Raw genomic sequence first — 144,179 nt, 5'->3', positions numbered from 1 at the left:
AGCAGGAGGACTCTCTAGAGGATGAAGCGGAGGTGGCAGATCAGGATTCTGATCCTGAAGCCGCTCTCAACCTAGATACACCTGAAGGTGACGCCATAGTGAATGACCTTATAGCGTCCATCAATCAGGTGTTGGATCTTTCTCCCCCAGCTCCTCCAATTGAGGAGTCAGCTTCTCAGCAGGAGAAATTCCGTTTTAGGTTTCCCAAACGTACAATGAGTACGTTTCTGGATCACTCCGACTTCAGAGAGGCAGTCCAGAAACACCGAGCTTGTCCAGATAAGTGCTTTTCTAAGCGCCTTAAGGACACACGTTATCCCTTCCCCCCTGACGTTGTCAAGGGTTGGGCTCAGTGTCCCAAGGTGGATCCTCCAATCTCCAGACTGGCGGCTAGATCCATACTTGCAGTGGAAAATGGGGCCTCGCTCAAAAATGCCACTGACAGGCAGATGGAGCTCTGGTTGAAATCCATATATGAAGCTATCGGAGCTTCTTTTGCCCCAGCATTCGCAGCCGTATGGGCGCTACAAGCTATCTCAGCAAGCGCAAATTGAAGCAGCCACATGCACGGCCGCGCCACAAGTGGCATCCATTTCCACCCAGACATCGGCAATTGCGTCTTACGCTATTAAGGCTGTCCTCGACTCTGCGAGCCGTACGGCGGTCGCGGCCGCCAATTCGGTGGTACTCCGCAGGGCCTTGTGGCTACGGGAATGGAAGGCAGATTCTGCTTCCAAAAAAGCGCTTAACCAGTTTGCCAATTTCTGGCGACAGGCTGTTTGGCGAGCGTCTGGATGAAATCATCAAACAATCCAAGGGAAAGGATACATCCTTACCCCAGCCCACACAGAACATACCCCAACAGAGGAGAGGGCAGTCGAGGTTTCGGTCCTTTCAGGGCGCGGGCAGGTCTCAATTCTCCTCGTCCAAAAGGTCTCAGAAAGAACAAAGGAACTCTGATGCATGGCGGTCTAAGTCACGTCCTTAAAAGGCCACCGGAGGCGCCGCTAATAAAGCGGCTTCCTCATGACTTTCGACCTCCTCTAGTAGCATCCTCGGTCGGTGGCAGGCTCTCCCGCTTTTGCGACACCTGGCTGCCACAAATAAAAGACCGCTGGGTGAGAGACATTCTGTCTCACGGTTACAAGATAGAGTTCACCTCTCGTCCCCCGACTCGATTCTTCAGGTCATCCCCGCCTCCCTAGCGAGCCGAGGCTCTTCTGCAGGCGCTGCGCACTCTGAAGGCAGAAGGAGTGGTGATCCCGGTTCCTCTTCAGCAACAGAGCCACGGTTTTTACTCCAACTTGTTTGTGGTCCCAAAGGAGGACGGGTCTTTCCGCCCGGTCCCGCACCTGAAACTGCTCAACAAACATGTAAAGACCAGACGGTTCAGGATGGAATCCCTCCACTCCGTCATCGCCTCAATGTCCCAAGGAGATTTCCTTGCATCGATCGATATCAAAGATGCTTATCTCCACGTACCGATTGCTCCAGAGCACCAGCGCTTCTTGCGCTTCGCCATAGGAAACGAACACCTGCAATTCGTGACACTGCCGTTCGGCCTGGCAACAGCCCCACGGGTTTTTACCAAGGTTATGGCTACTGTAGTAGCGCTCCTACACTCGCATGGGCACTCCAAGCTATCTCAGCTTGTCACTCGCAGATTAATGCAGTCACACGTGTCTCTGCTCCGCAAGTGGTGTCCTTAACCTCTCAGGCGTCGGCATTTGCGTCCTACGCCATTAATGCTGTCCTGGACTCTGCGAGCCGTACGGCGGTAGCATCCGCCAATTCGGTGGCAGTCCGCAGGGCCTTGTGGCTACGTGAATGGAAGGCAAACTCTGCTTCCAAAAAGTTCTTAACCGGTTTGCCACTTTCTGGCGACCGCCTGTTTGGTGAGCGATTGGATGAAATCATTAAGCAATCCAAGGGAAAGGACTCATCCTTACCCCAGTCCAAACCAAACAGACCTCAACAACGGAAGGTACAATCGAGGTTTCGGTCCTTTCGGCCCGCGGCCAGGTCTCAATTCTCCTCGTCCAACAGGCCACAGAAGGGTCAGAGGGACTCCGATTCATGGCGGTCTAAGTCACGTCCTAAAAAGACCGCCGGAGGAACCGCTCCCAAAGCGGCTTCCTCATGACTTTCGGCCTCTTCAAACCGCATCCTCGGTCGGTGGCAGGCTCTCCCGCTTTTGCGACGCCTGGCTGCCACAGGTACAAGACCGTTGGGTGAGAGACATTCTGTCTCACGGTTACAGGATAGAGTTCAGCTCTCGTCCTCCGACTCGTTTCTTCAGAACATCTCCGCCCCCCGAGCGAGCCGATGCTCTTCTTCAGGCGGTCAGCACTCTGAAGGCAGAAGGAGTGGTGATCCCTGTTCCTCTTCAGCAACAGGGTCACGGTTTTTACTCCAACTTGTTTGTGGTGCCAAAAAAGGACGGATCTTTCCGTCCTGTTCTGGACCTAAAACTGCTCAACAAACACGTAAAAACCAGGCGGTTCCGGATGGAATCGCTCCGCTCCGTCATTGCCTCAATGTCCCAAGGAGATTTCCTAGCATCAATCGACATCAAAGATGCTTATCTCCACGTACCGATTGCACCAGAGCATCAGCGCTTCCTGCGTTTCGCCATAGGGGACGAACACCTTCAGTTCGTGGCACTGCCTTTCGGCCTGGCGACAGCCCCACGGGTTTTCACCAAGGTCATGGCAACAGTGGTAGCAGTCCTACACTCTCAGGGACACTCGGTGATCCCTTACTTAGACGATCTGCTTGTCAAGGCCCCCTCTCAGGTGGCATGCCAACACAGCCTGAATATTGCTCTGGAGACTCTCCAGAGATTCGGGTGGATCATCAATTTCCCAAAGTCAAATCTGACACCGGCCCAATCACTGACATATCTTGGCATGGAGTTTCATACTCTCTCGGCGATAGTGAAGCTTCCGCTGAACAAACAGCGTTCACTACAGACAGGGGTGCAATCTCTCCTTCAAGGCCAGTCACACCCCTTGAGGCGCCTCATGCACTTCCTGGGGAAGATGGTGGCAGCAATGGAGGCAGTTCCTTTTGCGCAGTTTCATCTGCGTCCACTTCAGTGGGACATTCTCCGCAAAGGGGACAGGAAGTCGACGTCCCTCGACAGGAACGTCTCCCTTTCTCAGGCAGCCAAAGCCTCCCTTCGGTGGTGGCTTCTTCCCACTTCATTGTCGAAGGGGAAATCCTTCCTACCCCCATCCTGGGCGGTGGTCACGACGGACGCGAGTCTGTCAGGGTGGGGAGCGGTCTTTCTCCACCACAGAGCTCAGGGTACCTGGACTCAGCCGGAGTCCTCCCTACAGATCAATGTTCTGGAGATAAGGGCAGTGTATCTTGCCCTGAAGGCGTTCCAGCCGTGGCTGGAAGGCAAGCAAATCCGAATTCAGTCGGACAACTCCACCGCGGTGGCATACATCAACCACCAAGGCGGAACACGCAGTCGGCAAGCCTTCCAGGAAGTCCGGCGGATTCTGCTGTGGGTGGAAGCCACAGCATCCACCATATCTGCAGTTCACATCCCGGGCGTAGAAAACTGGGAAGCAGACTTTCTCAGTCGCCAGGGCATGGACGCAGGGGAATGGTCCCTTCACCCGGACGTGTTTCAAGAGATCTGTTGCCGCTGGGGGATGCTGGACGTCGACCTAATGGCGTCACGGCACAACAACAAGGTCCCGGCATTCATGGCACGGTCTCAAGATCACAGAGCTCTGGCGGCGGACGCATTAGTTCAGGATTGGTCGCAGTTCCAACTGCCTTATGTGTTTCCTCCTCTGGCACTGCTGCCCAGAGTGTTACGCAAGATCAGGTCCGACTGCCGTCGCGCCATCCTCGTCGCTCCAGATTGGCCGAGGAGGTCGTGGTACCCGGATCTGTGGCATCTCACGGTGGGCCAACCGTGGGCACTACCAGACCGACCAGACTTGCTGTCTCAAGGGCCGTTTTTCCATCTGAATTCTGCGGCCCTCAACCTGACTGTGTGGCCATTGAGTCCTGGATCCTAGCGTCTTCAGGGTTATCTCAAGAGGTCATTGCCACTATGAGACAGGCCAGGAAACCAACGTCCGCCAAGATCTACCACAGGACGTGGAGGATATTCTTATCCTGGTGCTCTGATCAGGGTTTTACTCCCTGGCCATTTGCCTTGCCCACTTTTCTTTCCTTCCTTCAATCCGGATTGGAAAAGGGTTTGTCGCTTGGCTCCCTTAAGGGACAGGTCTCAGCGCTCTCTGTGTTTTTTCAGAAGCGCCTAGCCAGACTTCCACAGGTACGCACGTTCCTGCAGGGGGTTTCTCACATAGTCCCTCCTTACAAGCGTCCGTTAGAACCCTGGGATCTGAACAGGGTGCTGATGGCACTTCAGAAACCACCGTTCGAGCCAATGAAAGATATTTCTATTTCACGCCTTTCGCAGAAAGTGGTCTTCCTAGTAGCAGTCACATCACTTCGGAGAGTGTCTGAGCTAGCAGCGCTGTCATGCAAAGCCCCTTTCCTGGTGTTTCACCAGGACAAGGTGGTTCTGCGTCCGGTTCCGGAATTTCTCCCGAAGGTGGTATCCCCCTTTCATCTCAATCAGGATATCTCTTTACCTTCTTTTTGTCCTCATCCAGTTCACCAATGTGAAAAGGATTTGCACTTGTTGGATCTGGTGAGAGCATTCAGACTCTACATTTCTCGTACGGTGCCCCTGCGCCGCTCGGATGCACTCTTTGTCCTTGTCGCTGGCCAGCGTAAAGGGTCACAGGCTTCCAAGTCAACCCTGGCTCGGTGGATCAAGGAACCAATTCTCGAAGCCTACCGTTCTTCTGGGCTTCCGATTCCCTCAGGGCTGAAGGCCCATTCTACCAGAGCCGTGGGTGCGTCCTGGGCTTTGCGGCACCAGGCTACGGCTCAGCAGGTGTGTCAGGCGGCTACCTGGTCGAGTCTGCACACTTTCACGAAACACTATCAGGTGCATACCTATGCTTCGGCAGATGCCAGCCTAGGTAGGCGAGTCCTTCAGGCGGCGGTTGCCCACCTGTAGGATGGGGCCGTTTTACGGCTCTATTACGAGGTATTATTTTACCCACCCAGGGACTGCTTTTGGACGTCCCAATTGTCTGGGTCTCCCAATGGAGCGACAAAGAAGAAGGGAATTTTGTTTACTTACCGTAAATTCCTTTTCTTCTAGCTCCAATTGGGAGACCCAGCACCCGCCCCTGTTCCCTTCGGGCTGTTGTTCTTTGTGTACACATGTTGTTCATGTTGAATGGTTTTCAGTTCTCCGAACTTCCTTCGGATTGAATTTACTTTAGACCAATTTATAAGTTTTCCTCCTTCCTGCTTTTGCACCAAAACTGAGGAGCCCGTGATGCACGGGGGGTGTATAGGCAGAAGGGGAGGGGCTTTACACTTTTAAGTGTAATACTTTGTGTGGCCTCCGGAGGCAGAAGCTATACACCCAATTGTCTGGGTCTCCCAATTGGAGCTAGAAGAAAAGGAATTTACGGTAAGTAAACAAAATTCCCTTCTTTGTAATCTCCTACTAATAGTTTCACATTCGTTTTGGTACATCTTAGAATTTGTGCAGCATCTCTTCGCACGTATAAATTCTCCCGCTGGTAAATTAGTGGTGATATGTTTGGGGTTGCAGCTCCTGGCGTGTAATAGGGAGTTGCCTGCTAATTTTTTTTGATATAAGCTACACTCCACCTTTTTGTTAAGAGAGTTACCTTCCAAAAAAATATCTAAAGACGCAATGCGGTTTTTGTGTTGCTCAAAAGTGAAAAAAATATTACACGGGTTATTATTGATATAGTTGATGAAGTCAAAAATGTGTTCTTCAGACCCACGCCAAATAATAAGCACATCATCTATAAATCTTAAAAAAATACCAATGTTTTTGCTAAATGGATTACAAATGTCAAAAATATATTGCTCCTCCCACCAACTCATGTAAATATTCGCCAGAGACGGGGAAAATTTCGCTCCCATAGAACAACCTTTATTTTGAATGTAAAAATCATTAGAAAAAATAAATAATTTGTTTTTTAACAAAAAGTGTGTAGCAGTCAAAATAAATTCTTGTAGGTCTGGCGAATAGTTACTATATTTGTTCAGTTGGTGTTTGAGGGCATTCAAAGGAAGATTATGAGGAATGGATGAATACAATGAGTGCACATCGCAGGTTATCCAACTAAAATCATCCTGCCAGGAGATGTTATTCATTACATTTAGTACATGTTTTGAATCCTGTAAAAAACTGGGGGAGTTTTGTGACAAAGTTTGCAATCTTGTATCCACCCATTCTGATAAGTGTTCCAGGAGAGAATCAATACCTGAAACTATAGGACGAAAAATCGGAGGAAAAATTTCTTTATGAAGTTTTGGTAATGCATGAAATAAGGGGATACGTGAGTCTGAAGGACACAAATAGTCAACTTGTTTTTTATTTAAAATTCCCAAATGTAATCCCTCCTGCAATAAACTCAGTAATGATTCCTTAATTTTGCTAGAGGGATCATTGGGAATTTTTTTATATGTATTTTCATCATTCAGCATGTGATTTAATTCTCGTGTATATAAGGATTTGTCTATGATAGCAATGGAACCTCCTTTATCTGAATTTCTGACAATGATGTATGGATTTTCATTTAATGATTTTAGGGCTGTTTTTTGTCTGATAGATATATTAGAACAGAATTTTTTTTCTTTTCTATGTAACTTTGTAAGTTCAGATTCCACCATGTGTTGGAAATCCTCCATCGACTGAGTCCGTGTCTGGACAGGGTAGAAGGAAGGATTTGGAACATGGGTGGAGAAACTAGAATCTTGCAGAGACATTAATTTACCACCATTGTCGGACAAATCTCGCAAAATCTGAATGGACATTTGCTCATTAAAGGAAGAAAAAGTTAGTTTATCAACATTATTTGCACAAATAAAAGACTCTTCTATTGGTTTATCACAGAGTGTCCGATCTAGAACAGGTGTTATGTTCAAAGGTCCACTCGGTTGAGCCCCGTTCACACTAACAGAATCAGTTTCTAGGTCTCTACATTGTTCAGGATAAGATGTCAAGTTCTCAATTGCTTGGATATCAGATGCTGATGAGAGCTCTCCATTTGCAAGATTGGAAGAAGAGGAAACATTTATGTCTGCTTTTTCTATTTGATGAAAGTGTTTTTTCACTGTCAATCTCCTTATGAATTAAATTTACATCCAATAAAGTATCAAAAAGGTTGAACCTAGTGTCAGGCACAAAACTTAATCCTTTCTTGAGTAAATCAAGTTGATGTTGCTTGATTGTGCAAGCTGATAAGTTCACCACTGTGAAATCCTCCTCGGTTAATAATTGTATTTCTTTTTGAAAAAACTGCGGGTTTTTCTTTGACTGATGTTTTCTTCCTCCCCTCCTTGTTTTTTTCGGGGGTCTACATTTAACATAGTCACGTTTTTTGAATTTTTTCCATTCACATTTCTTAATGATGTTGAAGGTAAAGCAGAGTCAGAATCAGATAAGTCCGTGTTCACATCTGTGGTTTCAATGTGGAAGAAAAACTGACTCTAGAGGTGTCAGATGGATAAGATCTGTTTTTCCCTTTAAGGATGGATTTAAAACCTGATTGAAAATTTCTGCGATGTTGTGGCCAGGTATAAACTTGATCTTTACTGTAATCCATAACATCTCTTTTGAATTTTCTTTCTTTAATAGCAGTAATGTTTTCTTCCATTTCCATTCATTTTTATTTATTCTCATTTTGTGAACATTATAATTGCTGGTATCCATATATTTGGTAAGAGAACTTTCAATTTTTTTAATATTCTCTTCCAAAATAGTCAATTTAATCTGTTCATGTTCAACAATGAGTGTTATTAATTTAGTAGAACACTCCGACAATATTGTATTCCATTTAGTCATGAAATCGGCATCATATTCTGTAGTTGGGAGTTTGTTCATACGCAGCCCCCTTGGTATCATATTACGTGTGAGATATGACTGCAAAGTCTGTTTGTCCCACCACACTCTAAGGCTGCTTTCACACATCCGGCTTGAGCTGTGCGGCTCAATCCGGCTGTGCAAGCTATGCAACGGATGCGGTGAACACACCGCATCCTTTGCATAAGTTTTTCCCATGCGGCCCGTCCGGTTTTTGCCGCTTGCGGCATGCTACTGAGCATGCGCAGTGGCAAAAACCGCATGCGGCGACCGGATGCGGTTTTTGCCGCATCGCGCCGCATCCAGCCGCCATAGGCATGCATTGAAAAATGCGCCGCATCGGTCGAATGCGGAGCGATGCGTTTTTTTTGCCGCATGAAAAAACGTGCCAGGCAACGTTCCAGCCGGCCGCCGCATTGGCTAAATCTGCCGCATGCGGCAAAAACCGGACCGAACGCAAGGCCATGCGGCAAAATGCGGCACTAATTAAAGTCTATGCAGAAAAAACGCAACCGGCAGCAAAAAAATGGTTGCGATTTTCCTGCAAAGTGCCGGATTGTGCCGCATTGCAGAAACCGGAGGTGTGAAAGCAGCCTTAGGTGAGAGGCCATGGTTTTATCCAAATCAAACATCAGCTGTTCAAATTCTTCATTTTCTGCTTGTGGTATGTCACTATCTATTGAAAAAATATCCGCTACATTTTTTAACCTTGCCGTAGGATTCAGGTTAAAAAATTCATCCATGTTCGTGATGGTATTATTTTCCATATAAGCAAAAGATACGTTACAATACAATTAATGCATGAAACTACCCGCTATAATAGCTCTGGGAGCAATGGAAAAAGGGGGGCCACTGAAAACAAGTATCAAAAAGAGAAAAAAATTCTCAAATCCAGCTCACCAGTATGTATGAAGTCCAAAGATGGTGCAAGGAAGATGAATCACGGCCATGACACTAGGGTATACAAAAAAGGAAATCCAGCACGACATCCAATGGATAAAAATCTTCTATTTGCTTTATTAATCCATGTTAAAAGGTGAAGTTAAAATACAGACAAGGGACGCGTTTCGGAATATACTTCCTTATTCACAATCCTATACAGACTAACATAAAACAGTTCCTTATAAAGGCAACGCAAGTGTGAAACTAGCCTAAATAAAAATAGTTTTGCTGAAAGTCATCTTGTCCTGCAAAAAAAAGCCACCATACAGCTCCGTCAGTGTAAAAATAAAACCGCTACAGCTGTTTGTGTGATGCAAAAACAATTATATTTTCTATAAAGTTTTTCTTTTTTTGTAAAAGCAGCAAAACAAAAAAAAATTTTTAATCTAGAATAGCTAACACTCTTACCACACGGTGAATGGTGTAAAAAAAAAAAAAAAAAAAATATTCCTTATGTGGCAGTACAAAAACTTTTTTTTTTTTTTGGTGATCGTAGCCAAATATAAAAAAACAATATTAATCTGGTTTTGCTGTAATCACAGTATCCCAAAGAGTAAACCAGTCTTCTCACGGTGAAAAAAAATAAATTACACTAATTCTTCACCTATGGTTTTGTTTATTCTGCCTAGCGAAGATCTCAGTAAGGCTGGAGTCACACTTGCGAATAACTCGCACGAGTGCAATGCGAGAATCTCGCATTGCACTCGGACCAATGTTAATCAATGAGGCAGCTCCGATCTATTTTTTTTTTCTCAGCTCAAATCGGACTGAGAAAAAAAATCGCAGCAGGCTGCGATTTTTAGAGTTTCTCGCGCGAGTCACTCCAATGAAAGTCTATGGGTGTGAGAAAAAAAACTGTCACACGGACGGCACACACACCATCCTAGTGACATGCGTTTTTCTACATACATTTATCCCATGTTGCAGAGAACACTGGAAATGAGTGAGGTCTGTCTATGTCTGTCAATCTCTATCTCTGTCAGTCTGTCTCTCCCTCTCGGTCTCTATTCTCTCTGTCGGTCTCTCCCATCCCCTCTCTCATACTCACCGATCACCAGCGCTGCGCTGCACGGCTGTCACAAAGCTCCGGCCGCTCATTATTCTATCACGTATTCACTGCTTCCACCGGCGCCTATGATTGGTTGCAGTCAGACACGCCCCCACATTGAGTGACAGCTGTCTCACTGCAGCCAATACCATCTGCCGGTGGGCGGGTCTATATTGTGTAGTAAAATAAATAATTAAAAAAACGGCATGTGGTCTCCCCCAATTTTCATACCAGCCAAGGTGAAGTCACACGGGTGAAGGCTGGTATTCTTAGGATGGGGAGCCCCACGTTATGGGGGGCCCCCCACCCTAAAAATATCAGCCAGCAGCCACCTGGAATTGCCGCATCCATTAGATGCGACAGTCCCGGGACTCTACCCGGCTCATCCTGAATTTCCCTGGTGTGGTGGCAATCAAGGTAATAAGGAGCTAATGGCAGCAACCCAGTCCTAGGTTAATCATGGCAGGCATCTGTCTGAGATACCTTCCATGATTAACCTGTAAGTTAAAGAAAATAAACACATACACCCAGAAACCTTTTATTTGGAATAAATGACAAAAAAAAACAAATCACCCTCTTTCACCACTTTATTAAAGTCTCCAAATACACCGCCAGGTCCGACGTAATCCACAGAGGTCCCACGATGCTTTCAGCTCTGCTACATGAAGCTGACAGAGAGCGGCCACAGACCACGACCGCTCTCTATGAGCAACTGAAGTGAGTCGCGCTATCAGATGACGTCACTCAGGTTACCCGCGGCCACAAATCTCAGGTGGAGGACTTCAGCTATGGCCACGGGTAACCTCTGTGACGGCACCGCTGATCACACAGATCACTTCTGTCACTCAGGGGAAAATCAGGCCACGACACACACAGACAGAGCCGCAGGATGACAAAAGTCGGGTGAAGTTCATCCGACTTCATTCTGATCGCGCGGCTCTGTCTGTGTCTGCTGTCAGCGGCCATGTAGCAGAGCTGAATAGCAGATGACATAGCTGCTGAGAATAAAAACGGATCACATACGGATCAAACACGGATTGCACACTGACTACAATCTGGAGAAAAATCACAGAATCGCATTGCAGTTGCATTGCACACGGATCAACACTCGGACAGAGCTCATGCTACTTTCTAGCATGAGAATCGGTCCGATTTTCCAATCACAAGTGTGACTCCAGCCTAAGGGCTTGACTCTTGCACTGCGGTTTCCATATATATCTTTGAAATACGTGGTTCAGAGAAACGCCAAGGGAAGATTCTCTATAATGAGGCAGAGGGAGTCACCTTCTATCTGTCCGATAATCCAGTGGTGTCCGACTTCTTAAGCGCGCATAGGTGCGATCAACCACTTTTGTGCAATTCTAAAAAAGATAGCGCTGAACAAAGGCCATAAGGAGTTCAGGGTAACTCTGCTGCCTCAATAGAGTTAATAAATCCTTTGAGATTTAGCTGAAAATCCCACTAAGTGTAGCATGAAGCACAGGATAAATGTGGTCCAAAATTTGATGTAAAATGTTCCACAAAAAAAGCTTTAACTCAATCCACAAAAAAACACGTCCCCACACAGGTCTGTCATTTGTCAAAGGATGATCTGAGTGAGAGGCTGAAAGGGAAAAACCTCACTGTCGCTGAAGAACCACTGATCCAAGGATGGTGAATTGCTGATTATTTTTTTTTTTTTTGTCAACGCATTCCTGAGAATCCATCTCCTTCATCAGGACAAAAAAAAATCATATGTGGGACGTGAATTCTTTTTTTTCCTGATGGAGATCGATTCTCAGAAACACGCTGTTCAAAAAAATAAACTACCAAGTCACCATCCTTGGATCCGTGGTTCTTCAGTGGCAGCAGAGTTTTTCCCTTTCATCCTCCCACTCAGATCATCTTCTCCAGGGGGGCTGCAGAAGCCGTTTACATACATTAATAGTTGCTGTGATTCTCACAACTACTCAAGTTGAGATTTGCAACCTACACCAACCCTCCTTGTTTTACCAGGTAAGACCCTATTTGCACACCTTGCCTTTCCAGTTGTTTATTCCCTATATCAATGGAAATATAGGGGTTTTCAAGTCACTGGTAACACAACAGTTATGGAAAAGTGATATGTTTCCCCTACAAAAAAATCCAGCAACTTCTGTGCTCCCAAATTCAAATGTCCCGTTCCCTTCTGAGACCTATAGTGTGTTTAAACCACATTTTAGTGTCCACATGTGTGTCATTACTGTATAGAGGAGAAAGAGCCTGTGGAAGAAAGGGCGCAATAGGGTCTTACCAGGCAGGCAAGAGGAGAGGAGGTGAAGGATGTACTCACCTATAGGGGTTGTGAGAGGTCACAACATCTGGATGGACGTGTAATGGTGGAGATAGCTGCAGCCCCGGAGAGTTAGACAGATAGGAAACATCAAGAGAGACCGGTTGTCATCGACGCGCTTTTCACCACTCCGGAGACGAAAATGAAATCATCCAAGTCTTTATTATGAAAGCTGATGTAGGTAAACGCGTTTCTGGGGTCACAGCCCCCTTCTTCAGGACAAAATAGCACTCACAAGGATAGTGGGGTAACGTAAGGACCAAGCTAGTTATATACACAAATGAATGCGTCATAGATCCTCCTTCCACTTTTTTTCTTTTTTCAAAAAATGGCGGGATCATTCAACAGTGTATCAACGGAGGAACAATAAGGTTTAATATGGTTCAAAATATTTACATATAGCACTGGGCTGTGACCTCAAATGCGTTGACTTACATCAGTTTTCATAATAAAGACTTGGATGATTTAATTTTTGTCTCTGGAGTGGTGAAGAGCACGGCGATGACAACCAGTCTCCCTTGATGTTTCCTATTATTACTGTATAGAGGACAGCCCATTAAATTTACAGGGTGTGTGTCTACAGACGCATATACTGTGCACTACAATGTAAGGGCACTACAATGGCAGATCTACAATTTTCAATCAGCAACATCCATTGCTGCATGTTTCAGGAAATCATCCATTGAGTCAAAATCGTCACTACACCTGTAAATAAATTCCCAAAGTAGTGTAATTTCCAAAATGTGGACACTTGAGCGGCATTCAGCTTTTCTGGCACTTAGGGGTTCTATATACTGTATATATAGTCTGAAAACAGTTCCATGAAAATCTGTGCTCCAAGGGTCAAATAGTGCTCCTTTCCCTACAGAGTCTCGTCGTGTGACTAAACAGTCCTTTACTGCAACGTGTGGGGTATTGCCATGTTTAGCAGAAATTGTGTGATCAATTTTCTTGCCATTTTTCCCCATTTCCCCATGGGAAAATGTAAAATCTGGGGTTAAAACTAATTTTTTATGTAAAAATGTAATTTTTTTATTGTTAATCGCCCAATGTTATAATATTATGTGACACATCTGTGGTATCAATATGATCATTGTACCCCCTAGATCAGGGGTCTCAAACTCGGCTGGGTGTATGGGTCGCACAGAGGAAAAAAAATAATTTGGGGGGGCCACATTCTTTGCAGGACAAAGTGCCATTTTTATTGGTACCATACTGTATATAATATATATATTTTTTTTACACACCTTTGGATCACTGATTTTGAACATTTTCACTTGTGTATTATAGTAAACGTGCGCATTCTTTGTTTAAATATAAAAAAAAAGAATATTTTTTTTACATGTTATTCCTAAAGTAATGTTCCCCATCCTTGTCCCCATCTTGTAGTAATGTGCCTCATCCTTGTACCCATGTTATAGTAATGTCCCTATCCTTGTCCCAATCTTATCGTAATGTGCCCATCCTGTACTAATGTCCCCAATCTATAATAATGTGTCCATCCTTGTCCCCATCTTATAGTAATGTTCCCCATCCTTGTCCCTTTGTAGCAATGTCCCCATCCTATAGTACTGTCACATCCTATAGTAATGTCCCCATTCTATAGTAATGTGCCCATCCTATAGTAATGTGCCAACCTTGTCCCCATCCTATAGTAATGTCCCCAGCCTTATCCCTATTCTATAGTAATGTTTCTCATCCTTGTCCCCTTGTAGTAATTTCCCTATCCTGTAGAACTGTGCCCATCCTAGTCCCTATCCTATAGTAATGCCCCAGCCTTGTCCCCATTCTATAGTAATAATGTCCCAATCCAATAGTATTATGCCCATCCTTTTAATGTCCCCATCCTATAGTAATGTCCCAATCCTATAGTAATGTCACCAGCCTAATCTCCATCGCATAGTAATGTGCGCACTTTGTCCCCATCTTGTAGTTATGGGGGGGGGGGCAGCGGCTATAACTTACCGATCACTCTCCTCAGACTCCACAGACGCCGGAGTGAAGCTGGGAGGAGCGGTCTCCAGCCCCAGATCCACAGTGATTGGAGAGATCGGTCACAAGGCCGGTCTCTCCAATCAAAGCTGGGGGCGGGTGAAACAGAGGTCACCCAGCTCCAGCCAATGATCAGGGCTATAGCTGCACTGATCATGGCTGGATTTCAATGTTTCAGCCATTTTCAATGGCTCAAACATTACAGTGGCTGTGATTGGCTGAGCGGCGTTCTTCAGCCAATCACAGCCTCCGTAGGTTCGGGGAGGAGACACCACCCCTCCTGAGATCAGGCAGAGGTCCCCTCCTCCCTGAATCTAAGCTATTTGCAGGGATCGCAGCCACCGGGGCTCCGGGGCCGCGATCTCGCCATGACGTACTGGTTACAAAAAAAAACAGCATTCTTCTCACCTGTCCTGCGTTCCCTCGGCTGCCTCATCTCTGCTTCGTGCGGCCCCCAGGCCCGTGCCCCTGTTCACTATAGCGGCAGGTGCAGGGGCCGCAGCCACTGTCTGCGATTTATGTCAGATGATTGTATTGCCGGTGCGAGAGCACAGCGCTGGCAAAACATTCATCTGACATAAAGCGCAGACAGTGGCTGCGGCCCCTGCACCGGCCACAATAATGAACAGGGGCACGGGCCTGGGGGCCGCACGATGCAGCCTGAGGGCCGCATGTAGCCCGTGGGCTGCGTGTTTGAGACCCCTGCCCTAGATGAATTTGTTGAAAGGTGTAACTTGTAAAATGGGGTCACTTGTGGCGGGTTCTGCCAATATGACATACCAGCAAAATCTGCACTCCAATATGATGCTCCTTCCCTTCTTAGCTTTCCACTCTGTCTGAAAAGTAGTTCCTGATTACATGTAGGTTATTGGCACACTCAGGATAAATTGCACAACTAAATCCATTTTTTCCTATTAGCTATTATAAAAATTAAAAAATTGGGGCTAAACCAACATTTTAGTGGTAAAAATGTAATAATTATTTCTTTGCCACCCAATGGGATATATTTCTGTGAAGCACATGGGGTGTCAACATGTCACTGCACCCCTAGATAGTGGTGTAATTTGTAAAGCGGGATCACTTATGGGGGTCTGCCAATGTGACGTGGCACTTTCAAACTATTCCAGGAAAATCTGCTCTCAAATACGGTATGTGCTCCTCCCCTATCGAGCTTTGTACTGTGCCTCAAAAATAGTTTTCGATCCTACATGGGGTGTTGGCGAACCCAGGAGAAGTTGCGTAACAGATTGTACCATTCGTTTTCTCCAATTACCCCTTTTGAAAATTAAAATCTTGGCGCCAAAGAAACTTGTTTGAAAAAAATGGGAATTTTCATTTACTCAGCTCACTGTTATACAATTTTTTGAATTGTCTATGGGTTTAAAATTCTCACTAAGGCGGGGCAGGGCCAAGGCGGTGTATGCGGTGAGACGTGCCTTACTTCAGCTCCCACTGCACTCATTGTGATCGGACCATTTTAAGACAGAGTAAGCTATTCTCCAGGCAATGGCATAGTCTTAAGGTCCAGTCACACTAAGCAACTTACCAGCGATCCCAACAACGATAGGGATCGCTGGTAAGTTGCTAGGAGGTTGCTGGTGAGCTGTCACACTGCGACGCTCCAGCGATCCCACCAGCAACCTGACCTGGCAGGGATCGCTGGAGCGTGGCTACATGAGTTGCTGGTGAGCTCACCAGCAACCAGTGACCAGCCCCCAGTCTCCTAGTTACAGCACACATCAGGTTAATTAACCCGATGTGTGCTGCAGCTAAATGTGCACAGAGCAGGGAGCAGCGCACACTGAGCGCTGGCTCCTTGCTCTCCTAGTTACAGCACACATCGGGTTAATTGCCTGATGTGTGCTGCAGCTACATGTGCACAGAGCAGGAGCCGGCAGCACAGGCAGTGAGAGCGGAGGAGGCTGGTATCAAAGGTAAATATCGGGTAACCAAGGACAGGGCTTCTTGGTTACCCGATGTTTACATTAGTTACCAGCCTCAGCAGAAGCTGGCTCCTGCTGCCTGCACATTAGTTGTTGCTGTCTCGCTGTCACACACAGCGATCTGTGCTTCACAGCAGGACAGCAACAACTAAAAAATGGCCCAGGACATTCAGCAACAACCAACGACCTCACAGCAGGGGCCAGGTTGTTGCTGGATGTCACACACAGCAACATCGCTAGCAACGTCACAAAAGTTGTTCGTTACCAGCGATGTTGCTAGCGATGTTGCTTAGTGTGACGGGGCCTTTAGAACAATGTTTCGAACGACCTAAGCTTTCAAATACATGTAAAAGGCTAGTTTCACACTTGCGTTGAACGGTATCCGTTGCATTGCGTTGTGTGACGGATGCAACGGATGTGTTGCATATAGTGGCACAACGGATGCTGCAAAACAACGCAATTCGTTTTGTTTTGTTTTTTTACAGTTTTACCGTCGGCAGACTACTGTGAACGATCAGCTGATCGCTAACAGTAGTCAGCCGCCGGGTAATCAGCCGATCGCTAACAGTAGCCGGCCGCCGGGTGATCAGCCGATCACTCACAGTAGCCAGCCGCCGGGTGATCAGCCGATCACTCACAGTAGCCGGCCACCGGGTGATCAGCCGATCACTCACAGTAGCCAGCCGCCGGGTGATCAGCCGATCACTCACAGTAGCCAGCCGGCGGGTGATAAGCCGATCACTCACAGTAGCCGGCCGCCGGGTGATCAGCCGATCACTCACAGTAGCCAGCCGCCGGGTGATCAGCCGATCACTCACAGTAGCCGGCCGCCGGGTGATCAGCCGATCACTCACAGTAGCCGGTCGCCGGGTGATCAGCCGATCACTCACAGTAGCTGGCCGCCGGGTGATCAGCCGATCACTCACAGTAGCCGACTGCCGGGTGATCAGCCGATCACTCCCAGTAGCCGGCCGCCGGGTGATCAGCTGATCGTTCGGTCGCCGACAATGTGTGCGGGGCGCGGGGGCGGAGTGCAAAGTGGGTGGAGCCGAGTGGGGCCATGGCTGAGGACGTCAGTGCCGCGGGGACTGCATCGCTGGGGGACAGGTGAGAGTGTGTGTGTGTGTGTTTTGTGTGTGTTGTGTGTGAGGGAGGGAGCGGAGCCGAGCGGGGAAGTGTCGGGCTCCCAGCACACGTAACCAGGGTTCCTTGGTTACCCGATGTGTACCCTGGTTACGGGTGGAGGGAGCCAGAGAGAGCATGCGCAGTTAAATCCAAAGGATTCCGCTGCTCAAAAAAACGTTACATGCTGCGTTCCTTCCGCCCGACGCTGCGTCGTCCGGCGGATGCAACGCTGACACTTGCGTTACAGTGCGTCATCCATACAAGTCTATGGAGAATAGCGCAGTGCGTTAACGGACTGCGCTATTCTCCATAGTGATGGACTCCGCTGAATGCAAGTGTGAAACTAGCCTAACATGTGCCGGCTTCACCCTTAAATAAGGGACACCAGATTCACATCGGTTTCTTCACAGAATGATTGACCACATTCATTTAACTCCACGCTGCTATTATTTTAAATTCACCTCCTTTCAATTAATATTCAAATACACAAAAACCTGCAGATCATGAATGCAGAGTTTGGTGGATTTCTAAGAATCTACTGGACCAACTGGTAAATTGTCTGACATGTGGTAATATAATTTATACCAAAAACAGTGAATACTATGGTTAGTCATATTGGACTGCTATTATTTTGAACACAACTGTAAATGGAAAAGCCATGTCCCTGCAGAGATTTTCCAGGGAGACTTCCCTTCCTTATAAGACATCCTCAATTCAGTTAATAAGTGCAATTTTAATATCAATACGCTGCTAGGACAAGTCGGCCCTATGCTGGAGTCTATCTGATGCGCCCACGCGGTCTGAGGTTACCCGTCAATGGGCCGCGGTTCTTCTCCTGGGTCGCCGCGGTGACCTTGCCCGGTTACGTGACCCCTGCGGTGTCAATAAAGATGGGGATGATGGGAGTATTTGTTTGTGACGCCACCTGTGGTGTGCCTAATATTAGCCGCCGCTGCGGAACATCTCTCTCTGCTGGGGCGTATGGTGACGCAGCTCGAGTGTTGCAGCTCTCCACAGGTAGAGCTAGGCCCCAGGGAGGATGATGGTGGTGGTGCGGTAGTCGCCTATGGCGAAGGGGCGCGAGGTTGTGGGCGCTGGCAGTGGTGGGACGACACAGAGGGTGCAGTTCAAGTTCTTTTACTCACTGGAAGCACACTGCCGTTGGAGCACCGAGCCACGCTGTGATGGGCTTCAGCTGATTGCGGATACTTCGGAGGTCGGAGGTCCAGGCCGGTGTTTCCCTCTGTGCGTCACCTTTCGACGGTTTCCCTCCACCCCAGCTCCTGGGCCGTTGAACAGGTCACGGTTGCCTTCTGCACTGCCCGCAAACCCTGGGATCCCCCTTCTTTCCTAAGAATCCATTTCTGGGGACCCACCTGTTTGAACTGAATGTGCGTCCTTGGATGTGTGTCGCCCTGGGCAAGCCAGGGGACACAAGTCACACACCACCACACCCCACATCCCAGGTAGGCACATCTAAGCTAACCAAAAAAATCCTTGTTGCCTTCCTCCAGAGACTGATGATTCACACCAGGGGGTGGGCCAGGCGGTTGGCTCCGCCCACCGAGGAGTTCACAGTTCTGGAGGCGGGAGAAACCAGGCAGATTAGCTCAGGGGAGCTTGAGTGAGGAGCTAAGTGGAGGAGTAAACAAGTAGTGAAGTGAAGAAAAGTAGTAAAGGAGGAAAGCAAGTGAGGTGACAGTAAAGAAAGAAAGCCTGAAGGGTCCAGCTGTGTGTAGGACCAGGTCAGCAAGGTCAGCAACGGTGGTGACTGTCTGGAGGGGGACCGTTTGGAAGTTCCTGGAAGGACCCCGTTGGCTGTGTGCCCGGCGGTCTGGAGCAGTGTTCCGAAGGACAGTCAGCACCAGGGCAGGGGCCTCTCGGACCCCGGCAAGGCTAGGAGTCGCCAAATTTGCCAAATCCGTCAGTGAAGGGGACGTAGATCCCCCAACAACCAAGTCCCGATTGAAGGCAACAGCCCAGCCAGTATAGAAGAGACACCGCCACCGCCAAGGCACCAGTTTCTTAGGGCCAGCGCCTGCGGGCAAAGAGTAGAGCTCCCCCGGTCCAGCTTGAAGCCGGGGAGCGGGTTACCGGTGGGGACCCATCGCAACCATCAAGTACACCAAGGTGCAAGGAAAAGGGACATCACCGTCACCTACCGGGAGAGCAAGTGCAGCCGTCCGTGGGACCGTCTTACCAGCCGTTTGGTTTACCGTAAAAACTGTGTCAACGTCTCAGGCTGAGTGAGTACCACAGTGCCGCAAGGCACAGCGCTGCCCCCGCGGCCCTGCGCCCACCAGGCCCTGCACCTCCCAAACCATCACCGGGCCCCGGGATCACCAACCCCTACCCACGGAGGGGCAACGCAACACCTGGCTGCTCCGCATCACCATCCCCGGGACCCCCGTATTGAGCAGCGGTGGTGAAATCACCACAACCGTGGGTGGCGTCACGGACAATAAACAATCCCCACACCCAACAAACCCCCTTTCACTCACGGGCGAGGAGTGCCGCTCGAGAACCCCCGGGATCCGGCCTACAGCTCGAGCCACCACTGAGCAGCGACCGCCGGACCCGAGCAGAAGGGGGTGAGCGTAGTGTGCTGACACCCTCCTCCCCGCCCGCGACAACTTGGCGTCACGAACAGGATCTTACCGCTCTGCCGTCTGGTAGAGGTGCGCCTTGTTACCGCCGGAGGCATCCGGCAGAAAAATTTCAGAAGCCGTCATCTTTGGCGCGAAAAGTTCCCGCTCGAGCGTCTTCTCGAGCAGTAGAGGCGCGAAGGCCAAAACCCCGCCCCGAGAGAGGAGGGGCCGGAAAGAGCTAAGGGGGACGAAAACAAGATGTCTGCGCCCGACGGAGCCGCTGGAGGAGCGGTGGTCGCAGCCGCAGCGGCACCCGCGGATGGGAATGGGCCTGCCCAAGTCCCGGCTGTACCGGCGGGAGGTGCCGCGGCCCCCGCACTCGCTCAGGTCATGCCGTTCTCCTTGCCCTATGCGCCCGGAGCTGCCTGGCTACCGCAGTATGACGGGAAACCGGATGCCCTACAGGCCTTCCGGAAAAAGCTTAACCCGTTGCTAGAGCTGTACCCCCTGACTGATAAGCAACGTGCAGCGATAGTGCTAGGCCAGCTAACCGGTGCGGCTGAGCAGGAAGCGGAGACCTGGGCCGAGGGGGACCGGGTCTCTGTAGCCACCATCTTTGAGAAGCTACAGACTGCCTTCGAGACCCGGACTGAAGCTGAGCTGAGGATGCAGTTTTACCAGTGCCGGCAACGGGCTGGGGATAGCATTCGGGACTATGCTTTACGTCTGCAAACCGCCCTCCGCACGCTGAAGCGGGTGAACTCTATTAATGAGGCGGATAGCAACAAGATGTTAGTGGAGCAATTTGCGCAAGGGATGAGGTCCCCTCAGGATCGTAAACAACTCCGGCTGTGGGCCCTGGAACACCCTGATGTGGACTTTGCTGTGTTAAAGGAGCGGGCTATCGAAGCACTACAGCCCCCGGCTGCCGAAGTTCTGGAGCCCGTCCCGTGGCCCGTCGAGACGCTCCCGTTGTGGTGGCCTCAGTCAAACCACCCTCCCTAATACCTGCAGCCCCGAGCAGCACAGTAGAAGAGCTGGCAGCCCAGGTCCGTCGCATGGACGGAGACCTTGCCAAAATCCTTGCTGCACTGCAACCTCTGACCAGATCTCAGCCTCCAGCACAGATACAGCTTGCTGACAGTCCCGAGGATGTTCCCTGGATGCAGCGGAGAAGTGCTAATAACCCGCGGAGCAGACCTCCAATCTGCTACAAGTGCCGTAAGCCGGGCCATTACTTCCGACAGTGCCCGTTAAACGAGCAACCCCTGGGGCCCCGGGCCAATCCTCAGGAGTAGAACATCGTGGCCCCCCGGACTGGCGAGACCGATATATCGGGGCCCGCCCCATCATCCCCGTGGCTGTGGACGGCATACCAGTGATGGCTCTCTTGGACACTGGATCACAGGTAACTACCATACCGTACACATTGTACCAGCGGTATTGGGCCATAGACGAGCTGGCGCCCCCAGACAATAGTATAACGTTGATTGCCGCTAATGGACTCCCATTGACCCAGGTGGGGTATAAACGAGTGGCTATGACAGTGGGGCAAGCTGAACTGCAACACCAGGGCATGATTGTGATCATGAATGAACCCAGTGATCATAACCCGAAAATAGTGCTGGGAACCAATGTGATGGAGCACTGCATGGCTGATGTGTTGACCCTATTGCAACAGCTAGCCGCCACAGCGACAGGGAGCCGGCAGAGGGCTGTGCAGCGTGAGATCCGAGCCCTGATGTACCGCTAGCATGTAAGCTCAACCGGAGGGGAGATTGGTGGAGTGAGAGTGATGGATGTTGCTCCATTGACTGTGCCCCCTAGGAGTGAGATGATGATCTGGTGTAGGGCAGCAGTAGGGCCTCAGGGGCGTGACTACCCTGCGATGATGGAGCCCATGCCTTCTGAGCACTGGCCCACTGTAATGGCCGCTCGAGGGGTGGTGGATGTGAAGAAAGGGAGAGTGCCTGTGAGAGTGTTAAATTGTGGAGAGGAAGAAGTCAGGCTTCCCCGGTATGCCACCATTGCCAAGCTGCTCACCCTGGACCCTCACACTATCCATGAAGCCAGTCCATCCACACTCCCACCTACCACCAACACTTCCCCACCCCAGGGGGAGACAAAGGAGTGGCATCAACAGCTACATGTAGGCACTGATGATACCCCTACACATCACAGGGCAGGGGTATACAGGGTGGTGCAGGAGTACGAACAGGTTTTCAGTAAGCACCCCCTAGACTTTGGGCAGATTAAGGGGGTCCAACACCACATTCCCACCAGTGAACATCCCCCTATCAAAGAGAGGTATAGACCTATTCCCCCTGCACATTACCAGTGTGCCAAAGATATGTTGAGGAATATGAAGGAGGCAGGGGTTATTCGGGACAGCTGTAGTCCCTGGGCCGCTCCGTTGGTACTGGTCAAGAAGAAGGATGGTACCATGCGGATGTGTGTGGACTACCGGAAGATCAACCAGATAACCCATAAAGATGCCTATCCATTACCTCGTATTGAAGAGTCTTTGGCTGCACTGAGAACTGCAAACTACTTCTCGACCCTTGACCTCACCATCGGATACTGGCAAGTGGCCGTGGCCCCAGAGGACCGGGAGAAGACCGCCTTCACCACCCCGATGGGGCTCTGCGAATTCAATAGCATGCCGTTTGGGCTGTGCAATGCCCCCGGAACCTTCCAACGGCTGATGGAGTGCTGTCTGGGACATTTAAACTTCGAGACCGTCCTGTTGTACTTGGATGATGTGATTGTTTATTCCCAGACGTATGAGGCCCATCTGGAGCACGTGGCCGAGGTGTTCGCGTCCCTTGCCAAGTACGGGATGAAATTGAAGCCTTCTAAATGCCACCTGCTGAAACCCAGGGTGCAGTATCTAGGGCATGTGGTGAGTGCGGATGGTGTCGCCCCCGACCCTGAGAAGATTACTGCCATCCAGAGCTGGCCGAGACCAACTACAGTGAGGGAAGTAAGGCAGTTTCTGGGTCTGGTGGGGTACTATCGGCGCTTCATAAAGGGGTACACGAAGATGGCTGCCCCCATGCAAGACCTCCTCGTGGGACAGACCAAAGGTGGTAGGCCCATTGGAGCCCCACTGTCGTGGGAGGACAAGCATGAGGAGTCCTTTTGCCAGTTGAAGGCGGCCTTGACCGGAGAAGAGGTCCTGGCGTACCCTGATTATGGGCGCCCGTTCATCCTCCACACGGACGCCAGTAACGTGGGGCTAGGAGCGGTCCTATCCCAGGTCCAGGATGGAAAGGAGAAGGTGATTGCCTATGCTAGCCGAAAGCTCCGGCCGACCGAAAGGAACCCTGAGAACTACAGCTCCTTCAAGCTCGAGCTATTGGCGTTGATGTGGGCTATCACGGAGCGGTTCCGCCACTATTTGGCGGCAGCAACATTCACCGCGTTTACGGACAACAATCCGCTGACTCACCTGAACACGGCCAAGTTGGGCGCGCTGGAGCAGCGGTGGGTAACCCGGCTAGCCAACTATGATTTCACCATAAAGTACCGAGCCGGTCGTGTCAACGTAAATGCTGATGCACTCTCCCGAATGCCCCATTTGTCAGAAGAGGGGTGCGAGGATGACGACCTCGAGGAGATCGAGTTGCCTGCGTTTCACCAACCGCCTACTGAGAGGGTGCAAGTACATCAGCAACGGGTGGATCTGGACCCACGGCCCAGTCAAGAGTGGCAGGAAGCTCAGGACCAAGGCTGTTCGCCTTGTCAAAACTCTGGTGGAACAAGGTGCTACGGGGATAGACCCTGCCGCTCCAGCCGAAGCCCAACGCTTATGGAAAGAACGGAAACGGCTTTACCTACACCAAGGGAGGCTGTACCGTGAGCTGATCAACCCGAAGACCCATGAGAAAATATGCCAGTTGGTCATTCCTCAAGCTGACGTCGCTACTGTCCTGCGGGCATACCATGATGGTGCTGGCCACTTCGGGTGGAAGAAGCTGGAGATGCTGTTGAGGGAGCGGTTCTATTGGAGTGGGATGCGTGAATCGGTGGAAGCTTGGTGCCGAGAGTGCGGTCCTTGTACGCTGAGGAGAAAGGACGAGGCTAGCCAGAGGGCACCCTTACATCCAATAGTCACCCATCAGCCGCTGGAGCTGGTCGCCCTAGACCACGTCAAACTCACCCCTAGCCGAAGTGGGTACACCTACGCATTGACCATGGTAGACCACTACTCAAGGTTTATGGTGGTAGTCCCCGTTAAGGACCTGACTGGTCGAACTGCTGCTCGAGCGTTCCAGGCTTATTTTTGCCGACCCCATGGGTACCCCGAAAAGGTGCTGACCGACCAGGGCCCGGCCTTTGAAGCAGAGGTGTTTCACGAATTCTGCCAGTTGTACGGCTGCAAGAAAATCCGGACCACTCCGTACCACGCCCAAACCAACGGCATGTGCGAGAAAATGAACCACTTGGTCCTGGGGCTTCTCAAGACGCTACCGCTGGAAGAACGGAACCTGTGGCCTGAAAAGTTACCCGACTTGGTCGACATGTACAATAATATCCCCTCCAGCTCGACGAAGTGCACCCCAGCGTATCTGATGAGGGCTCGGCCTGGCCGCCTGCCGATGGATCTGGAGATGGGGTTGGAGACCCCAGAAGCACTCCCTTCAACGGCGGAATGGGAAAGTCGGAGGAGAGCACAATACCGGCAAATCCAGGAGTATGTGGAGAAAAACCTCAGTCGAAGTCGAGAACAGCAGGAGCACCGGTTCAATCAGAAGGCGTCAGCAGGTCCTTTCCAGCCAGGAGATGTAGTACTGAAACGGAAGAGGAAAGCCCACAAGCTGGATGATCAGTGGGAGCAAGTCCCTTACGTCATACAACCCACAGAATGGGAAGATGGGAAGGCCTACCAGATCAGTCGTGACCAAGGGGGCACCCTGGCCACAGTTTCCCGGGACCATCTAAAAAGGTGCCCCCCAGCGTTGAAGGCAGAGGCCGAAGTACCGGCTCCTCCACCAGCGGAGACGGCAGCAGAGGTAATCCACACTGTAATGGGTGACTTCCCAGCAAACTGGCCTACACAGAACGGCGCGGTGATCCTTCCAGTGATACTGTTCCCACAACCCGTGGATGAAGAAGTAGTGGAAGTGGTTAACCGTGAGCCAGAACCAGTGCCAGTGCCCAGGGATGAACCTGTACCCAACTCCCCTACACATCCGCCTGCTCCACACTATAGCAGGGAGGAGGAACCGATTGTTCCCTCTACCCCACTGTCTAGCACCACTGACACCGGGCCCCGAAGGTCCACCCGTTCCAACCTAGGTAGACCCCCACTTAGGTACAGGGAGACCGTTCTGTGAGTAAACGGGGTCAGGGAATGTAAAGAGTGGCTGTTTGTTGTTTGTTTGAAAAGTTTGAAAGGAATGAAGAAAAAGATGATTACCGAACAGTTACCTGATTTGCTTTGTGATTGAACCGGCTGGAGCCGGCACCGTTGTCCCTGTGGGGACCGTTTAAAGTTTTGCATGGGAACTATCCATGGACAAGCCCGTGAACTTGCAGGGCACCACAAACGCTAAGTGGCTTGTAAATATGTTGTTTACCGTTACCGTTTTCCGCAATGCCGCCTCCGGAGAGGCAGGTTGGAGGGAGGGCCCTGAGCAGAGCAGGCTGGGGCCCAGCCACCAAAGGAACCGGTGGCTACCCTCTGGAGGGAAGGACAGATCCCGCTCGGGTACCGTGTGCTGGACTGTGGGTCAAGGGGTGCTGCCTGGGCTTTAGGGGCAGCACCAGGGCCAGGTTGCTTGGGTGGGAGAGAGCGGAAACCGTAACCGTAAACCGTTATGCAACGTTAAAGAATGTGCCTCCCGTCTTGGGAAGAGTTATTAAAAATGTAAATATGTTATATTATTATGTTATCTTTTTCAGAAAAATAAAACCGGTGTTGGACAGCAGCCCGCGGACGGTCTGCATTTTGCTAAGGGGGAATGTGTCGCCCTGGGCAAGCCAGGGGACACAAGTCACACACCACCACACCCCACATCCCAGGTAGGCACATCTAAGCTAACCAAAAAAATCCTTGTTGCCTTCCTCCAGAGACTGATGATTCACACCAGGGGGTGGGCCAGGCGATTGGCTCCGCCCACCGAGGAGTTCACAGTTCTGGAGGCGGGAGAAACCAGGCAGATTAGCTCAGGGGAGCTTGAGTGAGGAGCTAAGTGGAGGAGTAAACAAGTAGTGAAGTGAAGAAAAGTAGTAAAGGAGGAAAGCAAGTGAAGTGACAGTAAAGAAAGAAAGCCTGAAGGGTCCAGCTGTGTGTAGGACCAGGTCAGCAAGGTCAGCAACGGCGGTGACTGTCTGGAGGGGGACCGTTTGGAAGTTCCTGGAAGGACCCCGTTGGCTGTGTGCCCGGCGGTCTGGAGCAGTGTTCCGAAGGACAGTCAGCACCAGGGCAGGGGCCTCTCGGACCCCGGCAAGGCTAGAAGTCACCAAATTTGCCAAATCCGTCAGTGAAGGGGACGTAGATCCCCCAACAACCAAGTCCCGATTGAAGGCAACAGCCCAGCCAGTATAGAAGAGACACCGCCACCGCCAAGGCACCAGTTTCTTAGGGCCAGCGCCTGCGGGCAAAGAGTAGAGCTCCCCCGGTCCAGCTTGAAGCCGGGGAGCGGGTTACCGGTGGGGACCCATCGCAACCATCAAGTACACCAAGGGAAAAGGGACATCACCGTCACCTACCGGGAGAGCAAGTGCAGCCGTCCGTGGGACCGTCTTACCAGCCGTTTGGTTTACCGTAAAAACTGTGTCAACGTCTCAGGCTGAGTGAGTACCACAGTGCCGCAAGGCACAGCGCTGCCCCCGCGGCCCTGCGCCCACCAGGCCCTGCACCTCCCAAACCATCACCGGGCCCCGGGATCACCAACCCCTACCCACGGAGGGGCAACGCAACACCTGGCTGCTCCGCATCACCATCCCCGGGACCCCCGTATTGAGCAGCGGTGGTGAAATCACCACAACCGTGGGTGGCGTCACGGACAATAAACAATCCCCACACCCAACAAACCCCCTTTCACTCACGGGCGAGGAGTGCCGCTCGAGAACCCCCGGGATCCGGCCTACAGCTCGAGCCGCCACTGAGCAGCGACCGCCGGACCCGAGCAGAAGGGGGTGAGCGTAGTGTGCTGACACCCTCCTCCCCGCCCGCGACAGATGCACATTCAGTTGAAATGTATCGAGGAAACCTGGACTGCAATAGTTAAAATAGCTACTGGCTTATCAGAGGCATGCATGTTACTAAAAAGTCACTACAGCTGTAAGATGAATTCAGTGAAAGTAGTGATGGGCGGACCTACAGATACCCGGGATTGGCGGGTCCAACCGGGTTTAAAAAATGTAGCCCATTCCAGCCTTGTGCAGGTCTATGATCTTGTTCCTTGCCATCCTTAGAAAGCTCTTTGGTCTTGCCCATGTTGTAGAGGTTAGAGTCTGACTGATTAATTGAGTCTGTGGACAGGAGTCTTTTATACAGGTGACAATTTAAAACAGCCGTCTTTAATGCAGGTAACGAGTTGATTAGGAGCATCTAAGTGGTCTGTAGGAGCCAGAACTCTTAATGGTTGGTAGGGGATCAAATACTTATTTCTCTCTGAAAAAGGCAATACATTTATAATTTATACATTAAACCTGTGGAGGGAGAAAGCGCAATAGGGTCTTATCACATATAACAGTGGTATTAATAAAGGTGTTCAACTCACCTACTAGGGTTGTGACAGGTACAACTCCTAGTGAAGCTTAAAGATGGCGAACGCAGCAGCCCTGAAAATGCCACGTGTACTAGAGAAAGAGAGGGTTGTATGCCGCGCTATCACCAATCACAAAAGTTGATTAATCCATTTCTTTATTTCTTTCACAGGTCAGGTCAACGCGTTTCAGGGACTGACTATCCCCTTCATCAGGACATTAGGAACATCAAACTGTGATTTTCTGGATTTTATTTTGGATATTCTATCTTTCACTGTTAAAATTAACCTACCCTTAAAATTATAGACTGTTCATGTCTTTATCAGTGAAGGATCAAATAATTATTTCCCTCACTGTAAGTTTGGCCTCCAATTAAATTCAATAGGTTTGGTATGTTCGCCGATCTGTTCGTCGAACAGCTCGGTGAACACCAGAAAGCTCGGTAAAGATCAAAAGGTTCGCTCATCTCTAATTTTTTCGTTTAATATTTCTTTATTGTTTTCAAGAAAAATTATATAACAAAGCATGAATATAGATAATTTTGTAGTGCCCGGTTTTACAGAATATGGAAAAGTTGCAGTTTGGTCTGGGCATTTAAATCTTATACAGCATATACTACAGTGAACTTTATCGTAGGTCTTACAAGAAAAATTCTTCATAACATCCTTAATGACATCTTACCCCAAGTATATATCAATCGTTTATCTTTTGTTCTATTTAATATGTAGATGCTAATATCATTCTGTATAATCTTGCCATATATTTCAACAAGTAAACCTATGTACACTAATTAGATAAGCAAGAGAAGGAAAAGAGGGGAAAGAAAGAAAAGCAAGGGATGAAAGGAGAAGAAGAGGGAGAAAGAGAAGAGAAAGAAGGAAAACACGAGAAAGAGAGAAGGGGAGATTCTGTAGGGTTCTGTAGCGTGGCACCATGCCATCCTCCCATCAGGAGGGCCACTTCGCCCCGCCAAACATCAGTGTGGCAGCGTGCCCGTGTGTAACCAGGATTGGAATTGTTGTGTTTCTCTGAATTGAAGCCACGGATACCAGGTAGAAAAGCATAGTGAGTCTCTCCCTTCATCAAATGCTCTTATCTCTTCCAAACGTCTCAGGGCATCCATAGCCCCCACCCAGTCTGCTCTTCTCAATGTATAGGTGGACCTCCAATGTTTCGGTATGATCTGTCTCATTGAGATCATGAAGTCTGAGAGCAGACCTCTCTTCGCCTTAGAGATTGCCCCCCCGTACATTGAGAAGAGTGCCACTTCCGGCGAGGGTGTCACTCCCACTTGATGTAAATGATTATAGAGAGCAAAGACGTCTTCCCATAATCCCTGGATCCCTGGACAAGACCACCAAACATGCAGCATTGTGCCCACCGAGGTCTGACACCTCCAGCAAGTGTCTGAGACCTCTGGAAACATTCTGTGGAGCCTGGCGGGTGTCCTGTACCACCGTGCGAGGATTTTATAGTTGAGTTCCTGCATTCTACATGAGATGGTGGATTTGTGTGTTAGGTTAAATGACTTATACCACTGTTCTTTGGAAAAAGTCTTTCTCAGTTCTGACTGCCATTGCCCTACATACTTGGGCAGGTCCCCCCCCGTCCCTCCAGACACTGTTATGTTGTAGATTATCGAGACTGTGTGGGGAGGTGTTTCTCGAAGGAAACATAGTCTGTCAAATGGAGTCAAGTCCTTATGCATCTCAGATCTCAGAGACAGAGAGTCTACAAAGCTACGTAGTTGTAAGTATTGAAACCAATGACTTGGCTCTCTTGGCCGGTCATCTAGCAAGGACAACAGTGGTCTGCAACCCTGTTGAGTAATGACATCTTTAACACGTGGGATCCCTCCCGTTGGCATTGAAATCAAGCTGGGACGAATTTCGTGAAGCCAGTGTGACGCCCTGGCACAGCCAGGTTGTCACAGAAAGAGTTAATCCTCCTTGGTAATCTGATCTCACACCGGTGCAGCATGACAAAGCACAGCCCCCAGTGTAAGGGAAAAGCAGAGGAGAGGGGAGGGGCTGAGCAGAGAGTGTGTGGAGGCAGACAGGACAGAGGTCTGGAGTTAGCTCCCAGGCTGGGAGTGAAGCGTTCTCCAAAAGGGCCGGGGCAGGCCGTAGTGAGGAAGGGGCCAGAACAGGTAGCCGGAGCCGGGCGGTGGCCCCTCGGTACCTGGGTACCCGGATCACTACAGGGGAGTAGATTCCCCGTTCCCGGCTGAGGAGAAAGAGGAAGAGAGAGAGGAGAAAAAGGCACTTTGCTGCAGGGAAGGAAACAACAAGGGCTGCTGCACCGTGTGTGGGACTCTAACACCCCCGTACCGGAGGCCGCGGACACCGGCAATTCTGAGTTCACCAGTGACTCCGTGTGACTTTCTTGTGAGTACACCCGTGCCCTCGGGCACCGCACTGCAGCACTGCGCCCTGCCCCCTGCTTCCCCCATCACCGGGCCCCGGGACAACCAACCCCCCTACCCACGGAGGGGACATAACAACTACGCTGCTCCCTGTCATCGCTCCCGGGATCCCCTTCCAGAGCAGCGGTGGTGTCATAATCACCACAACCGTGGGTGGCGTCACGTACAATCTCCCTTACCAAATCCCCTTTTACTGTGGAGCCTGGGATCACAGACCGGGTCACGCCACCGTGATACCCACAGAAGTGACCTCGTGGCCCGGATCTGAGTACCCCTGGTCCCCGGGCGAAACACCAGCATTGGAATGCAGGGTTGCCCACCAGTGGTGTCATAGGGCCCGGTTCCCCTGTCAGCCTATATCGCCTATTGGCCCTCCTCCATGCAGTAGCCAGAGACAAGAGAATCGGGGAAATTCCCAGGGTCTCCAAGTTGATTCTAGATGATAACCAGAAGATTCCCTGCGTCATGGTTGCGTGTAGATCACATTTAATCTCTACCCACAATTTTCTGTCCCTGTTATGGAGGAGATCCAGTATGCAATTGCCCACCGACGCCGCATGGTACGCTTTAAAATCAGGTAGCCCCACCCCTCCGCCCCAGCGAGACCTGTTCAACATGGAGTATTTCAGTCGGGGTCTGGTACCTCGCCATACAAAATTGCTGATCATCTTTTTTAACTTGAGGAAGAAGTTTTCTCCTAGATTCAATGGGATTGTTTGGAACATATATAGTATTTTGGGTAGGACATCCATTTTAATTGTATTGACTCTGCCAAACCACGAGATGGGGAGGTTATGCCAAGCCGTGAGGTCTTTTTGTATGTTTTTTAAAAGGTCTGGAAAATTATGTTCATATAGGTCTTGGTGTTTAGAAGGTATCCTGATCCCCAAATATTTTATGCAATTGCTGTTCCACTTAAAGGGAAAAACGGGTTTGAGGGCATCCTCTTCCACCGACGGTAGCGATACGTTTAGGATCTCTGTTTTTTGTAGGTTTACTTTAAAGTTGGAGAGTCCACCAAAAGTCTCAAACTCCTGTAGTATGGCGGGTAAGCTAATCCTTGGTTGTATCACATATATCAGGAGGTCATCTGCAAACAGTGCCAGTTTATGAGACGTTGGTCCTATCTGTAACCCCTTTATCGAGGGGTTTTTCCTAAGCGCGTTTGCCAGGGATTCCATTACCAAAATGTATAGGTATGGTGATAGAGGGCATCCCTGTCTGGTGCCATTTCCAATATTGAATGGGGTTGACAGGCGTCCGTTCACACCCACTTGTGCCGTTGGTTCACGGTATAGGGCCTTTACCCATTGTAGTAAGCGCGAACGGACGCCAATTGCCTGCAGCGTGGCTTCTAAAAAGCCCCAATGGACTCTGTCAAATGCTTTTTCGGCATCGACTGTCAAGAGGCACATTGGGGTTTGACGTTGTCGGGCTTGGGCTACCAAAGACAGGGTTCTGATTGTATTATCACGCGCCTCCCTCCCTGGAACAAATCCTACCTGGTCTTTGTGTATCAGCTTGGGAATGTAGGGGCCTAATCTCAAAGCTATCATTTTAGAGTATAGTTTAATATCCACGTTTATTAATGAGATAGGTCTGTAATTGGCGCAAGTTAGTGGATCTCTGCCAGGTTTTGGGATTACTGTTATTCGGGCTTGAAGTGTCTGTTTAGGGAACTGGCATGTTTTTGTTATGGAGTTAAAGGCTTTCAACATTATAGAGCTACAGGCTTCTCCACATATTTTGTAGAACCGGGGGGTAAACCCGTCGGGGCCAGGACTTTTGCCAACTTTAAGGGCTTTAATAGCATCGCCTAGTTCAGTGTCTGAGAAATCCTCTTCTAGGCTCTCAGCCTCTGTATCCTCAAGAGGGTCTGGTGCATATTTATTGAGGTATTCTAAGATGTTATGGTGTCTCATGTCAGATAATGGGGCATGTGGAGTTGGGATGTTGTAAAGTTTTGCATAGTAGGTTCTAAATTCTTCTAGTATGTCAGGGGTGGAGTGGATCTGAGTTCCTGTCTGTGAGTTTAGCGAGAGTATTGGAGTTTGTGCATATCTGGGATGTAGGGTTCTGGCCAGTAATCGTCCACTTTTATCTCCAAACTCAAAGATATTCCTGCGGAATTTATCCCTGGCACACAACGATTTTCGATCTAGTATGGATAATATTTGGTGACGAATGTTAGATATTTCTATTTTGAGTATATCACTGGCTCTGGATTTATTTATCGTTTCTTTGTGGCCTAGCTGCAGCAGTAGTTCTTTTAGCTCTCTTGCACTTTCTTTTTTAATTCTGGATCCATGCGATATGCAAACCCCCCGAATCATACATTTTAACGCTTCCCATTTGACCGGGTCTGGTGTAGGATCTGCCGCATGATCTATTTTGAAATTTGCAATAGTCTTATGGATATCTTCCAGACACTGCTCATTTTTAAGTAGATTATCATTAAATCTCCAGGTGTGTCCCGTGTCCCCTCTGTCCCTTACCCCAATTTCCCCATACACTGGTGCGTGGTCCGACCAAAGGAAGACATCCATCGAGCAGCCCGGGGATTTGTCCAGCAAGTCATGGGATATGAAGATGTGATCTAATCTGGTGTAGCTGTTGTGTACTGTGGAATGAAAACTGTAGTCTCTGACTCCGGGATGTAGGACCCTCCAAAGATCAACTAATTTAAGGGATGTCAGTTCCCTTTTCAATCTACGTAGTGCCGAGGAGGGGATTGCGGACCTACCAGAGGACGAGTCCAGGACCGGGTCTAGAACGAGGTTGAAGTCTCCTCCCACGATGATACAGGTGCCACCCGCAAACTCTGCCAGCCCCCTCAAAGTCTCCAGTCCAAAGGATACCTGGTCTTGATTTGGAAAATAGATGTTAGCAATAGTATAGATGTTATTCAAAAAAGATATTTTAAGAAATAACCAGCGTCCCTCCTGGTCAATGAGTGTGTCAAGGATTGTTGGCTGGAACGTTTTGTGGAAGGCAATGGAAACCCTGCATGCCTTCCGACTAGGGTGTGGGCCATGAAACCACGTCGGGTAATTTTTGGTTTTACATTTAGGTGTATTGGAAGCTATGAAGTGTGTCTCTTGGAATAGAGCTATTTTAACTCCCTTCCGATGTAGACGATATAAGATTTGACTCCTCTTTTCAGGTTTATTTAAACCTTTAGTATTGTAGGTGCAAAAGGTTAGGTGCGACATCACAGAAAAGAGTGGGAAGGGGATAGAAAGAGAGAAAAGAAAAGGAAAAAGAAGAAGAGAGGAATAGAAATAAGATAGTTGAGAAAGAAAAGAGGTAAGTAAGCTAAGTAGGACTAGATGGCCTACTGCTCCTGAGTATCTACTAGTAGACTATTGTCTAATGTGGCACTCTGCCACGTCCCTAATAGAGGTACGGGGAAGCCTACGGCACTTCAAGAGCTCCCCCGTCCCCACGACAGACCTCCACATGAAATATGAATAACAATCCACATATGCAATTTAATAATGATTAATAACTTTTCCTTCCCTCCCTCCTCCCAACCCCCGAATGTTTGATATATTTCAAATATAAAACATATGGCACCGGGAGAACACGGTACAACCAACTTAGAAAAATGTAATTAAACCAGAGCTCAATATCAGATCTAGATGAAGTGGAAGGGGAAAAGGGGAGAAGGGGAAAGACAACTGGGAAAGAAGGATTATGTAACGCAGGGAATGATGCGAAGATAAAGGACCAGTGGGGAGAAGCAGGAAAAATTTGGGGGGCAGGAAAAAAAAAAAAAAGTGGGGAAGGGGGTAAGAGAGTTGAATATGGTGTGTGCTAGAGAGTGATGAGAGTGTGGAGAATGTGGGAAGGTGGGAAGCGGGGAGAGAGAATAGGAAAAAAAAAGGTGGGGGAGGGGGTAAGAGAGTTGAATATGGTGTGTGCTAGAGAGTGATGAGAGTGTGGAGAAAGTGGGAAGGTGGGAAGCGGAGAGAGAGAATAGGAAAAAAAAAAAAGGGGTGGGGGAGGGGGTAAGAGTTGAATATGGTGTGTGCTAGAGAGTGATGAGAGTGTGGAGAATGTGGGAAGGTGGGAAGCGGGAAGAGAAAATAGGGAAAAAAAAAAAAAAAGGGTGGGGAGGGGGTAAGAGTTGAATATGGTGTGTGCTAGAGAGTGATGAGAGTGTGGAGAATGTGGGAAGGTGGGAAGCGGGGAGAGAGAATAGGAAAAAAAAAAAAAAAGGGGGGGGGGAGGAGATGGTATGATGGGAGAGGTGGGAAAAAGCATTGATATAGTTATGCTCTATAGATATGTAGGTAGATAAACAGTCAAATATAATCAACATGTATCTCGCCTCCTGGATCCTCCAGTATGTTTCCTTCCTTTCTCTGGATGGTCAGCGATTATCAGCGATGTACATCTCGGGGGGATCCTCCAGCTCGTCTGTTCTGTACTTGTCACCATTGCTCCCTTGGTGGTAAGGGTGTGGGACCTCCCGGAGTTGGCCAATCTGGCAGGCTGATCATAGGCAGTTCAAAAGTCCCTAAGAAATTAGGAAGATCTCCCAAGGACCGGAGGACTGCCGACTTCCCATTCTTCTTGGCTAGGAGTTGGAAAGGATATCCCCAGCGACATGGAATATCTTTATCTTTAAGGGACTGGAGTAGTGGTCTTAAGGCCTTACGTAGTTGTAGTGTTCTCCGTGATAGGTCTGGCAGGACAATCAAGGGTGTCCCTTTATATGTACCCGCTCCTTTCTCTCTGCATCTTTGTAGTATGGCCTCCTTTTCTTTATAGAAGTGGACCCGACATATCACATCTCTTGGTCTGGCCGGGTCAGGGGATTTGGGACCCAGGGATCTGTGGATGCGGTCCAGTTCTGTGTGTTGTTCTGGATCACGTTGGAGGAGACGGGTGAAGAATTTTTGTGCCCATTCGTCCAGCTGTGATGGTTCCACTGCCCCTGTGAGGCCTCTAATCCTTAAGTTATTACGGCGATGCCGGTTCTCGATATCATCTAAATGGGTCAAAATGTCCTGTATCTGATCTGGGCTGTGTGCTCTGATAGGACTTGTTGATGTGATTCTATATGGGAAAATATCTGTTCCTGCACCTCTTATGTAGCTGCTACACGCTGGTCAATTTGTTTGATCTCTGATTGTATAGCAGCCATGTCCTGCTTGTGGGATTCCCTAAAGGCTACTTTACACACTGCGATATCGGGCGCGATGTCGTCGTATGTGCGGCACGCCCTGTTCGTTAGTGCGATGTGTGTTCATCGCTGTGTGTCCATGTTTTAGTCGTGTGCTTACGGTCACATGTCACAATCTCTTTTATAGTCGCCTTCCAAGCTATCTCGTTTCCCGATGTGATGATGAACATTAGCATCGTTGTGTAGCGGTCTCACCGCATGGATTTCCAAGTGTCATGGCGATATGGGCGTTGTTTCCCCACACAAAGTGCATCTTGATGTAGTTGAATTGTAAACTCGCTACACCCCTTCTTGCCTCGACTCATTTGTGTAATCAGCGCTATAGATTTTCATTGGATGTTGGTAGTATAAATGTGCGCAGATGCGTGTTCATTCTTGCAGCTGTTGTCTACCCATTTGCGTTTGTCCTCGCACAAGTGATTTTTGAAAACAACTGTCATCTGGACTTGAGAATCTTTGCAGCAAGGTATGTGTTATAGTATTTTCTCACTATATTTGTTTTTTTTTTTGTTTTTTTTTTATTGCAATTCTTTAAATCAGTGTTTGTACTGATTTATCTCCAATGAAATGTTTTCCAGCTGTATATGTGTTATAGTATTAACTCTATAGAATATTTTTTTTTTTTGGTTTTTTTTTTTTTTAAATATGTTAAATCAGTGTTTATACTGATTTATCTCCTATTTAATGTTTTCCAGATGTGTACTAATAAGGAGGAATTCCTACGTGAATTCATAGAGGTGTACCAGACGCAAACACCCTTATGGAAAATAAAATCCCCCGAGTACAGTAATAGGCAACTTAAAAAGGATGCGTACCTTAAAATGATTGTAATATATGACAAATACCATCCTAATCAAAAAGGTACCGAGGATCTCGTGAAAAGAAAAATACAGGCAATACGCACAGTTTATAAGAAAGAACTGAACAAAATAGAGGAATCCAAACGTTCTGGTGCTGGCACTGGTGATGTCTACGTCCCAACGCTCTGGTATTTTGATTTATTGAATTTCACAAGGGACCAGGAGCTTCACAGGCCATCAACCAGTAGCCTCAATATTGGTGGTGATATTCCCCCAGATGCTAACAATGAAGTGACTATATCTGAGGTATAATTTTTATTATTGTCTTAATTTGTCATAAACAATGTTTGTTTTTTTTTATCATTATGATGAAATGAATATTTGTATACTTTCCAAGATATATGTAAAAGTATTCAAATGTTGTATTTAAAAAATATATTTAAATGAAAATTTTATTTATTCATGTATTTTTTGTATTGCAGGAGCCAACAACAAGTCAACAATCATCATCAGAACACCTAATGGAAACTCCTGCTAGCCAATTAACCAATGTGGATTTGGTTGAGGCAGGCCCATCCAATGTGTTATACACACAAAGTTGGCAAAGGAAAAAAAAAACCATCCCTGCAAACACTACTACTGCTGTAACCAAACTGATGGGAGTGGCACAAAACATCCTAGACCAGCACAACAGACCACCCCTTTCTGGTATTGCTATGTTCGTGGATGATGAAATGCGGGAACTTACCCCAGACCAAAAATACATTGCCCAATGTTTAATCCAGGATGTATTACGTTTGGCAAGAGCTAAAAAACTAACAGACTCATCCTATGTTGCCATTGGCGAGGTTCCTCATCCTGTTGATCCTGTAGATCCTGTTGATCCTGTTGATCCTGTTGATCCTGTTGATACTGTTGATCCTGTTGATACTGTTGATCCTGTTGATGCCCCTGAAAATCCTCAAGCTGCAGCAGAGCCATCAAGACAACCACTTCGAAAGGGTGGTGTGCGTGGCCGTAGGTCACGCATGAGTTTGGTTAACAAACGCAAAAAGAAGTAGTTTATAATATTTATTTTTTATTTTTTTATTTTTTTTTTTTTATATTTTTTTATTATTGTATTCCTTCTGTTGCCTGATATTTCGTGCATATTTGTGAAAAATAACAAATGTGTAACTATTCCACAGACAATAAACCTGTCATATGAAATAATGTATTTTTCGATTCTATTACGCACATTTGTTATAAAATTTTTATTAATTTTTATTTTACTTTAGAATCATTTAGGATCTTGTAAAATTTTTTATTTTTAAAATATTTTTAAGTTTAAATATTCTTTTAAAAACCTTTCTACATACATGTTAAACATAGAAAAATCCTAAACAAACATCATTTATTTATGACGTTGATTAATATATTTATGGATTAGGGCATCATGCGCCGCAGAGGCTTCTTTTAGTCGGTTTGCAGACACATAAATATCATATAGTGTTACTATTTCTGGGAAAAAACAAAAACAAATGTCAGTATTTGGTATATATTGTAGCGTTTGGTTTTAAAAAAAAAATACAAAAAAAAAAACAAAAACATGGACCATTATGTTGTACACTCATGAAACTTACCATTACTGACAACTTGTTCTTCACGTTCATCTCCGGATGATGCGCTCATGTCCCAACCTGATCCTTTCCCACCTAATTTCAACATAAGTTCATTTTGTTAGAGTTTTATCCATCTAGCAAAATATTTACCACTGTACTAACTTTGTCAAACCACATCATTACCATTGTCCTCCATATTCTCTTCTGACATTACATCAGCATCAGCATGTCCTGATGATGGTGAAATAACATCATATTCAAGGCTGTCTGCTTCCTCATTTAAAATGTGTAGGCTATTTTCACGGTTGGAATCCATGCTTGGAGCCAGCTGCTGTACAACATTTTCTTCATTATTGTTAGTGGCCTGGCTTGACTCATTATTCAAGGAATTTACATCTGTTAACATTAAATTAAAAAAATAAATAATTAAACAATAAAAAAATAAGAAATAATGTGATTTTTAGATCTAAAAAATCACAGCAGACCGTTAATGATTTTAAAAACAACAACTGTTATGTTTTTATATTATAAAACACATATATATATTAGGTATGGATGAAAATATTATCTTACCAGCTATCACTACCAGGTCACTTCGAATTTCTTCTATTCTCTCCTTATCCCTGTACTTTAAATCAGCCCATTTCTTCAGTACCTGCGTTGATGTGCGTCTGATATGAAATTTACGGTACAGGCCCCTGCATATTTTTTTAACAACACTTCTTTTATGTGCCATAGGACGTTGATATGTCTTTGCACATATATAGTCCAGTGCATCCATCCTTTTCACCAAGTATTGGACCTCCCCTTGGCCCCAGACCTTTGCACGTTTGTTGGTTGACATTTTCTCTTTCAGTTTCGCTTTAGATCAGCAGGTACACAGTGTGGCGTGTCACATGGTCCTTTAGACGTTTGGACGTCATGACGTTTCTTTATTGATATGTTAACAAACTGAACATTGTATGTCGCCGTAATGTACTTTAATAATACTTATGTGCTCATTTGTGTATGCGCAAATGGGTTTTTTTTTTTTTTCTGTTTTATTTTTTTATTTTCTATTGGTTGTTTATTTTTTATAAAAAAATTTCTGTGTTTAATATTTTATTTAAGGAAATGTGGCGTATATTGTTTGAATCATAATGTTTTATGTCATGTAAATAACAAACATATTAATAAATGTTAATTATCATACGAGAGAAATGATTGACAGAATGCTTGTAATGCTTAATTCGTTTTTTATAGTTTTTGCTTAATATTTACATTAATATGTTTTCCTAAAGAAATATTTTGTTTACAATCATACATTCATTTGTGATGATTATAAATGTTTTCACAATAAAAAAAAACCAATATTCACAATGTTGTTTTAAGTAACATCAAACAATTTACTTTCATAACACAATAAACATTTTTCCACTCCAAATCATAATCTTTACACCCTTAAGGCAATTTGTTTAAAAAAAAAAAACACATTTTCAAAAATATGACTTACATTATTTAAACACAACCATGCAATATCATGTTTAATGAGCACCTAAACTCATTAATTAAGTATAAACATGCTGCCATGACACAGCCCCTGGGCCATTAAAAAAATTACAATAATTAGTTCTGTTTTCCATTGCATCCATCATACTACGTGTCAGGGGTGGCTGTGGCAAAAGATTATCCAGTGGGTTAACTTGCTGACGCCATGCCCCAAGCTCAACAACACCATTACTTTGATTTTCTACATCTACAAAGCCAGGTGGAACATATTCAAGACCATCTCTTTTTCTGAGAAAATTATGCAAATAACAGCATGCAAGCACAACATTGTCAATGGATTCAAGTTTTAAGTTGATTGGCATGGAAAAGATACGAAATCTACTGCTTAAGATGCCAAAAGCATTCTCAACAACTCTTCTAGCTCTGCATAGACGATAATTAAAAATGCGTCTTTCTACATTCAAGCCTGTAAGTGGATATGGCCGTAACAAATTACGTTGTAATGGAAAGGCCTCGTCCGCCAAAAAAACAAAATTTAAATTTCCAATGGTATTTTGGTTGGTGGGTAATTGTAGTTGATTTTGTTTTAGCCGTAATGCAAACTCCGTATGTTCAAATACCCCACCATCCGAAACTCGCCCATTCATGCCGATATCAATGTACAGAAAATCATAAGTGGTGTTGACAACCGCCATAAGGATAATGCTGTGGTAGCCCTTGTAGTTGTAATAATATGAGCCAGAATTATGTGGCTGCATTATCCTTATGTGTTTGCCGTCAATTGCGCCACCACAATTAGGGAATTGCCATAATAGGTTGAATGTATTTGCAATTTTGTCCCAATCACTAGGACTATTTGGCAAATGCATGTAGTCATGTAAAGCATGTGCTATTGCCAAACATGTCTCTGGAATTAATGAGCTAAGTAGAGAGCGGGACACTGCTGATGAATACTGAAGGTCAGTCAAACTGCGTCCTGTAGCCAAGAATCGAAGAGTCACCCCCAAACGCTCGTCTACAGGTACTGCCTGACGCATTACGGTATTATTGCGCATGATATAAGGGCGGACTTTCTCTAAAAGGTATGAGAACGAGCTTTCCGACATGCGTAAGTAGTTTCTAAAGTCATGTGGGTTATGCTCTTGTAGGTCTCTTACAAGGTGCATGTGTGTATAGCGTTGTCTCTCTAGTAGCCATTTGCGTGCCCAAATTCGTCTTTTTCTAGTTCTGCATCGCATTTCATGATCCTCGGCAAGTGCAAGGGCTCCTCCGGCTACAAGCATGGCAGCTATGACGGCATTTTCAGGCTCACTACGCATATTTAGCCTGTATAACAGAGAATAATTTAGTAAATGTTTTGGTTTTTTTTTTTTTTTTTTAAATAAGAAACCATTTTTTTAGGGTCTGACAATATAAACATTTTACAAATATGAATCTTATTCTTATTGGTCACAGTCATGTTTGACGTCTTTTAAACTTTAAAGTTTGGATGCCTGCAATCTTGAATAACATACAATAATGGATAATATAATATATCTAACTGTAATGTATTAAATAAACACAAATACAGTCATGATATAGGCTATTTACGAAATTATGATAAACCCAATGTAATACTACAAACATATGTAAATGTTATAATACAAAGGAAGACATAAATTTAAAAAAAACCCCACATTTTCTACAATTATTGAGAAAAAAAAAAAAAAAATTACTCACATGCGAAGTTTATCTCACGGACGAATGACGCCAAACTATACGCCGGACACGGAGGCAGCAGGACACGTCCAAAACCTACGAAATGAACCTAGGAAATGAACCCACCAAATGGATAAACGCAAAAAGGATGCTAGCGTATTATATATATTATGCTCCAATCATGGAGCAGATGCATTAGCAAATAGGAAACAAGTAGGCGTATTGAACATTTAAACCACCATACACGCCCGTATCGATGATGACGCAAGAGGCAACAATTTTTTAAGTCGCTGTAGTAGTGTCACACGTAACGTAAAGTATGTTGAAAGGAACGAGCAACGATAGTTACAAAGAAATAACAACGATTTTTGGGAATTAGGACCCGTGTAGCCGATTAGCGATAAATCACGCTTTTGCGACGATTTTACATCGCTGAACGCTGTTACACAAAGCTATATCGCTAACGATTGCGGAAGTGCGTCACCAAAACCGTGACCCCAACGACAAAATACCGGCGATATCGCAGTGTGTAAAGCCCGCTTTAGTTTCCCCAGCAAAGAGTCCATTTCCTGCCTGGTTGGAATTGATCTGATATGTGCTTTCCAATCCCAATCTTCCTCTTGTACCTGTGACTGGTCTGGTTTATTCTTGTCTCCTTTGTTTCTGCTGGTGGAGGTATTTGAATTGGAGGGTCTTTGTTCTTTAGGTGATGTATGTTGTTGTGGTGGTTTTATTACAGGCTCCTCTCCGGGTGCTGCAGGTCTGCTTCCCATAGCTGCTGGAGTTTGTTGTAATATTGGGCTGGAGCCTTGCTCTGCCTGTAACTCCCCTGGAGATCGTTGTTGTATCTGGGGCAAGGGGTTATCAGTATTCCCCTCTGTGGTGCCCAGCTTTAATGTGTCTGCATTTAGAGCTGTGCTGGCTGCCAGCACGTGTGGGGGCAGTAAGGTCGCTCCTCTGCATGTTTGCTGAGTGTTATCTCCTGTCTCAGTTCCTGCCGGCGCCATCTTGGAGAGAGCAGCAGTGTCAGGCTGAGAGGCTGCAGCCCCAAAAAAGCGGCCGATATCAGCACCTTCTCCCTCCTGGATCTGTGTGCTCGTCGCCCGTCCTCTCCTGCGCGCCATTACCGTCCTGGAGCCCGGTTAGTGCCTGTGTTATTGGAGTTCTGCCGTGGGTCTGTGGGAGCTCCTTCTTTCTGTGTCTTAACACTCCATCGGCTAGCTCCGCCCCCTCATCTCTAATTTTTAAGACAACAGCGGATCCACATAGGTTTCCTAGTTGAAGATGCTTCAGGAAAAAGTCTGCAGTCTCTTTGCCTGAAGCCGCTTTGCTGGATGTTTTACCTTTACCCTTTTTTTTCTGTAATTCAAACTTGGATAAGTGGCCCAAATATTAAGCATGGTACTTTTAACTGCTTTACAGATTCCAACTATGAAGCGGTTAAAAGAAGTTACAAAAGACTGAATATGTGCACAGCATAGTCATTTTTGCATTGCTGCGTGCACTTTCTTCATTTTTTGCTGCGGTTTTGCATACACTTTTTCAGGTGGGGTCCAAGAGGAATTCTGCCTGAAAAAGAAGTTATGTGCACATCCCCGTTTTGGAAAAAAAACAACAGAATTCATGTCAAATACTGATTAACTGGTGCAAGTGGAAGCTCTGGGACCCCATTGCTTATTATGGTTTCTGTCTGTGTTCCTTATGGGTCAATATCTAGAACTGAATAAAAAATTTCTACCTATTGTGCTTTTTTTCCTCTCACCCATTACAGCAACATGAGAGAGGTTCCACCTCCTAGGACGGGAAACCAGTGGATGTAAAAGGTGGGACATCCCACCACTTTTCAGTGGTTTCCACTGCTCAGGATCGAGTGGTTTCAAAGGTACTACCTGGGACATATGTCGCGGGCGGAGGAGGGGACGCCGCGCTCTCCCTCTGCTCGGGTCCGGCGGGCACTGCGGCCTGCTGCTGCCGCTGCTCGGTGGCTCGAGCGATGGGCCGGATCCCGGGGACTCGAACGGCGCTCCTCGCCCGTGAGTGAAAGGGGGTTTTTGGGTGTGGGGATTGTTTATTGTCCGTGACGCCACCCTCGGTTGTGGTGATTTGTTGGCACCACTGCTGCTCTGTATGGGGATCCCGGGAAGGATGGTATGGAGCAGCCAGTTGTTGTGTTGCCCCTCCGTGGGTAGGGGTTGGTGATCCCGGGGCCCAGTGATGAGTTGGGAGGTGCAGGGCTTGGTGGGCGCAGGGACGCGGGGGCAGCGCTGTGCCTTGCGGCACTGTGGTACTCACTCAGCCTGAGACGATGACACAGTTCTCGGTAAAACACACGGCTGGAAAGACGGTTCCCACGGACGGCTGCACTTGCTTTCCCCAGTAGGTGACGGTGACGGTCCCTCTGTCCTGCACCTAAGTTGACAATGGTTGCGATGGGTTCCCACCGGTAACCCGCTCCCCGGCTTGGATATGGGCCGGAGGAGCCCTACTTTGCCCGCAGGCGCTGGCCCTGAGAAACTGGTGCCCTGGCGGTGGCGGTGTCTCTCCTCAATGGTTGGACTGTTGCCTTCAATCGGGACTTGGTTGTTTGGAGACAGACGTCCCCTTCACTGACGGATTTGGCAAATTTACGGCGACTCCTAGCCTTGCCGGGGTCCGAGAGGCCCCTGCCCTGGTGCTGACTGTTCTTCGTATACTGCTCCAGACCGCCGGGTCACTACCCGTCCGCGGTCCTTCCAGCAACCTCCGAGCAGTCCCCCCTCCAGACTGTCACCGCCGTTTGCTGACCTTGCTGACACTGTCCGGGCACACAGCCGGACCAACTTCAGGCTTTCTTACTGACACTTTTACTCTTTTCTTCTGCTCCTCTACTACTTCACTTCCACTTCACTCCCTCCAAACTCTAACTCCCTCCTCAGACTCTAGTCTGGCTTCAACTGCCTGGTTCCTCCAGCCTCCAGGACTGTGAACTCCTCGGTGGGCGGAGCCAACCGCCTGGCCCACCCCCTGGTGTGAACATCAGCCCCTGGAGGAAGGCAACAAGGATTTTGGTAGCCTTGGTGTTCCTAACTGGGGTGTAGGGTGTGGTGGTGTGATGACCTGTGACCCCTGGCTTGCCCAGGGCGTCACACATACAAGGTCCGTATTTTTCGGACTATAAGGCGCATATAAAATCCTATGATTTTCTCAGAAATTGAAAGTGCCCCATATAATCCGGTGTGCCTTATATATGAATACAATACGTGAATTGAGCATTATGGCCACCGTAGTCAGGAGCCTTACTAAGTGCAGTGATACGTACAGCTCTGTGCGCAGGAGCCCTGTGGATTATCTGTGCCCCAAAAATGCCTCATGTTAAGAGACATGCTTATGATGCAGATTTTAAGCTTAAAGCTATAAGTCATGCAGTAGAGCATGGAAATAGAGCAGCTGCAAGAGAATTCAACATTAATGAATCTATGGTGCGTAAGTCGAGGAAACAAGAAGATGCCCTACGCCAGGTAAAGAAGACGAAACTGAGTTTCCGAGGAAACCAAGCAAGATAGCCACAGCTGGAGGACAAAATAGAACAGTGGGTTATCGAACAGAGAACCGCAGGTAGAAGTGACTCGCCCACCCCAGGGCTTTGGGTGACCCGGTGTCAGGCCGGACTAGCCCCGGGTAGTCAGCGGTGGCGGGGCCCAACTCCGAGACCCTGGTGGAGTCAATTAAAGTGGCGGTATGGATGGGGGAGATGGTGATGTTAAAGTTTATAATATATATTCGTGACGCCACCTGTGGATTGCGGCTATGGAGCCGCCGCTGCTGGATAGGGCCTCCGGGGCTGATGTAATGGCAGGTATGGTGGTTCTGCTCCCCACAGGTGGAGCGGTACCCTGGGGCAACCGTTGGTGCTTGTAAGAGTCTATGATGGTTTTGTGAATGGTGCGCTGCAGGGCGGAATGAAAGAAGTGACACCAGAGGTTGCAGTTTCAGATGTTTACTCACTGTGTCCTTTAACACGGCAGCTGTCCGGTTGCCCATGGTATGCTGGGATCCACTGTCCAGTGCCTCCGCCGATCCCAGGTAATTCTTAGGGTTAATACCGGTACACCACTTTTATGTCTCTTTCCTTGGCTGGCTTCACAGCCTTGACTTTGATAGATGAACTTGTCTTGGCCTCTACCATAGAATCTGGGCAAGGGGGCTTGCCTGACTGGAATGTTGCCCTCTTCCCAGGGGATCTACGGCAGGTTGTGGCCCTGGGCGCTTGCAACCACCCTGGGCCTTCGGTGTCACTTTATGAGGAAATGTCTTTCTTCCCTCTGTCTGGGGACCGTCCCCGAATGCAGCCAGATCCCTCCACCTGTTCTTCCTGTGGAGCAGGCCACGAGCAAATATGCCCTTCCATGGCCCTGGGATCCTCTCTTCTCTGTCTGTGGTGTCACCTGGGCCTAGCTGGGCCCCAGGATCTCCACCAGGAAACTTCTCTCTCTGTCACTTTCTCTTCACTCTCCTGAGGTCACTACCTCCCACTTCTTCTCCCTCTCACCGACTACACTGAACTTCAACTTCCTGTTTCTACTCTCACCTTCTAGTTGGCTCCTCCCACTATCCTTGTTGCTAGGCCCCACCCCATGGGAGGAGAGATGGATCTTACGGCCCCCCTGACTACAGCATGGGGGTAGCTGCCACTATCTCTGGTCCCTGTATGTGCCTAACAATGAGTGTTTGTGCAGATTTGCCTGTGAACCGGTATGTACCCTTGTCCTTACCTAGGATGGGACATCACACCTCTGGCTGAGGAGCAATATCTCTGTGGCGACGGAAGCCTCAGGGGCACCACACTCCCCCACAGCAAATCCCAGCACGTCCGTGGGCTGAAACAAGAAAACAGTGGAAAACTGCAAATTTTTATATGCATTGTAACTGGTAAACAATGAAACATTTCATCCCTTTATGGGAGGCACTTTCACTTGAACGTTGCAAACTTAGGAAAATAAAACTTTAAAGTCTTTGGTTCACTTTACAGTCCAATGCACAAGTGTTGCAGATATTCCCACCATAATTCTGGTAGGGGGCACAACTGGTGCAACTATATACAATATTACAGTTCTGGCCACGCATAGTCCAGTGGCCCAAATGTCTTTTTAAACGAAAACAAACCAGCCACATTACGTCCAGTGGCCTGGTTATTCAACAACACACATATATACACATTTAACTGCGGACCACTTTCAAGTCCAGTGGCCCGGTAACACATAGACAGTGGGGGGGGGGTGATATCTTCAAAAAGAACAGGGGTCAGGATTTCAGGAAACGGTGGCTTCTTCGAAAAGAACAAAGGGGCGGGATGGTGCAGAAGGGACATCTTCAAAAAGGATGAGGGACAAACAGGGGCTATTTACAGTCTGTAGTGTTCTTCTCCTTACTTAATCGCGAGGGTAGATGTAGGGATCCCACTCTGGCATGGCCCCAGGTAGCAGGTATGCCACAGAGAGGAGGGTCTGGGTCTGCTGGTCATGGGTACTTGCTGGAGTTGGACTGCGGCAAGCTGACTCCACTGGGGCTGCTTCTTCCCGTAGGACGTGGACATCTAGGGCATACCACCCTCGGTTTCCTAACAGTCTTGTATACTCTACCAGGTTGCCCGGCTGGACATCGTGCCCTGGGTGGCCTCTCTCCAAATGTTCCTCTATGTCCCGGCTGGACACAAATACGTCTTTTCCCAGGCCAGGCTCCCGGATGAAGCCTCAGCCCTCTTCCTGCTTAAAGTCCAGGACTTGGCCCTTCCTGACCGGGCCATGGCTCGCCTTCCGGGACTTCCTTATCTTAGCTTTTGAGGCCAGGTTTGCAGCCTCCATTGCTCTCCTCCTTTCCTCCCGGCGTTCTCTCTCGAGCCTGTGTTGTTCGAGTTGCCGCTCGCATGCTATCTCCGTGGCGAGCGGGGTCGAGACGGGCAGGATAGGACGGGCCAGTCCCCAATCGCGGACCGGTGCTGCGTCCCAAATTATCCCAGGGAAGACGCACCAAGTACGCCGGTGGGAGGGCTAGGGAAGGGACCCACTAGTTGGTCGGGGTCCGGGCTATCTAGGCCACTGTCTTCAGCATGGGGACCTGCGGCGGGCCGAGCTTCGGCAGGGCCAGTGGTGGCCTCCTGCAGGCCTGCAGGTGGGCCGGACATCGATGGGTTGCTGGGCCCTGGGCTCGGCCGGGTGGGGGTGACGTCTCCCTTTCCCGGGTCAGTCGCAGCCTCTTGGGCCTGTCGGCTCCCCTCTCCGGACGCTGCTCAGGGCTCGTCAGCGCGTCCCGGTTCAGCCTCTCCGCCCTCTCGCTGCTTGATCTCCGCCTGGAGTTTTTGCAGTCGCCGGGTCATCAGCTCCACTTCCATCCGCATCATATTCAGGTCTGGGTCAGCGTTTTCCTTCCCTGGGGTGCCTGGTCTCCAGTACTCCGCCATTCTTCCTGCCTGGTTCTTGCTGGCGTCCAGTTCACCCGAGTACTCGACCACGCTGCTCGACTGCACCCTTCTCCACTCTGGAGGCGGGGCCGGGGGCTGTACCAGCGCTTGGCGCCAAGCTGGCACCCAGCCCACTATGGCCGACATCACTCCGCCTACGATCCAGTACATTCTATCGGCGTTCTGGTCTGGCATCTATGATTACTTTGCCAGACTTTCAGCTTCTTTATGCGCCATTTTTCATCCTCCTCTTTGCATAGCGGAGGCGGGGCTTATCTTCGCGTTCTTTCTTCAGGCACGCCCCTCTTTCTCCCGCGCTCAGCAGTCCCAATGGCGGCAGTTTTCACACAGTAAAACACAGTTCTTTAAGCACAGTTCTGTAAGGCGCACAGTACCCGGTGGGACCGGGCATGAAATCCTGTTCGTTACTCCAAAATTGACTCGCCCACCCCAGGGCTTTGGGTGACCCGATGTCAGGCCGGACTAGTCCCGGGTAGTCAGCGGTGGCGGGGCCCGACTCCGTGACCCTGGCGGGGTCAATTATTATGGCGGCTAAGGGGGTGATGATCAATAATAAAGTTTGTGGAAATATATATTCGTGACGCCACCTGTGGATTGTGGCTATGGAGCCGCCGCTGCTGGATAGGGCCTCCGGGGCTGATGTAATGGCAGCTATGGTGGTTCTGCTCCCCACAGGTGGAGCGGTACCCCGGGGCAACTGTTGGTGCTTGTAAGAGTCTATGATGGTTTTGTGAATGATGCGGTGCAGGGCGGAATGAAAGAAGTGACACCAGAGGTTGCAGTTTCAGATGTTTACTCACTGTGTCCTTTAACACGGCAGCTGTCCGGTTGCTCACGGAATGCTGGGATCCACTGTCCAGTGCCTCCGCCGATCCCAGGTAATTCTTAGGGTTAATACCGGTACACCATTTTTATGTCTCTTTCCTTGGCTTGTTTCACAGCCTTGACTTTGATAGATAAACTTGTCTTGGCCTCTACCATAGAATCTGGTCAAGGGGGCTTGCCTGACTGGAATCTTGCCCTCTTCCCACGGGATCTACGGCAGGTTGTGGCCCTGGGCGCTTGCAACCACCCTGGGCCTTCGGTGTCACTTTATGAGGAAATGTCTTTCTTCCCTCTGTCTGGGGACCGTCCCCGAATGCAGCCAGATCCCTCCACCCAATCTTCCTGTGGAGCAGGCCACGAGCAAATATGCCCTTCCATGGCCCTGGGATCCTCTCTTCTCTGTCTGTGGTGTCACCTGGGCCTAGCTGGGCCCCAGGATCTCCACCAGGAAACTTCTCTCTCTGTCACTTTCTCTTCACTCTCCTGAGGTCACTACCTCCCACTTCTTCTCCCTCTCACTGACTACACTGAACTTCAACTTCCCGTTTCTACACTCACCTTCTAGTTGGCTCCTCCCACTTTCCTTGTTGCTAGGCCCCCACCCCATGGGAGGAGAGATGGGTCTTACGGCCCCCCTGACTACAGCATGGGGGTAGCTGCCACATCTCTGGTCCCTGTATGTGCCTAACAATGAGTGTTTGTGCAGATTTGCCTGTGAACCGGTATGTGCCCTTGTCCTTACCTAGGATGGGACATCACACCTCTGGCTGAGGTGCAATATCTCTGTGGCGACGGAAGCCTCAGGGGTGCCACAGAAGCGTCTCTACTGTCTCTATTTGACTCAAAGCCACAGTGTTAGGACTCGACATGGAGATCAAGGACTTTCGAGGAGATCCTTCATGGTGCTTTCGTTTTATGAAAAGGCGTAATCTCTCCATCCGCACCAGAACTACTGTCTGCCAGCAACTGCCAAAGGATTATGAAGAGAAGCTGGCCATTTTCCGCACCTGCTGCATAACCAAGATAAATGAAAAGAATATCCAGCCAGAACACATCATATAGATGGATGTGGTCCCCCTCACTATCGATATCCCCATAAATCATACTGTTGAGTAAACAGGGACCAGTATGGTATCTATACATACCACAGGAAACGAGAAGTCATCTTTCACTGTAGTTCTCGCATGTCAGGCTAATGGCCAGAAACTACCACCCATTGTCATTTTCAAGAGAAAGACTTTGCCAAAAGAAAGGTTTCCTGCTGGTGTCATCGTCAAGGCTAACCCAAAGGGCTGGATGGACAAGGAGAAGATGATTGAGTGGCTGAGGGAGGTCTACGTCAAGAGACCAGATGGCTTTTTTCACAAATCCCCATCCCTATTGGTTTGTGACTCCATGCGCGCCCATGTGACCGATAACGTCAAAGCCCAAGTGAAGAAAACTAATTCACAGCTTGCCGTAATTGCGGGTGGATTAACCAAAGAGCTCCAGCGGCTAGATATCGGCGTCAACAGGTTAGTTTAAAGTTAAATTGCGAGCTGCGTGGGAGCATTGGATGACAGAAGGTGACCACACATTTGCCAACACAGGGAGGCAACACCGGGCAAGTTATGCCACTATATGCCAGTGGATCGTGGATGCCTGTAACAAGGTATCAGTCTCCAGTGTCATCTGAGCTTTCAGGAAGGCTGGAATCATCACTGAAGAGCTAAGCAGCAGCAACGAGACCGACTTGGATAATGATGAGGGGAACCCGAGCATGCTTGATATAGAAATCGCCCAACTGTTAAACTCCGACACTGAATATGAAGGATTTGATGGATTTGTGGAGGAGGAATGAACTGAAAATGTAAATGTATTTATTTGCAGTTACAACTGAACAAGTTGAGAGTTATTGTGAAAGAGTTGAATAAAGTTTGACCTAGGGTCTGAGCTTTGTTTCATTTAATGCGCTGCACCTTATAATCTGGTGCGCCTTATATATGAACCTAGGCGCCTTAATAGGCGCTCATTGATAATGCACCTTGTAATCTGGTGCGCCTTATGGTCCGCAAAATACGGTAATAGTTTTCCCTACCCACTGTAGGGTGTCTTCACAAGAGGCAGCGGATCAGAGTAGTTTTCCTAAGATGCCGCGTGTGAATCATCTTCCTAATCCCAAAATCGTTAGACAATGCTGGGTGAGTGTTCCCTATCTCGATGGCCCTTTCCAAATATCCTTTCCCTATACCTTGTGGCAGGGTGAATGGCAAGGAATCAATTTAGGTGCAGCCCAGCAGGGCCTGAGTGCTAGAAGGTGTAGCGCCGGCTCCCCTAGCACACCGGCGCTTCTCTGCATTTTTGAAGTGTCCCTACTCTGCACTCTACTTGACCCATGGATGCCCACATGTGTGTTGGCTATAATGTACCGCCGGCTCCCCTAGTATGCTTGCACCCCTCTGTGTCTTTGTGCAGTGGCCCTGCACCCTCCTCTTACCTTTATTTCCATCCACGTGTAGTGCGGTCCCCATCTCGCCCCCCATGTGGATGCCCATGTGTTCATGGTCTTCAACTCCTGCCTAGGCCCCAGGCCCTGCACATGTTGTGTGGGGGTTCCTGGCCTCCAGCCTAGGGGGGTGCGCATTCAGCATGCTTCCTGTCTTTTTATTAGGAAGCATGTGCACCTTGCTAAGATGTCCCCAGCCTATGGCTGGGAAGTATCTGGTATAAAAGTTCCTCTTCCCTGATGGGCTTCGCCAAGCAACTGCTTTAGGTTACTAAACCTACCTGTGTGCTGGCCCTGCCTTGTTGCTCTGGTCTGCCCGTATCCAGCAATAGTCCTGACTGCTAATGGTTCTGGCATGCTGATGTCTACCCTAGACCTGTCCTGTCTGTGTGTTCCTGTGGTACCAATTTCTGTGTTCTGTTCCTGTGAATAAAATCCTGTTTGTGTTTTGAACGTGAAGTCCGGAGTGCCTACTGTTCCTTCACTACACACTTGCGGTCCAATCCCACTGTGCCTGCATGACTTTGCTGCAGTCCAATCCCGCCTGAGCCTGCGCCACCTAGCTGCGGTCCAGTCCCATCTTTGCCTACACCACTTAGCTGCGGTCCATGCTCGCCTGTGCCTGCACTGCTGCGGTCTGTCCTCACCTGTGCCTGCACTGCCCTGCTGCGGTCCGGGCGCGCCTGTGTCTGCACCGCCCTGCTGTGGTCCGTGCCCACTTGTTCCTGCACCGCCCTGCTGTGGTCCATGCCCACCTGCGCCTGCATCGCCCTGCTGCGGTCCATACCCGCCTGTGTTTGCACTGCCCTGCTGCGGTTTGTGCCCGACTGTGTTGCTGCTGCTCAAGTGCTGGAGTCTGCTACTGTTGTAATATGATGTTAATGTGCCGCCCCCGTGCCAGCAGCCGAGCTGCTTCCGCGGTGGCTCGAGGGTCTCCGGACCCGGGGGTCATGCAGCCACTCAAATGAAGGGGGGGTATTTACAGGGGATGTATTAGAGTTTGTGACGCCACCCGTGGTATGTGGTAATTAGGAGTACCACCGCTGCAGTTGGGAGTACTTGGGGATGATGGAATGGGGCAGCCAGGTGTTGTGACCCTCCATGGGTAGGGGGGATACCCCGGGACTCGGTGATTGCGGGGCAGTGCCATTAGATGCAAAGGGGTCACTTGCGTACTCAGTCCATTAAGCTAACACCGACAACTGGATAAACCAAAGTTCTGGATACCGCTGCCGCTGAGGGGAGCTTAGTTCAGGTCCCGTCCCCAATGGTGCTGCTTGGTGATCCGTGACCTGCCTCCTGGCACTAAGTTTACTTCTCTGTTGGTCCCGGTAGTATGAAACCTGCTGGGTCCCGCTCCCCACTATGGCTAAGTGTGGGAGCTTGCTCTCAGGGTTCACGCTTGGGATTTTCTGGACCATTTTGAGTGGAAAGTCCTATCCCCCTCGTTGTGCTAGTACCCCGATTTTGGAGCAGGTGGAGAGCGGATCTTGAAGGCTCCGTTCTCGTCGGGTGAATTGTCAGGTTGCCTGAAGCAACTCCCCGACTTAGGGTCCACGTACCTCGTCGTGCACTGGTCCCAGCCCGGTGATGGTGCAAGGCCGCCGGCTGTCCTCCTCAACAGTTCCGTGCCCCTTGCCACGATCCCCTGCGATCGGGGGTCCAGTTCCTCTAGGCCCTGACCACTGTCTGCCATCTAGATTGCTTCCCAGGAGCCCTGCTCCTTAACCTCCTCTCACTCTCACTTCTCAAGTTCAACTCTCTCCTTCTTGACACCCCTGTCCTCCCTTCTCCAACCCTCCCAGGTGGGCGACTCTATTCCACTCAAGCCGTCCACTGGTGTGTTTGGTGGGTGTGGTGCAGGGTGTATCTAGGATTTGATTAGCTGATATAGGCAACACCATATAGTTAGGGACCCATAACCAAGAAGGAGGTGGATACTGCACGGGAGGACAGGTTGTGCAATACCCTGTGACGACCTGATAGTCCACGGGCGTCACATTAATATGAGTCTGGTATCTTGTCCGTAGACCGGCGTATCCTTGGATCTGGCGTATTCAGTTAACTGCGTATTCAGGGTCTGGCGTATCCAGTTATCAACCTGTCCCGAGACTCCAGCCTTGTCGATGTGTTCTGTAGCTGAAGCCCTGCTGCGGTCTGTGCTGATTTGCCTGTGCCACCCTGTTGCGGTCTGTGCCTGATGTCCAGTGTCTGATGACCTCTGCTCGATGTCTGGAGCCTTACCTGATGTCTGGTGTCTGATGACCTCTGTTTGATGTCTGTAGCCTTACCTGATGTCCGGTGTCTAATGACCTCTGCTCAATCTCATGAGCCTATCTTGATGTCCGGTGTCTAATGACCTCTGCCTGATGTCTGGAGCCTTGCCTGATTATCCCCAGTGTCTATTGTCCTGTCCGTCTTCGTGGCCAGGACCAGCCAGTATCCCTGATCTATCCTGCATCCCGGGACCAGCCAGTATCCCTGATCCATCTTGCCTGAGTTCCTAGTCCATTTCTGTGTCCCGGGACCAGCCTGTTCCTGAACTGTACTGTGTTCTCGTGCTAGTCCTGTCTGACCTCACCTGTCCCTCTGTCCTGCGGTCACCAAGCCATGGCTCATCTGCCACAGTCCCTGGATGCCGCCCTTCCCTTGTCTCTGTGGGTCCGGGTTCCCCCTGTGGTCCAGTGGGTCCACCTCAACCTTGGGATGCACCCACCATCCCCGCGCTCGCCATCTCATTCTTGGCGGTGAGCGTCGTAACAGAAGGGTGCCACAGGGGATCCAGAAGTGACTGGACGAGCGGGAAATTAAAAAAAAAAAACAGAAAGGGCTCCTCCTGTTACTAGAAAGAGGAAGAAAGAGGATCAATTCATTAATTGATGGATGTGCTGTTTTAGCCATGAAACTGTATCCAAGGAATATGTTACCCACATGATTATGTTCTCTCTGTAATTCAATTCACTGGAATTATCATTAAAAAAACTCGTATGTAGAGATGAATTCCTCTCTTTTTTTCTGTTTTAGATCCACTAGCTTTGTCAAAGCTGAATCCTGGACTTCATGACAAGCTGGAACTAACAGGCGGTGAGCCGGACTATACATTACATCTCACCTAAAGACTACTTATGGTGGATCTGGTGGCAGGAAGAGGGCTTCTCCCACGGACACTTCAGCTGACAAAATGGCTAGCCCAGACAATGTATTAATGCATTCATTGCATTTATTTCTATAAAATAGTGCAGACAAAATGTCAAAATGCATGTGTGAACTGAGCCTTATTACTCATGCTTCCAGTTCTGATGTTTGCCCTATTAAATGTACCCACAATCAGTTTCCTAGGGCAAAAATCCTAAGGAATCTCCATTTACTTTATTGCTCATTGTGTTATGTACCGTATATTGCTCATTTTATAGCTTCATAGTTTTGAAGGTTAAAGGTAGAGATAAATTCATCCAGTTCAACCTATAGCTTAACATGGTGACCTAGAAGAAGGCAAACATCTCATAAGGCAGATGCGACTTGCCTCAAATTAGGGGAAAAATTGCTTTCTCACTCCACATGCGGCAATCAGACTAGATCCCTGGATCAACACTCCATCACAGAATGCAATGCCCATAATCTGTAATATTATATTTTGAGAATTCCAAAATCTCACTGCTCTTACAGTAAAGAATAATCATCTGTGTAGAATCTATTTTATGCATGGCCAGTGCAAAATTCAGAATTTGATATTTAAAAGGGAACCTGTAAGCAGAAATTTCGGCCAAAACCTAAAAGATTCCCCCTCTGCAGCTCTTGGGCTGCATTCTAGAAAGGTCCCTGTTACCCTGTTATTATTGTGCCCCATGTGAGACCAAAATAAAGACTTTATAAAGTGGTACCTTTTTGTATTCAGATTCTATAAATGTGACACGGGGGCGGGCTCTCTGGCGTCCGTTATTCTGCCTCCTGGTCCTGTATGCCGCCCCCATCGCTCCTTTCCATAGCTGATGCACTGCCCACTGCTCCAGCCATCCCCGTGCATGCCCAGTGCCAGTCTCACGGGACTGAGCAGTGTGACCGCTGGTGACGTGTGCGCAGGCAAGTGATTACGGGCGGGGCTGTGATTGTTATCAGCAAGTACCCGCCCATAATCTCGTGAGCGCGCAAACCTCACCAGCGGTCACACTGTGCTCAGGGTAATGCTAGACTGTATGGGCTGCTTCCAGGGATGACGTCCCTTTTGTCACGTGATAGGGGCGTGTTCAAAATACTATCACGTGACAAAAGGGACGTCATCCCTGGAAGCAGCCCATACAGTCTAGCACTACCCTGAGCACAGTGTGACCGCTGGTGAGGTTTGCGCGCTCACGAGATTATGGGCGGGTACTTGCTGATAACAATCACAGCCCCGCCCATAATCACTTGCCTGCGCACACGTCACCAGCGGTCACACTGCTCAGTCCCATGAGACTGGCACTGGGCATGCGCGGGGATGGCTGGAGCAGTGGGCGGTGCATCAGCTATGGAAAGGAGCAATGGGGGCGGCATACAGGACCAGGAGGCAGAATAACGGACGCCAGAGAGCCCGCCCCCGTGTCACAATTACAGTATCTGAATACAAAAAGGTACCACTTTATAAACTCTTTATTTTGGTCTCACATGGGGCACAATAATAACAGGGACCTTTCTAGAATGCAGCCCAGGAGCTGCAGAGGGGGAGTCTTTTAGGTTTTGGGCAAAATTTCTGCTGACAGGTTCCCTTTAAGGAGAAGCAATAACATTTTTATACAAAAGCAAAGCAATATTTCTTTCTTTCATCAGAATTTTTATTTCTAAACAGTACATTTATAGTTTTGTTCAAAATTGTTCATGGCAATGCTTGTAAACATCTGTCATCGGGGAAGCAGCATGGCAGAAAGACTGGCTCAAGTATTAAAACTTCATTTCCAGTTGCTGAGTTACTACATTTCCAGATGGGTTTTGTGTGAAGTCCTAGAAAATACATTGAGTTTGTATATTTTTTTTTAAATGATTGTATTTAAAAACTGAGTCCCCATTGGTCGGTATACAACCCTCGAGTAAAAAAATGCTGAAAAATTTTAATCTTGTAAAAAGAAAGTTACAATTGAAGCGATGCAGGTAGAAATCAGAGGGCAAAAAAAAGCTGCTGGATCACGTTCTGCTCTTAATGCTTATATGATTTTCAAATCTTTCATTGCTGATTCCAGGCTCTAAAAAAGGAAAGCAGAAAATATAATTGTTATACAGACAATTATAGGTCATTGGGGTTCAATTCTAAAAATGTGTCAGATTAGTTACTTAGCCTTTTAAAAAAAATGACCTGACAGGAAGATTCTCCAAATCAGTCTGATTCCAGCTCAACCGGACAAGAACGTTATAAAAACAATGAATAAACGTGTTGTCATTCTCGGAAACGTAGCTTTTTTCCCCTTCGATGGAGCTGGATGAGGACTCGTTTTTTTTTGCGTTCTGAGTTGATATTTTTCTTGATACCATTTTGGACTCCATATGACCTTTTCATTGCTTTTTTTTGTATTTATGGTGGCTTAATTCTTGTTTTTTTTGCTTTTTATTTTCTCTTTTTGGCATTTAACATACAATTTACATAATTTTATATTTTCATGCATCAGACTTTTTGGGATCATGACAATTCCGAATATGTTATTTTTTTTCTATTCTTTAGTTTTGTATTTGTAAAAATGCGGTTATTCATACGTATGTATTATTAAAGAAAATGACGGTATTTTTTAGTTCCTTTATTGGATTTGAACCTCTGATTGCTTATATATACCATAATATCAAATATTGCAGCATATTGTGAAATTGCTGTTCTGTGAAGCTCAGCCTGTATGTAGCTGAGCTCCTCACAAAGACTAACATTACAGTTATAGGGGGCCTTCACCAGCCACCATCGTAACCCATCGCTCCCCCATGTTGGCCTATGGGAGTCAGTGCACTGGCAATAGTGTAATTTTATATGCCACTGTCAATGGTTAACTGTGGTGTTTAAATAGTTAAATTGAATCGACTAGATATAGCGGCATTCTGCAGCCTGTGCATATACTGTGATATATAGAGGCTGTAGAAGCAAAATGGTGACAATTTTTTTTTATTAGGGAATGTGCCCACGTAGCAGATGTGTGTGCAGATTTTCTGTGCTCAAAACTGCATGTTTTGGCAGGAAAAAATGCAGCAGAAAAAAATGCTAATTTTTTATTGCGTTTTTGTTGGGTTTTTTTAAGCATTTTTTCTGGCATTTTTCCATTTGTTTTGTTAGTCATGGCGATCGTGGGGGTTCAGGCACTGTATTCCCACTATCGCCACCAGGTTGCCGGCTGATGTTACAGCCGGCACCCGACTCTTAGTGCCCACGTGGCTCCCGGTAATTTAACCCCCTGAATGCCGCAATCAATGCGATCGCAGCCTTCAGGAGGCAGAGACAGGAATCGCTTACTTCTCCCTGGCGATCAAGGTCCTTGTAATGTGATCACAGGGACCAGATTGCTGCAATGGCAACCCTGGGTTGTCACCATGACAACCCCAGGTTACTGAGCTATGGAGAGCCTCACACACCATGCCGGATGCATGGTGTGTGAGGCAAAGTGACAGATATAATCCACTGCAGTGATCAAGCACGAGCACTGCAGTGGATTATATCCGCAGAAAAAAACGCTGAAAGAATTAACATGCTGCAGATTTCTTCTGCACCAAAATCTGCAAGGAAGAAATCTGTAACATGTGCACAGCAAGTCAGGATTTTGGGATGTGTTTTACCTTGTAGTATTGATTGAAATCTGCAAGGACAAAATGCTGAAAAAAATGCAGCGTGTTTCCCACAGCTTTAAATACTTTAACAAATATATGTTTTGCTAAAGAATACATGCACTTATGTAAAAAAAAATGCCCCGAAGTTGTCCATATCCTTTTAGTTGTGTATACACTTATAGGAAATAGGACGCGTATGACGGCGTGTGAATGTGGAGTGCGGCTTACCTTTATGTCCCAGATACACATGCCTCCATCCATCCCAGTGGTGCAGAACCTGCTACATTTCATCTTCCCTCCATCCAGCACAGAGATTTGACTGTAAAGAACAGAAGTGTTATATTCTGTGTATTCCAGATTATACCTGAGTTCTTGTCTGTGGAAATTTCTAAGCAGCAAAATTTAGCCGTTTGCTGCACTCATTATACTGTATCTGCTCAATGGGAGGTGAAGTGACAGATGATAGATAGTGGACTATATCCTGTGCTATTTCAAAATGTCAGCAAGATTGTTTCCAGTCTCTGAAGGCCGCAAACACAGAAGATTAAATGGATATTCCCATCTCCAAAATCCTATCCCAATATGTAGTAGGTGTAGTAATAATAATAGCAAATACAGTTAGGTCCAGAAATATTTGGACAGTGACACAATTTTCGCGAGTTGGGCTCTGCATGCCACCACATTGGATTTGAAATGAAACCTCTACAACAGAATTCAAGTGCAGATTGTAACGTTTAATTTGAAGGTTTGAACAAAAATATCTGATAGAAATTGTAGGAATTGTACACATTTCTTTACAAACACTCCACATTTTAGGAGGTCAAAAGTAATTGGACAAATAAACCAAACCCAAACAAAATATTTTTATTTTCAATATTTTGTTGCGAATCCTTTGGAGGCAATCACTGCCTTAAGTCTGGAACCCATGGACATCACCAAACGCTGGGTTTCCTCCTTCTTAATGCTTTGCCAGGCCTTTACAGCCGCAGCCTTCAGGTCTTGCTTGTTTGTGGGTCTTTCTGTCTTAAGTCTGGATTTGAGCAAGTGAAATGCATGCTCAATTGGGTTAAGATCTGGTGATTGACTTGGCCATTGCAGAATGTTCCACTTTTTTGCACTCATGAACTCCTGGGTAGCTTTGGCTGTATGCTTGGGGTCATTGTCCATCTGTACTATGAAGCGCCGTCCGATCAACTTTGCGGCATTTGGCTGAATCTGGGCTGAAAGTATATCCCGGTGCACTTCAGAATTCATCCGGCTACTCTTGTCTGCTGTTATGTCATCAATAAACACAAGTGACCCAGTGCCATTGAAAGCCATGCATGCCCATGCCATCACGTTGCCTCCACCATGTTTTACAGAGGATGTGGTGTGCCTTGGATCATGTGCCGTTCCCTTTCTTCTCCAAACTTTTTTCTTCCCATCATTCTGGTACAGCTTGATCTTGGTCTCATCTGTCCATAGAGTACTTTTCAAGAACTGAGCTGGCTTAATGAGGTGTTTTTCAGCAAATTTAACTCTGGCCTGTCTATTTTTGGAATTGATGAATGGTTTGCATCTAGATGTGAACCCTTTGTATTTACTTTCATGGAGTCTTCTCTTTACTGTTGACTTAGAGACAGATACACCTACTTCACTGAGAGTGTTCTGGACTTCAGTTGATGTTGTGAACGGGTTCTTCTTCACCAAAGAAAGTATGCGGCGATCATCCACCACTGTTGTCATCCATGGACGCCCAGGCCTTTTTGAGTTCCCAAGCTCACCAGTCAATTCCTTTTTTCTCAGAATGTACCCGACTGTTGATTTTGCTACTCCAAGCATGTCTGCTATCTCTCTGATGGATTTTTTCTTTTTTTTCACCCTCAGGATGTTCTGCTTCACCTCAATTGAGAGTTCCTTAGACCGCATGTTGTCTGGTCACAGCAACAGCTTCCAAATGCAAAACCACACACCTGTAATCAACCCCAGACCTTTTAACTACTTCATTGATTACAGGTTAACGAGGGAGACGCCTTCAGATTTAATTGCAGCCCATAGAGTCCCCTGTCCAATTACTTTTGGTCCCTTGAAAAAGAGGAGGCTATGCATTACAGAGCTATGATTCCTAAACCCTTTCTCCGATTTGGATGTGAAAACTCTCATATTGCAGCTGGGAGTGTGCACTTTCAGCCCATATTATATATATAATTGTATTTCTGAGCATGTTTTTGTAAACAGCTAAAATAACAAAACTTGTGTCACTGTCCAAATATTTCTGGACCTAACTGTACCTCCAATTAGAAATGTAGTATAGGTCTTCTGATTCACTGTCGCTTACCTCATGTGCAGGGCATTGTAGGACCTTAGGTATCCATAGTTATAACCACGAGCAACTATCTAAGGGTACGGTTCCACTTGTGCAGAGCTTCCGATGCGAGAGCATCAGAAGCAATATGCTAATGACCCTCTGCTGCGAGTGTGAGCCGAGGGTCATGTGACTGTGATCCGATCTTGTGATCGGATCACAGCTGCGGAAAAGAGGGAGGGAACACTTTTTCCCCATCTCATCCACTGCCTATCTCTGCATACATCGCACTGTAGTCGGATGATATGCTCCCATACACTTGCATGGGGGTGCATGAGCAGAGACTTGTTGCGTTGCCAGCATGCTGCGATTTATTTCTCAAGCCGATATGGCATGAGAACGCAATCGCAAATGGACACTGCCTTATAGTTTTGCACTGGGGCAAGTGCAGTCCAATGTTTTATCGGATTGCAATAGTCCTGCAAAATGCAAGTGGAACCAAGGCCTAACTGTGACTATATGCGCAGATGTTACCATGGATACCTAAGGTGCTGCAATGCTCTGCACATGAGGTAAGCGACATAGTGAATCACGGACACAATACTACATTTCTAATTTGAGATATTTGATAATAATAATAATAATATTATTATTATTATTATTACACTTACTACATATTGGGATAGGATTTTGGAGATGGAAATACCCCTCCAAAGCCGTCCAAGTCCACAGATTTTGGCAGTTTCATATTAAATGTTCATTCTATTTGTTCTCTTGGGATATCAGCTGCTAGCAGAGGGGTTTAGAAGTTGTCTACTTTCCTTACCCCATTGAAAACACATGAAAACTCAGAAGGTCTTAAGGGTCTTACATGTGTGTGGAGGGAGTCATCAGAGATTGCTGCCTGCTGAACAAGCGTTCATGTGGGAGTCGGGAGGCAAAGCTGTCAGCCAAAAGCGGGAGTCTAAAGTGTGTGGGCACCGAGACAGTGAAGATGGGTTCCAGATATGGCTTACCTGATGCTGTTCTTGTGTAAGGAATCCAGGGCGCCGCTGTTGGTATCAGAGCTGGCCTTCTTGTCCAGATTCTGAAATCTTTCTCTTGCAGTCATCCCTCTTTGTGAACTCTGCTTAGGAACATCCAGTTTTCCTCCAAAGCTCAGGGTCCCCTGGGCTTCATTATATGTGTACAGGATGGGATAGCAGTCATGACCCTGAAATGACATATAATAGTATTAATATTCTACCAGACACCAGAAATCTAGTGACCATACAAATGTTTAATGTGTGTTACTGGAAATGTATCTATTGTTTTTACACTTAGAGACCACAACGAGCCATGCCTTGACCCCTTAGGAACTGGGTGTTTTTTTCTTTTTTTTTCTCCCTTTCTTCCAAGATCCATAACGTTTTTTTCGACAAAGCCATATGAGAGCTTGTCTTTTAGAATTTATTAATTTCGCCTATCTTGTACACATGGATTTAAAAATGTTAGTTTTTATTTGCAACATTCAGCTATTTAGAGTTGGGTGTCATATACAGACAGGGTTTTTTTTGTTAATTAGTCCTTCAAAGGGAACCTGTGAGCTCTTGATCACCAATGGAATACTATAGTGTTGTATGGTATTCTAACACATGATCACCTATGAGGCCCAGCAAGAGCCGGTTTTAGACAAAGTGGGGCCCTAAATGCTCACATATTGCTCCATCACACTCAACCATTTAGGCTGCATTTACATGAGCGGAGTTCAGACTTGTAAATGAGCGCAATCCACAGTATTCAAGGCCTGGCTTCTGAGATTGGAGTTGGCCTTCTTACAGGCACCCCTTTCTGGGTTTTCATAGTCCATGTGCTTTCATAACTGTTTTTAATTGGATGTCAGTTTTTGCTTTACGGAAATAAAATATTTATATCCTTTGGTAATCCTATTTTTTTGGGCATACTTTCTCCTTTCTTTTATTCAACAATATTGAAGTACTTCGGTGCTTGTTTCCTTTACACAGGATTAGGAAGAATGATGGGCACAGAACAATCACTATTATTAATCTGTCTGCATTTAGTGACATGTTATTAGCAGCACATCTGCAGTTTGTACCAGGCGATGTGCTGCGAGAAAAATGATTTAGTTCAAACAATCCAATCACCCGATGAATGAGCAGCATTTCACTCATTCATTGGATGTTTACACATAGGAATAGGGATTAGCAAACCCAAATGGTAAACCCTCAACTGTCTGCTTTACCATGGCTGGTTATCAAAAATAGAGAGGATCCCATGGTGTTTTTTTAAATAATTTTTAAAAATGGCATGGGTTCCCCCCTATTTTTCATAAGCAGCCAAGGTAAAGTGTCGCGGGCGGGGAGGAGGGTGTCAGCACACCGCGCTCACCCCTTCTGCTCGGGTCCGGCAGCTGCTCCTGGTGGCTCGAGCTGTGGGCCGGATCCCGGGGTTTCTCGAGCGACACTCCTCGCCCGTGAGTGAAAGGGGGTGTTTGTTGGGTGTGGGGGATTGTTATAGTTCGTGACGCCACCCACGGTTGTGGTGATTGCACCACCGCTGCTCAGTGTGGGGGTCCCGGGGATGGTGATGCGGAGCAGCCAGGTGTTGTGTTGCCCCTCCGTGGGTAGGGGATGGTGATCCCGGGGCCCGGTGATGAGATGTAAAGTGTAGGGCCTGGAGGGCGCAGGGACGCGGGGGCAGCGCTGTGCCTTGCGGCACTGTGGTACTCACTCAGCCTGACACACGGACACAGTTTGTACGGTAAACCAACGGCTGGTAGGACGGTCCCACAGACGGCTGCACCTGCACTCCCGGTAGGTGACGGTGATGTCCCTCTTCCTTGCACCTGTGTTGACTGATGGTAGCGGTGGATTCCCTCCGGTTACCCGCTCCCCGACTGCAATCTGGGCCGGAGGAGCTCTACACTTTGCCCGCAGGCGCTGGCCCTGAGAAACTGGTGCCGTGGCGGTGGCGGTGTCTCTCCAATACGGGTTGGGCTGTTGCCTTCAATCGGGACTTGGTTGTTGGGGGATCTGCGTCCCCGTCACTGACGGATTTGGCAAATCTGGCGACTCCTAGCCTTTCCGGGGTCCGAGAGGCCCCTGCCCTGGTGCTGACTGTCCTTCGGAACACTGCTCCAGACCACCGGGCACACAGCCAACGGGGTCCTTCCAGGAACTTCCAAACGGTCCCCCTCCAGACAGTCACCACCGTTGCTGACCTTGCTGTTCTGGCCCTCACAAAGCTGGACCCTTCAGGCTGTCTTTCTCTTCTGTCACTTTACTTGCTTTTCTCCTTTTTCCACTTCTCTACTTTCACTCTCACTTTGCTGTTTACTTTTGCCCTGTCTAGACTACTCCTCCACTCCTTCCACTTCCTCCTCCTGGACTCATCTTCACTCTTGCCCTGCCTGGGCTACTCTCCCTCTTAGCTCCTCACTCCTGCTCCTCCCTGAGCTATCTGCCTGGTTACTTCCTGCCTCCAGAGCTGTGAGCTCCTTGGTGGGCGGAGCCAACCGCCTGGCCCACCCCCTGGTGTGCATCATCAGACTCCTGGAGGAAGGCAACAAGGATTTGTGGTTAGCTGTGATGTGCCTACCTGGAGTGTGGGGTGTAGTGGTGTGTGACCTGTGTCCCCTGGCTTGCCCAGGGCGACACATTCCCCCTTAGCAAAATGCAGACCGTCCGCGGGCTGCCGTCCTACACCGGTTTTATTTTTCTGAAAAAGGGGTAACAGGGTTAAGCAAACATAAATACATTTTTAATCAAAAACTCTTCACAAGACGGGAGGCACATTTACTTAAACATTGCAACGGTATACGGTCACGGTTTCCGCTCTCTCCCACCCAAGCAACCTGGCCCTGATGCTGCCCCTAAAACCCAGGCAGCACCCCTTGACCCACAGTCCAGCACAAGTTACCCGAGCGGGATCTGTCCTTCCCCTCCAGAGGGTGGCCACCGGTTCCTTTGGTGGCTGGGCCGTGGCCTGCTCTGCTCAGGGCCCTCCATCCAACCTGCCTCTCCGGAGACGGTATTGCGGAAACGGTAACGGTACCCAACATATTTACAAGCCACTTAACGTTTGTGGTGCCCTGCAAGTTCACGGGCTTGTCCATGGATAGTTCCCATGCCAATAAACTTAAACGGTCCCCACGGGGACAACGGTGCCAGCTCCAGCCGGTTCAATCACAAAAGCAAATCAGGTTAAACTTCGGGCATTTTCATTTTCCTTATCATTCTTTTGCAAACTTTCAAACAACAACAACTTCAGTGGTGGTCCCAACAGGGACGGTGCAACGGGCATCCGCTGCCTTTTGCGGCTTAACAGTCCATTCTCACTCGTGGGGCTCTAGTGCCACCTTCACACGGTGCACCGCTCTGGACCCCAATGGTAGCTCGCTGCAGGCGATCTTCTTCCATATTCATGCGGGCATGCACATCCGCTCTACACCCCTCTCGGGCATCGATCTCCCTGCGCAGCTGCTGTTGCCGCTGCTCCCAGCCGGGAGTACTTTCTGTTTGCTCCGGTTCAGCATGTGCGGGGGACGGACCCAGCCAGAGTCCCTCCGTGTCGGCTACGACCGGCACCTTCAGTAATGAGGGACCCCGCTGTGACATGGCCTCCTCTGCCTCCTGGCAGCTGCATCCCCGCCGTGCCTCCGGTGCATCTTTGCTGACGGGCTGAGCCTTTGGCTTCTTCCATAGAAGCGGTTCAGGGTGGTCATGAACTTCTGCTGCAGGTCGGTCCGCCGGGGCGGATTGGCAGGGTACCGCTACCGGTGGTGGTGGAAGCGGGCCTAGTGGCGGGGCAGCAGCAGCTAATGCGGGTAGCGGGAGAGGCAGCAGGGTGAACGGGTGTAGGCCGGGCCCCTCAGCCGCAGCGGCCGATCCCTCGGGAATACAGGGACGTGGGTCTCTTACCCATTCCTCCAAATCTTCCTCCACCTCGCATCTCCGCACAGCAGCCACCACTTCCACCATGTCGGCCTCCCACTCCTCCAGGAGGAGCTGCACGCGGACCTGCAGACGGCTGCTTAGCTGGGCGGTCCGGACTTCCACCCACGCCGCCATGCCGGGCGCGGGGACCACGGTGTTGTTGGTCGGACTCAGCATCTTTAGCAGCGGCCTCTTCCAGGAACCAGTAAATGGCCGCAGGGTCCTGGCGTCCCTGCTTCCACAGCCGCGCTCACATGCGGCCAGCCGCCATCGCGTCCCCCTTAGCTCTTTCCGGCCCCTCCTCTCTCGGGGCGGAGTTTTGGCCTTCACGCTTCTACTGCTCGAGAAGACGCTCGAGCGGGAACTTTTGGCGCCAAAGATGGCGGCTTCTGAAATTTTTCTGCCGGATGCCTCCGGCGGTAACAAGGCGCACCTCTACCTGACGGCAGAGCGGAAAGATCCTGTTCGTGACGCCAAGTTGTCGCGGGCGGGGAGGAGGGTGTCAGCACACCGCGCTCACCCCTTCTGCTCGGGTCCGGCAGCTGCTCCTGGTGGCTTGAGCTGTGGGCCGGATCCCGGGGTTTCTCGAGCGACACTCCTCGCCCGTGAGTGAAAGGGGGTGTTTGTTGGGTGTGGGGGATTGTTATAGTTCGTGACGCCACCCACGGTTGTGGTGATTGCACCACCGCTGCTCAGTGTGGGGGTCCCGGGGATGGTGATGCGGAGCAGCCAGGTGTTGTGTTGCCCCTCCGTGGGTAGGGGTTGGTGATCCCGGGGCCCGGTGATGAGATGTAAAGTGTAGGGCCTGGAGGGCGCAGGGACGCGGGGGCAGCGCTGTGCCTTGCGGCACTGTGGTACTCACTCAGCCTGACACACGGACACAGTTTGTACGGTAAACCAACGGCTGGTAGGACGGTCCCACAGACGGCTGCACCTGCACTCCCGGTAGGTGACGGTGATGTCCCTCTTCCTTGCACCTGTGTTGACTGATGGTAGCGGTGGATTCCCTCCGGTTACCCACTCCCCGACTGCAATCTGGGCCGGAGGAGCTCTACACTTTGCCCGCAGGCGCTGGCCCTGAGAAACTGGTGCCGTGGCGGTGGCGGTGTCTCTCCAATACGGGTTGGGCTGTTGCCTTCAATCGGGACTTGGTTGTTGGGGGATCTGCGTCCCCGTCACTGACGGATTTGGCAAATCTGGCGACTCCTAGCCTTGCCGGGGTCCGAGAGGCCCCTGCCCTGGTGCTGACTGTCCTTCGGAACACTGCTCCAGACCACCGGGCACACAGCCAACGGGGTCCTTCCAGGAACTTCCAAACGGTCCCCCTCCAGACAGTCACCGCCGTTGCTGACCTTGCTGTTCTGGCCCTCACAAAGCTGGACCCTTCAGGCTGTCTTTCTCTTCTGTCACTTTACTTGCTTTTCTCCTTTTTCCACTTCTCTACTTTCACTCTCACTTTGCTGTTTACTTTTGCCCTGTCTAGACTACTCCTCCACTCCTTCCACTTCCTCCTCCTGGACTCATCTTCACTCTTGCCCTGCCTGGGCTACTCTCCCTCTTAGCTCCTCACTCCTGCTCCTCCCTGAGCTATCTGCCTGGTTACTTCCTGCCTCCAGAGCTGTGAGCTCCTTGGTGGGCGGAGCCAACCGCCTGGCCCACCCCCTGGTGTGCATCATCAGACTCCTGGAGGAAGGCAACAAGGATTTGTGGTTAGCTGTGATGTGCCTACCTGGAGTGTGGGGTGTAGTGGTGTGTGACCTGTGTCCCCTGGCTTGCCCAGGGCGACACAAAAGCAGACAGCGGGGGACTGGTATTATCAGGTGGGGAAGGACCATTGTTATTTGGTCCTTCTCAGCCTAAAAATAGTAGCCCGCAGCTGCCCCAGAAGTGGCACAGCGATTAGATGTGCCAATTCTGGCACTTTGCCTGGCTCTTCCTGATTGCCTTGGTGCAGAGACAATCAGGGTTATACCTTTTGGGTTGATGTCCGCTGCAAATGAACAGCTGACATCAAGCCCAGGGGTTACTAATAGAGAGGTGTGGCGCCCCTGAGGCTTCCGTTGCCACAGAGATATTGCACCTCAGCCAGAGGTGTGATGTCCCATCCTGGGTAAGAATGAGGTCATATGCCAATCTACAGACTAAACTTGCACACACCAATTGGTAGGCATACACTGGGTCAGGGATAGTGGCAGCAACCCCCATAGATGTATTCATGGGGCCGTAAGTCCCATTTCTGGTCCCAATAGTGTGGGTGGGGCCTGGTCAGTGGGTGTGTGGGAGGAGTCAGAAAGTGTGAGTAGATAAGGGAACCAGGAAGTTCCAGTTCAGTCAGTCTGTCAGGAGGAGCAGAGGGAGGAGGAGAGGGAGATAGTTACCTCAGGAAACTAAAAGGAGAAAAGAAAGTGACAGAAGGAAGTTCCTGGTGGAGATCCTGGGGTCTAGTTAGGCCCAGGTGACACCTAAAGAGAGAAAGGATCCCAGGGCTACGGAAGGGCATATTGGCTCGTGGCCTGTTCCACGGGAAGATCGGATGGAGGAATCTGGCTGCATTCGGGGACGGTCCCCAGACAGAGGGAAAAAAGACAATTCCTCAAAAGTAACACCGAAGGCCTGGGGTGGTTGTGTGACGCCCTGGACTAGCCAGGTAGTCACATACATAACAACATACACACACCCCACCCTAGACAGTAACAACAGGCAACCAAAAACCCTTGTTGCCTCCCTCCAGGGTCTGATGTCCACACCAGGTGGGGTGGAGCCAGGCGGTTGGCCCCACCCACCGAGGAGTTCACAGGCCTGGAGGCGGGAAAAGTGTCAGATGAGTTTTGGAGGTGAAAGTGAGAGGAGTAAACACTTCAGGTGTCTGGGCCGGAGCCCAGGCACTGACAGCAAGGTTGGCAGACGGTGGTGGCCGTCTGCAGGAGTTAGTGGAACTCCGGAGAGCCGTAAGGACCGGGGTCGGGCGTCGGCCCGCCGGTACCGGACCGGGGAACAGAGTGAAGCTAAGCACACAGGCAGGGCCATCAGACCCCGACCAGGCTTGGAGCCGCCGTCAATAGTCAAATCCGAATGTGACAGGAAACCCCTGGGGTTTCCTAACAACCAAGTCCCGATTGAAGGCAACAGTCCACCCAGAGAGGATATACAGCCTCCGCCACAGGCTAGAGATCCAAGGGCCAGCGCCTGTGGGCAAAATGGGCTCCTACGGCACCTATACGCCGGAGAGCGGACTACCGGTGGCCAACCACAGGAGTCAGAACATTTCTAAAAGGTGCAGGGAAAGACAGCCACCATCAGCCGTCCGGGGAGAGCACAACAACAACACTGCAGCCGGCTGCGGGACCCGTCCATCCGGCCATTTTGGTTTACCAGAGACTCTGTCATTGATTGTTTGAGTGAGTACACCAGTGCCGTCCGGCACCGCGCCGCACTGTCCCTGCAACCCTGCACCCCAGCCATCCAGCCTCCCCGTTACACCACCGGGCCCCGGGATCACCAACCCCCTACCCACGGATGGGACAACATCCTAGCTGCACCCTACCATCTCTCCCGGGATCCCCGTTACCAGCAGCAGTGGTGCCATCATCACCACGTCCCGTGGGTGGCGTCACGAAGAATCTCCCTAAACATACCACCCCCTTTTCACTCACGGGTGAGGAGCGCTGCTCGAGTCCCCGAGTCCGGTCCACCGCTCGAGCCACCGAGCAGCAGCAGCAGAAGCCCCGGACCCGAGCGTGGCGAGCGCGTCCCCTCCGCCCGCGACAACTTGGCGTCACAAACAGGATAGAACCGATCTACCTACCGGTAGAAATGTGCCTTGCAGTCTCCGCCGGCGGCGTCCGGCCGAAAAATTTGAAGCGCCGCCATCTTTGGCGCGAAGATTTCCCGCTCGAGCGTCTTCCCTGAGCAGGGAAGGCACGAAAGCGAAGTCCCACCCCCTGAAGAGGGAAGTGCTAAAGAGAACCAAGGGGGGCGGGTGAAAGCCTGCCTAATGTAGCCGAGGGCATAAAAAGCGGGGACGCCAGGACTCTGCAAATATACGGTTCCTGGAAGCCTGCCAGCAAGCATGTCCGTCCCGTCCGGTGATGCCGAAATTCCCGAGCCCACGCCAGGAACGGCGGCATGGGTGGAAGCCCGGACCGCACAAATGTGCTGCCGCCTGCAAAATCAGATCCGGTTCTTGATGGAGCACTGGGTGGCTGAGATGGAGGAAGTAGCGGCGGCCGTGCGGAGACGCGAGGTGGAGGCAGTGTTGGAGGAGCGGGTAAGCGACCCACACCCCTGTGTCCGAGAAGGACCGGTCGCTGCGGCCGAGGTGCCCGGTCTGCATCTGCTCACCCTTCTGTCTCCCCCACCATCCATACCGGTTGCTGTTGCCCCTCCACTCGGCCCGCTACCCCCAACATCGGTAGCGGAATCTAACCTGCCCGCCTCGGAGGACCGGCCTGTGGGCGTTGACTGGAGACGGCCCGTACCGATTCCACTGCCGTGGAAGGTCCCTATGGAGGTTCCCGTCCGTGGAGCGAAGCCGTCGTCCCCGGAGTCAGCCGCACCCGAGACCGTCCCGGCCCCGGCCGTCCGCCCGGCCGTGGAAAAACAAGCCACTGCGGGCCCGAAGGCCCAACCGGTGAGGCCAGCTGTCCCTGAATCCCACGCCTCGGCTGAGGCTGCGCCGGGCCGCCACTGCAAAGCAGCAGTCCAGGCCACGTCACCGCAGGACCCCCACAAGAGAGTACCGGTTGTGGCCGGTGTGGGCGCAGTCCAGCGGGGCCCGACCCGAGCGCAGGGGTATGCCAACACCCCTTACTGGGACAGGGGGCCAAGCCAGTTGGGCCGAGAAATTGCCGCCAGGGAGCAGCAGAGGGCCGAAGTGATGGCGCGAGTTATCAAGGAGAAAGACGCTCTCCGCAATGCCACCTTTCAGGTGCGGGGCCCGGTGTATGAAGGCCAAGTCCGGCAGTTTGACCCACAAAGAGGGTTCGGCTTTATTGCTTTATTTATGAACCGGGCCTGGAGACCCGAAGTGTTTGTGGCTCGCCGCGACATGAACTCGCACCTCCCAATGGGCCACCCAGGTCGTGATCTGTTGCCAGGCGACCTGGTGACCTACACCCGACACTGAGGGGAGAGGGGCTGGTTCGCCCTGGACGTTAAACAGAGGGAAAGCCGCAGTGTGCAGATGCAGCCCCAGCCCCCTCCTCCACCGTGCCGTCCGGATATCGAGCTGGAGGAGGTCCTTGATGAGTGTGACCTCAAGTAGTGGCAGCGGTCCTCCGTTGCAACCAAGTTGTCCTCGTTGGGACCCTCAGCACTTTGAATGAACACAAATCAAACCGAGTTTTCATCTGATTGTCTACCATGAGTATCCCGGCCGTTGCCGGCAAGTTGTCCCCGGAGGGACCCTATGTGTTTTACCGCCCACATGAGAAACTGCTCATGAACATGGCCGAGAACTGGCAGGCCACCCACGAACTTGTGGGCTTGTAAATAGTTTGGTGGGCTGGTTTCCGTCCGTGCCGCCTTCGGAGAGGCAGATTGGAGGAAGGGCCCGTAGCAGAGGAGGCTGGGGTCCGGGGCCATCCTCCGGGGGTCAGGGGTCCCCCTGGACGTGGGGTCCCCTGAAGTGACAGCCGGGTGCGAGACACTTCCCGCTCGGATAACCTAGACCTGGACTGGGGTAAAGGGGTGCTGCCTGTTTCTTAGGGGCAGCACCAAGGTTTAGGTTATTTGGGTGGGGGAGCGGATGACCACGAACCCGTCCGTTTAATAAAAATGTTCAATATTTGAAACGTTAAAGCACTGCACCTCCCGTAAGGGAAGACTTGAAAATATACGTATGTTGAATGTTTTCATATGTTAATTTATCTTTTACAGTTTGAAAAATAAAACCGGCGATGGACGGGCAGCCCACGGACGGTCTGCATTTTACCAAGGGGGATTGTGACGCCCTGGACTAGCCAGGTAGTCACATACATAACAACGTACACACCCCCCACCCTAGACAGTAAGGCTATGTGCGCACTAGAAATGTGAAGTTTCTCAAGAAAATTTCTTGAGAAACTTCTGCCAGTGAAAGATTTCCGGACCTGCGGAAAAAATCCGCACCAAATCCGCATGCGGTTTTGCCGCGGATTTGCCGCGGATTTACCGCGGATTTACCGCGGATTTACCGCAGGTTTGTCCCTGCAATAAATAATAAAGATAATCGATAGACAGATAATGGATAGAGGGAAAGATGGATAGATGAATAGATGAATAGATAGATAGATAGAGGGATAGATGGATAGATAGATAGAGGGATAGATGGATAGATAGATAGATAGATAGAGGGATAGATAGAGGGATAGATAGATAGATAGATAGATAGATAGATAGATGAGAAAAACCTATATAATGTCCCACCTCCCTGCATTTTCTAAGCTGGCACCCTTTAGTGACTTTCATGTGGCACTAAAGGGTGCTTAGCCTTGTATTTAGCCATAAAATAAATAAATAATTAAAAAAAAACGACGTGAGGTCCCCCCATTTTTTGTAGCCAGCTAGGGTAAAGCAGACGGCTGCAGCCTGCAGACCACCGCTGGCAGCTTCACCTTGGCTGATAATCCAAAACAGTGGGCACCCCACACTGTTATTTTAAATTATATAAATAATTTAAAACAAAAAACGTGCGGTCCCCCCCATATTGGATCACCAGCCAAGGTAAAGCGGACAGCTGGGGTCTGATATTTTCAGACTAGGGAGGTCCACTGTTATTGGACACTCCCCAGCCTAAAAATAGCAGGCCGCAGCCGCCCCAGAAGTGGCGCATTCATTAGACGTGCCAATCCTGGCGCTTTGCCCCAGCTCATCCCGCGCCCTGGTGCGTTGGCAAACGGGGTAATATATGGGGTTGATGCCAGATGTGTAATGTCACCTGGCATCAAGCCCTGGGGTTGGTGAGGTCAGGCGTCTATCAGATACCCGACATCACCAACCCAGTCAGTAATAATTAAAAAATAGACAACAAAAAAAGTTTTATTTGAAAAAACACTCCCCAAAACATTCCCTCTTTAACCAATTTATTGAAAAGAGCACAATCAATTCCACGTCCGGCGTAATCCAATAAGGGGGGGGGGGTACGGCGATCCATACCATAGTCGCTGTCCCAGTCAATGAAGAACAGAATGTTCCCCATTGGCTGGGAGAGCAATGCAGTGACCTGAGCTAACATCAATAGGTCAGCTCAAGTCACTGCAGGGGATGACGAGCGCTGCCATCAGGAGCATAGATGAGATCATTACCTTCTGTGATCATCTCCTGTACTGCTGACGTCAGCGCTGTCACTGACTTCTATGCCCGCCGCGTTGTCAGAAGTATCGCGAGAGCCCGTGACGTCACCGCTAGTGACAGTCTCGGGCCGCTCGCGAGACGGGCATAGACAGCAGTGACCACGGTGACGTCAGGAGGCAGGAGATCGTCACAGCAGGTAATGATCTCACCTCCTGACAGCAGCGATCGTCATCCCCGCGGCTCCCAGCACTGCAGGGTGTCAGTGTCTGCCTGCGCTGCCGCGTGACAGGCTGCTGACACTGCGGGCAGACACTGACACCCTGCAGTGCAGGCAGCCGCGAGGCCGGAGCAGGACACAGACTGCACGGGCACCTGGAGGTCGCACGGAAGTGCTTCTGTGCGGTGTCCAGGGAGTGCGACGTCTGTGTTTACTCTGCTCCGCTTCCTCTTCCTGGCATAATGACATCGCTTCCTGCAAAACCGCAGGCAGCGATGAGCATTCCCGCAGGTAATTCGCGGCTATTCCGGTGGTATACCGCACATCATTGCTACCTGCGGAATACCCCCGGAATACCGCAGGTACCTGCGGAAATTAATGGACATGCACATTTTCTCAAGAAAGTTTCTCGAGAAAATTTTCTCAAGAAATTTTCTTGAGAAAAATCCGCACAGTGCGCACAGCTATTTTTTTTTCTCATTGAATTTCATGGGAAATGTCTGCACAAAGATTGCAGACATTTCTCAAGAAATTTCCGGGGCAAATCCGCGGGTAAATCCGCAGGTAAAAAGCTCTAGTGCGCACATAGCCTAACAACAGTCAACCAAAAACCCTTGTTGCCTCCCTCCAGGGTCTGATGTCCACACCAGGTGGGGTGGAGCCAGGCGGTTGGCCCCACCCACCGAGGAGTTCACAGGCCTGGAGGCAGGAAAAGTGTCAGATGAGTTTTGGAGGTGAAAGTGAGAGGAGTAAACACTTCAGGTGTCTGGGTCGGAGCCCAGGCACTGACAGCAAGGTTGGCAGACGGTGGTGGCCATCTGCAGGAGTTGGTGGAACTCCGCAGAGCCGTAAGGACCGGGGTCGGGCATCGGCCCGCCGGTACCGGACCGGGGAACAGAGTGAAGCTAAGCACACAGGCAGGGCCATCGGACCCCGACTAGGCTTCGAGCCGCCGTCAATAGTCAAATCCGAATGTGACAGGAACCCCAGGGGTTTCCTAACAACCAAGTCCCGATTGAAGGCAACAGTCCACCCAGAGAGGATATACAGCCACCGCCACAGGCTAGAGATCCAAGGGCCAGCGCCTGCGGGCAAAACGGGCTCCTACGGCACCTATACGCCGGGGAGCGGACTACCGGTGGCCAACCACAGGAGTCAGAACATTTCTAAAAGGTGCAGGGAAAGACAGCCACCATCAGCCGTCCGGGGAGAGCACAACAACAACACTGCAGCCGGCTGCGGGACCTGTTCATCCGGCCGTTTTGGTTTACCAGAGACTCTGTCATTGATTGTTTGAGTGAGTACACCAGTGCCGTCCGGCACCGCGCCGCGCTGTCCCTGCAACCCTGCACCCCATCCAGCCTCCCCGTTACACCACCGGGCCCCGGGATCACCAACCCCCTACCCACGGAGGGGACAACATCCTAGCTGCACCCTACCATCTCTCCCGGGATCCCCGTTACCAGCAGCGGTGGTGCCATCATCACCACGTCCCGTGGGTGGGGTCATGAACAATCTCCCCAAACATACCACCCCCTTTTCACTCATGGGTGACGAGCGCTGCTCGAGTCCCGGGTCCGGTCCACCGCTCGAGCCACAGAGCAGCAGCAGCAGAAGCCCCGGACCCGAGCGTGGCGAGCGCGTCCCCTCCGCCCGCGACAGTTGCAAGCGCCCAGAGCCACAACCTGCCACAGATCCCCTGTGAAGAGGGCAAGATACAACTGCGGTTAGCCCCCTTTGTTCAGGTCCTGTGGTGGAGGCCAAGACCAGCACAGCTACAACGGTCAAGACTAGGAAGACAGTCAGGAAAGAGACACATGAGGGGTGCACCGGTATTGACCTCTGAACTACCCGGGATCGGCGGAGGCACCTGACAGTGGATCCCAGCATACTGTGGGCAACCGGACAGCTGCCGAATTGAGACTAACTTGTGAGTAAAGATCTTAACTGCAAGTCCTGTGTCGTCTGCTTTATCTTGCACTGCATCTACAACACCATAGACTTTACCAAGCACAAAAGGTTGCCCCGGGGTCCCCGCTCTACCTGTGGAGAGCAAGAAACACCTTAGCTGCCATAACATCAGCCCCGGAGGTCCCTTCCAGCAGCTGCGGCTCTATAGCTGCAAATTACCACAGGTGGCGTCACGAATCTTATATAAACTTTAACACTATCATCACCCCAATATTGCCACATCATTAACTGACTCCACCAGGGTCACGGAATCGGGCCCTGCCACCGCTGACTACCCCGGACTACCCCGGCCCGACACCGAGTCACCTAAGGCCCTGGGGTGGGTGAGTCAGAGGTATCTATAAGACACCTCCATTACTGTCCATTACTGGCAAGTATAGAGTTATAAAACATACAGACACTAGAAAAAAAAAAAAGTTTATTTGAATAAAGACTCCCCCCCCCACACCAATTTATGAAGTTTCGACATAATCCAAAGTGTAGTGTCCCACGACGCTCTTCGATTCCTATGGAGCTTTTTTCTCAGAACGAGGCTTCACATGTCACTCCCGGTCAGTGAGACATTCCGTGCCTGCCGCTACCGGGAGTGACCTATTTAGCTTAGTTTTCAGAATAAAGCTCCATAGGAATCAATGGATGTCGTGAGATCCCTTTACAAACGCAAATATATCAAATGTGTATTTTTTATTTATTTTATTTAATTGTTTTAATGTTATTATCAGTGTAGTGCCTGCAGTAGACTGTAAAGTTAGGTTATCAATATCAAACTAGTGGACAGCCCCTCTAAAGCGGGGTTTACACGCTACGATATCGTTAATGAATTATCGTCGGGGTCACGGTGTTTGACGCACATCCGGCTTCATTAACGATATCGCAGCGTGTGACACCTTTGAGCGACCTTAAACGATCGCAAAAGCGGTCAAAATCGTTTGCTGCGGAGAAGTCGTCCTGAAACAAAAAATCATTTAATGCTTATTAGCGATGTTGTTCCTCGTTCCTGCGGCAGCACACTTCGCTGTGTGTGACACCGCAGGAGCGACGAACATCTCCTTACCTGCTTCCACCGGCAATGCGGAAAGAAGGAGGTGGGCGGGATGTTAAATCCCGCTCATCTCCGCCCCTCCATTTCTATTGGACGCCTGCCGTGTGACGTCGCTGTGACGCCACACGAACCGACCCCTTAGAAAGGAGGCGCTTCGCTGGCCAGAGTGACGTTGCAGAGCAGGTATGTGCATGTGACGCTGCCGTAGCGATAATGTTCGCTACGGCAGTGATCACACAATATTGCACGTACGACGGAGGCGGTTGCTATCGCGCTCGACATCGCTAGCCGATGCTAGCAATATCGCAGCGTGTAAACCCCGCTTAAGTCTTTGTGTACAGGGAGTATTGTCTTGGGCGAGTTATATCATTCATTGTCTAAGAATACAGTTAGGCTGCAAGAATATGCCCTAGTATCTTCTAATCAGCAGACAGACAGTAGGGTTTTTTGATGCAAGGGGGCACAGAGGGGGTGGAATTTGTAAACTCCCAAAGTTTCCTGTTATGCTGTATATATAAAAGGAAGACGCACAGTGATGCAAAGGCAGTTTTAGGGTTGTAAAGAAGAGAAGCTATACTAATGCCTGCTTTACACGAGTCGATCTATCGTGCGATAGCACGAGCGATCGTACCCGCCCCCGTTTTTGCGTCACGGGCAAATCGCTGCCCATGGCGCACAAACTCGTTTAACCCCCGTCACATTCACTTACCTTCCGGATGACCTCGCTGTGGGCGACGAACGTCCACTTCCTGAAGTGGGAGGGATGTTCGGCGTCACAGCGACGTCACACGGCAGCCGGCCAATATAAGCAGAGGGGTGGAGATGAGCGGGATGTAAACATCCCGCCCACCTCCTTCCTTCCACATAGCCGGCAGGTGCCGCGGGACGCAGGTAAGCTGTGTTCATCATTCCCGTGGTGTCACACAGAGTAACGTGTGCTGCCACAGAAACGATGAACAACCGACGCCATTAAAAATAAACGATATTTTAAAACTAAACAACGAGTACACGACTCTCGATTTGTGAGCGATACTGCCGGATGTGCGTCACGAAAACCGTGACCCCGACGACACATTACACGATAGCTCGTCTCGTGTAAAGCAGGCATTAGTATCTTGCAATATATATAAATTCATATATCGTATCTGATTGAATTTTTTCTCAATGTTACAAAAGTTACAAAATAAAAAAAGTACCGTAAATGTACTTACAGCAGCTACTAAACTATTTTCTGTGATAAATGTAACACACAGCAGAGGTAAATTATCAGTTATTAGAGTAGTTACCCTGAAAAACAAGGAAAAACAGTGAATGGATTAGCTGGGAAAACAAACTACACAAATAGTACAGCATGTTGGTCATGTCTGTATGTGTCAGGCACATAACATTTTGCATTTAGTACAATCTACATCAGAGGTCTGAAACACGCGGCCCGCGGGCTGCATGCGGCCGGGCGGCCCGCAGGGCCGTGGACCCGGCAAAAATGGCGGCCGGTGCAGGGGGTGTAGCCGCTAGCGCTTTATTTCAGCTGACCGTTTTGCCGATGCTGCGCACAGTCAAGTTCTCGCCAATCAGAGGCAAGCACCTGCTGCTTATGACCTCAGCTGCTTGCCTGTGATTGGCCAGTGGCTGTTGTGCAGCGAGAACTTGGCTCTGCGCGTACCGGCAGAACGTTCAGCGGATGACAGGTGAGAAGAATGTTAAAGAATTGTGACGAATGAAGAATGTGAAGAATGTGAAGAATTGGTGTGTGTGTGTGTGTGTGTGTGTGTTTCTGTTGCTAGCTGAGGCTGCACAGGGTGTGTATGTGTGTTTGTTGCTAGCTGAGGCTGAACAGAGTGTGTTGCTAGCTGAGGCTACAGAGGGTGTGTGTGTGTGTGTGTGTGTGTGTGTATGTTGCTAGCGGAGGCTGAACAGAGTGTGTGTGTGTGTTTCTGTTACTAGCTGGAGCTGCACAGTCTGTGTGTGTGTGTGTGTGTGTGTGTGTGTCAGGATACGACATTACTACAAGAAGGGATCCTGCATGGGGCACATTACTACAAGAAGGGGTCCTGCATGGGTCACATTACTACAAGAAGGGATCCTGCATGGGGCACATTACTACAAGAAGGGGTCCTGCATGGGTCACATTACTACAAGAAGGGATCCTGCATGGGGCACATTACTACAAGAAGGAGTCCTGCATGGGGCACACTACTACAAGAAGGGATCCTGCATGGGGCACATTACTACAAGAAGGAGTCCTGCATGGGGCACACTACTACAAGAAGGGATCCTGCATGGGGCACATTACTACAAGAAGGAGTCCTGCATGGGGCACATTACTACAGAAAGGGGTCTTGCATTGGGTACATTACTACAAGAAGAGGACCTGCATGGGGCATATTACTACTGGATGGAACTAAGGATGAGCACATTTTTACAGAATGGGGAACAAGATGGGGCACATTACTACAAGATGTTGCCCACAATTACTATGTGGTGCTAATTGTAAAACTGTATTACTTACAAAAAGGGGATAAGATGTAAAAAAAAATGTGTGTGTGTGTGTGTGTGTGTGTGTATATACACACACACAAAAGTGCACATTTTTCATTATAAACAAATAAAAAAAAAATGTTCAAAAACAGTGATCCAAGGGTGTATAGAAAGAAAAAAATGGTACCACTAACAATGTCACTTTGTCCTGAAAAGAAGGCCCCTCAAATTATTTTTTTTCTATTTGCGGCCTATACACCTAGTCGAGTTTGAGACCCCTGATCTACATTATACTGTACCCATTGATTCCCAATTGAGGTGGTGCGACAATCCGGAAAAGAATGTTTTTATTATATTAAGTATATTTTTATATTTGGGGGCACAGTAATTATTTTCTATATTAACGGACATTGTATATGTATTTTAATGTATTTGATAGAGGTGTCCATTAGTATATTTTTTTGCCAGGGGTGCCCCAAGGCTAAAAAGTTGTGAAACTGCTATGCCCGGTAAATTAGGTGTGACTTTTGTAAGTAAATGTCTAAAAAGGGTGCCATATTCTTACCTCATCTTCTTTGTAGCATCGACAATACATATGGTGCTGTCATGGCTGACCCAGGCCATACGGTCCCCACTGTGAGAAAAGCTCACACTGTGAACCCAACCACAGCTGCTACTGGACTCAAACATCAGCTCACCAAAGGGCATCTTGGAACCCCATGGAGTCGGAGCTGGACGCTCTTCTACCTCCTTAATATATGATGAAAAAATCCTGTGAAGAAGACACAAACGTGACATTAACAGAAACTCACCTTTCACTCAATGTTTGCAACTAATTTAAAAGGTAATCTGTCAGCAGGTTTTCACCATCCCCCCGCCACACTATTTATATGTCCATGTAGCTCTTTCAAATACAAGCTGAGTAGAACCTTTACATGACCAGTCCATTCATCTCTTGCTGAGACATCTGAGTTTGAATTGATATGTAAATAAGGCTGCAAATCTGATGTCTCTGTCACTCCAGCTCTATTCCTGGACCAACACCGCCTTCTCCTGCCAGACTGACAGCCTCCATGCTCAGTGACTTCAAGAATGAGGAGGCAACACTGGGCAGGGAATAGAGCTTGAGTGGCAAAGGCTTCGGATCTATAAATAGTTCTTCTCTTCAGCCATATTTGCATATCAATGGAAAAATGGACTGACAATGTAAAGGTATGGCTGAACTTATCTTTGAAAGCTATATGGAACCAAATAGTTTGTAGTGTGAAATCCTGCTGACAGAGTCCCTTTAATGCTTTTAAGATTCATTAAATCAGTTAACAATACTACCCCCAACATTAAGCTGGGTTCACACTAAGCGACAGCGATAACGACGTCGCTGTTACGTCACCATTTTCTGTGACGTAACAGCGACCTTGTAAGTCGCTGTTATGATCGCTGCTTAGCTGTCAAACACAGCGACGCAGCAGCGATCATAACGTCGCTGTGCTACATGTGCAGAGAGCAGGGAGCCGCGCTTAGCGCTGGCTCCTTGCTCTCCTAGGTACAGTACACATCGGGTTAATTAACTCGATGTGTACTGCAGCTACATGTCACAGTGCAGAGAGCAGGGAGCCGCGCGCACTGCTTAGCGCTGGCTCCTTGCTCTCCTTGCTACAGTATACATCGGGTTAATTACCCGATGTGTACTGCAGCCACATGTGCACAGAGCAGGAGCCGGCGCTGGCAGCAAGGGCGGAGGCTGGTAACGAAGGTAAATATCGGGTAACCAGGGAAAGGTCTTCCCTTGGTTACCCGATGTTTACAGTGGTTACAGCTTTCCGCAGCTTCCAGACGCCGGCTCCTGCTCCCTGCTCGCTTCATTTCGTCGCTCTCTCGCTGTCACACACAGCGATGTGTGTGTCACAGCGGGAGAGTGACGACCAAAAAATGAAGCTGGACATTCAGCAACGACCGGCGACCTCACAGCAGGAGCCAGGTCGTTGCTGGATGTCACACACAGCGACAGCGACGGGACGTCGCTGCAACGTCACAGGAAATGGTGACGTAGCAGCGACGTCGTTGTCGTTGTCGCTGTGTGTGACACCAGCTTTAGAGTAAGTCATCCTTGAATGTACTCACTTTTCATGCTAGTTTTACTCTGTCTTTGAGCACTCAATATTTTACTTCTAATATCTTTATACTTCTCTGTTCTTAACACAGGAAAGGATTTTTAACCCTTTCCCAACATAGGATGTAACTTTACATGCTATGTTAGGTCCCCATATAGCAGAGGTCCCCAACCTTTCTGACCTAAAGAGCAAATTCAGCTCTGACAGAGGGTTTGAGCCAAATTTAGCTCCCACTCCCCAAATAAGTGCCAGAATTAACATGTATGACGGTGACAAGGGGAAGAAGGACAGGCAGGCAGTCAGGGGCGGGAATAAATGGCAAGACCCAACCCACATATTCCCTTCCTGTTGCAGCAATCAGTCAAATAGCAGTGCATTGCTGGAACTTTACTTGCACATACTTCTGAAATAAAACCGCTAATCTCAGAACAAATGGTTTGGTTACATTCAGCATCCTAGTATCAGTATAACACTGGCTTTACTTTATATATGAAAATCCTGATGGTTGGTTCTCTAACTTTTGTTTTCAACCTATGCAACTTTTTTCACCAATTCACTGCATTTGGATTTTTTTGCCCATTTTACAGTACATTAGGGTGTTTCATTTTGTATGGTAAAAATGAAAATGTCAAAGTTTTGCAGACTTTGCTTACGCCCGATTCTCGCTAATGTAAAAAGTATATATGCCAAATATCAAGACGATCGAACAATATTTAGAGGTTGAACACTTTTATCAGTTTAATAAAAGCACGCAAAAAACAGATTTTCAATGTTAAGCTTTTTTTATTAGAAATTCAAACAATTAAAAACTTAAGGTCCCTTTACACACAGCGACATCGCTAGCGATGTCGCTAGAGAAAGCACCCGCCCCCGTCGGTTGTGCGTCACGGGCAAATTGCTGCCCGTGACGCACAACATCGCTAAGAACGGTCACATGTACTTACCTGCCTAGCGACGTCGCGGTGGTCAGCGAACCGCCTCCTTTCTAAGGGGGCGGTTCGTGCGGCGTCACAGCAACATCACTAAGCGGCCGCCCAATAGAAGTGGAGGGACGGAGATGAGCGGGCGGAACATCCCGCCCACCTCCTTCCTTCCTCATTGCCGGAGGCTTCAGGTACGGTGATGTTCCTCGTTCCTGGGGTGTCACACGTAGCGATGGGTGCTGCCGCAGGAACGACGAACAACCTGCGTCCTGCAACAGCAATGATAATTGGGAATAGAACGACGCGTCAACGATCAACAATTAGGTGAGTAATTTTGATCGTTAACGCACGTTCATGAGTTTCACACGCAACAACGTCGCTAACGAGGCCGGATGTGCGTCACGAATTCCGTGACCACAACGACATCTCGTTAGCGATGTCATTGCGTGTAAAGCGACCTTTAGAATAATAGTGACAATAAACAGTAACATTGATAGGCAGTATCATACGTATTAAATGATTTACACTAATGTGGTGTGAAAGATGCTATAAATATATATGATAAACGTGATCAAAGTGTGAAACCCCTAAATATTAATCAATTTTGCTAAAAAATTTTACATGGATCTTTTAGATGAGTTGGACCAAGGATTAAAGCAAAGACATGAAAATCTTAACTTCAGAAAAATGGAATACCCTACAGTACATTATACAGTATAATAAAGGGTGTTAATGAAACCTCATCTTGCAAAAAACAAACCCCCATTCAGCTTTGTAGATGGAAAAATAAAACAAAGTTATGGCTCTTGGAAGAAGAAACAAGAGGGGCAAAAAAAAAAAAAAAAATTAAAATTGGACTAGATAGGAAGGGGTTAATAATAAGTAAATGGCAAAATTCCTTGTTTTTACAATTTTAACTATTACTATGAGAATAACCTAGTAGACTCTTTGTAATCATGAAGATACGTGATATGGATGTGTGGCGGGGGCTCAGAAGCGGAGCCTGCTTTATATCGAGCAGATACCAACTGTGTTACACAGCCAGCACGTACCTGTAACAGCGGTGGCCAGAATGCATTTTGATCTTTACTGTTAAGTATTTAAATGCAGCTGCAATATCTGCCAACATCATTTAAATGCATAACATGCCAAGGAGGGATGCAAATGGGTTACCATTGCAGTTGGGACCTACTGAAGACTACTATGGTGGCCATATTGCTGAACCCTATATGGCTATAGCTGAATGGCAATTTAGCTATACACCACATTGTAGTACTATTACAGTATATAGTATAAGTGATCAAGCAATCATGTGTTCAAGTCCCCTGACAATTAAAAAAAAAAGTTCTTAAAAAAACTTTTAAAAGCCTTCCTCCTTTCCAGTTTAATAAAAAACTAATAAACATACTTGGTATCACTACATCCGTGACAGTCCAATTTATGAACAAATAAATTTACTTAAACTATAAATTAATCACTGAACATAAGAACTAATTTTTAAAATGGAAGACTTGCAGTTTTTTGGTCACTACACTCATCAATAAAGAGCGATTAACAAATCATATATACTCCAAAATAGAATCTATAAAACCGCCAGCTCGTTACACAAAAGGCAGGCTCTCACACAAGTCCATCAACGGAAAATAAAAAACATACCACATGGCATTAAAAAAATGTTTCCCTATTTTTCAATGTATTGAAGGGTAAAAAAAAAAAAAATTTTATTCAAAATTACATCTCGTCCTGCAATAAAGCACGTCTTTATGCAATGTTGATGCAAAAAACAAAAAAAGATATGGATCTTAGAAAAAGAGTAGGAAAAAGTAGAGTAAAAATGGAAAATAAAATTGCCCAGTCCATGAAGCTCAGCTCTTCAATACTACAACATTCCTTTTGAACAAAATAATCCTATACTGCCTGGATAAGTAATTCTTTGATGTGTGATATATTGACCGGTGACATGGACCTTTTTTATGGACTACAGACACAAGCGCTGCCAGCTGAGGGCACATCTGGGCATGTTTTGGAAGTTCTGTCATTTTGCTGAAGCTGCCCTGAAGACATTTTTTGTCCTGTAGATTAGCTTCACTTGAAAATGGAAATGATAATGAAATGTTTACAAGTATTGCAACGTGGACTCATCGTCACCGCAAATACAATTCTCTTACCTGCTCTTAAAATCACTGGAGCCTGCAGCCAGGAGGACATTGTTGGGATGCCAGTCCAAGCTCAGGACAGTGGAGCGGATTGGCTTCTTGATGTGCTTGCAGACCCACCTATGATAAAACATACAGAACGTTACATGATAGGGCAGAGTTTGAATATGTGAATGTAACTAAGATTTTTTTTCCATTTAGTGGAAGCAAACAGATTTTGAAACATTGAGACACAACGTACAAGGTGGCTATAAAATAACCTAAGGTGTTTGGAGACGTGTGCAGACTGACCCATTAGACAGAATTGGCTGAAAATTGGTATGTATGCTATTCAAGGCATGGGGAAACGGAAGGCATCTTAAAAAAAAAAAAAAAAATGTATACCAAAACTCCCCACCAGGTGAAAAAGTGGCACTGTACAGTGAGCGTGCCTTGCAACTCAGTCTGCAAGATGCCTGTTTCTCTGCCGAATCAAGCACGATTTTTTTATGAGAATGCCAGGAATGCTACAGGTGCACTGAGAGCCTTTCGTCGTTTGAAAGACCTTCACACATGTAGCGGTCCAATGGCTGTCAATTCGCTGAGACAGATTTTTTTTTCTTAGTGTTTTTCTGCATGTGAATAGTGAAATAGACAACTAAATATATACCAAATAAAGAGATAAAATATATTCACCAGTCATTTTCTTGTTCAAAATAACAGATTGATATGAGCCTGGAACCACTGCCCACTGCAAACTTATTTTCTTTTGGGGACCACTTCACGCATCGGGCAGCACGGTTGATCCTGAGTATGACAAGTGTTGGTTTCCAGGCATTGTTTCGCAGAGTCCAGACGTAGGCATTTCTATCAGTGCCACACGTCACAATACGATTACTCTCCGGAGCCCAATCTATGCCTAGGGTACAGAGCAAGAAAGATTTAGAAGTCAAGTCTTGTTTGTGTCTTCAAGGATACCTAGTTGTCACAACTGTCATATTATTACTGTAGACCACATGTACCACCCCGCGGCCTCGGCTGCGGCCGCCGAGCCGCTCGGGTCCGGGCTCGTGTGTGTCGGTGGCTCGAGAGCTTCCGGATCTGGGGGTCACATCGCTCTGCAAGGGGTGTAGCGGCGGTGCACACAGGGGGGGGGGGTTGTGGGGTGGTTGTGTTATACAGTTCGTGACGCCACCCACGGATTGTGGTGATGATGGACACCACCGCTGCGGTGAAGGTACGGGGGCTCCCGGGAGCGGTATAGTGGCGCAGCTTGGTGTTAACCCCTCCGTGGGTAGGGGCGGTGTGTCCCGGGGCCCGGTAGTGAGGTTGCAGGGCACAGGGTTGCGGTGCGGTGCCCAAGGGCACTGGTGTACTCACGATTAAACCACACAGAGTCCCTGGTAAACCAAACGGGGTGACGAATGGGGCCTGCAGCCTGCTGCAGTTTCTCCAGATAGGTTGGTAATGTCCGCCTTTCTCCTGCACCTGTATGTGATCTTGGCTACTGTGCCTGAGCACTGGTAGCCTGCTCCCCGGCGTATATGTGTCGTAGGAGCCCGTTTGCCCGCAGACGCTGGCCCTTGGATCTCTGGCCTCTGGCAGTGGCTCCTATCTGGATGGGTTGGGCTGTTGCCTTCAATCGGGACTTAGGTGGGAATGAACCCCTGAGGTCCAGACCGCAATCAGTTGATTCGACTATGGTGGTGGCTTATAGCCTAGTTCGGGGTCTGAGTACCCTGCCTGGTGCTCCAGTATCCAGTTAGCTCCCCGGTTCGGTTCCGGCGGGCCACTACCCTGTCCCGGTCCCTTACGGTTCCGCCGGTCGTATTCCCGGTCTCCTGCAGGCGGCCACTACCGTCTGCCTGCCTGACTGATCTGGGGTCCTAGGCTCCAACACAGGCCCCAAGCAGACCTGAGCTCCTCTCTCCCCTAACTTCACTCCTCACTAAATCTCCTTCTGTGTTTCCTGCCTCAGGCCAGCAGACTCCTTGGAGGGCATGTCTTTCCGCCTGACTCCGCCCACCTGGTGTGCCTGTCTGACTCTGAGGGAGGCAATCAGGTCTTTTGGTTGACTGGTGGTACCTGACTGGGGTGGGGGTGTATGTGGTGAGTGTAATGACCTGTGACCCCTGGAGTGTCCAGGGCGTCACACACAAACTGGAGAGCAGACCATTGTGGTGTGGCAAAAGGTTAATTAATCAGGCTCATGTCATTAAGGCAGATCTATCATTAAAACCTAAAAGTAATAATTAATTGAACAGAAAACAACTAGAACTTTGAAGCTAAAATTACTGTATTTAGATTTTATTGTGAAAATAGCAAAAAAAGGCTACAAAGCCAAAATATGCAAAACAACATAACCAGGTCATAGATGACAGTACAAGAACATGTTAGATAAAGGGGTTTCCAAGTTAAGAAATTTCATGAATGAGTTCCTCAGTGATATCATCAGTGATACATAAACCCAATCCATGAATATATAAGAACAGTCTTACCCATAATAAGATGTGCTATGTAAAGTGACCAGAAAACGTGTTACCTGAGGGGCAGTTTTGCTCATCCCTCTTGCTTCCTCTGGGGCTCTAATGACTACTCTCTTATTCCTTTAGGGTTAATGAGCTGAGGATGGTAACATGTGCTACCTCAATTCATGTGATTACCAAATGCAGGACAGGGCACCGCTGACTCAACAAATACTTTTTTTTATCCCCTAAGAACCATGTCCACTTTTGATGCTTTTTTATATCAAACAATAGGAAAAGAATAAATTCTCTTACCTGTGACTTGTCCATTGTGCTCTTTCAGCTCCTGAATTTTGGTCCATTTATCTCCATCCTTTTTGTAAATATGAACATCATGACTGTTCGGACAAAAGGCAACTTCTGGAAAAATGAAAACAGTTTTAATAAAAAAGTATCACCTATTACTCTTGATTCTTACCATGTCTACCTGTATAGTGGTGCATCATAAACACAGCTCATAGTTATTCTACATGGGCTGAAAATATTGCATGTAATAATTGGGCTAGGGTCACAATGGTGTTTTCACATCCCGTTTTCTATTCAGTTTTAAGAACGGACAAATGCCCCAAACAGATCCACTACATAAGTGATACAGCTAGAAGCAGAGTGACCCCATTAATCATTATGGGGTCTGTTTAAGTTCCATTAGGTGCCAGTTTTTAGAATGGAAAATATGTTCTCCATACTTAAAGGCAATCAGTCAGGTAGAAAACCACTGTTGCAGATATGGGGTTAATCTGCAGGTTAATAGCATTCTAACACCATGCAGTAGCCGCACTAAGAATACTACTGCTGGAAGGAAATTAACTTTAATCCTCCCAGCAGCTTCTGGCTTTCAGTCATAGGGGTTTCAGTCACCGTTCAGTGACTAGTGAGCGGCAGCTGTAACCACGACCACGGCACTGACTGACAGCCTGCTCAATATTGCATTAGTACATAGACGGCTGTCAGTCAGTGACGGGGAGGGTGGTTGCAGTTGATGCTCACCCCTATGACTGAAAACCCGAGGCTGCCAAGAGAATTAAAGTTAATTTCCTCCCAGCAGCAGGTCTCTCAATTTGATAGCCGCATAGTGTTCAAATGCTATTAAACTGTAGATTAACCCCATATCTGCACGTGAATAACGTTTCTTTATATGACAGATTCCCTGTAAATGAAGAAGCTTTTATTATAGGAATCCACTTGCTACGGTTTTCAACTATTAGACATTATTGGTCAAGAGATATATGAGCTTCTAAATTGTAAAAGGCCCCGGGATCAAATGAGAAAACACTTCATAGTTACATAGGTTGAAAAAGGACCTGGGTCCATCTAGTTCAACCTTCGTCCACCAATTATACATTTTCATATTTGAGTGCATCTTTTTTGTGGTCTTAAAAATGATCATCTAGGATTAGGTGCTGACAGTGATATAAAGTCTATGACAGAAGGGAAAACGTCTTTCGTACAAAGCCTTCTCCAGAGCATTGTTACATGTAAATTAAAATAAAAGAGTGTCTATCAACTTTCTTTACAGTTGAGTGGCGCCAGTTTATCAGCCCAGCAGTCCACTTTACTATGCCTTGCTTATACTAAAGATTGACTATGTGATAATGTATGGAGGACTGTTGCTATCCCATTCCTTTCCCTAAAGACACCAATTGCATTGTTGTATAGTCATGTATTGACATCTGAATTGTGTTCTTCATCTTTTATAACTATTATATGTGAATTGTGATGGTAGTATGATATATTTTAAAGTGTTCCTATATAATGTGTAGTAATTTAACCTGTTACAGTGTTTTTATGTATGATATAGTGCACTGTCCTGTTAGGGGGATGAGTTCTGCCCAGCAGCAAACAGTGAGCAGGGTCAGAGGCAGTTAAGTATTGGGAATAACCTACAATGGGAGGGGTTAGCTGATAGGGAAAGATATGGTTTCTTCTAGAAAGTTAGTGAAGACTCAGTGTGTGACAGAGTCGGATGTAGAGTCTGTAGGTTGTCGAGGCTGCATGCAGTGGGTGATCTGTAGCAGGAAATAAAAGGAGATAGGACACTGTACTTTAAATAGCGTGATCCTGAAGTGCTGACAGAGACACCGAACATGAGACAACGCTTAGGCTAGAGCCTAGCTTTCTAAGAAAGTGGCTCTAGGCAGAAGGGTCAAAAGTACGGGACTCTAGCGGTAAGGTCCAAACCTCAAAGGTAACAGGCACAGAGAGACTTGTACGTTAGCGTAGTTGGCTTTCCCGTGCAGAGCCTTCCCAAGCATGTGAAAGCGCAAGGCTTTTTTCAGGCAGTACTCCCTTACCCCATCCTCTACGAGGTAGATACGGAAACATGTGGGCGCATAGGACCAGTAACATCGGAAACAACCCAACATGAACTGGGAATAAGTATGAATATGCTTTGTAGACTTGAAATATACTGGAAGAAATGTGCCTGTTCTCTGGTGTATAGAGTTATCAATGGAGATGAAGCATTGAGTAAAATACTGTTCTTCATGTAGTATGCCGAGGTGTCCAGAGTTAATCCCTCGCTCACGACTATGGCCCCACGCCACTCTACAATCAGCTCTGCATAACATTCCACTTTCTGAATAGAAGTTAATGGATTTATGATCCTGAAAGTGCTGATTCATTACTGGAATCAGGGCAGTAGCACATAACCAACTTTATTGCTTTTTTACTTATCAAATAAAAAAATGCAGCAAGATGTCAGGTTAATAAAATGAATAATGAAATTCTGCAGCTTTGTATCTAAATTCTTCTATTTTTGAAGTTTAGCCATCTAGCTCAGTTAGCAAATAAAATACTGAACTTATAGGTGTCAGTTGACAAAGCTTTATACATGGTGAAACATCTGATGGCCAAATGAAGAAATGTATTGCCAGATACAGAAAACTCACTTTACTACCTATAGATGGTCAGTATATGCAGGTATTTTCCAGTTCTTTGGCCCAGGTTCTATAAAGCTAATTCTTTATTTAGTATATTATGATAATTTCAGAACTTACGAGTTCTATCTTTATTCCAAGCATGGCAGCTTATTGGTTCCAAGAGGAAGCTGTGAAAAGCCATTCCTATGTAAAGGGAAAAAATGATATAAAACATGAAATAATATAACTTGTGTTAAAATTAGTACCTTAAAATCATTAAAGGGATTTTCCCACGAACAAAGAACATTTTAATCAATAGATCTTGGAATAATAATAATTTCCAAAACTGGATGTGTTAAAAAAAAAATGTTGCTGTACTGAAATAATCTTACAAATGTGGTCTGTTATGTACTGTGTAATGGCCGTGTCTGACTGTGCTGAGCTTCTGTTCATTGTCAGCACATACCTCAGCTTCTGGCCATGGGATGAAGTACGTCACTTATGATAAGTGAGTATATTGACAAAACCGAAGGGTCTAGCTGCTGTTTCAAGTCTAATCAAGTCAGTGATGTAGGAGATCCAGAGGCCACTGAGCTTTTATGCCATTGAGTTGTCTTTTGACGAGCTCACAAAACTGGTGACGAAGCAGAAACACTCACTCCTGTGATAAAAAGGGTAGAGAAATGTGTTACCTCAGAAAGCAGCAGCTTCCAAGACCCTGCTGTTTCATCTGTATACTCACTTATCATAAGTGACTTATCCTTCCCCCTCTGGCCATGAGCTGAGATATGTGCTGACCATGAACTGGAGCAACTCTGCATGGTCAGACACAGCCATTACACAGTAAATAGCAGGGACACATAATGAAGATTATCTTAGCACATGAAGATTTTTTTAACACATTCAGGCTATGTACGCACGCTGTGTATTTACCAGTGCAATTGCCACGGATTTCGCTGCAGAAATGCTGCAGAAAATGTTTATAACAATTCTGCAGTCCTTCTCCAGCAAAATCTATGGGGATCAAAAAAGCTGGGCGCACACTGCGTTTTTTTGTCCCTGCGGACTTACCCGCGGAATTTCTGTTGCGGAATTAATGTGCATGTCACTTCTTTTCTGTAGGTCCCTGCAGTTTTGCCATTAATTATCGGTTAAAAAAATCGCAGGGACCAACCTGCGGCAAAACCACAGAAATTCCGCACCAAATCCGCACCAAAACGCGGCAAAACCGCACGCGGATTTCGTTGTGGTTATTTACCGCATGTGCAGGATTCTTTCACAAGGTCCGGTTTTTCCTTAAGAAAAAGTCATTTTGTAGTGCGCACATAGCCTCAATTAGGAAACTTCAGTATTTCAAGATCTATTAATTACATTGTACTTTGTTCATGGGACAACCCCATTAGTATCAGAATTGGTGTCGTATCAATAGATTTATTAATTCTCACATAGAAATAAAAGATATTAGTTTTCTGGCTTCTCTATAAATTATAGTAAATGTATAAAAGCCTGGATGTCACGCAAAGTAAGGGTTTGCTCACACTACCATATACCTCAGATGAGTGCAATGCGAGAAAAAGTCGTATTGTAATTGGATCCAAGTTGTTCAATGAGGCAGAGCAGATCTGCGATTTTTTTTTTTCTCAGCTGTATTCGGCCTGAGGAATAAATCACTTGCATCTTATGGTCCATAAGACACACATACGTTTTAGAAGTCCAAATAGGAAGAAAAACAAATTGAAGCAAAAAGATGTGGTCATAGTGTGGCGCCCCTGACCTGGTCAGGCACCACTGAGTACTGCACCCATGCTGGGGACAGTACAAAACAGGTAATCCAGAAGGCTGACCGAGGTGTGACTACACAGGCGCATAGTGATCAGGTCTCACACATATACCTTTGAGAGGACCCCTGGGGATCCCAGGAGGGGGCGAAGCCTCCATCTCCACTCGAGGGGTGTGGTAGAGAGCCTGGTTGCTAGGTGACGTAGGCAAGAACAGGAGAGGAGGGAAGAGTGAGCCGAAGACAGTTGAGTGGTGAAGTTCAGGGAGGGCAGAAGCAGACCCTGTAGCTCTACACAATTCTGACAACGTACGCGCAGTGACTACCGACGGGGGAGAACGGTCACCTGGTAGTGCTGCCCGAAATCCACACACAGCTAAAGAGAGAGCAACGGAGTGGAAAGTAAGGAGACTGTCAGGGAGATACCAGGCCCAAACGGGTAACAGGTCCCAGTGCAGGGATAGATCCACCTGTCCTTTGCCAAACCTGCATGAGGGGGCACTTTACACCCCCAAGACAACACCACAGAGTCCGCAGCCACGTAGCCAAAGTGAGGGCCCATAGCTCACAGGAGGCAAGCAGCCGGAGTGACCTGGTCCAGGCTACAAGCAAACGGGCCAAAAAGAAGGGGAGAGAGACACCAGCAACTTCCCTGGGCGACCCCAGCAGGGATTCAAGCAGGGGTTACCCCAAAACACAACGGGCTAAGGAAGGCGAGTTGGTAGCCACCCTCATAAGTCAGCCTGAAGGACACCTGGTTCCAGCCTGGTTCATCCCAGCTACGCCCGGGTTACTCACCCTGCCACCATCAGTGAGTAAAATCCCTGAAAGACATCCTGCTTGTGAGTGTGAGTCATTCTGCGACTTGTAGTTCCACACACCTACACGGGACCCTGGGGCATGCCTCACTCTCAGGAGGCTATTACAACTGACTGCACCTACTATCAGCCCCAGGCACCCCTAACCTGCAGTGGCGGTCTCCACTGACCGCAATTCTGAGAGTGGCGTCACGACAATCAAAATAGAGGATTTCCTACCTGTGACGAGATCCAGCCGCGTGGAGTCCCTGAAGGTAATGCACCGCTGCACCGACACCGAACCTCGGGGCCCCACACATCTGGCGTCACGAACAGGATAAGGACTAGACCTGTTCAGACAGGTGACCATGTGCCTGGGCGGTCCGCTTGGAAAATTGGAAGCGCCGCCATATTGCCACCATGAAAAGCGCGCTGGAAAACAACAGCAGCCCGCGCTGGGAGAAGTTACCGCCCACGAAGAGGTGTGGCTACCCAGAGATCCCCTGAAGGGTCATGGCCTCGCGAGTGTTGAGAGCGGAGGCGTTCAGAGACGTCGGGAAAGAAAGGGAGCCAGAAGCCTGCTACTAGAAGAAGGAGACGCAGAGGAAATGGCGTCTGAACGCAGAGACCCAGAACCAGGCTCCGCTGCCTGGTGGTATCGGGAACTTGCCCAGTTTTGCGACCAACTGGAGGCCAGGGTCGTATGGCAGATCAGCGAGGGACGTACGGAGCTTCTGGAGATGGCTGCAGCGGTTCAGGCCTATGAGAGGGGAACCGCACGACGAGTGCCAGACCGAGCGGCGACGACTCAGACCCCGATGATGTTACCGATGGGTGAGTCCTGTGTTGCCCCTGTCAGCGCGAGTGCCCCGACCCCTGCTGCCATGCCTGCGGTCCCTGGAGAGATGCCCGGCGCGGCGACGCTGAATCAGGCCGCAGCCACGCCAGGTGCGGCCCGCCGAGCCCAGGCCGCCGCAACGATGCCCAGCCCGGCCCACAAAGATCCGGCTGCCACCGCGACCCTCCTCCACGCCGCAGGTGCGGCCCGCACAGATCCCATCGCAGCTGCGACGCCAATCCAGGCCGCAGAAGCACCCAGCCCGGCCCGCACAGATTCCATCGCAGCTGCGACGCCAATCCAGGCCGCAGAAGCGCCCAGCCCGGCCCGCACAGATCCCATCGCAGCTGCGACGCCAATCCAGGCCGCAGAAGCGCCCAGCCCGGCCCGCACAGATTCCATCGCAGCTGCGACGCCAATCCAGGCCGCCGCAGCGATGCCCTGCTCGGCCCGCCAAGACCAGGCCGCTGCCACGCCAGGCTCGGCCCGCCAAGACCAGGCCGCTGCCACGCCAGGCTCGGCCCGCCAAGACAAGACTGTACAATTATTTACCCCGGCCTGCAAGGCCAGAGCAGACACCGCTCCCCAGCCCAAGGAAGTCCCTGCTAGGAAGTCCCTGCTGGGGGAGGACCCCGAATACTGGAAGCTGAAGACTGATCTAGAGGCCCACTTCCCAAAGGAGATGGTGGACCGGTATCTGCTCCCTCCGCATACTCACAGGAAGACTCCTGCAACATTTATGCCAAAGGGTCCCCCGCCCTGGCCTGCTGATGAAAATCCATCCCTAGCGCTGCCACAAGAGGAGTGCCCAGAAGAACTAAGGGGGAGGGGAGGCCAGGAAGCTGAGAAGCTGACCCCAGAGCCATCAGCAGTGGATGCAGCACCAGTCCAAGAGCCAGAGATGCTGCCGTACTCCCGCTGGGATGAAGAGGACCCGACATCCTCCGCTGAGGAAGATTTGTCCAGATACCTCACCTGGGAGCCTGCAAGCGGTGAGGTGGCAGCCAGGCAGGACCCAGCCCGCAGGACACGGCGCCGCAGCAGGACAAGGGATCCACCTGCACAGCAGTCTCCCGAGGAGAAGGACGAGGTCACGGCCAGAGACTTAGAGGAAAAGCGGTCCTTGAGAAGGGCCAAATCGCAGGTCAGAGGCCCACTTTGTCGAGGAGTTGTAGAAGACTTCAGTCTAAGGTCTGGATATGGCTTTATAGTAGCATCTGGTGTAAAGGAGGGCATATTTGTAAGCAGGAGAGACGTTAGAGCCCATTTGCCCAGAGGACACCCAGGAAGAGACCTACGGAAGGGAGATTTGGTCGAGTTCACAAAACATCAAGGAGAAAGAGGGTGGTACGCACTGGATGTCATACCATGTACCAGGAACCCCTACAGAGATCCTGCTATCTCTACAACAGATGATGACGACAGGTGCCAAAGCCCAATAGGCAAGAGCCCTGGTAAACAAAAGTAAAGTTAAATACGAAAGTACAGCAAGTTAAAGTTTGAAGTTTGCAACGTTATAGAAAAGTTTAAGAAATGTGCCCACATGAACTGATGTGAGAAAATCCTTTTGCACCTCGTGTATGGACCATAGGCTATGAACTGTCTATAGCCACAAACTCTCGCAGTGTTTATAGTTACCCCAGAGGTACAACCACTACCAGGGAGCACGCCTGTTTATGGGGCCTGGCTCTCCACCACAAAGAGGGTACCTGGTCAGCACCAACTGTGGAGGCCGCCTCTACATCCTGCCAGAAGTGGCTGAAGGCGCGGCTCCACCAGGCCAGGTATACCCTGAAACCACCAGACCATGAAAGCCGCCTCTACATCCTGCCAGAAGTGGCTGAAGGCGCGGCCAACGGGAGAGGCAGATGGGAAGAAAGGTCTGGGGAAGCTGATGGCCCAGACCTGGTTACCAAAAGAAACCGGTGACCTGCCGCCTGAGAGGGTTTAGGGTGGGTTAACGGACTTGTGGGTGGAGGGTGGTGATGTATGGTACCTGATGGTTTTAAAACGTTTTACCATGTTTTACTGTTTTACGCATTTTAAAATGTTGTCTTGCAGCCCGAGGACGTGCTGGTGATAACTAAGGGGGAATGTGGCGCCCCTGACCTGGTCAGGCACCACTGAGTACTGCACCCATGCTGGGGACAGTACAAAACAGGTAATCCAGAAGGCTGACCGAGGTGTGACTACACAGGCGCATAGTGATCAGGTCTCACACATATACCTTTGAGAGGACCCCTGGGGATCCCAGGAGGGGGCGAAGCCTTCATCTCCACTCGAGGGGTGTGGTAGAGAGCCTGGTTGCTAGGTGACGTAGGCAAGAACAGGAGAGGAGGGAAGAGTGAGCCGAAGACAGTTGAGTGGTGAAGTTCAGGGAGGGCAGAAGCAGACCCTGTAGCTCTACACAATTCTGACAACGTACGCGCAGTGACTACCGACGGGGGAGAACGGTCACCTGGTAGTGCTGCCCGAAATCCACACACAGCTAAAGAGAGAGCAACGGAGTGGAAAGTAAGGAGACTGTCAGGGAGATACCAGGCCCAAACGGGTAACAGGTCCCAGTGCAGGGATAGATCCACCTGTCCTTTGCCAAACCTGCATGAGGGGGCACTTTACACCCCCAAGACAACACCACAGAGTCCGCAGCCACGTAGCCAAAGTGAGGGCCCATAGCTCACAGGAGGCAAGCAGCCGGAGTGACCTGGTCCAGGCTACAAGCAAACGGGCCAAAAAGAAGGGGAGAGAGGCACCAGCAACTTCCCTGGGCGACCCCAGCAGGGCTTCAAGCAGGGGTTACCCCAAAACACAACGGGCTAAGGAAGGCGAGTTGGTAGCCACCCTCATAAGTCAGCCTGAAGGACACCTGGTTCCAGCCTGGTTCATCCCAGCTACGCCCGGGTTACTCACCCTGCCACCATCAGTGAGTAAAATCCCTGAAAGACATCCTGCTTGTGAGTGTGAGTCATTCTGCGACTTGTAGTTCCACACACCTACACGGGACCCTGGGGCATGCCTCACTCTCAGGAGGCTATTACAACTGACTGCACCTACTATCAGCCCCAGGCACCCCTAACCTGCAGTGGCGGTCCCCACTGACCGCAATTCTGAGAGTGGCGTCACGACAATCAAAATAGAGGATTTCCTACCTGTGACGAGATCCAGCCGCGTGGAGTCCCTGAAGGCAATGCACCGCTGCACCGACACCGAGCCTCGGGGCCCCACAGTAGCGCACTGTTATGGAGGGGTGGGGGGGATCTGCTGTTGACACTGTAATGGGGGGAATGTTTCCCAATTCTGTATTAATGTTCCCCATCCTGGTATACCTATCCATAATCTTGGTATATGCTGTATGTTCATAATCCTGGTATATATTTTTCCCATCCTGGTATATACAGTGGGTATGGAAAGTATTCAGACCCCTTTAAATTTTTCACTCTTTGTTTCATTGCAGCCATTTGGTAAATTCAAAAAAGTTCATTTTTTTCTCATTAAGGTACACTCTGCACACCAACAAAACAGAAATGTAGACATTTTTGCCAATTTATTAAACAAGAAAACCAAATATCACATGGTCTTAAGTATTCAGAACCTTTGCTCAGACACTCATATTTATGCCACATGCTGTCCATTTCTGTGATCCTCCTTGAGATCGTTCTATTCCTTCATTGGAGTCCAGCTGTGTTTAATTAAACTGATAGGACTTGATTTGGAAAAGTCACACACCTATCTACATAAGACCTCACAGCTCACAGTGCATGTCAGATCAAATGAGAATCATGAGGTCAAAGCAACCGCCCAAAGAGCTCAAAGACAGAATTTTGGCAAGGCACAGATCTGGCCAAGGTTACAAAAGAATTTCTGCAGTACTAAAGGTTTCTAAGAGCACAGTAGCCTTCATAATCCTTAAATGGAAAAAGTTTGGGACTACCAGAACTCTTCTTAGACCTGGCTGTCCAGCCAAACTGAGCAATCATGGAAGAAGAGCCTTGGTGAGAGAGGTAAAGAAGAACCCCAAGATTACTGTGGCTGAGCTCCAGAGATGCAGTAGGGAGATGGGAGAAAGTTCCACAAATTCAACTATCACTGCAGCTCTCTACCAGTCAGGCCTTTATGGCAGAGTGGCCCGACGGAAGCCTCTCCTCAGTGCAAGACATATGAAAGCCCGCATAGAGTTTGCAAAAAAACACATGAACGGCTCCCAGACTATGAGAAATAAGATTCTCTGGTCTGATTAGACCAGGTTAGAACTTTTTGGTGATAATTCGAAGCGGTATGTGTGGAGAAAACCAGGCACTGCTCATCACCTGCCCAATACAATCCCAACAGTGAAACATGGTGGTGGTGGCAGCATCATGCTATGGGTGTGTTTTTCAGCTGCAGGGATAGGACGACTGGTTGCAATTGAAGGGAAGATAAATGAGACCAAGTACAGAGATATCCTGGAAGAAAACATCTTCCAGAGTGCTCTGGAACTCAGACTTGGCCGAAGGTTCACCTTCCAACAAGACAATGACCCTAATCACACAGCTAAAATAACAAAGGAGTTGCTTCAGAACAACTCTGTGACCATTCTTGACTGGCCCAGCCAGAGCCCTGAGCTAAACCCAATGGAGCATCTCTGGAGAGACCTGAAAATGTCTGTACACCAATGTTTACCATCCAATCGGACAGAGCTGGAGAGGATCTGCAAGGAAGAATGGCAGATAATCCCCAAATCCAGGATCCCAAGAAGACTTATGGCTGTACTAGCTCAAAAGGGTGCTGCTACTCAATACTGAGCAAAGGGTCTGAATACTTATGACTGTAATATTTCAGGGTTTTTTTGTTTAAAAAAATTTGCAAAAAGGTCTACATTTCTGTTTTTTTTCTGTGAAGATGGGGTGCAGAGAAAAAAATAAACTTTTTTGAATTTACCAAATGGCTGCAATGAAATAAAGAGTGACAAATTTAAAGGGGTCTGAATACTTTCCGTACCCACTGTATATACCAGGATGGGAAAAATATATACCAGGATTATGAACATACAGCATATACAAAGATTATGGATAGGTATACCAGGATGGGGAGGAACATCAGCTTACCTATGTCACCGCGGCTCACGCCGCCTATGCGGAAGGACGGAGGTGGGCGGGATGATTACGTCCCGCTCATCTCCGCCCCTCCGCTTCTATTGGCCGCCTGCCGTGTGACGTCCCTATGACGCCGCATGACCCGCTCCCTTAGGAAGGAGGCGGGTCGTCAGCCAGAGCGACATCGCAGGGCAGGTATGTGCATGTGAAGCTGGCGTAGCGATAATGTTCGCTACGTCAGCTATCACAAGATATCGCAGCTGCGACGGGGGCGGGGACTATCGTGCTCGGCATCGCAAGCATCGGCTTGCGATGTCGTAGTGTGCAAAGTTCCCCTAATATACAGAGCAGGCCACCACCAAAACCTATGACAAAAAAAACCCTGAAAAATGATTTTTCTATAAAGTAAGGCTGTACTGCAATGAGATGCATCATGCTACAGTGAAGCAACTGATTCATTTACTTGGATTAATTCAGTGAATCAATAGCATTTAGGCCATGTCTGTCCCTTAAGGCCATGTGCGCACGTTGCGTTTATTCATGCATTTCCGCGGCGTTTTGAGCTGGATCGTTTTAATGCCAAATTGCATGCATTTTGAGTTCCAGGCAAAGTCTATGGAAAATTGGGATTTCTTGTGCGCACAATGCTTTTAAAAACGCTGCGGTTTCGGTGTTAAAAATTTGTCAAAATCTCTGCGTTTGAAGAAGCAACATGTCAATTGTTTTTGCCATTTTGGCAGCGTTTTGCTAACATTAGAGTCAATGAGAATTATAAAAACGCATCATAAAAGAAAATTCTAGCGTTTTACTTGCTTTTTTGATGCTAAACGCATGCTTTTTTGTCAAAATCAAAGCATGCGTTTTTGGCATTATAGTGAGGTCAAGAGGTTTCCATTTGCCCTCACATCCATTCCGACTTTAACAAATGAGTCAAACAATACTTTTACTTTATTTTGAACAGAATTATTAAATCTCATTAATAATTTTAGAAAATTATCATTATTGTGTTTGATTATTATTTTTTTATTATTATTATTATATTATTATTATATTATTATATTATTATTTTATTTTTTTTCTTTTCATTTTTTTCCTACTGTTTGAATGTTCAAACTTTATTTAGTTGTGTATTTGTATTGAAAACGCATCTCATTTTAAGCACTGAAAATGCATGTAAAACGCGGTCAAAATGCTGCAAAAACGCTATAAAAACGCTTGCGTATTTCCTGCGTTTATGTGATCAAAACCAAATTTGACAATGACAAATTCTACCAGAGGATGCGTTCATTTCTGCAAGTTACTGAACGCAACGTGCGCACATGGCCTTAAGCCTGCTTTACACGGGATGACCGATTGTGCGATTTCACGATCGATCGTACCCGCCCCCATCGTTTGTGTGTCACGGGCAATTGATTGCCCATGGCGCACAAACTCGTTAACCCCCCGTCACACGTACTTACCTCCCGGGCGACGTCGCTGAGGGCGGTGAACATCCACTTCCTGAAGTGGGAGGGATGTTCGGCGTCCCAGCGACGTCACGCGGCGGCCGGCCAATAGAAGTGGAGGGGCGGAGATGAGCGGGATGTAAACATCCCGCCCACCTCCTTCCGTCCACATAGCCGGCTGGAGCCACGGGACGCAGGTAAGCGATGTTCATCGTACCCGTGGTGTCACACGGAGCGACGTGTGCTGCCACGGGAACGATGAACAACCGGCGCCATGTTTCGTAAACGATTTTATGAAACCTAGCGACGAGTACACGACTCACGATTTGTGAGCGATATTGCGTCGCTAGGAGGTGTCACACAGGCCGACCTCGCAAGCGACGCCGGATGTGCGTCACAAAAACCATGACCCCGACGATCTATCGCACAATAGATCGTCTTGTGTAAAGCACCCTTTAGACTGTGTACACGTTGCAGGATTTTTCTGTGTAATCAAGATAAAACCTCAATGTTTCTAGTTTGGTTTTGGAAAATCACAACAAATCAATGCATTTTTATTCTGATTGCAGTAACACAATAAACACGGCTGCAACATGTGAATGCAGCCTAAAGGGGGCTTTACACGCTACGATATCGTTAATGTTTTGTCGTCGGGGTCACGTTGTTAGTGACGCACATCCGGCGTCATTAACGATATCGCAGCGTGTGACACTGACCAGCGACCTTAAGCGACCTCAAAAATGGTGAAAATCGTTCACCATGGAGAGGTCGTCCCTAACTCAAAAATCGGTAAGGGTTGTTTATCCAGGTGGTTCATCGCTCATGCGGCAGCACATATCGCTATGTGTGACACCGCAGGAGTGAGGAACATCTCCTTACCTGCCGCCGGCCACAATGAGGAAGGAAGGAGGTGGGCGGGATGTTACGTCCTGCTCATCTCCGCCCCTCCGCTTTGATCGGCCAGCCGCTTAGTGACGTTGCGGTGACGTCGCTCTGATGCCGAACATCCCTCCCCCTTGAAGGAGGGATTGTTCGGCAGTCACAGCAACGCCGCCGACCAGGTAAATATGTGTGACGCTGCCGTAGCGATAATGTTCGCTACGGCAGCGATCACAAACAATCGCATGCACGACGGGGACGGGTACTTACACGCTCGCTATTGCTACAAATTGCTAGCGATATCGCTACCGTGTAAAGCCCCCTTAAGATTGTGTGTTTGCTGTGCTTGGGGATCGCATGAGAATTCAGCAAGCAGATTTATCATGAGGCAATTTAAAACGACGTTGTAGCTTATGTTACCCATTACAAAAATATCATATATTGATGTTTTTTTTCCCCATATATCTAGCTTCAATAAACATAGTAGACGGCAGAGAAATACCTAACTGAACAAGGAAATCAAATATCTATTATAACATACATTATTTGCGTAACCTTCCTGATAAAGAAAGTGTAGATAAGCAAGGGATATTCTTTAAATATACAGTTCCTCTTTTAAACAGGACCTGTAACTTGCTCAAAATATTCAGTTATATACCATGTTTCCCCGAAAATAAGACATGTAGTTATATTCTCTTCCGATGTAAAATATGTGCTAGGGCTTATTTTCAGGGGGTGCCTTCTGTATCAGTGCCCAAGGATTGCCCCACAATCTTATCTCTCCTGAGCTGACACTGACAGCTGCATATAAATACAGGCTGTCCTTCTCATATCAAGAGTGCCGCCACCGATGATTGCGATGAGCAGGTGCCGGTTAATTACGTGAATGAATATTCACCTTCTTCTCCACTCAGTATCTTGCCCACCACTATGAATCCTGCATAGTCCCATATAGTCTAGGCCTGCTGTAATGTATCACTGTACCAGGATTACATCGCAGACCTCGATGGCTCTCCTGAGCTGAGTGTGACAAATGATTAGACATCACGCTGTCACTCTCAGATCACAAGTGCCACAGATGATTGCGTTGAGTAAGTGCATGGCTAATTAAGTGAATGAATATTCAGCCTCCTCTCCCGTAATCCGGCCCACCGCTCCTGTACAGGCACCCACACTCTGACTACTGTATTATCATTACTGCTAGTCTCAAAATCGCATTTCAATCATCAGTGCCTTTCCTAAGCTGACTGTAATAGCTACATAGACATACACCCTGTCACTCTCAGCTGAGGAGAGTCGCCGATGATTGCGATGCGATCCTTGGGCTAACAGTACCGGTAATATCAGGAAAAAACTGTGGAGGAAGAAAGCGCAAAATAGGGTCTTATCTGGTGGACAAGAGATTAAAATGTAAAGAGACAGGTACTCACCTGTTTCCGTTGTGACAGGCACAACTCCTCTGCGAGCATTTAGGCAGAAAGTGCATATGGTGGTCAGCTGCAGCCCCGATGGGAAAGTAGATCACAAGATGTATGAGAAAAACGGGTTTGATGCTGCGCTAAAAAAGGGAGTTGTGGTTTTTAGCGCAGTACCGGTAATATAGCAGACAGAGTGCGGGTGCCCGTGCAGGACTCCGAGCAGTGGACAGGATTTTAGGTGGGGAAATGGCTGAATATTCATTCACTTTCTACTTTACTGTTGATCCCCATTTGATAGGTGCTCCATGGACAATGCTACCAGGTGTGTATCTTGTCAGATGTATGCATGCCTTGAGCAGCCGTTCGAGGGTGACTATATCTGCACTCGATGCAAGCATGTTGCGTATTTGGAAGCCAAGGTAACTGATCTAAATAAGCAGCTTGCAACACTAAGGGGCATTGCAAACCTGGAGAGGAGTTTAGAGCTCACTGAGCTTTCACTGGCTGGGGCCAGTGATATGGAGGAGGGTGGAAGTGGGGAAGATCAGGACCCAGAGGTAGGTAGCTGGGTAACAGTTAGAAGAAGAGGTAGGGGGAAAAGTGTCAGGGAGCCTAGTCCTGACCTGGCACAACCTAGTAAATATGCCTGTTTGGCTGATATTAGGAATGAAGGGCCTGGACTAGGGTCACTACAGCAGGATGTTGCTCCTAGCAACCAGGAAAACAACTGCTGTAGGAAGGAGGGAAATAGGAGTGCAGCAAAGCCCAGACAGATGTTGGTGGTAGGGGACTCTATAATTAGGCGGACAGACAGGGTCATCTGTCGCCGAGACCGTGAATGCCGAACAGTGTGTTGTCTGCCGGGTGCTCGGGTTCGGCATATTGTGGATCGGATAGACAGATTGCTGGGTGGGGCTGGGGAAAACCCAGCGGTCATGGTGCACATTGGTACTAATGACAAAGTTAGAGGCAGGTGGAAGGTCCTTAAAAATGATTACAGGGAACTAGGAGAGAAGCTGAAGTCCAGGACCTCCAAGGTGGTGTTTTCAGAAATACTACCGGTGCCACGAGCGTCACTAGAAAGACAGCGGGAGCTTAGGGAGATAAATATGTGGCTTAGAAATTGGTGCAGGAAGGAAGGGTTCGGGTTCATGGAGAACTGGGCCGACTTCTCAGTCGGCTACAGGCTCTACGGTAGGGACGGGCTGCACCTCAATGGGGAAGGTGCAGCTGTGCTGGGGGAGAAAATGGTCAGACGGATGGAGGAGCTTTTAAACTAGGATCGGGGGGGAGGGAGGGTAGTGGAGCAAATAAGGGGATAGATAGAGCAGATAGAGACAGGGAGACGGTAGGGGTCAATGAAGGATTAGGGGGGGATGGGACATACAAGGACAGTAGGGAGGCTAGGAGTAATAAAGGTGTTAATAGGATTAAATGTCTACTGGCAAATGCAAGAAGTCTTGCAAACAAAATGAATGAATTGGAGACTCTTATGTCAACCATGGATTATGATGTGGTGGGCATTACGGAAACCTGGCTGGATGAAAGCCATGACTGGGTGACAAACATACAGGGTTATAGTACATTTAGGAAGGAGAGGAAAGGCCAAAAAGGTGGTGGGGTGTGTATATTTATCAAATCTAACCTAAAACCTGTGTTGTATGATGACATTGAGGGGAACAGCAACAATGTAGAGTCAGTATGGGTAAATGTACATGGGGAGGGGAATAATGGAAAAATGCTAATTGGAGTTTCCTATAAGCCTCCTAACATACCTGAACAAATAGAGGGTGAAATGCTGGAACAAATTGAAAAGGCAGCTAATAATAATAATCGGGTTCTTATTATGTGGGATTTCAACTATCCAGACATACAGTGGGACATAGAATCTTCTGGTTCTGCTAAAAGCTGTAAGTTCTTATCTACCATTCAAGACCATTTCCTCTCTCAGATGGTAGGTGAACCGACCAGGGGAGATAATTTGCTAGATCTGGTCCTGTCAAATAGACCGGATACAATTTCAGATCTACAGGTCCGGGAGCACTTGGGCACCAGCGATCATAATATGGTAAGCTTCGACATAATATTCAATAGAACATTTCAAAGGGGGAATGCTAAAACCTGGAATTTTAGGAAAGCTGATTTCAACAAATTAAGGGAAGAGCTTAAATGTGTAGATTGGGACAAAGTCATGGTAACTGGGGATACCGAACATAAATGGGGTAAGTTTAAGGATATACTACTAGAGTCCTGTAAAAAACGTATACCCTCTGGTAATAAAATGTCCAGGAATAAAAAGAAACCACTATGGATAAATAAGACTGTACAAAGTATAATAAAACAAAAACAAAGGGCGTTTAAAATCTTAAAGGCTGAGAATACAGAAATAGCATTGCAGGAGTATAAAGATATCAATAGGCAATGCAAAAAAGAAATCAAACAAGCAAAACTAGCTACTGAAACAAAAATCGCCAATGACATTAAAATAAATCCCAAAATCTTTTATAAATACATTAATGCCAAAAGGAAAACAAAGGATAGTATCGGACCCTTAAAATATAATAACAAGTTAGTTATAGAGGACAAACAAAAGACTGAGATATTAAATAGGCATTTCTCATCTGTATTCACGAAGGAACTGACTGTACCAGGGATCATTCAACAAGTGAAAAATCAAAGTCCACCACCCGATATAATTAATTTAACACAAGATGAAGTACGCCTACGTCTGAGTAAATTAAACATTGACAAATCCCCAGGGCCAGATGGCATTCATCCGCGAATATTGAGGGAATTGAGCTCCGTAATCGACAGACTGCTGTATCTCATCTTTTTAGACTCACTTGTAACAGGGTTGGTGCCTCAGGATTGGAGGATTGCTGATGTGGTACCGATATTTAAGAAAGGTAAGAGGGTAGATCCAGGCAACTACCGTCCAGTAAACCTGACATCAGTAGTATGCAAAGTTTTTGAGGGCATTTTAAGGGATGACATGCAAAAATATATTGCAGAAAATAATATGATAACTGACAAACAGCATGGATTCATGAAAGATAAGTCGTGTCTAACCAACCTGTTGGGGTTCTATGAGGGGGTAAGTTCAAACCTGGATATTGGTAATGCAGCTGATGTGATTTATTTGGACTTTGCAAAGGCATTTGATACTGTACCACATAATAGCCTTATACTAAAGCTCCAGAAGCAAGGACTAGGGGACACAATATGCAACTGGGTAAGGAATTGGCTAAAAGATAGGAAACAAAGAGTAGTCATAAATGGTACATTCTCTAAATGGGCTATAGTCAGCAGTGGGGTGCCGCAGGGATCTATGCTAGGACCGATTCTTTTTACTCTCTTTATTAATGACCTTGTGGATGGGATTGATAGTACAGTGTCAGTCTTTGCCGATGACACCAAACTATGTAGGATATTAAAAACTGACCTGGATAGTACAATATTACAAAAAGATCTGTATAAGATGTCAGAATGGGCAGATACTTGGCAAATGAGATTTAATGTTGATAAATGTAAAGTAATGCACCTAGGACGGAGTAATCCTATAGCTGCGTATACATTAAATGGAAGTAAACTCGGGACTACAGAACAGGAGAAGGACTTGGGTATTCTCATTACAAATAAGCTGAGCAGCAGCACTCAATGTCAAGCAGCAGCTGCTAAAGCAAACAAGATTTTAGGGTGTATAAAAAGAGAGATTAGATCCCGTGATCCCAACGTATTGTTACCCCTCTATAAATCACTTGTAAGGCCACATCTGGAATACGGGATCCAGTTTTGGGCTCCACATTTTAAAAAGGACATTCAGAAGTTAGAGTCAGTTCAAAGGCGGGCAACTAGACTATTACAAGGAATGGAAGGCCTCCCATATGATGGCAGGTTGAAAAAGTTAGATATGTTTAGCTTAGAAAAAAGACGTCTCAGAGGAGATCTCATTTATATGTATAAATACATGTGTGGTCAATATAAAGGACTGGCACATGACTTATTTCTTCCGAAAACAATACTAAGGACCAGGGGGCACTCACTGCGAGTGGAAGAAAAGCGATTCCGACACCTAAATAGGAAAGGGTTCTTTACAGTTAGAGCGGTCAGACTGTGGAATACACTACCACAAGAGGTAGTAATGGCAGATACTATAACAGCTTTTAAAAAAGGGCTGGATGATTTCCTCAGTACACAAAACATTGTTGGTTATAAATGACTTAGTGACTAAATGTAGAACTGGTGGAGGAAGGTTGAACTAGATGGACCTAGGTCTTTTTTCAACCTAAGTAACTATGTAACTATGTAACTTAATTAGCCTGGGCTTAGAGTGTGACACCCCTGAACTAGTCAGGGTGTCACAGAGTACTGCACTCTATCTTTTGGTGCAGCGCTCAACCTCCCATGGTTCTAGGATCCTAACTTTTGGTATTGCTCCATCAGCATGCAAATCCTAGTCACACCTCACACCACACCCTGTCAGGCACACCAGTGGGTGGTGTCGCGGGCAGAGGAGGGGACGCTGCGCTCTCCCACTGCTCAGGACCGGCTGCCGCTGCTGCTGCGGCTGCTGCTGCTCGGTGGTGGCTCGAGCGGTGGGCCGGATCCCGGGGACTCGAGCGGCGTTCCTCGCCCGTGAGTGAAAAGGGGATTTTTGATTGTGGGGGTTTGTGATTATTGTCCGTGACGCCACCCACGGTTATGGTGATATTGGTGACACCACCGCTGCTCTGGACGGGGATCCCGGGAGCGGTAACAGGGAGCAGCTTTGTTGTTAGTCCTCCCCTCCGTGGGTAGGGGGTTGGTTGTCCTGGGGCCCGGTGATTGGGAAAGGATGGATGGCAGGCGGGTTACAGGGCCTGGTGAGGTGCAGGGCCGCAGGGGCAGCGCTGTGCCGCACGGCACGGTGGTACTCACTCAGCCAATGATGAAGACACAGTTCTCGGTAAAACACACGGCTGGATGGACGGTCCCACTGACGGCTGCGGTGGTTTCTGCTCCCGGCAGGTTGATGGTGACTGCCTTTCCCTGCACCTAGATACGGTAGATGGTTCCAATGGGTTCCCACCGGTAACCCGCTCCCCAGCTTGGATATAGGCCGGAGGAGCCCCTTTTGCCCGCAGGCGCTGGCACTGAGAAACGGTTGCCTTGGCGGTGGCGGTGTCTCCCTCACTTGGTTGGACTGTTGTCTTCTGTCAGGACTTGGCTGTTGGGAAACCCAGGAGGTTCCCTTCACTAACGAATTTGGCAAATTCACGGCGACTCCTAGCCTTGCCGGGGTCCGTAAGCCCCTGCCAGATGGTGCTGGCTTCTCTTTGTGTACCGGTCCGGTACCGCCGGGCCACCGCCCATCCACGGTCCTTACGGTAGACTCCAATCGGTCACTCCTGCAGACGGTCACCACCGTCTGCCAACCTTGCTGCTCCGTCCAGGCCACACACCCGGACTCACTTCAGGCTGCTTAGCTGTCACTTTTCTTCTCTCTCTCTTTCACTACCAACTGTCCTCACTCCTCTCCAAAAACTAATCTGCCTGTTTTCCCGCCTCCAGGACTGTGAACTCCTCGGTGTGCGGGACCAACCGCCTGGCCCACCCCCTGGTGTGGACATCAGCCCCTGGAGGAAGGCAACAAGGGTTTTGTGTTTTGACTTCGGTGTGCCTGCTGGGAGTGTGGGGTGTGTTGGTGTTGTTCTCTGTGGCCCCTGGCTTGTCCAGGGCGCCACAGGTGGTCTAGCTGAAACAGGGCCTCTCACCTAGGGGTCAGGCAGACTGGTGGGAGGGAGGAAGTCAGAGAGAGGAAGTGGAGAGCAGAGCTTAGTCAGTTCGGTAGTAGCTCCCAAAGAGTGAGGAACTGGGAGTTGGAGCTTCCTGGGGACTTTTGGCTAGGTCGCAGATGGTGGTCTGGGACTGAAGGAGTCGGAGACCCGTTCGCAGGTTATTGTAGAAGGTGCCAGGCTTAGTTTTGGGGAACGGCAGGCCCCGGAGTACCTAGTAACCGAACCGGTACCGAGCACGGCGGGGTACTGGACCCTAGATCAGGGAGTAGCTTCACGCAACCTGATAATTAACCTGTGGAGGATAGTTTCTTTATGGACATTCCCCAAGAGCTCAGAGATCGAAGGCATCAACACAAAGAGGAGGATAGGGCTTTCCAGCTTATGCGGCCCACTGAAATCCCAAGTGTCAGCCATTGAGAGCACAGCTTCACTACGTAACAGTGGGGAGTGGGAACCCGACAGCTTCAAGCATAGGGGTCACAATGCACACTAAAATACAGTGCATGGAGGCAGGGTACAGATCATCAGCAATACCAAAGAGAGCGGACTCCCGGGCGTGCTCCCCTGAAGTGGCAGCGGCACCCAGAGACTAGGTTTACCTTTGTGTCAGAGTCTGCTTTGCAGTCACATCACTACCAACACTGCCTGAGTGAGTATGCTGTCCTCCCCTGCTTCGACCGCTGCAGGGGCGGCACAAGAGCAACACAAGTGGACAGTAAAAGTTACGTATCCTGAAATAGGGCTGCACAAGCCCTATTTCCGGGTAATGTTAGTTTGAGTATGCAACTAGGGCTTATTTTTGGAGTAGGGTTTATATTTCAAGCCTAGTCCAAAAAAGGCCAAAAAATACTGCTAGGGATTCTTTTTGGCGAAACACGATAACCTTGTAAAAATCCCAGAGCTCCCTTTATTTTGTCATTTTTTTTTAATTTGTGCAGCGTAGCTCCGTTTGGAGAGATATTCTAATTTATTTAACCTAAGCATAGTATGTGAAATCTCTACTTTGCACTCCAATTTGGCCTTTCTTCACAGTTTTCTCTGTGCTTTCATTCCCCCCAGATGCTACCAATCACAATTCGGCAGCGTCAGAGTAATAAACTGGTAGATGAAATGAAGACATGTGATTGAGGGTGTCAAGTAGGGAGGGTTGAAGGTGTGGGTCCCAGAGAAGACTGTGATTAAATATCCAGTTGGACTGTAAAACTGGGATTTCACATAGTACGCTCCAGAAGTAACAAATGTGATTATCTCTGCAATAGAGTGACACAGTACAAAACAGAAATGTAATGAACCAGCAGGGGGAGCTGGAACACCAGGAGAGTGCTGACAGCAATCCTCCACTAGAGGGCACAAGTCTCTCCAGTGGAAGAAGTGGTTGGTCGTACGAGCCGAAGTCAGAACCAGGAGGTCGACGAGGTACCAGGGTTAGACGGAGACAGAGTCTAGGGAGAGCCGAGTCAGGCAGCTGAGAGAGAACGTCGAAGACCCGGGGAGCGCGGAAACACAGAGTTTATTGACAAGATGAAGTTGGGAGCTGGGAGACCAGGTAATAGAAGGGAGTGCAGGAGGACGGAACAAAAAAGGAGGGAGGATGGGAGTCAGAGAGGAACGGAAGCAGTCAGGACGGAAAGCAGAGGGGACAGAAAGTCAGAACGAGAGGCAGGGAGAACGTACACAGTCAGGACAGCAGGGGGGAGAGCAGACACAGGACGTGACGCAGGGAGGACAAATGTAGTCAGGGCGGGAGGCAGGATCAGAACTTACAGAGATGAGCGGCACACTGCAGAGCAGAATTATAACTGGCACCGCATGAACGGAAGTGATGAAAAGGCGCCGTGATCCCAGGAACAAGGCACGGGGGGGGGGGAGGAGGGCCTTCCCCTGGCCACGCTCCAGGAAACACTGACAGCCGGGTTCATGACAAGAAAATAGTAGAGCCAGGGAAGCTCAGGGATTTTTACAGGAAATTCAATCCAATATTTTTGAGCAAGTCACAGGTCCTCTTTAGGCAACAATGTTAGTCATTAAAGGGTATCTGTCAACAGGTTTTGCTATCTAACCTGAAGCCAGCATGCTGCAAGGGTTAACACAGAAAGTTCAGCGCTGCCTGTTTTGTCACAGTCTAATGTTTTTTTTATTTGTTATCTTTGTTTAAACACCAAGACCCTGATCATTACAGAATTAGAAACTCATGTGGATGCCCGACATACCCTCTGCTGTAATTGACACCTCACTGTCAATGCACAATCTCTATAGGGAGCCTGGTGCAGGCGGGGACAGCCCTCTGCATTCTGCAACATGACTAAACCTAAAAATTCAGATTGTGTCAGAACAGCTGCAGCCAGTGATCTAATTGATACATGGTTAGATTCAGGGCCTCTTTCCCTACTTCACGCTGCTCTCAGATAAGGTAGCAAAAACCTGCTGACATATTCCGTTTACTAAAGAATAACAACCATCTGAAGAAGAATAAAGTCCCATACTAAAAACAAAGAAAATCGCATGTAACACTCATGAAACACTCATCCAAGTTTAATCACATCAATGGGAAGTATTGTTTTAATTTTTGATTTATGATCTTTTGTCAAGTATAATAATGTATAAATATATAAAAATTCAGGCACTCAGGTCAGCAGTAGAAAACGCAAACTGTATGAAAAGACTAGTACCAAGCCAAAAATGGAAGTCATAAATTAAATTTAAATATATATATATATATATATATATATATATATATATATATATATATATAAAAAACAGCCTAACAACAAAACCAGAGCATCAACAGAAAGACAGCCACAGAGGGTGAGAAACAGCTCCATTTACTATTTTATAGATGTTTATGCCTTTGATTACCTAAAACTGTATTGGGAATAAACCGTTCAAAACCAGAGAAAGGCCCTTCACTAACTAGCTCCTATAGGTCTATTTTAATCTTTAATTCTCATTTCGAAATCTTTACTGAACTATTAATGATCTGGCTCCTGAAAAAAATCTCCAGATATCATTATTTATTCCTTAACTGGGTTACATTTAGCATAAGAACAGAAATTGCAGCCATTAATAATTCTCCTGGGCTCATGTTAATAGAATTCCATAGTTCAGATATTTTGAAAAGCCAATTTATTATGTAGTTTATGCAATTCATTCAAAACCTTCACCTTAAGCGGGCTTTACACGCAACGACATCGCTAACGAGTGGTCGTTGGGTTCACGGAATTCGTGACACACATCCAGCCTCGTTAACGACGTCATTGCGTGTGAAACGTAGGAACAACCGTTAACGATTAAAATTACTTACCTAATCATTGATCGTTGACACGTCGTTCCTTTCCCGAATATCATTGCTGTTGCAGGACACACGTTGTTCATCGTTCTTACAGCAGCACACATCGCGCTATGTGTGACACCACAGGAACGAGGAACATCATCGTACCTGTGGCCGCCCGCAATGAGGAAGGAAGAAGATGGGCGGGATGTTCGGCCCGCTCATCTCCGCCCCTCTGCTTCTATTGGGCGGCCGCATAGTGACGTCGCTGTGACGCAGCACGAACCACCCCTTTAGAAAGGAGGCGATTCGCCGGCCACAGTGACGTAGCTAGGCAGATAAGTATGTTTGACCATTCCTAGCGATGTTGTGCACCACGGACAGCAATTTGCCCGTGACGCACAACCGACGGGGTGGGTGCTTTGTGTGTGCTGTGTGTAAATAAAGTGCCCTTTAGGTTAATAACTAAAGCCTTTAATACTTTTAGGTGTATTAAGATAAGTTCTTAAACTATTTGCTTTTGCAGCTGATATCCTTCTACTTAAAGAATATTCATCTCCAGGTCATAAGTGGCCAGATGTTCAATTGTTGAATTTTTTGCTTTTAAAGCCCTGATATCATTTGAGACATATGGACCTTTTTTTATTTTGTGCTAATTTTCAAGTCATTTCCCAATGGAGCAGTGCCGTAGCAACTGCTTTTGCTGCCCGCGGCAGTCATCAAATTTGCAGCCCCCCGCCGTTGGCCATCGATAATCCATAATATATATATAACTTGGGTATCCTGGGTATTGGGTGACGGATGGAGGGAGGCAGCGGCTGATGGGGACAGTGGTGGCGTATGAATGGGGGCAGCGGCTGATGGGGAGAGCGGTGGCGTATGAAGGGGGCAGCAGCTGATGGGGAGAGCAGTGGTGGATGCAGGGGGCAGCGGCTGATGGGGAGAGTGGTGGCGGATGGAGGGGGGGCAGTAAATGGAGGAGGGTGCTGGCAGATCAGCGGCAGTAGCGGCGGTGGATCGGGGGCGGTGACTTCTGCTGCTTCGACGGCGAGGGCAGCGGTGGATTGGGAGCTGATTGGGGGCAGCGGTAGATCGGGGGCACTTACCAAATGGCACTTGCAGGGATCACTCTCCTCAGCTTTCACGGATGAAGTGAAGCTGAGGGAAGTGGTCACCAGCCCCAGATCCAAGGTAATTGGAGAGACTGGTCACAAGGCCGATCTCTCCAATCAGAGCTGGGGGCGGGTGAAACAAAGTTTATCCAGCTCCAGCCAGTGATCAGTGCTATAGCTGCACTGATCATGGCTGGGTTTCAATGTTTCACCCATTTTCAATGGCTGAAATATCACAGTGGCTGTGATTGGCTGACGAACGACGCTCAGCCAATCACAGCCTCCGTAGGTCCGGGGGGGTGACACCACCCCTCCTGAGGTCAGGCAGAGGTCCCCTCCTCCCCGAATCTAAAGTTTTTGCACATCGATCGCAGCCACCGAGGCTCCCGGGCCGCGATTTCGCCATGATGTACTGCGTACGTCATGGGTCTTTAAGTAAAAGGTCATCATGACGTATCCAGTATGTCATGGGTCGTAAAGAGGTTAATGAACAATTATTATTTCTTCTATGTTTTTCTATTTTTTATTTTTCCCCCCAAAATACCGCCCCCCTGACACGTGCTGCCTGGGGCGGACCGCCCCCTCCGCCCCCCCCCCCCTTTGCTACGCCACTGCAATGAAGGATTTCTCACATTAGTCTTACATTAGTCTCCAGTTCCAAGTCTTCAGGCTACTCTTCATTATTATCCTGTGAGCTTTGCCCACTTGTAAAGAATGGAAAACCAAGCACTGAATAGAAAAGGCCCCTATCTATCGAATCATATAGAGGATAAAAAAGAAAACTAAAACAACAAACAACTGATGGGTCAGAGGAGTAGGGAGAAGAAAATAAAAAAAATACTGTCCACTTTTGACCTTACGACAGGTCCTCTTTGAGGCCAAACAGAAGCAGACAAATAATTACATTATGTTCACAACTGACTTTTCGTAAAGTCTCAGGATATAAAGTGAATGTTGACGAGTGGAGTCTGAAACATTGCCTAGATTTCGGCAGTCAAACAAAGTCGGTGTACTTCATCACCATTACAATGGTGCTCCGATTCCATCACTTACTTGGGTACTAGAATCAAGGCCAATCTCTTCTCCCTTTATAGGTAAAAATTAGCTCTGATTGTTTCTGAGATAGTCCAGAATTCATGGTAGCACTTTGCATTATTATTCTCTGACTACGGTCTAAACAAGGTGGCATCATTTCACAATTTACTTATGTTAATCAAACTTTGCAACTGTTGATCAAAGAGCAGACAAAGTCCCTTTCTAAAATCTGTAGAAATTTCATATTTATTTTACTGTTATATAGCACTAATAATTCCACAGCGCTTTACAGATGTGATCATCACTGTCACCTTTCGGGATCACAATTCGCTATCAGTATAAAGTGGGCTTTACACGCTACGATATCGTTAATGTTTTATCGTCGGGGTCACGTTGTTTGTGACGCACATCCGGCGTCATTAAAAATATCATAGCGTGTAACAGTTTTGTGCGATCTAAAACGATTGCAAAAGCAGCAAAAATCGTTTGCTGTGGAGAGCTCGTCCTAAAACCAAAAATCGTTTATTTCTAATTAGTGATGTTGTTCCTCGTTCTAAAACCAAAAATCGTTTATTTCTAATTAGCAATGTTGTTCCTCGTTCCTGCGGCAGCACACATCGCTGTGTGTGACACCGCAGGAGCGAGGAACATCAACTTACCTGCGTCCACCGGCAATGCGGAAGGAAGGAGGTGGGCGGGATGTTTATGTCCCGCTCATCTCCCCCCCTGCGCTTCTATTGGACGCCTGCCGTGTGACGTTGCTGTGACGCCGAACGACCCGCCCCCTTAGAAAGGAGGCGGATCGCCGGCCCGAGCGATGTCGCAGGGCAGGTAAGCCGTGTGACGGGGGAGCGCGATTTTGTGCGCGACGGGCAGCGATATGCCCGTGTCGCACAAACGATGGGGGCGGGTGCGCATTCTAGCGATATGGGTACCGATCGTTACCGATATCGCTACCGTGTAAAGCCCCCTTAAGTTCCCTATCAGTATATCTTCAGAGTATGGGAGGAAATCCATGCAAACACTGTGAGAACATATAAAATCCTTGCACATGTTGTCCTTGGTGGGATTTTATCCCTGAACCCCAGTAGTGCAAGACTGCAGTGCTAACCACTGAGCCACCGTGCTGTCCTATATGGGACAGAGTCGGATAAGTCTGTTCAAGCTTCAACAATCTAAAGTATTTGGAGTATGGATGAGTGGACCGGTGGAAGTTAGGGTTTGAAGAGCTTGATCAGATTTTAGTTAAACGTTTGGTTCATGACCCTGACTTTACCCCGGACTCCTTATAGATCAATGGAGACCTGGAACTTTGATGCTGTAAAATGGTCGTAGTAAGGGCTAGAGGGCTGCAAAAAGAAGCATATTGAAGGTAATAACAGAACAATTGTCCTGCAAAGGAGACCTGTTTGCTTTATCTGTGCTGGTTATCAAAAATAGAGGGGACCCCACGCCATTTTTTTTATTTATTCTCTATGCACCAGGCTGTTATGGCACTCTGCACCAGGCTATATTACGGCACTCTGCACCAGGCTGAGAAAGAAATGGCAGCGCCACCCATGGTCCGACCTTTATACAGACTGAATCGCATGGTGCGTTGGCCAATCACAGCCATGTTAATACTTGGCATATCTGTGATGGATAAGGAAGGGTTCACAGCCCAAAAGCCTGTTGATTGGCTGTGCTGCAGTCTTACAACATGCTTTATTTGGGTGGTGAACCTGAACAGTAACACAGACTTCTGTGATAAATCCGTGTTTTCACTTAAGAACCGAATACTAGGAGACCAGTGCACACCCTGAACTTTACAGTTTGGGTTTGTTCATCTCTAATTGGGAGGACTAAAGCTACCTTATAATAAATGTATAGTCTACAAGTCAACTTTAGATATCATGGGGACTGGTTGCAAAGACTGCCTCAGTTTTACAAATATCCTTTGAAATTTCACTTTTTCCTCATTTGCTGGTAGGAAGGTCAATTTTATATCTCCCAGACAGAGTGTTTTCTGAAAGCCTATGTGAAAATCATATAAATATAAAAATTTCTTTTTTTTAGTTATTCCTTTTTTTTCTATCACTTAGATGCCACCATTAAACTCTAAAGCCCGCTTTACACGCTACTATATATCTCACGATGTGTCAGCGGGGTCAGGTCGTAAGTGACGCACATCCGGCATTGTAAGTTACATTGTAGCATGTAACAGCTACGTGCGATTGCGATTGAACGGTAAAACGTTCATCGCATACACGTTGTTCATTTCCTAAAAATTGAACGTCAGGTTGTTCATCGTACCCAGGGTAGCACACATCGCAGTGTGTGACACCCCGGGAACGATGAACAGATCTTACTTGCGTCCTGCGGCTTCCGCCGGCAATGCGGAAGGAAGATGGTGGGTGGGATGTTTACGTCCCGCTCATCTCCGCCCCTCCTCTTCTATTGGCGGGCTGCAGCGTGACATCGATGTGACGCCGAACGTCCCTCCCACTCCAGGAAGTGGATGTTCGCCGCCCACAGCGAGGTCGTATGGACGGGCAAGTACGTGTGACGGGGGGTTATTTGATTGTGCGACACATTCAACAAATTGAGCGTGTCGCACATACGATGGGGGCGGGTACGATCGCATACGATATGGTATGCTTAAGTGCAAGGTGTAAAGCGGGCTTAAGGGTCTTCTGCAATTCAGGGTGGGGTTCCCCACCAATGCCATAGGTCCCCTTGCGATGTGATCATGGAGTATAGATGGGTTGCTCTTTTTGATGATTATTGAACAATACTACTACAATACTGGGCTTTAGTAGAATAGTTTGAGAGTAGGACAATCAGAGGACGGGGTGGTGATCAGAAAGCCCCAGACTGGTGAATTCCCATACTCTGTTAATGTAGTGAAGAGATATTGCTGAGCACCAGTAGAAAGGAGCATCTAATATACTGGGCAGTGTGGTGTGTGGGAGAGAAGGAAGCAAAATAAGATAACATTACAAAAATGCATAACTTTGCAATTCCTGGAGCTTAATTAACCCTTACCACCTCATAGCAAATCATACGTCATGGACTATGCAGGAATTGAATTTTTTCAACATTTCACCTCACATGGATTTTTTTCACTTTTCTTAGTACATTGTAAGGTAAAATAAATAGTGAAATTCAAAAATATAACTCACCCTGCAAAAACAAGCGCTCATACAGCTATGTCGACAGAAAAAAAAGAAGGTTTTGACTCTTGGAAGAAGAAGAAAAAAATAAAAAGGAAAATTTGAAAATTGCTTCATTAAAGGGTTTTAAAAAGTTTGCTAAGTTCCCCATTAACACTTTTCAGTCCTACATTTATTGGGTTTATGAAGCATCATTGAGATGGGAAGTGTTTGGTGATCAGAAGTGAGCAAATGAGAAGTCAGCGGCATGTAGCTCTGCGAGTGTCCGTGAGACAGGTTTACTGGGCTGAGGTTGTGAAAGAAGCCATTATACAGAAAAAGGTTTCCTTCCCCTATTCAAACCACAGCGTAACAGCCACAGTCCTCATACTGTGCTCAACTTGTCCAAAGGCTAACATGCATTTCTGACTATTTTTTTGTCTAGTTTTTGATGTTTTTACCCTGTTTTTGAATTGAACCTCTTTTAATTTGCACTTTTCTTCACGCCTATTTTATTTACGTTCGCCTGATTTTTTTCCCTTTATTGTCAGCTAATGTGGATGTTTTTACGTTTTTATAGCAGACACATCAATTGCAAATTTTGCAATTTTTTTGTACAAATGTACTCCATGCATCACTGCAATGATTTTATGTACACTTGCGATTTTAGTGAAATTTTATTGGAACGTGCAACTTTTTGCTGTAAAAAGACACACAAAAAAGCAAAAGACAAAAATGAGCACTTTTAAGTTTGCACAAAATTCCTTCAACACTGATTGTCATTGAATCACAATAATGTGAACTGTGTTTATGTATGCAATTTATGTTTAAAGTATAAATGTGGCCAACTAGTGTCCGGGTTGGCTACTACTCCCTGGTAAAGAAAACAGGTTCTGCCTAGTGGCAGGAGGACTTGGTCAGAGAACAGTTAAGGTCTGTGAGTCGGTAACAGGAGGAGGAGCCAGCTGCAGGATACTCCATCCGAGTTTAGTCAGTCAAGCAGGAGTAGTTAGAAAACTGTACAAGTGGGTAGTATAGCAAGAAGAAGTGTTTAAGCCCGTCAGATACCTTAGGCCAAAGAAAGCAGGTATTTGTGATATTTGAGACCTGACACTGAGGGTCAAACCGGGAACAGAGCACACGAGAAGGACACCAATCAGGAATGACTAGAGGGTCATCTCCATTCCCAAGTCGTGAGTACGAGGCCTGTACTCTAGAGAGGTTTCCCGGTCAGTGGCCTGACTCCAGCAGTACTAGTCCTAAAGTAGAGGCTTGGCATAGACTTAGGCAAACAGGTCAACATGGTGGGTACAGTAGACGAGCTTTGTCCGATGGCAGTCGACACAATTACACAGAATGGGTCCCTGTGGGTGGGACGAGACTATGGCCATATGGGCTCTATCACTTTATTGTGTGAAACTGTGGTGCCAATAGCCTAAAGTAAAACTGTTCCGTGATGTTGATTGTACTGTAAAAGTGACGATGTGTTGGAAATACTGTGCGTAATATTGAGTTAAAGACTGTTGAAAAATAAATCGGTATCTGTGTCTGTGACTCCCCAATGGAAGAATCTTGGTCAACACAAGCGCCTAAACACAGGCAATGGCTTGCACATAGAAACATCACACACCCAGCCAGGAACATTGCAACCAATCCCTTCCCCCTTGCTCTGTGGAGGTTGCAGGGATGCGGACCACCGAAGGAGGAGTGCTGCTGGAGGAGCAGCCCATCGCCCTCGACTACCACCTCAGACCACCTTCACAGTGATGCAGCAATCTGCACCCCTCATATCAGCGGACCTGTCAATACATGTTCATCAAGGATCATTTCCTAACTTACATGTACCAGTCGGAATCCCCTACTACACATGGATTTTCCTGATTAGTAAAAACCTGCTCCCTCAACACAATTTACAAAAAAAACCAAACCTCTGTAATCACCTTCCCCGGTCTATTGTTGAGTGCCTGTCACTGCTCCAGTTGTCTATTGTCTGCAGTGCTCATGTCACATCAACACCTCTGCAGCCAATCAGAGAGCTCAACATCTCTTGCTAAGTTCACTGATTGGCTGCCGTGCTGTCGACATTATGTCAGCGCTGCAGACAATAACAGATACGAGGAATAGTGCCAGAAACTCAGCACTGGACTCAGGGAGGGCGAGTAAAGAACAGTATGTTTTTCAAACTGGAAAACCCCTTTACCAACCCCTGAGTTGACGTTATCACTGCATTCATAGAGCCTGATTGTCATATACTATAGGGAAGTTTCTTTTGGCCTATTTCTGTACCATAGAGTCCAAAAATACTCCCAATGTCATGTGAATATACCCCTATAAGCTTCCTCCAGGATTAGGACTTTAGAGTTGTTCGTAACAGAGATATTTCAATTTATAAATAATTTGTCATTAATGGTTGGCCTGTAAAGACATTATAAACCACAACATCATAAGATAAATACAAAAAATTGCCATTAATTTCTGCCATGATCTAGGACTTCTTTTTCATTAGAAAGAAATGGTGTAAAATCAGCCTTGTGGAATAACGGAAATCTTTAGCAGTCTTGCACATGGATCAATTGCTTTCTGTGTTGTGTAGTAGTGTGTAGTTCTCCAGAGACGATCTACTCTTGCTAATATGCCCTCAGGATATTTCAAACTTATTATTTTTTTTTAACTAGAAAACTTTGACTTAAAATGTACCAAGGTCTGTGATCGAGCCTTTTCCCATAAATGGAAAACAATCACCATAAATAAAATATCTTGAGTAGAGATAATTGAATCAATTTCATTTTTAAATTTAAAGATTTAAAGAGTTTTATGAAATTCACAGGACAAACAATATGTGATTGATTTGCGGGAATTGCCAAAAAAATGCCTGCCAGCATTTTACACATTGCAGAAGATTGCATCAGTCACAGAAGGCTAACATCACATAAGCCACGACCTTGCAGGATTCTTCATAATGCTTTTCAGCTATCACATCACAGCCAGTTAGGAGGCACTATCAAAGCCTGTATAAAAGCCTAGGCTGGGAATGCAGCAGCTATTTTAAGGTGATTTTAGGATAGTGAGAGGAATTTAGAGCTCACAGCTCAATAACAGGGATAGGAAGAGAAATTCCTAAAACATTAGACAAAAACTCTGTGACGTCCCTGACTCTATCAGGGTGTCACAGGGAACTGCACCCCGTTCTCTTTTGGTGCAGAACTCAACCTCCATGGTTCTGGATTCCTACACACTGGTATTGCTTTCATCAGCACTCAAATCCTAACCAGACCTCACACCACACCCTGTCAGGCACACCAGTGGGTGGTCTTGGTGGAAAAGGGCCACCCGCCTAGGGGTCAGGTAGACTGGTGGAAGGGAGGAAGTCAGTTCAGCAGTAGCTCCCAAAGAGTGAGGAGCTTGAAGTAGCAGCTCCCTGGAGTTCAGTAGTAGCCCTCAGAGAGTGAGGAGCTGAGGGAGTTGTAGCTCCCTGTGTGATTTTGGTTGGGTCGCAGACGATGATCTGGGACCAGAGGAGTCGGAGACCCGGTCACAGGGTCATGGAGAAGGGTGTACTGACTTAGTTGTGGAGAACGGTCGGCATTCACGCAACCTGATAATTCACCTGTGGAGGATAGTCTCTTTATGAACTTTCCCCAAGAGCTCAGAGATCAAAGGCACCAACACAACGAGGGGAATAGGGCTTTCCAGCTTATGCGTCCTACAGAAATCCCAAGTGTTAGCCATCAAGAGCACAGCTCCACTATTTCAACATGGGGAGCAGGACCCTGACACCTTCAGGCTGAATGGTCACTTAGGAACTTCTACAATTGTGCATGAAGGCAGGCTCCGGACCAATAAGCAGTACCAGTAGGGACGGATACCCGGACGAGCTCCCCCGAGTGGCAGTGGCACCGGCACCCAGAGACTTGGTTTACTTCTGTGTCAGAGTCTGCTTAATGGTAAAGTATAGAAGCACGGTCTTATAGAGTGCTTAGGAGGCCACAGTATTAGATTAATTTTTGTAGAATTTATTGTTTTCTATCAGCCACAATGCGTTTCGATATACATAATATCTTCATCAGGTGGATTCATCCACCTGATGAAGATATTGTGTATATCGAAATGCGTTGTGGCTGATAGATTAATTTTTGTAGAATTTATTGTTTTCTAATACTGTGGCCTCCTTAGCGCTCTATCAGACTGTGCTTCTATACTTTACTGCTGATCTTCCCCTCTGTGGGTTCACGGCAAGAGCTGCTTGATACGGAGGTCAAATGACCAGAGACGCCCAGTGATCTGTCACGTGACCAGCTCTTCAGGAATCTGCTTCCCTGGATGGACATCGTGGGCTAACAGGTCAGAAGATGACTGACACCACACTCCCATCTTACACCGTAGTTGTGCGAGGGCTGCACAACCACATCAGGTGAGCAGTTTCTTTTTCTCCTCCTCACCGCTATCTCCCAGACCCTTCACATGCACTCCCTTGTTTAATTTTTTTATTCAGAGTCTGCTTAATGACTGTGCCACATCCACACAGCCTGAGTGAGTACACTGCATACCCTGCGTCCTGCCTGCCCGCATAGCCTGCACAATGCTATCATCCACTTCCATCCAGAGTCCCAGGGTTTCCCCTACCCGTGGAGGGATCACCATCTGGTTGCCCCATTCCATCTCCCCCGGGTACTCCCATCGGCAGCGGCGGTACTCCCCTTACCGCGAACCACAGGTGGCGTCACGAACTATCCCTTGTAAATAACTCCCCTTTACATTTGAAGTGGCCGCAAGCCGCCAGGTCCGGATACCCTCGAGCCACAGCAACCCCGGAACCGAGCAGTTCGACTGCTGCAGGGGCGATACAACTCCAGACAGTAATATCTTGTGTAACTGCAACAGGGAAGAAAATGAGAGTAATAGGCTGGGAATAATTGAGAGATTCATGTGATGGGGGAGGTAGAGATAAGAGAGATGCCAGCAGCAGTGCCAGTCTGTGAATGATCAGTAATATGGAGTAGCTGGCATATGTCCTGCTGGATTTGAAGTATAATTACACATTTGTTCCTCTTTCAGAATGTACTCAAAAGCAGAAACACGGCAGCAAATAGGATTTACAGAGAGAAAAAAATCTGAAATCAGTGTCAGACGATATGCTTGTTAATCACATGTGGCTGTACAGAGTTTTTGCATTTCTTTTGCAGTTGTATTTTTTTAAGCCAGGAATAATTGTTTTTAAAAAATACAAATAAAAGTTTTGTACAGTTACGTATCTACCTAGAATGTATTGATATATCCTTCTTGGCAAGAGTTGAATAATTAGTACTAAAAAAATAGTCAAAAGTTTATAATTAATAAAAAACACTAATTATAATGCTGTGCAAAATGTATGGTAAAAGAAAAAGGGGTAATGGTATTGGACGTTGAAGTATAAAAGAAACAAAAATCCAATGGATAAGAATGTAGGAGTTACTGCCACTAGCACCACCAGCCTCCCAAGCAGTAGTAGTAATAAACCAAGCCACAATTGGTCTACAGCAAGCATAGTACGGGGGATGAAGCAGAGGCCATAATAGAATAAATGGGACATCACTCATCTCACTTACAGCAGGAGGATGTTACCTCTAAAAGTGAAACCATCAGGTTTTGCACAGAACCATCAGCCTAATCACAAGTGACTAATGCCTCATTCACACAGAATGTTTGCATCAGTATTTGTATTTCTCTGCTGTTTGGGATCAACAGAGGCAGACTCGGGCGTTGACCTGCTGTGTGCTGATGCATAGGAAAGCTAAATGGAGTTAATCTCTGCTAGTCTGCTTGTTAGGTTCCTTTTCTCACATGTGGTGGGGAAGCCAATCACATGCTGTCCGCTCCCATATGACCCGCCACATCGGTTTCGATATCTCCTTCCATTAATATCTCTCCCATTTTGTCATATCTGTATGCTGCACTTCTACGTGAGAAGTGAGTATGCCATATATGCATGAAATTAGTCCCTTTGTCAAAGGACTCTGCCTGCAGAGATTCTCAAATGGGGTAAGGTTGGGAAACGAAGTGGATCTGGTCACGGACATGGCCAAGTGGCGTATTCTCATATATGTGTAGAAAGCCTCCTTCGAAACGTTAAATCTTTCACATAAGGTTGGGAAAGAGAGGAGTGAGTTGGTACAAGGATCGATTATGTCAACAAAATGAAAGAGGTGGGCAGCCACCCACGGGGCAGATATATGTTTAAGGGAGCTATGCTCCCCTACTATTTAAGCTGGATGAAATCTTCTAAGCATGCCACCTATAGTTTCTATGTTGGCCTGTGTGATGTGGTTTCCCAGATTCTCTGTTGAAAATTGTGCATTTGCTTGTTGTGGAAGTTTACTCTTGTTTTGTTGCTTCTTTCCAACTCTTGTGTTTCCTCCTGTATCTCTTATTGTCTTTACCTATATGTGTGTGCACACTGTGTGAAAGTTTTGGTTTTCCCTTTGTCTCTCTCTATGATTTTCATTATACTCCTATCCCATCCCTCCCTGGGGGGGGGATGGGGAGGAGGAATCAGACTAGGACTGGTCAGGAGCAGGGCCAGGAAGGAGACTCAGGCATCACCACCATTAGGGGTATAGTGGTATTCCTCAGAATAAGGATAGCATAGGGCCCCCAACTTAAGAGATAGCCTAGGAACCCTGGTTCCCCGCTATCCCACAGACATCGTGACAGGAACTTACAGAGAAAAACTATAATTGAATGATTTACAGCTATTCTATGTTTTGAAGACACTCCTGGTTTTTAAATTCCAACACTGATGAAATACTGACCAAAATGTGTGAAAGAGGAATAAGACAGATCATTTTTGAACCTTTTAAGATTTTGAAAAAAGGTGTCAGTACATTGGGTTATTAAATGGCCTGTTGGTTTTTACCCGTTTACCATCCATTTCTCTGGTGTGGTCACTTTGATATTACTAAGGTTATGTTTATGGTAAAGAGATTAAAATGGTTTGGATACACTCCTGGAAGACCTTAGAGTGTTAAGGCCACTTTACACACAGAGATAAATCTGTGGCAGATCTGTGGTTGCAGTGAAATTGTGGACAATCAGTGCCAGGTTTGTGGCTGTGTACAAATGGAACAATATGTCCATGATTTCACTGCAACCACAGATCTGCCAAAGATTTATCTCTGTGTGTGACGGGGCCTTTACACATTTATTTTAGGGCAATTGAAATATATTCAATTTGCTTCAAATTTATTTGCTGGAAAACAAATTTTGGGGAAAAGTTTGCCACCTCTCTAATCTGGAGTCATCCTCCTCCTTTTAAGGCTGTAAAAAGTCCATTCAGTCCCCCTTTAGTTATCCATTATAAATGACAATCATTATAACGATCATTAAAGCTCCCATGGGCATTCTCAGCAAGATTCTCTTATTCTTCCATCAGAATTTCTGCATAAATGACCAGATTTTCCTCGGAGAATAACACTTGTCAGTCCTCCAGCTATTTCCTCTTTTGATTTAGTTTGGTTTACAGTAATTACTAAAAATAAAAGTGACAGCATATTATAATATTTGGGTTGTTGCAATCATCATAAAGTATTTTTCTCTACCTGAAAATTGTGTTTTTGGTTTTTTTTTGTATAGTCCCTATATTTTCAATAATATTCTGGCTGATAACTGGTATTCCACGTCATAATTTCATAATATACAATAAAACCAGTATTCGTCATACTAGACTACCACTTGCTCAATAAAGAAATTGCTCACTCTTCATTTATCTATAAGCCTTATGAAATATAAAGGTTTTGTCTTCTACTCGACAACCCCTTCTTAATAGCTCCACTGCCTATTATAAAATCTTAACACTGCATTCTTCCCTCCTGAACTGGTGTCATTCCTTCGAGTGTTGTGTCTCCCAACAGCCTTTGTCATGTTACGTGTCCACTGCAGCCAATCCCTGGCTGCGGATTGACTGCAGACTTTGGAATTGTGAGTGATTTGGCTCTGACTCTGATCTGCAGCAGTTTTCATGTGACCATGTCACTGAACCGCCAGGGACCACAGAGCTGCGATCAAAAGAACGGTCTAGGCGATAAGTATGCAGTATTTTTATATTATGATAGCACCACTGCCTATCACGAAGGAGTTGTCTAGAAGTGGACAAGCCCTATAGGTCTGAATAGTCAGAGAGGCCAAAGTAAATCTAATGCTTAAAGGGGTTGTTCTTCGTGATGGACAAATAGTAAAATATTCGTGTTCGGATTAGTCATCTAGAATATTTTGTACTATTCGTGTATTCATCACGAATAACGAATCTAATGCAAGTCAATGGGAAGCTTGCATCATTTTCTGGCAGACCCTCCCAGGATGTCTGGCACGGCTGTAAAAATGGTGACATGAATGGAAAAGTGCTGAATTGAATGGCAAAAGTGTGGGGAAGATACCTGGATGCATTTCTGAAACATAGGTTGCTTCTGGGAACAATGTTAGAGTATTACGCCACTTTAACTTGCTGCACCCCACCTATTTGTGATAACCAGCATAAGTAAAGTAGGAGCTGTGGGCTACAGCACCAGCTGTGAGCTTTATCTTGAATGCAGCCCCAGGTGTGAGCTTTATCTAGGCTACAGCCCCAGCTGTGCGCTTTATCTTGGCCTGTTATCAAAACTACAGGCTCCCTCATGATTTTTAAAAATTATTTAAATGAATAATTAAAAAAACAACGTGGGCTCCTATAGTTTTTTGATAACCAGTGCAGATAAAGCAGACAGCAAGGTCCATGGTTATTGGGCTCTCCCCAGCCTTAAAATTGCAGCCCGCAGCTGCCCCACAATTGGTGCACCCATTAGATGCCCCTATTGTGGCTCTTTACCCAGCTCATCCCGATTGCCCCGGTGCGGAGGCAGGCAGGGTAATATATAGGGTTGATGTCAGCTGTGATTTGTCAAAAATCACAGCTACCATCAAGCACTGGTTTGGTAATGGAGAGGTATCTCCCATAACCATGGACTTTCCCAGACTGAGAATACCAGCCCCCAGCTGTCTCCTTAATCTGCACTGTTTATCACAAATAGGCCAATGATGACTTATGAATTACTCTGATTGGCAGGCAATCCTCGCAGGTTTAGTGGCTGAAAATCAGGCACCAAACATGTGAGGAGGGGATTCCAATCTCACGATGTGAATACCAAAATGCTCGACGAGTAATGAATATCCCAAATACCTTAATATTTGTGCGAGTAACGAATAGTGTTGACTATATTCACTCATCACTCTAACATAGTCTTCAGTTATTCAATGTGACCTCACACTTATGAATCCCCACATTGCGTGCATTGTGCACTGCGAGGATTTTCCAATGTCAGAGCTGTGAACAGTCGTCACATGGCTGCGAGTATGCGATATGCAGACTCCTGGCTGGAATCTGACTAGAAGGGTGCGATCTTGCTGAATACACTGCATTGAGCATTGAACGAGGCTGCACCATCTAATCAGAATCTGCCAGGAATATGTCTTTCGCATACTCGCGACCACATAACCGCCGTTCCCGACTCTGACACCGGTAAATCCCTGCAGCGCACAGTGGGCGCGATGTGAGTGTGTGGTCACATTGAATGACTGCAGACTTGTCGTTTTAGACCTTACAAGCCCTTTAAACGTCCTGTGTAAATGCTGCAGCACAAGTTTTAAACCATGTTGTAACGTGCAAAAATGCTGCATTTTTAATTTACCAAAATACGCAATCTGCTCTGATTATTGCATTTTTTTTAACCATTTTTTAAACCGATTTAAAACAGCATTTTTTTTAATAAGATTTTTAGTAGAGAAACATTGGAAACATTGGAAACCTGTACGTAAAAATACAACTTCATTTGTACTGTACATTTCTCTTTTTCATGCTCCCTTCAGAAGCCAATAAGGAAAAAAAGCACCAAAAATACAAAGTTTAACTGCATTTTAAATGCAATTTAGGCAACAACTTCATAAAATTTCGTTCATTTTGCTTGAACATTCAAACACAGTGAATTTTCTGAAAAAATAAATAAATAATATTCATCAAGAGTAGTGTTGTTCACAATGTTCATTGGTTTCACACCTAATAACAGCAAAGCAGTACTTAGAAAACTGTGCTGTGTGGATTATGACACACAATGGGCACAATTTGTCCAGGTTTTTACAACAGAATCCTGCAGTAAAATAGTTGAAAAGTTTCAAAATATAGGTGCAATTTGGAGCTGCGCATACATTTTGCGACTTTTGGCATTTTCCCACCAGTCAATTTGAGCATAGCTGGGGAGGGTGGGATGTGGACACTACGGGATGCCACAGCTCGTCTAATTCATGGCGACCTGAGGCGTTCCATCCCCCAAAAATCTCACCCCAGTGCCTGCCTGGAGTAACTTTGTGGTGTACTGCATGGAGGAGCATGCCGCTCATGAGACGAGCACCTCCTCATGAATCAGGTGCGCCTGATCCCAGCACGGACCCTCATCAAAACCATTGCCTTCTCTAATACAATACTCCATATTCAAATTTGGCAAACTGCTCCCTAGTAAGGCACCAGAGCTTCAGCATCTGCACCCCATAAAGGCTGCATTTCTAGGTCAGATAAAAGTCTAGATCTGCATTTATTCAGAATAGCCCTGTAGAAACAGATGGCAGTACATGGACTGAATGCTGCTCACTGTCAATGTCAGCAACCACTTAAGTGGAATGTCTAAAATAACAATTTGTGCCCAGACTTGGGAGTTGTGAAGGATGTGAGCAGCTTTGGAGACAATACACTGTTCTTGGTGATTTGGCAGGCTGTCCACAAGCTTTACAAGGACATTTAATTACTAATTTGAAGTGTGTATGTCCTTGATAAGGGCCGGCAGGAAGGAACTGCAGAATAGACAACTGACGCCATATTATACCGACCAGTTGGTGTTTCTGATGCACCAGGATAGCAGAATATTTATTCTAGGCTTGTTTAGGGTAATTATAGTATTTATGTGGCTCTTTCATTGCTGCTCATAAGTACGTGCTAATATAGAAATTAATATTTGGCACTTAACCCTAGAACGCGCAAGCAATTCAATCTACCATAGAAAACAAATGACCTAGCAGGCCTGCGAGGCCCCAGGTATGCGTTCTAGGGTTAAACATGTTAGCCACAGACACATTATAATGTGTGCTGCTTATGATGGTGTGTTTACATGCTCACTGCTTTGACTGGCTAAATTAGAAAGTCATTGCTATATTGCCACTATGCCGCGAATTGTTGTGTATCATTAACAAAGCTGGACTTCCATTTTTAAAAGGCAAAGATTCAATTTTTTACTCTCCCCTTGCAAAATCATACATTCATACAGTGGCATGCAAACGTTTGAGCACCACTGGTCAAAATTACTGTTATTGTGAACAGTTGAGCAAGTTGAAAATGAAATGATCTCTAAAAGGCATACAATTAAAGATGACACATTTCCTTTGCATTTTAGGCAAAATTAAATTAAATATTTTCAACTTTTACATTTTTAAATAAACAAAAAAGGAAAATGGACCGATGCAAATGTTTGGGAACCCTACATGGTTAGTGCCTAGTAACATTTCCTTTGGCAAGTATCACACCTTATAAATGATTTTGTGGCCAGCCAAGAGTCTTTGTTTCATCCATTCTTCCTTGGAAAAGTCTTCCAATTGTGAGATTCCTCGGTCATCTTACATGCACTACTCAAAAGAGGCCTAGACACAGATTTTCAATGATATTCAGATCAGGGGACTCTGATAGCCATTATAAAATCTTAAACTTGCACCTTTTGAGATAGTCTATTGTAGACTTTGACGCGTGTTTAGGATCATTGTCCATTTAGAAAAGCCAATGTTTGCATCAATAAGTTGTTGAAATTTCATTGAATTCATTCTTTCCTCTACCTGTGAAGTGTTTCCTATGTCATTGGCTGCAACACAACCCCAAAGTATGATTAATCCACACCCATGCTTAATGGTTAGCGAGATGTTCTTTTCCTGAAATTCTGTGCTTTTTTTCTGTGTTTTTTCTCCACACATACCTTTAATCATTGTGGCCAGAGAGTTCTATTTTAACCTCATTGATCCACAGGACTTGTTTCCAAAATGCATCAGCCTTCTGTAGATGTAGTTTCAGACTCCTGATGCTGAATTTTATAGTGAGGATGCAGTTGAGGTTTTCTTCTGATGACTCTTCCATGAAAGCCATATTTTTGCAGCTGACTCTGAGCAGTAGAACAATGTACCACAACTCTAAAGTCTGCTAAATCTTCCTGAAGTTCTTTTGCAGGCAAGTGTGTGTGTGGGGGGGTGGGGGTGGGGGGGGGGATGTTCGGTCTTGCCTCTCTAGCAATCCTATGAACAGTTCTAAGAGAGATGTTGCTTGGTCTTCTAGACCTTATCTTTACCTCCACTACTCCTGATAACGGCTATTTCTTATTTACATTTAGAACTGAGGAAAATGCAACTTGAAAACACTTTGCTATCTTTTTATAGCCTTTACCTGCTTTGTGGGCCTCTACCATTTTCATTTTCAGAGTGCTAGGCAGCTGCTTAGAAGAACCAATGGCTGCTGCTTTTTGGCACAAGGTTGGAGGAGGCTGAGTTTTAATAAAGCTTTGACATTAGCATTACCTCGCTTTTCCGAACGGTGAAAGTGAACAAGTCATCACTCTAACAGGCTAATTAAGGTTTGAGGTCTGAAAACTTGGTCAAAGTTACCTGAGCACACAAATCTCCAGAGCCCACATTTTTGCATCGGCCCATAATGTTTTTCTGATAATTTTAAAATGTCAAAGATTAAAATGTTTTGGATTTTTATTCCCTAAAATATAAAGGAAATGTGTCATCTTTAAATGTATGTTTTTTAGAGATCATTTCATTGTCAACTTGTTTAACTGTTCAAAATGACATTAATTTTGACCAGGGGTGCACAAACTTTTACATGTCACTGTATTGTGGATACACACACACACACATATATATATATATATATATATATATATATATATATATATATATATATATATATAAACTGTACCAGCGACTTCGGAGTCACTACTGAAATGAACTAGCCGGTCAGCCCCCTTTACACACAATGGTCCTGTGTTGACACAGAGAAAGGGGTAGAGAGCTCTTATATGTGAGCACCTGGGAATGGTAGTGAAATTGGGTCAACAGTGCAGCTTTAATAAATTAATGATATTAGTAGGTTCAATTATTAACAAACCCAAATCACTTTATTTTACTGCTGAACCCCATTAATTTTTTTTTTAGTATATGATGACATAAATTTGCTTGTGATCTGCATAATTTGGGAATTTTTCTGTTATGACACTATAATTATAATCCATTAGAATTTAAAAAATAAATAAATACATAAAATGGCTAAATGCAGGGAGTGGAGTGGAGGGACGACTTGCACAAGACTTGAAGTTGCTGGCAGTCACATGATTTGGACATATCAGTGATGCTCTATACTTCCTGTAGACAATGAAATATATTCTACTTAGTGGGGTCTATAGTGCTGGTCTTCCCTGGTCTTGATCGGCACCTCAGGAGACGGCAGAAGGCAGACAGTCTTTTTACTGTAGCGGGCGCACTCACTGCATATCTGCACGTTTCAGGAAGGCTGATGCTCGCACTATCAAGCTATTGATTTGCACAACAAACAAATCAGAATGTTACCGAATGAAGAACATATCAATAATACCAGATTTATTACACCTACCTCTGACTCGTGTGCTGTCCGTTCAGTGTAGATTCTGATGGGGATGAAAGTTTTAAGTCTGTTACAGTTTCACAAAACTTCTCTTTTCCTCTCTGAGTAATACAGCCACTTCCTTGTGTGGGCGGAGGTGCTTAAAGCAAAAAAAAAAATACCACAAATAAGCCAACATATTCGCCCTCCCCCTTCTCGTCAGTGCTCCTTCTAGACTGAACTCAGTCGTATTCACATCTGGACATTTAAAATGACCAAATTTTCCCAAAAGTACTAGACTAAGAATGGCCTCTGTGAGCACATAGGGGGGGTAGGGGGTCTAGCACTACAGGGACATTTCTAAACACTGCACCCTTTGTATTTTTGTCAGTGATGAAATAGATTAGGGAGTCAGAGAAGGTTGATTTCCAAAGATGCATAAAACAATATCATTTGGTCTAATTTGTGCAGTGAAAGCTCTCTCCCTACATTCCTATGGTTTAATAGTTTATTTATGCATTGCCAGAGCTGACGAGAACAAGTACAAAGCATTTCAGAATATGCTGACACTATTCTATACAATACAAAGCCTACGTCAGTCCTTTCATGACCGCCGGTTTTTGGGGTCTTGTTGATCACAGGAAAGGTTTACCTTTACCTCTTGGAATGTTGCCTTGAAAAGGATTGTTTCCAGACTTTCCTGTTTGATTCCGAAAACTCATTCAATGGATTTTATGGTATAGATTTTCAAACCCTAAATGTCAAAGTTATTTTTGTCTTAATATAAATTGGGTAAAGCGTTGTTCAAAAAGTAAAAATTGGCTTGTATAAAATTCTGATACATCCTATAGGTGAATATTTCTTTGTCAGCCTTTCCTTTTAATTTACCTGCTAGGTGCACCTGGTGAGGTGGATCCTCCAAGACCAAGGTCCGGTTGGGCACACGGGGCATGGTTGTCAGTGCTGAAGGCAGGGAAAGCATAAGGAAGACAGGTAGCAGAGGTACTGTAGGTTGTAGGCAGGACAAGATATTTTCTAGTGACCGCAGACCGTTTGCAGAGGTTCTGGAAGCTGCAGGCAAACAGGAGATGTCCTAGAGGTCACAGACATGTAACAGGTACTGGAAGCCGCAGGCTAACAGGAGATGTCTGGGAGTCCGTAGACAGGTAGCAGAGGTACTGGAAGCCGCAGACAGGTAGCAGAGATTCTAAAAGCCACAGGCAGATAGGAGATTTTCTGGAAACCGCAGACTGGTAGAAGAGGTCCTTGAAATTGCAAACAGACAGACGTCATCCTGTAGAGCAGAGACAGGTAACAGAGGTACTGGAAGCTGCAAGCAGGCAGGAGATGTCCTGGAGTTCACAGACAGGTAGCAGAGGTACTGGAAGCCACGAGCAGACAGAAGATTTCCTGGAGACTGCAGACAAGTAGCAGAGAATCTGGAAACCAAAGAAAGGTAGCAAAAGTACTGGAAGCCTCAGGCAGGTAGGAGACATCCTGGAGACCACAGCCAGGTAGCAGGTGTCCTGGCAACCATAGGCAGACAGGAGATGTCCTGAACACAGCAGACAGGTAGCAGAGGTCCTGAAAGCTGCAAGCAGAAAGGAGACATCCTCAAGACCGCAGACAGTTATCAGGTCCTGGAGGCCACAGAGAAGTAGCAGAGGTCCTGGAGACCGCAGATAGGTAGAAGAGGTACTGAAAGCTGGAGGCAGATGTAGCACCCCTGAGCCACTCAGGGCACTACAAGGAATGGCATCCTCTTGTGGATGCAGGACCTACCCCCTGGGACCTGGATTACCAGTGTTGATACCACCAAAGCACAACCAAAATCCTAGTTCTCCACTCCACACCGGGAATGCAGGGTTAATCCAGAAAGGGGATGGTCGCCTAGAGGTAGGAACGAGTCCAGGGATTAGCCAGCCTGGTGGAAGGGGACGAGGAGTACAGGGAGAACGGTGGCACACAGTGAGGTGTGCGGACGTGCTTGAGCTGGGTCCATGCAACGGTGACCCGGGGGCACGGGAGAGAGGTCGCCAGGGCGAGTATGGACAAGTACCGCTGGGACCGCAGCACACAAGGGGCACAGGGCCCTAGATCAGGGGTCAGTTCTACACGGCTTGATAATCACCTGCATGGTGAGGACACCTTCATGGACTTCACTGAGCCAAATCAAACGGGGGCATCAGCAGTAAACTAGGATCGGGGTTCGGACACTTACCTCCCCACAGGGTCCGCACTGCCCGCCGTACGAAGGAGACTGGTACCCCAAAAGGGACAGTCGGGCCCCAAACGCTCCATGCTACAAGGACCCAACCAACAGAGAGTGCCGGGGACATAGCAACCTGGGTCACTACATTGGCACTGATACTCCATGGGACCTGAACCAGTCATCCACGGGTCGGAGTAAGTAGAGACTGTTCATTACAACCTTGTGTGGTCTCCGTTATTGCCCTTCACACCTCCCAGGAACGGCTCTACCTGTGGAGGGCCCAACATCATTGCTGCAACTACCACCAGCCCTGGGAGTACCCACATTCAGCAGCGGCTGTTCTACACCCTTAACAGCAACCTGCAGGTGGCATCACGTACACTAACTTTCACCCGTACTTTAAATAATCCCCCTTTTACAAGAGAAGCCCCAGGGCACGGGACCGGGCATCGGCCACCAGAGTGACATTTCTATTTGCAACCGCCCGGGACCGAGTACCAATTTCCCTGGGCGCCACAGCTTCTTTTTCTGGCGTCCCTGCACAGAGAAAAAGAAGCTGTGTCATTTACATATCGATTCAAATGCAGATTTCTCAGTGATGGAGGAACAGATTGGCCATTTCCAGGTGTTGCTGGAATTGTCTTTGAAAGACCGAGACGGACATAAAAATTGATTTGGGATGGGAGAAGCTGAAATACTGCTGCGAGATTCTCTTTTAGACATGCACAAAAACAGAGTTTCCAACAGTTTTTTGGGGATTCTGACTGTTGGGGAGAGGGTTGAATGGTGTATTAGTATGGCTGTATGTTTTACCCTTTCTCTTTTCTTCCGCTGGCCAGAAAACTTCCCTGTCTATCCACTGTTTCCACAGACAAACTGATCCAGCATTCCCCACTGACTCCCAGCATTCTCATTTTACCTGTATGTGGCTAAACCCGAGCCAGGGTGTGAAAGGTTTATATAGGCTGCACCTGATTAACCCCTTCACCCCCAGCCTGTTTTCATCCTCCTAAAAAAGCACATTTTTTCAATTCTGACCAGTGTCACTTTATGAAGCAATAACTCTGGAACGCTTCAATAGGATCCCAATGATTGTGAGATTGTTTTTTTATTCACATATTGTACTTCATGTTATTGGTTAATTTTGGACAATAATTTTTTTATTTATTTGTTAAAATAAATTTGTTTCACATTTTTTTAAGCTTGAAATCTTATGCCCTTTAAACAGATAGTTATGTCACACAAAATAGCTAATAAAGAACATCTCCCACATGTCTACTTTACATCAGCACCATTTTTGTTAAAGTTTTTTTTGTTAGGAAATTAGAAAAGTTAACAATTATCAGCAATTTCTAATTTTTCCAACAAAATTTACAAAACCATTTTTTTATGGACTATATATCATTTGAAGTGACTTTGAGAGGCCTGTGTGACAGAAAATACCCAAAAGTGACACCACTAAAAAAACCTGCACCCCTCAAAGTGCTCAAAACCACATCTAATAAGTTTATTAACCCTTCATATGAATCACAGGACGTAAAGCAATGAGGAGGGATAATATTTTACTTTTTTTTCCCAGAAAAATGTTACTTTAGCCCCAAATATTGCATTTTCACAAGGGTAACAGGAGAATTTGCACCATACCATTTGTTGTGCAATTTCTCCTGAGTATATGGATACCTAATATGTGGTGTAAATATACTGTTTGGGCGCATAGCAGGGCTCAGCAGAGAAGGAGCGCCATTTGATTGTTTCAATAGAAAATTGTGTGGAATTGTTCGTGGACTCCATGTGTTGGGAGAGCTCCTGAGGTGCCTAAACGGTGGAAACACGTAACCCCATTTTGGAAACTAGACCCCAAAGGAATTTATCTAGATATGTGATGAACATTTGGAACCCTCAGGTGCTTCACAGAATTTTATATTGGCGAGTTGTGAAAATGAAAAATACATTTTTACCACAAAAATGTTTCTTTGACCCTAACTTTTTCATTTTCACAAGGGTAACAGGGGAAAGTTGACCTGAAGATTTGTTGTGCAATTTCTCCTGAGTATGCTGATACTGCATATGTGGTGGAAACCCACTGTTTGGGTGCATGGCAGGACTCAGAAGGGAAGGAGCGCCATTTGACTTTTTAAAATTAGCTGGAATTATTAGCAGACGACTCCATCTCACGTTTGTAGAGCCCCGAATGTGCTTAATGTTATGCGCACCATAAGTAAACTAAGGTTTAACTCAAAACTACTACACGTGATCAGCTTGCTTCTTGTATAGACTAGAGGTCCCAGCTGCGCAGGCCCTAAAGGCCCCTGTGCAGTCTGAAACAACACTATTTGGATTACTAAGATGAATCACTAAAGTGATCCTTGCATCCCAAGTGGCCATTGAGAGTATCACATACAGTTAGGTCCAGAAATATTTGGACAGTGACACAATTTTCGCGAGTTGGGCTCTGCATGCCACCACATTGGATTTGAAATGAAACCTCTACAACAGAATTCAAGTGCAGATTGTAACGTTTAATTTGAAGGTTTGAACAAAAATATCTGATAGAAATTGTAGGAATTGTACACATTTCTTTACAAACACTCCACATTTTAGGAGGTCAAAAGTAATTGGACAAATAAACCAAACCCAAACAAAATATTTTTATTTTCAATATTTTGTTGCGAATCCTTTGGAGGCAATCACTGCCTTAAGTCTGGAACCCATGGACATCACCAAACGCTGGGTTTCCTCCTTCTTAATGCTTTGCCAGGCCTTTACAGCCGCAGCCTTCAGGTCTTGCTTGTTTGTGGGTCTTTCCGTCTTAAGTCTAGATTTGAGCAAGTGAAATGCATGCTCAATTGGGTTAAGATCTGGTGATTGACTTGGCCATTGCAGAATGTTCCACTTTTTTGCACTCATAAACTCCTGGGTAGCTTTGGCTGTATGCTTGGGGTCATTGTCCATCTGTACTATGAAGCGCCGTCCGATCAACTTTGCGGCATTTGGCTGAATCTGGGCTGAAAGTATATCCCGGTACACTTCAGAATTCATCCGGCTACTCTTGTCTGCTGTTATGTCATCAATAAACACAAGTGACCCAGTGCCATTGAAAGCCATTCATGCCCATGCCATCACGTTGCCTCCACCATGTTTTACAGAGGATGTGGTGTGCCTTGGATCATGTGCCGTTCCCTTTCTTCTCCAAACTTTTTTCTTCCCATCATTCTGGTACAGGTTGATCTTGGTCTCATCTGTCCATAGAATACTTTTCCTGAACTGAGCTGGCTTCATGAGGTGTTTTTCAGCAAATTTAACTCTGGCCTGTCTATTTTTGGAATTGATGAATGGTTTGCATCTAGATGTGAACCCTTTGTATTTACTTTCATGGAGTCTTCTCTTTACTGTTGACTTAGAGACAGATACACCTACTTCACTGAGAGTGTTCTGGACTTCAGTTGATGTTGTGAACGGGTTCTTCTTCACCAAAGAAAGTATGCGGCGATCATCCACCACTGTTGTCATCCGTGGACGCCCAGGCCTTTTTGAGTTCCAAAGCTCACCAGTCAATTCCTTTTTTCTCAGAATGTACCCGACTGTTGATTTTGCTACTCAAAGCATGTCTGCTATCTCTCTGATGGATTTTTTCTTTTTTTTCAGCCTCAGGATGTTCTGCTTCACCTCAATTGAGAGTTCCTTAGACCGCATGTTGTCTGGTCACAGCAACAGCTTCCAAATGCAAAACCACACACCTGTAATCAACCCCAGACCTTTTAACTACTTAATTGATTACAGGTTAACGAGGGAGACGCCTTCAGAGTTAATTGCAGCCCTTAGAGTCCCTTGTCCAATTACTTTTGGTCCCTTGAAAAAGAGGAGGCTATGCATTACAGAGCTATGATTCCTAAACCCTTTCTCCGATTTGGATGTGAAAACTCTCATATTGCAGCTGGGAGTGTGCACTTTCAGCCCATATTATATATATAATTGTATTTCTGAACATGTTTTTGTAAACAGCTAAAATAACAAAACTTGTGTCACTGTCCAAATATTTCTGGACCTAACTGTACCTCCTTAAGAGTCCAGGGGAAGGTGAAGAGTAAAAAATAGGTTAAACCAAAAGTAATAGTCTGCCAGGAAAAGCACTTGGTAGACAGGATCTGATTCAAAGAAGAGTCCACTTCAGATATATCAGCAGCAGGAAATGCAAGCACGGGGAAGCTTTAAGTAGTTACAACTATAGGGTGATATGGCAAACTGAATTATAGCATTTAAAACACTTGTTGGCAAAAAGGCAATGAACACAAACAAAGAGTTCAGAACCAGGACAGCGAATGACTCTGACTGTAGCTCAGTAGAAAGGGAAACAGACCACAGCACAGGAGACTGCCAGATCAAATCCAAAGCATCAGAGTACCACGTATCCATGAGGGGCCACTGGACCCTCCAAAATACCCATCCTCTGATGTCACTCATAAAACTCTTACCAGACTATCAGCATGCAGATCTTTTGCATTTACCCAGGAGTTATCCTCTGGACCATAAGCCTTCCATTTAGCAAGATACTGCAGCCGGCATCTGATGCATATGACACCCAGTACTTGCTCTACCTCATACTCCCGATCCTCCTCCAAATCCACCCCAATTTATCCCGAGGATCAGGCATCCACTCAAACCTTTTACGGAAAGAGGAATAGAAAAAAATATTTATTCTCCATGCCACTGGGAATTGGAATTTGATAGTCACAGGATTGAGGATTCTAATTATCTTATACAGACCAACAAATTTGGGAGAAAATTTCTTTACATTAAAGGGAACCAATCACCAGGATTTTCGCATATAACCTAAAGCCAGTGCTATACTGGCGCTATCATGCTGATTCTATACATACCTGTAGTGGTCATCGCGGATGTTTAGGTTTTGAAATCCAAGAAAGTGAAGTTTATAAAATGAGCAGCTTCTTGAGTGACAGATGCACTGGAGCAGATCATATATTCATAGTTATCCCCTCCCCCTGCTAAAATTAGCATAAGCATTATACACACGACTCACTTTGTCTAGCAGGACCTGTGGTGAGGTCATACCCATGTGACCAGAAGGGGCGGGGCCTCAGCCACTAAAGCTGGATATCAGGTCACATGGGTATGACCTCACACAGGTCCTGCTAGACAAAGTGAGTCGTGTGTATAATGCTTATGCTAATTCTAACAGGGGGATAACTATGAATATATGATCTGCTCCAGTGCATCTGTCACTCAAGAAGCTGCTCATTTTATAAACTTCACTTTCTTGGATTTCAAAACCTAAACATCCGAGCTGACCACTACAGGTATATATAGAATCACACCGATAGTGCCAGTATAGCACTGGCTTTAGGTTATATGCGAAAATCCTTGTGATTGGTTCCCTTTAAGGCCTATTTATTTTGTTTTTAGGATAAGCAAACAAATTCTCCCACCCTAAAGACAGGTGTCCTCCTACTTCTGAAGTTCGCAGTTCACTTGGTCCGATCACAAGTTACCAAAAGGCTTTTTTCAACCTCTCTCTATACCTTAATCCAATGTGAAGAAAATGTCTCTTGCTCTGGTACAGAGGACTGCAAACTGGAAACATTTCCAAAAACATGATGAAACCACCCGCAGCACAAAAAAGTTGAGGTACAGGTAGCTGTAGAGATGCAATTATTGAAAGCGAACTTAGCAAGTGGCAGAAAATCCACCCAGTTTTGATTAGATGAAACAAAACAACTTAAATAGAGTTCTACCTCTTGGTTCATCCATTTTGTCTGTCCATTAGACTTGGGATGATTGATAAACTGAGGAGAATTAAAATTTAATACCCAATCTAGAGCAAAAACTACATCAAAAGCTAGCTAAAAATTAAACCTCTATTGGAAATAATGTTCTTAAGCACTCCGTGTAATTTAACAACATGCAAGATTAATAATGTAACTAGACTCTTATCATTATGCAATCATTGAAGAGGACCAAATTAACCCACACTACAGTATCACCAGAATTAGGTAGATCAGTCGTGAAGTTCATCAACAAGTGCATCCAGGGCTGAGACAGGTCCCCTTTAGGTAAAGGCTCCTTTACACACTGAGAATTTCTAGCGATCCCACCAGCGATCCCAACCTGGCCGGGATCGCTACAAAGTCTCTGGTGAGTCGCTGGTGAGCTGTCAAACAGGCAAACCTGGAAAATGACGCAACAGCGATACGGACTTGCAAAACGACCTAGCTAGTCATTGGGGACGTTGTAAAGCAGCTTTTTGAAAGGGAAGTCGCTAACGAAGTCGCTGTAAAGGCCCCTTTACACACTGAGACTTTCTAGCGATCATGCTGCACAGCGGGAAACAAAGGACCAAAGAATGGTCCTGAGAGATGTATAGTGATCAGCAACCTCACAGCAGGGGCCAGGTCGCTGATGTGTTTCACACACTGCAATGTCGCTGGGGAGGACGCTATTATGTCACAAAACTGGTGACATTACAGCGATGTCATTTGCGATGTTGCAGTGTGTAAAGAGGCCTTAAGAGACCACTCGCAGGGGACTGGCAAGAAACTTTAGTCATGACACAAACTCTGCATTTTTGGACATTTGGACATATTCATCAACATCCTTATGAGCATTCTTCCACCAAAAGGCCCTCAAAATAGCTCTCCAAGTGGCAGAAAAACTTGAGTGACCGGCCAAAATGGAATTATGCACTTCATTAAGAAGATCTGTGCGTAACGAGGATGGTACAAAAAGTTTGTTCACAGGCAATCCCTCTGGTGAACTATCCTGAGCATCCTGAATACGCTGTCTGAGATCAATCTCCTAGAGCACCCACCACCATCTCTTCACTAAGAATCTTTGCTGGATTTTCAGACTTCTGTGATGCCCTGGACTAGCCAGGTAGTCACAAACACAACACCATACACACCCCTTCCCCGGACAGGTGACACCAGTCACACAAAAACCCTTGTTGCCACCGTCCAGGTTTGATGTCCACACCAGGTGGGGCGGAGTCAGGTGGTTGACTCCGCCCACCGAGGAGTTCACAGGCCTGGAGGCGGGTAAAACAGAGCAGATGAAGTAGGAGAGGAGAAAGGACACGCACAGGCGGACCTGGGACCAGGCCCGTCAGTGGAACTGCTTGGTGTCTGGGTCGGAGCCCAGGCACTCCCAGCAAGGTCGGCAGATGGTGGTGGCCGTCTGCAGGAGTTGGGAGTACGGTCGGTGGAACCGTAGGACCGGGCTCGGGCGGTGGCCCGCCGGTACCGAACCGGGGAGCCGATTGGAAGCCAAGCACTAGGCAGGGTACTCAGATCCCGATTAGGCTAGTAGCCGCCCTGATAGTCAAATTCACTGATTGCGGTATGGACCTCAGGGGTTCATTCCCACCCAGGTCCCGATTGAAGGCAACAGCCCAACCAGCCAGGATAAGTGCCACCGCCAAAGGCAAGAGAGCCAAAGGGCCAGCGTCTGCGGTCATACGGGCTCCTCTGACACACGCCGGGGAGCGGACTACCAGTGTCCAGGCACAGGAGTCAACATTCACACAACACAGGTGCAGGGAAACGACAGCCATTACCAACCCGTCCAGGGAGAACACTGCAGCCGGCTGCGAGCCCCGTCCATTCTGCCGTTTGGTTTACCAGAGACTCCAGTATCTTGTGTCAAAGTGAGTACACCGGTGCCTTCGGGCCGCACACCGCACTGCACCGCAATCGCGTCCAGTACGCCCACGCTCCTTAGCCCTCAGCACCCTTCCCACGGGCCCCCGGGACCATCGCCCCCTGCCCACGGAGGGGTTAACACCGAGCTGCATAACACCGTCCCCGGGAGGCCTAGTCAACGGCAGTGGTGGTGTCCACCATACAATCACCACAACCCGTGGGTGGCGTCACGAACTTTACCTATTCCACCCAAAACCCCTGTGTGCACCGCCACTACCCCTTTCGGAGCGACGTGACCCCCGGGTCCGTGAGAGGCTCGAGCCACCACCCGCAGTACACGAGCACAGATCCAAGCGGCTCGGCGGCCACAGCCGAGGCCGCGGGGCGGTATACTTCAACTCTGGAACTAAGCTATGTGACAAAGCTCCAACTTTAACACTCTTAGGGGTACTTTACATGTTGCGTCTTCGCTACCGAAATATTGTTGAGGTCACGGTTGTTGTGACGCACATCCGGCGCCGGTAGCGACATTGCAATGTGTAAATCCCTGGAGTGACGATGAACGAGCGCAAAACAGTCAAAAATCGCTGATCCGTGTCACGTCGTTCATTTTCATAATGTCACTCCTGCTGCAAATACAATGTTGTTTGTCATTCCTGCAGCACCACACATTGCTGTCTGTGAAGCCGCAGGAATGACATACATACATACGTCAATGCGGAAGCAAGCAGGTGTGCGGGATGTTACGTCCCGCTCATCTCCGCCCCTCCGCTTCTATTGGCCGGCCGCTTAGTGATGTCGTGGTGACACAAGATATCGCATGTGCGACGGGGGCGGGTGCTATCGCGCTCGACATCGCTAGCCGATGCTAGCGATGTCGTAACGTGTAAAGTACCCCTTAGATCCGGGGAGATCAAAGAAAAGTCAAACAGGGCAGAAAAAAAAAAAGCGCTCACCGGACCTGTTTTGTGTTTAGACGTTTGACGTTCTCAACATATAGCAGGTTTTTAAGGTCAGTAAAAACTGTCACCTCATATTTAGCCCCGATTAACTAATGTATCCACTCCTCTAATGCTCTCTTAACTGCCAGAAGCTCTTTGTCCCCAATATCATAGTTCGACTGTATAGTTTATACTATCAGCTGATGCATCAGTAGAAAAAAAAAATGCTATACTCACCTCTCTGCAGACTCCCGTCTGATCGGCTCCAGGACCTGACAGCATCATCTTATCGTTTAAACCAGCTGGACGGTAAAAAGCCGGCCAGCTTTTATGAATGATCAGCGGATTCAACATCTGATTGTTAAAAAGCCAGCTGGCTTTTCAACGCTGGACTTAAACAATCAGATGATCCTGTAACGACCGATTGCCGGTCGTTTAGACTATTAAGATACGACGGCACTATGGAAAACCCAGGGACACAAAGATGGTGAATAACAGTTTTCTTTATAAGTCTAAAAAAATTGACAACCAGTTCTCTAACAACTTATGGGCCATAACAGCCCAGAATAAATAATAACAATTTATGCAACTTGGAGGACTTCAAGTGTCGGTCTGTAGGGATGAACTGGACTATATTTTTTTCCCCCTGGCTATACCGCTACCTCCCCTATCTATTAATGTGTCTTATCCGAGTGCACTACTACAGATAATGGCACGTGATCCCTCCAAGGATATAATCTTACATCCACATCCCCTTATGTTTACAATTCAATCAGGGTACCCGGCCAACTTCCCATATACAGTAAGAAACAAGTGAATTTATGTACATGTACCTCTATGAAATACTCTGTACCCCACTGCCTCCAGACATTGTGATGAAGCAAAGGCAGAATAGTCTGTTATTATCAGCACAACACAGCTAAACTTCTGATAAATTTCGGGTCAGAGCAAATGCCTCTGGATAAACAAGCAAGCACAGCTCCTTGTCAGCGAACAGTCTTTCAAAGAATAGTCTTCATTCAATGTGGCTTATTCCTATCTATCTGTCCCTAACTGACTATTAGTACACTGATCAGTCTCAGGTCAATTCCGACTCACAGAAGTCTTTCACAGAAGATGGCGTCAGTCTCCCAAAGACTACTGCTGATTCACTCTTAGGCTGGTTTCAGATGTCCGTGTTTTAGGTACGTGTGACATCCGTTGTTAACACGGATGCTACACGTACCCATGTTTTTAAATGCTGTTACCCCCACGTCCGTGTTGTCACACGGACCGTGTGGCCCCGCACGCACACACGTCCGTTTTTTCTCCGGCAGCACCGGTGTCAAACGGATCGCACACTGATGTGATCCGTGTGACATCAGTGTGACATGTACCGGAGAAAACACGTGTCTTTTTAATAAAAATATTTTCTATATTTACCTCTCTCCAGTGATGCTGTCTCTGGCTCTGCTGCCTCCCGCTCCTTAAACTCACTGAATATTCAGTGCCCTGTGGAGCTGGAAGCCGAAGCATTGCGGGGACTTCAGTGCCGGGAACCACATTGCTGGGTGAGTATACAGCAGAGTGTGTGTGTTCAGTGTGTACATGCATGTGCGCTATGTGTGTGTTTGTACTCGGTGTATCCATGTGTGTCTGCTATGTGTGTATACCTTTGTGCGTATATGTGCTCAGTGTATATATATGTGTGTGTGTGTGTGTGTGCGTGTGTGTGTGCGCGTGCGTGTGTGTGTGTCTGTGTGTAGTATGTAGTGAGAACCTGGAAGTTGGATCATCATGGGGATAGCATCAGGGACTCATCACAGTTCCCAATGAACTCTGATGAACCCGTGAAGCTGTAGCGCGGGTGTCACAGGGGTCATCGGGATGTCATCAGAGTTCATTGGGAACTCCAATGACCTCCTGGATGTCACTGTGCTGGAAGAATACTCACCTGTCCCTGCAGTGCTATCCTCGGCGGTGCTGTATCCAGCACTGCTCCAGCTTCCAGGTCCTGAGTGCGGTCAATATGTGCCGCCCCCGTGCCAGCAGCCGGCGCTGCTCGGGTCCGAGCCTTCTGGGGTGGTGGCTCGAGGGTCTCCGGACCCGGGGGTCTCACGGACACGCTGAATAAATGGGGGGACGTAGATGTACGGGCTAGGCCGTAATAAGTTTGTGATGCCACCATCGGTGTGTGGTGAAGTAGGACACCACCGCAGCTGTTGTAGGGCACCCGGGGGAGATGTTGTGCAGCCGATTGTTAACCTCTCCGTGGGTAGGGATGGTGGCCCTGGGACCCAGTGTCTCTGTGCAGGGGATAGCGACCGCAAGGAGTGTTGGTGTACTCACAGTTAATAAACCACACAAGTCTTTGGTAAACCAAGGTGATGGTGGCCGGTGTCACGGCCGGTTGCATTCAGGTCCCCCACCCGGCTGGTGGTCTCTATCCTTTTCTCTGCACTGTCTTGTGTAAGGTGGACTTCCTAGCGTGAAACTCAGGAGTCCGCTACCGGCTGGATGTGGCCTAAGGAGCCGTGCCCGCAGACGCTGGCCCGTGGGATCTATAGGCTCTGGCGGTGACCTCTTATCCCTATCGGTGGGCTGTTGTCTTCTATGAGGGACTTTGGGTGGGACAGAACCTCTAGTCCTGGCCTCAATCGGTGAATTAACCAGTCCGCTTGTTTCCGGTTCTGGCTTCTGGGTCCGAGTAACCCCCTTTGTGCTACGGTTTCTGGGTCGGTTCCCCGTGTCGGTACCAGCAGGCTACAACCCTGTCCCGGGCCACCTCGGTTCTGCCCAGCCATCTTCCCGTCTCCTGCTGACGGAGACCACCGTCTGCCTCCTAGCCAGTGGAACCAGGGCTCCTACCCTGGTACCGTTCAACTTGAACTTTCCGGCTGGAGCTACACTTAGCTCCAGCCCACACTCCTCTCCAAACTGAACTTCAGACTAATCTGTTTGTTTTCCCGCCCCGAGCTTTCTGGACCCCTGGGTGGGCGTGTCCCAACCGCCTGGTCACGCCCACTTGTGTGTCGATCTTTCCCTAAGGGGGGTGACTAGGGTTTCTGGTTGGATGTGTGTTTCCTAGTGGGGGAAGGTGTTATGCGGGGGCCTATTTGTGACTACCTGGTTTTGCCAGGGCATCACAAATAATCGATGAATATAATGAGCGGCGGTCGTGAGCGGGAGGCAACAGAGCCGAAGAAAGCAGGTAAATAAGGAAAATCTTTTAATTTCACAGACCTGTGTTTTCTCCGGTACCTGTCACACATATGCAAACACGGATGTCACACGTGTGACACACTCGTGACACACATGTGACACGTATGACAATAACCATGCGTGTGACTTGTACCTGATTTAACACAGACATCTGAAACCGACCTTAGATGATCTTTTCCAAGCACTTTCTGGAGAAAAGTTTATTCAGATGAATTCCCCTCATCGGGGCAGTAGGAGCTCCAAAGGAAGAAACAGGCAATCCTATTGATCCAGAACACAGGCGTTCAACAACCTTCTCCCTCTCTGGCAGCCTTCTTCCTGACACTCTCCTCTTGCTCCTGCAGTCTCCAGATCTCAACTGAACTTCTAACTCTCTATCTGTTTACGTTACCAGGGAAACGTAATGTAACCCCTTACTGTCTAGCAGTGTTCCTGCCCTCTAGTGACAACTAGTGGCCTTTTAAATTATAGCATATATATATGCAATACTTCATAAACAAACATACAAGTTTATTTTATGTACATTTTCACCCTGTTACAATGCAATCAGATGATTGTTTAAACCGGCTGGGCGGTAAAAAGCTGGCTTTTGATTGGACTTAAACGTTCAGATGATGCTGTCAGGTGACATGGTTTACAGAATTTTACAATGTAGCACAGTGAAAATGTTGATTTCTTCCAGAAAACTGTTGTTTTATCCTAAATTTATTTCATTTTACCAACAATAGGAGAAATTGGACCCCAACATTTGCTGTGCAATTTTTCCTGAGCATGCAGATACCTCATATCTGGTGGGAAACTAATGTTTGGACACACTGTCAAGCTCTGAAAATAAGGAGTGATGTTTTAAAACTCAGACTTTGATGGAATTATCCATGTCGTGTTTGGAGAGCCCTTGAAGTGCCAAAATAGTAAAAAACCACAAGTGCCTTTATATTGAAATTGATCTAGGGTTTTCCTGCTGTATGAATTTGATAATTTGGTGGTATATGTGTGTTGCTCAGAGTGTGTTAGTTGGCATATGTGAGTTGTGTAGAGTATGTCAGGTTGGCATATGTGAATTTAGTAGTTCATGGACATGTGGTAGACTTTGAAGCATTCTGTCATACACAGGACAGGTTTGTCAAGGCAGGTGTCACAATAAGAAAAAAAAAGTGTCTTTTCTTATCCACCTTCTGTAACACACTCAGCTTTTTTTTGCAACCTTCCTTTCTTTGCTGTTTGAGGAACCACACCTGGATAATGTTTCCCTGGTACAACACAAGCACATTCCGTTCCAGAGGTACTTCGGCCTGCTCTTTGCTCACTTTCAAATACTGGAGCCTTGATCACTACCCCCTGGAAGTGATGGAATGGGGCTGTCTGGCATGACATTGTGCTAGCAAGTAAGCGTTGTACAGTGCTATCTATCTGTACGATGTGCACAGACAGCTTCTGGTACCACACTTAAGCTTTTTGCATGGCACTGTAGAGCTGGAGGTCTTGATCAGAGAGATCAACTCCTCCCATGATATTATTGTACCCCAGGACACAGTCCGGTTTGTGAATCTGTGCAGAGGCACCTCATACAGCAGTGACGGTACTAACATTACCATGGATTATGGTCAAGAAAAGGACATCTCTTGTCCTTGTACTTGACCTTAATCATGTTGTAGCTACATTGGGCTCTTCGCTTGTTCTTTCTGAACAGCTGCTCAATTTACATCCTAGGGATGCCTCTCTGATTTCTTAGCAGAGTACCGCAAGCTGCGGTAGCTCTGGTAGAGATGGACTTGAAGAGAGGGATGATGGTATAAAAGTTAGCTACGTAGAGGTGATAACCCTTATCCAGCAGTAGGTATA

General features: G+C 47.4%; 1 protein-coding gene across 1 annotated transcript; it reads right to left on the bottom strand.

The window, feature by feature from the left end:
• Positions 1-55,378: 55,378 nt before the first annotated feature.
• ARPC1B (actin related protein 2/3 complex subunit 1B) lies at positions 55,379-128,633 on the bottom strand. The gene is made up of 10 exons (XM_075319061.1): positions 128,362-128,633; positions 88,249-88,314; positions 85,508-85,612; positions 83,424-83,646; positions 82,761-82,868; positions 78,124-78,330; positions 76,292-76,367; positions 60,661-60,857; positions 57,589-57,679; positions 55,379-55,805 (listed from the first exon to the last, which is right to left on the bottom strand). Exons 2-10 carry the CDS (start codon positions 88,310-88,312, stop codon positions 55,767-55,769), a joined length of 1,110 nt encoding a protein of 369 aa, XP_075175176.1. The 5' UTR covers positions 88,313-88,314; positions 128,362-128,633; the 3' UTR covers positions 55,379-55,766.
• Positions 128,634-144,179: the final 15,546 nt, after the last annotated feature.

The sequence above is a fragment of the Anomaloglossus baeobatrachus genome, chromosome 7, assembly GCF_048569485.1.
Source record: "Anomaloglossus baeobatrachus isolate aAnoBae1 chromosome 7, aAnoBae1.hap1, whole genome shotgun sequence".
Classification (NCBI taxonomy): domain Eukaryota; kingdom Metazoa; phylum Chordata; class Amphibia; order Anura; family Aromobatidae; genus Anomaloglossus; species Anomaloglossus baeobatrachus.
This window is presented reverse-complemented; position numbering and strand designations above follow the sequence as displayed.

Bases quoted from the DNA above. Each gene is read 5' to 3' on its own strand.
- ARPC1B (XM_075319061.1), bottom strand. From the start codon at position 88,312: ATGGCTTTTCACAGCTTCCTCTTGGAACCAATAAGCTGCCATGCTTGG. The intron at 85,613-88,248 runs GTAAGTTCTGAA...TCATTTTTCCAG, and splicing joins TTGGAATAAAGATAGAACTC to AAGTTGCCTTTTGTCCGAAC. The intron at 78,331-82,760 runs GTAAGAGAATTG...TCTTCTTCACAG, and splicing joins TCCAGTGATTTTAAGAGCAG to GATTTTTTCATCATATATTA.